The sequence below is a fragment of the Ovis aries genome, chromosome 5 (genome assembly GCF_016772045.2).
Source record: "Ovis aries strain OAR_USU_Benz2616 breed Rambouillet chromosome 5, ARS-UI_Ramb_v3.0, whole genome shotgun sequence".
Taxonomy (NCBI): domain Eukaryota; kingdom Metazoa; phylum Chordata; class Mammalia; order Artiodactyla; family Bovidae; genus Ovis; species Ovis aries.
This window is the reverse complement of record NC_056058.1, coordinates 38,014,974-38,138,274: the sequence shown is the minus strand read 5'-3', so window position 1 is coordinate 38,138,274 and position 123,301 is coordinate 38,014,974. Positions and strand designations below refer to the sequence as shown.

At 45.1% G+C, this 123,301-nt stretch overlaps 6 protein-coding genes, 2 long non-coding RNA genes, 9 other non-coding genes and 1 pseudogene across 23 annotated transcripts; 10 read left to right on the top strand and 8 right to left on the bottom strand.

Moving 5' to 3' along the window:
* The first annotated feature begins 7,341 nt into the window (after positions 1 to 7,341).
* Positions 7,342 to 18,504, top strand: TRIM52 (tripartite motif containing 52). Of its 4 annotated transcripts, none has more exons than XM_027970054.2 (2): positions 7,342 to 8,490; positions 14,933 to 18,504. In XM_027970054.2, exons 1-2 carry the CDS (start codon positions 7,699 to 7,701, stop codon positions 15,041 to 15,043), a joined length of 903 nt encoding a protein of 300 aa, XP_027825855.1. In that variant the 5' UTR covers positions 7,342 to 7,698; the 3' UTR covers positions 15,044 to 18,504. The 4 variants fall into 4 exon arrangements, with proteins under 4 accessions (XP_027825855.1, XP_027825856.1, XP_042106335.1 ...); XM_027970055.2 differs by lacking the exon at positions 14,933 to 18,504 and adding an exon at positions 11,574 to 12,844; XM_042250401.1 differs by lacking the exon at positions 14,933 to 18,504 and adding an exon at positions 11,207 to 12,844.
* A 2,709-nt stretch (positions 18,505 to 21,213) lies between these two features.
* Positions 21,214 to 25,768, top strand: RACK1 (receptor for activated C kinase 1). Its single transcript, NM_001281479.1, is given in 8 exon segments — positions 21,214 to 21,388; positions 22,555 to 22,726; positions 23,260 to 23,407; positions 23,667 to 23,762; positions 24,028 to 24,138; positions 24,519 to 24,659; positions 25,174 to 25,284; positions 25,685 to 25,768. Coding segments are annotated over 8 exon segments (954 nt in total). The 5' UTR covers positions 21,214 to 21,279; the 3' UTR covers positions 25,751 to 25,768.
* LOC114115077 (small nucleolar RNA SNORD95) lies at positions 21,629 to 21,696 on the top strand. The gene has a single exon (XR_003589575.1). It is a non-coding gene; the product is annotated as a small nucleolar RNA SNORD95 (small nucleolar RNA).
* Positions 23,020 to 23,098, top strand: LOC114115069 (small nucleolar RNA SNORD96 family). Its single transcript, XR_003589568.1, has one exon. It is a non-coding gene; the product is annotated as a small nucleolar RNA SNORD96 family (small nucleolar RNA).
* An 808-nt stretch (positions 25,769 to 26,576) lies between the features above and the next one.
* On the bottom strand, positions 26,577 to 37,087 carry TRIM41 (tripartite motif containing 41). Of its 3 annotated transcripts, XM_042250393.1 has the most exons (7): positions 35,536 to 37,087; positions 31,622 to 31,717; positions 29,462 to 29,725; positions 28,911 to 28,933; positions 28,587 to 28,714; positions 27,986 to 28,167; positions 26,577 to 27,352 (listed from the first exon to the last, which is right to left on the bottom strand). In XM_042250393.1, exons 1-7 carry the CDS (start codon positions 36,343 to 36,345, stop codon positions 27,335 to 27,337), a joined length of 1,521 nt encoding a protein of 506 aa, XP_042106327.1. In that variant the 5' UTR covers positions 36,346 to 37,087; the 3' UTR covers positions 26,577 to 27,334. The 3 variants fall into 3 exon arrangements, with proteins under 3 accessions (XP_042106327.1, XP_004008786.3, XP_042106328.1); XM_004008737.4 differs by having other exon boundaries at positions 26,577 to 28,167; positions 29,462 to 29,692; XM_042250394.2 differs by lacking the exons at positions 26,577 to 27,352; positions 27,986 to 28,167; positions 28,911 to 28,933 and having other exon boundaries at positions 28,606 to 28,714.
* Positions 37,088 to 38,614: 1,527 nt separating this feature from the next.
* On the top strand, positions 38,615 to 38,687 carry TRNAV-CAC (transfer RNA valine (anticodon CAC)). The gene has a single exon. It is a non-coding gene; the product is annotated as a tRNA-Val (tRNA).
* Positions 38,688 to 39,113: 426 nt separating this feature from the next.
* Positions 39,114 to 39,186, top strand: TRNAK-CUU (transfer RNA lysine (anticodon CUU)). Its single transcript has one exon. It is a non-coding gene; the product is annotated as a tRNA-Lys (tRNA).
* Positions 39,187 to 43,698: 4,512 nt separating this feature from the next.
* Positions 43,699 to 45,357, bottom strand: LOC132659822 (uncharacterized). The gene is made up of 2 exons (XR_009600684.1): positions 45,130 to 45,357; positions 43,699 to 44,186 (listed from the first exon to the last, which is right to left on the bottom strand). It is a non-coding gene; the product is annotated as an uncharacterized LOC132659822 (long non-coding RNA).
* Positions 44,182 to 45,735, top strand: LOC106990587 (uncharacterized). Its single transcript, XR_009600685.1, has 2 exons — positions 44,182 to 44,410; positions 44,993 to 45,735. It is a non-coding gene; the product is annotated as an uncharacterized LOC106990587 (long non-coding RNA).
* Positions 44,481 to 44,553, top strand: TRNAV-AAC (transfer RNA valine (anticodon AAC)). Its single transcript has one exon. It is a non-coding gene; the product is annotated as a tRNA-Val (tRNA).
* Positions 45,736 to 52,074: 6,339 nt separating the features above from the next.
* TRNAK-CUU (transfer RNA lysine (anticodon CUU)) lies at positions 52,075 to 52,147 on the bottom strand. Its single transcript has one exon. It is a non-coding gene; the product is annotated as a tRNA-Lys (tRNA).
* A 454-nt stretch (positions 52,148 to 52,601) lies between these two features.
* On the bottom strand, positions 52,602 to 52,673 carry TRNAA-UGC (transfer RNA alanine (anticodon UGC)). Its single transcript has one exon. It is a non-coding gene; the product is annotated as a tRNA-Ala (tRNA).
* Positions 52,674 to 56,311: 3,638 nt separating this feature from the next.
* TRIM7 (tripartite motif containing 7) lies at positions 56,312 to 71,748 on the top strand. Of its 2 annotated transcripts, XM_012178352.5 has the most exons (8): positions 56,312 to 57,157; positions 58,039 to 58,134; positions 65,588 to 65,818; positions 67,309 to 67,331; positions 67,612 to 67,727; positions 68,208 to 68,243; positions 69,150 to 69,238; positions 70,156 to 70,269. In XM_012178352.5, the coding sequence occupies exons 1-8, from the start codon at positions 56,651 to 56,653 to the stop codon at positions 70,162 to 70,164; spliced, it is 1,107 nt and encodes a 368-aa protein (XP_012033742.3). In that variant the 5' UTR covers positions 56,312 to 56,650; the 3' UTR covers positions 70,165 to 70,269. The 2 variants fall into 2 exon arrangements, with proteins under 2 accessions (XP_012033742.3, XP_004008785.3); XM_004008736.6 differs by lacking the exon at positions 69,150 to 69,238 and having other exon boundaries at positions 70,156 to 71,748.
* Positions 71,749 to 74,233: 2,485 nt separating this feature from the next.
* On the top strand, positions 74,234 to 74,306 carry TRNAT-UGU (transfer RNA threonine (anticodon UGU)). Its single transcript has one exon. It is a non-coding gene; the product is annotated as a tRNA-Thr (tRNA).
* Positions 74,307 to 78,746: 4,440 nt separating this feature from the next.
* On the bottom strand, positions 78,747 to 78,828 carry TRNAL-AAG (transfer RNA leucine (anticodon AAG)). The gene has a single exon. It is a non-coding gene; the product is annotated as a tRNA-Leu (tRNA).
* A 3,664-nt stretch (positions 78,829 to 82,492) lies between these two features.
* LOC101112222 (EP300-interacting inhibitor of differentiation 1-like) lies at positions 82,493 to 85,544 on the bottom strand (annotated as a pseudogene).
* A 13,669-nt stretch (positions 85,545 to 99,213) lies between these two features.
* LOC101106166 (large ribosomal subunit protein uL1) lies at positions 99,214 to 99,893 on the bottom strand. The gene is given in 3 exon segments (XM_004008735.6): positions 99,214 to 99,658; positions 99,661 to 99,871; positions 99,873 to 99,893. Coding segments are annotated over 3 exon segments (648 nt in total). The 3' UTR covers positions 99,214 to 99,242.
* A 5,158-nt stretch (positions 99,894 to 105,051) lies between these two features.
* On the bottom strand, positions 105,052 to 105,999 carry LOC101111964 (olfactory receptor 2V2-like). The gene has a single exon (XM_004009410.2). The coding sequence runs from the start codon at positions 105,997 to 105,999 to the stop codon at positions 105,052 to 105,054; it is 948 nt and encodes a 315-aa protein (XP_004009459.2).
* Between the last annotated feature and the right edge of the window lie 17,302 nt (positions 106,000 to 123,301).

Sequence of the window (123,301 nt, the reverse complement as noted above, 5' to 3'; positions counted from 1 at the left end):
AACACTGGGCAGAATAGGCTGGAAGTTCCTGTCCAGTTCTGGGCTTCCCTGTGTCTAGGACCCTGAATACTTCTGGGGCAGTGGAATTAAAGGGGCAGAGAGGCCATAAACTAGAACAGTGCCATAACAGACCCTATAGGACAGCAGCAGGGCCCCAAGCACCTGCCCCTAAAGGGTATGGTCTTTCCTTCTTCCATTAGCCTCACTGGCTAACTGGCTTAGAAACTGCCAGAGGGCAAGGGACATGCAGTCTACAGCCATCCACAAACCCTGGTTTTTGCACCTCACCGCCTTATCCTGCTGGTTCTACTTATTCTGTCCACCCAGCCTCTGATCTTCTCATCAGAACATAACATTTGCAAGAAAACCTGGGGCTCTGGGACCAGGGGGCTGATAGAAATGCCTGAGGCAAGGAGACAGCTGTTACACTGCCTACCCTGGCCTGAGGGGCCTTCCTCCCCTTTCCTCAGTCCCACTAACCCTTCCCTGGTGGAGTAGCCCCCACCCCAAACTTGACACCCCAGGCAGAACCTACCAGCCTTTTTGCTGCCAGTGGCACCACTGTCCTGATGTTCAAGAAGTATCTGTTCCATAAACAGATTATGAAATCTTTGGTAACTGGATCGATTTTATTTTGTTTTAATCATCTCCCTTATAGGCTAGTTCAGTGTTTTGCCAATAGGACCATAAAATACATTTTAAGAAAACAAAACAAAATAAAAAAAAAAAAATATATATATATATATATATATACAAAATAAAATAATACATTTTGGACCTAAAAGGATCCTAAAGCACCTCTTTGAACCCCTGATAATTTGACCCTCTCACTAACTGCCCCACCCCCATCACACGACTTCCCTCTGCTGAGGTTTTGAGGCCTCTCACGTTAGAGTCCTTCCTGTCCAGGCTGTGAGCTCTCTCTCAAGCGCATTTCTTTTACCTCCATCCACACCCCAACATATATTGGTTTATGTCTGGTGCAGCTGCAAAAATTGAAATAAAGGAACATGATTCAGTTACCACCCCACAACCAGTAGAGTGAACGCAGGGATCTAATGGCACCAAGGGATGAGCAGGCTTAGAAAACATGGCTCTCTCCCATAACCCAGGTTTTGCTCCACCCCCATTTTTGTTTTTTGGCTCTTTAAAAAATATTTATTTTATTTGCCTGCATCAGTCTTGGTTGTAGCATGTAGGACCTTTGTTGTGTCATGCACTGTGGTACACCAGCTCAGTAGTTGTGGAGTGTGGACTTAGTTGCTCTGGGGCATGTGACATCTTAGGTCCCCAACCAGGGATCAAACCCAAGTTCCCTGCATTGCAAGGTAGACACTTAACCACTGGACCACCAGGGAGGTCCCTCCACCCTCATTTTTGTTTCACTGCTTAGTAGCGGCTAGTCAATGGTCCCAACCAAAGTCTGGTGCTCTGAGCCTAGCTGAACCCACCTGGACATCTGCCTCTCTTGGCTTCCTTCCCCAGCCACCGCTGCCAGGAGAGAAACTTGTGAGGGGACAGAAGGCAAATGCAGAGGGTGTTTGTCTTAGCCTTGAGTGTTCCTCGCAGCTTCACCGATGGACACCATGGTTTCAGGAGTGGACAGAGGCAGGAAGGCAAGTAAGGAGGGTTCTGAGTGCCCTAGAAAGGGCATGGGAATCTGGCAGGGGTAAGATGGCAGCTTTGCAAGGGCTCCTCCCTCAAATCCTTGATCTGAAGGAACAGCCTTCCTATCCAGCAGGGCACTGACTTTGTGTCCTGAGGGCACGGCCACAGGCCTCTCTAGGGAACTACTTCCTTCTGTCAGCCATCCTGGGCTGTGGCTCAGAACTGTGAGGTCTCTACCCACAGACCCACCCCTGGCTCAGCCTGTGGGGGGAGTGCTAAGTCATACTTCTAAGCTTCAGGCCACCCTGATGGCCTCCCTACCCCCATTTGCACAAATCTCACATGCTAACCAATCACTCAGGAGTCCTGTCCCAAACCACAACTTCTTGAGGGGCTGTTCCATTCAGAACAGAATTCTCTGGTTGTTCAGTATGGCCTGGTGCTCTGATTATGTGTCAAATGAATGAAGGAATTCACTAATGAATAATAATGAATCATGGGTATTCAAAGAATACCATTAGAATCCAAACTCTCCAAACAGCAAGTCTTTCTCACCATATCATCTCCAGTACAGCTTGACTCACCCAGTTTCCCTCACTGTTCGGCCTTGCCTCCCTTCCTCCCAAGGCCATCCAGAACTCAGAGACCCGGACGTACCTGCCTTGGGTACCGTGATGAATTATGCAGGATATCCAAGCAGCCATGGCCTGGTCAGATGGGAACTAATGACAAAGGCCAACAGGAAGGCCCAGCCCTGGGCTGGTATTTTTTTTCCTCCTCTAACTTCTTGGAAATGTTCACAGATCAGTGTGGCATCAAAAGCATAATCAAGGACATAGGTTCTTTCACAACTGTGTCTTTCTAGACTCTCCCTGCCCCAAACTGCCACACAGTACAAATGGAACCATACAACCTCATCTCAAAGCAAACAGCCAGGGAGGAGGGGGTCAAAGGCCTGTCCCACCTTACTCCATGGTGCCAGAGTCAGGATAGGGAAGAGACCCAGGAAGCCCGAGCCCTCTGCACCACAGCCAAGGCAGAGAAGAAGCTGGGCCTGTATTAAGGAAAAGCAAGGCTGACTCACTGGTCATACTCACTCTGTCCAGCCAGGACCTCTGGAATCTGACAGGGAGGAGATGGTGCTAGGGCATGGTGGACAAGCCTGAGTCTTAAACCCAGAAGGTAGAGACAAACCAGAATTGTAACATTAGAAGGCATTCTGGGGACTTCCCTGCCAGTCTGGTGCTTAGGACTGTGCTTCCAATGCAGCAGCTTGCAACTTCCATCCCTGGTCAGGAAGCTGAGATCCCATATGCCACGTGGCGCAGCAAAAAACCCACCACCAACAGCAAAGTCCTGCTGTATAGCACAGGGAACTATAGTCAATAACCTCTAATATACCATAATGAAAAGAATATATATATGTGTAACTGAATCACTTTGCTGTATGCCTCAAACTAACACAATATTGTAAATCAACTATACTTTGATTGAAAAAAGGCATTCTAGAGGTCTTCCATTCTAACCCCATATCCCAGAGTTCAGTAAACTGTTCTTGTAAAGTGTCAGATAGTAAATATTTTAGACCTTTCTGGCCACAGTCTCTGTCTAAATATTCACCTTTGTTTTCTTGTCTTACAACCCCTTTAAAATTTAAGAATTGCTCTTTGTTCTTGAGCCTTACAAAAAGAAACCAAGGGCCAGATTAGCCAACCCCTGTGTGGTCAAGCCCATGCTACACTGCTTCTCAGATACCTCTGACAAAGCGGTTCCCAGTGTCTGTGTGACAAATGCTTGCCTCCTCACCATAAATTGGAATATAATCATCTGCCATTGTGCGGGATTCTTCAGCCTAAAAAGGCTGATGTGAGTTTCCATGGATAAATCTTCTGAAATCAGAATCCTGAGAAAAATGCCCTGGCAGCCACCTTCATTGCTGAGCCCTAGCTCCTGAGTGCCCTCCACAGCTCTGTTTTCCCAGTGCCCTGGGATAATGACACCTGAGGCCCTGTGTGTGCCAAGTGGTCTGCTCCAATTACCCAGAGCCCCCAGCTGAGTTCAAGAGAAGGCTAGCAGTCCTCTGTGAATAGGAGTGTGCCTGGTTGCTGAGGGTGTACAGGTTGCAAGAGGGCTTAAAACCAAGCCTCCTGTATACCCTGGAAAATATCAGCTAGGTTTCACTACATGAAGGAAATTAAACAAAGCCCCCTCTCTCAGGTGCCACTTAGATTTGAGGGGAGGTAATTTAGAAGAGAAGCAAGATAAAATAGGTACTGAATTAGGTCTTCATTCAGCTAGGTATTCTTGAGAATGGGTGTCCACTATATGTTTAAGTCATGTTGGTTCCTTCGGGATGCTCCTCTAGCCTCCTCTCACCATCTTCTTTCACTCATTCCTCCTTGCTCTTTCTCCAGCTCTCCTTCCCACCTGGGCTCTGCTCCCTGGGGCAAGCAGGAACTTGCTTTCATAAGCAGGCCCCTCTTCTCTTGGTCTGCTCCCCAGCTCTTTGCCCACCCACTTCCATGTGCAGTGGAGAACCTGCATTCAGGGATGGGGAAGTATTCCAGCCTTGAAACTCAATTCCAGTTCCTGTTGCACGTATTACCCACTGTGGCTTCTCAGTCATGACCTCCAGGATGGCTCTCAGATTGTATATGGGAGCTGTTTTCTAACAAATAACACCATGGATATGTGTCCCACCTTACACAGGGAAGACCTGGGTTTCCACTCCTGCCCTCTCCAGAATAAAGGCTCTCAGAACCACTAGGATAACAGAGAATTCCCTGTCAGTTCAGTGGTTAGGATTCTGCACCTCCACTTCAGTGGGGAGGATTTTGATCCTTGCTCTGGACCCTGCTTGTTGAGGACCAAAAAAAAGAGTAGGATGACATATGGTGTGTTATTTTTCCCCTCAGGGTTCCAATCACTTGAACATACTTGAAGTAAGAGAGAATAAGAGATAAGGGAGAGTTTCTTCTGAGACTTATCTACTACAGGAAAGTAATACAGTGGCAGGTGATAAAAACACAAAAATAACTCCAGTGGGCGCTGTTCTAACCATTTTACAATTAATCCAATTTTATAACAACCCATGATGTATGTGCTAGGCTTCCCTGGTGGCTCAAACAGTAAAGAGTTTGCTTGCAATGCAGGAGACCTGGGTTCAATCCCTGGGTTGGGAAAATCCACTGGAGAAGGGAATGGCAACCCACTCCAGGATTCTTGCCTGGAGAATTCCATGGACAGAGGAGTCTGGCGGTCTACAGCCCATGGGATCACAAACAGTCAGACATGACTGAGCAACTAACACACACATGATGCGTGTGCTACTATCATCTTTATGTTGCATGTGGGAAAACTACAGCACAGGGATGTTAGTAACTAACCCAAGGTCATACATAAAATGAGTAACAGAGTTGGGGTCTGAACACAGGCTGGTGCTGATAGCTCACGGTGAAAGGTGCAGCTTTGGGACCAGGGACCAGGCTTGATCACTCAAGAGCTTTTGTATAGCAGAGTTTTATTAAAGCATAAAAAGGGACAGAAGAAGCTTCTGACATAGACATCAGAAGGGGGATGAGAGTGCCCCCACTTGCTAGTATTATCAAGGCCTTATGTACTTTTACCAGACCCATTTTCACAACATACATCTTAAATTAACCAGATTAGAACTAACAACAGAAAGGTCTCGCCAGACCCACTCCTATAATATACATTTTAAGATGACAGGATTAGTCAAAAGGTTCTCAATAAGAAGAAACATGTCCTTGAGCAAGACAAATTGTTATATTGACTAAGACAAAGCAATGTAGAAAAAATCGTTTGTCCTTTTCTCCTTGAGACCCCCAGACCCCTTTCTCCTTCTCGAGGGCTCAGGACCCCTCTCTCCTCCTCCTCGGGGACCCTGGATTTCTTATCAGCCTGCCTAGGAATTGACTCTCAGTGCCATCCTCTAGGAAGAGTCTCCTTCAGGAGTTTATGCCTAAGCAGAGACCTGAAGCTTAATTAGGCATTCTACCTATGTGAAGCAGCGAAGTGCAAGCCTTCTAGGTGAGTGAACAACATGCCCAAAGACAGAGGCAACAGCCTGGCAAGAGTGTGTCAGACCTTCATTTCAGGTAAATGGTACTCATAGCTGGATGCCCTGAAATGAGCGCAAATGACCCTTCAGAAAATTTTTTGTCCATTTGGAAGCTGATAGGGTAAAATATAGGCTGGACAAAACAGAAATAGAGAAGAAGACCTAGATTTGAGGAGATAAAAATCAGCAGGACTTGCTCCCAGCAATTTGTTGGGTTTTATTTATTTACTCTGCAGTTATATAGGAAGTATTAGCTGTATATTCAGCACTATGATGGAGCTGTGTGTACAGTGTTGAATAGTGCATTTATCATTCTTGCTCTGTGTTCAAGCTCAGGCCCAGAGAGGAAGAGCACGGGATGCAGGGTTGGCTGAAGTTTCTGTTAGGGCAAATGGAGTTCCTCACACCAAAGTGACCAATTAGTGAGGTCGCTTTGCAATCACTCCAGTGGGTCTTGAACAGCATCTTACTGAAGCAGAACATATCAGAGGGATATGAATGCCTCAAGGAAAAGAACAATTTCCCCAAATTTTGTTTCTGTCATATATGTGGAAGCCTGTATTGGATCAATATGTGCAATGTACTTCTTACTGAGGTAAACAAACAAACCCTGTAAACCTTGGGTGACAGATGACCAAACGTCTGTAACTCTGTAATTCCTTGAAGGACCCTATCATGCCTTACTCATTTTCTATTGTTATTGTTCTTATAATGTGGACAGATGAAAGTGGGTGGATAAATGGATGGAAGGGTTATTCATGCATATGATGGATGAATGGAAAGACAGAGGGATGGATGAAAACTGAATGGTTATTTGGGTAAGTGGATGAGTGCAGGCATGGAAAGAAAGTGAAGTCGCTCACTCGCGTCCGACTCTTTGCGACCCCATGGATTTTAGCCTACCAGTCTTCTCCGTCCATGCGATTTTCCAGGCAAGAGTACTGGAGTGGGTTGCTATTTCCTTCTCCAGGGGATCTTCCCCACCCAGGGATCAAGACCGGGTCTCCCGCATTGTAGGCAGACACTTTTACCGTCTGAGCCACCAGGGAAGTCGCATGCATGGAGAGTACATGCTGAACGGAAGGATTATAGATGGAGATGAAAAGATCCACAGACGAAGTCGGTGTAGGGTATGCCGAGTCTAAGGTGTCTGAGGGCAGGTAGCAAGAAAGGGGTGAATTGATCTGAGAAGGAAAGTTGGAAGCACCCAGGTTTTTATGCGAGATTCTTCCACTTCACGGCTACTCAGGGGCACAGCAAACTCAATCCCGCCAGGTTCCCACAGACCACACCCTCGAGGGCGGGAGCCTCGGAGGAGTCCTCCCTACCACAAAAGCCTCTGGGTAGACGGGGGTCTGAAATACAGGACAGCACCAGAGCTTGGTCGCCGCACTTACGGCCCTTTTGGGTGCATGCGGGGACGGGCTTTCCTGAGCAGCTGCTGGACCCTCTGGGTCTGGCTGATTAGAGAACTCGTGGCTTAAATTGATTCTCTCGCCGCCTCCACCCATTCTGACCACGCAGTGTTTCCTATCTGTGGTAGCTAAATGGGCGGCCGGAGTTCTTGCCTCGCGAGTTTCCGGGGGTACCATAGAGACGTGGTCCTCCGCCTGCCCAGTCCGCCGTCTCCCGCGTGTTAGCGTGCCTACGTCATTTTCGGTTGCCTCCGACGGAGTGAGGAGCGCCGGCTTCTGAGGAGAAAAACGCCGCCGGGTCGCGGACGCCCGGAGGCAGGCGAGAACCGTGGAGTGGTCGGAGTTTGAACGCTGAGTTTCGAAGGGAAGTGGGGGGCCGCAGCCTGGTTCTTTCCCCACTGCCTTCGGAGGACAGCTGTGAGTTCAGGGAGCGCCTGAGAGAAGGAAGCAGGGATTCTCTGAGAGCCTGAGGTGGGAGAGCAGAGTTGGGGACAGCTTTGAATCACCAGCGTAGCTTGGAGGCAGGTCCGCAGGTGCTTCCCCTGCTCCTCGGCTGTGAACTGACGCATCCACACCAACCGGCAGCGCGTTAAGATGGCTGGCAGTGCCACTACTCCTAATCCCTTGCAGACACTTCAGGAGGAAGCCGTGTGTGCCATCTGCCTAGATTACTTCAAGGATCCCGTGTCCATCGGCTGTGGTCATAACTTTTGCCGAGGGTGTGTGACCCAGCTGTGGGGCAAGGAAGATGAGCAAGACAGGGAGGAAGAGGAAGATGAATGGGAGGAGGACGAGGACGACGACGAGGCAGTAGGGGCCATCGGTGGATGGGGCAACTCCATTCGGGAGGTTTTATACCAGGGGGATGCTGACGAGTTGTTCCAGGACCAAGAGGATGATGAACCCTGGGTCGGTGACGGTGGCATAAGGGACAGCATGGATTATGTGTGGGACCAGGAGGAAGATACGGACTACTACCTGGGAGGCTTAAGACAAGACCTGAGAATTAACGTCTACCTGCAAGAGGAGGAGATTTTGGAAGAATACGACGAGGACGACGAAGAGCTCTACCCTGACACTCACCTAGCCCCGCCTCCAGCCCCTCCACGGCAGTTCACTTGCCCCCAATGCCGAAAGAGCTTTAAGCGTCGCAGCTTTCGTCCCAACTTGCAACTGGCGAACATGGTCCAGATAATTCGCCAGATGTGTCCCACTCCTAATCGAGAGAGCCGGTTGAATGATCAGGGCATCTGCTCCAAACACCAGGAAGCTCTGAAACTCTACTGTGAGGTGGACAAAGAGGCCATCTGTGTGATATGTCGAGAATCCAGGAGCCACAAACAGCATAGTGTGGTGCCATTAGACGAAGCGGTACATGAGTACAAGGTGAGCAGCATGGGAGAATGTGGGGATTTGAAGGAAGTGGAGGAAAAACCAGGGCAGCTGGGTACTTTGTAGCTGAGCCCCTTTTTTTGTGAGGGATGAGGCACAGGGTGAAGAAAGATGGACATATGTGGAGAAAAGAAACATTGGCTGAGGCTGACTGGCTTCCCCAGAGGAAACTGAGTAAAGACTAGAGACAGTAATCAGGAGCTGATCACTATCCTTACTCCCTTTCAATTTGCCCAAGTGTAAGGGGGTACAAGTGACAGACTCCTCCCCATTCCCCGACTTAATTTCCCTCTTATGTAAGTACTGAGTCTATACCTGACCAAGACTCTAGGACCCTTAATACACAGGAATGGAAAGCCATAGTGCTTGTAGATAACTAGACATTTAGGACATCAGCACAAGCAGTGTCAAAACTGAGGACTAATTGGTAGACCAAAAAGCCAGGGTGTGGTTCCTGCTAATAAGAGCAGCTGGACATACCTGCCTAGTAAAGTCTGGAGTTACTTTCCTGCCTTCAGTGGGGCCCATTTCCCCTGTAGAGAAAGGCAAAGGACATAAACATCAGAATAAACCTGCCCCGATCATTTTCCTTACCTGTTACTTTATCATAGCGGAAGTTAAGGATTTAGGATCAGATGACCTTGCTCTAAAACTTACTGTCTAGTCTTAGGCAAGCCTCAAACTCTTAGCTTTACTTTTCTCCTAGGCTTGTTAAGATTGAAAGAGATCTTACATGAAAGTATTTTATAAACCATAAAGCACTAAACAGATGTTTCTTTGGCTTTCCTATAGTTTCCTCTAATTTTTATGGGTTCTGATATGGTTAAAACCTTGCTTTCTAGTTCTGATCTGAGTATTAGAGAACTATCTCAGTGACAGCATGAAGATTGTCAAAAAGCCTAAATGACTCCTAGCAGTACCCAAAGGAGAGAAAGGTTGTCTTCAGGTCCATAACAGTCTTAGTAGCAGCTGCTCATGTCTCAGTAGTGCTTTACAGTATATAAAGTGTATTTTCTCATATTCTACAGCAGTGGTTTTCAGACTGTGGGTTTTGACCAATTAGTGGGTCTAAATGGGTCATGCCCAGCATTATTTTTAAATGAAATGAGAAAACATCGAGTGCATGGGAGCATAGTAAGGGTAAGTATTGTTTTATGAAACTTTTAAATTATACATACACAGGTGTATACTTGGGCCACAAAACGTATCGCTTACTCTGGGTTGTAGTCAAAACACAAACAGAACCCTGCCCTACAGGTATTATATATTATCATCCCTCACCCCCCCACCCCACCCCACTCCCGCCCCATTTCACAGTAACTGTTGGTAAGTACACAGTTAAGACACAAATCTTCATTACAAACCATTGCTAATTCCATCATATTAATATGAGTTACGGATAAACCCCAGTATCTACTTTCCCCCCAGGGTAATAATTAAGTTTGCCCATAGAAGAAACTATGTCCTGTACTTCTGGGGTTTAGTACCTAACGCTAAGGAGAGGAGGTAACCTTTCATTCCTCTGCTAGGATTTCCTGAAAAGAATTTTTGAAACCAGAATTTTAATTGAAAGCTAGTTTAGACAAGAGAAAAAGAGGTGATCTCTTTATCTTGGGAAGCCAGCTAACACTTACTTGAAACCTCAGAAGTTGCTTATAAAGCACACTTGTAAGTATAAACAGCACAATCAAGTTAAATTGGAGATAATCCCTTTCAAAATATATACTATTTAAAAGAAAATAAAAGTGTTTTTTTCCAAACATATACCAGAACTTAGGTTGATGGTGTTAACAAACACAGGAATTAACACTGAAGAGGTAATATAATTGTGTAGGCCTTCTTTATATGGTTTATAGTTTTGTTTTTAATTGGTAAACATGCATCTTACAGTAGCATGATTTAGAACCTTATGATACAAAGTTCTCAGAGTAATAGTTAACATCATATGGAACTGTTTTTGTATAATGGTTTATTTAATTTGCTATACGTTAGCCACCACACAGTTCTGGTTACATTAAATTCTCTCTTGTCAGCTATTAATTCACCAAAATTTTAACCTCCTTTGGAGGTGATCAAGCTTTTTTAGTTTTAGGGGCTACAGTAGGAAGTTGTTACTCATAGACTCAAGGAACACGTTAGTGATTTTCAGAAATAGAAAAGAAAGCATTCTCTCCCCCTCCCTTTACACATTATATCAGCATTTCCGGGTATGAGGAAAGTTATAGTTTATGAAATCATACTTAATATTGTAATGTTAAAAAAGATTTAATTTTTCATAATATAAGAAATAAATTGGAAAGAACTCCTTGGCTGGTGGGAATACAAAGACAGACCAAGAAGTATTCAGAGTAAAGCCTATAATCAGTGAGGTATATAACAAACTGTATACCCAGAGATGTTTGTTGTAGATATGGTACCGTTCATACTGTTATTCCTTAAAAGTTTAATTTTATGTAAGAGGCTTTTTTAGCTCTGAAACACTTACTTATTTACATCTTCCATTTTGTTCACCCCATGAGTTAGAATTCGTCTTGACTCTTCAAACTAGAATCAGAGGATTATGAAAGTAAGATCGTTTAGATTGACCAAGGGTACCGTTAAATGGTGTCAGGTTTTAGCCAGCAGATGGGTGTATAAAAAGAAAATGAACAAAGATTTCACTTGTTGAGGCTCGGGCATAACTGGATGCCTGTATTGCCCTGCCACCCAGCTGCCGCCGGTAAAACCATTCATCGCTCTGCAAGAGGGACCAGAGGCTTCCATCATCAGTACTCCTGTTTTTCTGTTGTTTCCCTTGAGGTAGCTAAAGGTGGCAGCCAAAAAAAGTTTTGAGGCTTTTATCAAGTATGTATTCATGAATGATGCAGAAGATAGGGTCAGCTTCTTCAGTTATCTGAAAGTGTTGGGCAGTGACACATGACAAACACTGTTAAAAGTTATGCCACTAAAAACAGTGAAGTATTCTGCAAAGCACAATTCTCTGCAGTTTTAAGGTTGGACAGTATTGGAATATTAATAAGAATCTTCAAAGGCCACGAATGCCTGCCTAATACTAAATAACTCTTTTAATTGCAAAGGAGAAAAAAATGGAGAAACTAGTGAAACCTTGCATTCCAAGTGCTGCCATAACTTTGAGAGGAAATTGAGGAATTTCAGAATTTCTTCATCAACTTCTGCATCTGAATTCATTGACTGAGCCTATCAAACACCAGGTTTTAAAAAAAACACAAAAAACAAACATCAGCTCATCCTTCTTTGCTGTTAGTTGAGATTAATCTACTGATGAAGAAAACTGTACTGTGCTTTGTTCAGAGTAAGACTTTAAAAACTCTGGATGTGCTATTTTCACTAAGCCTAGCACTAAAGACAGTATTTATGAAGTTGTATGAAATGAAATTGGTTGGAAGAAAAAAATTAGAGAAGTATATGTTAGTGGTGCTACAGCAATGGCATGCTTTAGATCTGGGTCTTTCTCAAAAATTGAAGAAAACTGGCGAGATGTACCGTAGCAGTCACCACCAAGCATTGACTTCATCAGCCTGCCCATAATCTACTGGAAATCTTAAGCCTTGCTGTCAGCATAACTGTTTTGAAAAGTAGTCCATCTGATCCCAGTTTGCCTTGGTTTTCAAAAATCTGAATGCTGTTCAGAGTATTTTCTGTCACGCATTGAGTTTCCTTGATCAGAAAACTTGGTTCACCTGAATTTATGGACAGAACAACTAATTTGGGACACCAATGATAAAGAATCTGTACTTTAAAACTTAAGCAGAATTTAACACATTGAAGCTTAAAATACGTTGACCCTGAACTGTCAAGGAACAGACACCAACATCACTGCTTGTTATGAAATGAGCACTTTAAGCACTTGCCAAAAATCTCTACAAATAGCAAACTCATGCAAAAAATGTCAATTTTCTTGGCTAATCTTTCAAGAACCAGATTCGTGAATGTTATTTCCAGGGGAAAAAAAGGGAAAATCTAAAACTATTTTGGGTGATGTTTTGTTGACCTCTTAAAATCTACCTGTGGTAGCTTTGGGAAGAATGTCTCATGTTTCACACTTAATGTTCAGTTCTCACTGGAAGAACTTCAGGAGTTTGTAGAACTCAAAGTTGGATTGTTTTGACTAGAAATTTTCAGATTTTAATCCTTCATTATTCCATTTTTCTCCTTATATCTTAAAAGCTTTTTTTAAAAATTGATATAACTAACTGTGGGAGAAAACACCACAAGAGTGTTGTCAAAGCAGCTTGCGTTTTGTTGCATTTTGTACACCATCCAGGAAAGAAAAGGCTAAACAGTGGTTATTGTATCATTTGAATAAAATTTTGCCTTCCAAAATTTACCATTGCTTTGATTAATTTTAGTAATGAAACTTAATTTTGTAATTTTAAATAAAAAGGAAGGAGAATGTAAGGTGTTAAGATATATGGAAAAAAGAGGGTTACAAAACGTGGGTTACAAAAACATTGAGAAAAACTGATACATATCCAAATCCATCAGATGCTCGTCTGTTTATTGAATGTCTTCCCTACTAGGTTCAGCTGTTGACTGCTGTATCACAAGTCAGACTGTTTAAACTTGCTCCTCTCTACTGTGGCTGTACCCTAGACCTCTTCTTCACACAGACTTGCTACACACCTGAAATCCTGAACTCCAATTGTACCATGACCTCTCATTCTAGTACAGTTTAACACACTCCAGTTATACGTGCCCTTCATCTTTATGGAGGCCACTGTTCCACTGACTCCTAATTTTTTTCCTTCCCAATTTATCAGACACTTGCTAGCCTTACTATCCTTCTGACCCTGTACCTCATGATTAGTCTTGGCACGGAAAACTAATCCATGGTGTGTTCTAGACCAGGGTTTCCTCAACTTCAGCACTCTTATCATTTTGAGTGAGATAATTCTTTGCTTTGGAGGGTGGGGGATAGTCTATGCATTTGAGGATGCTTAGCAGCATATATAGGAGAAGGCAATGGCACCCCACTTCAGTACTCATGCCTGGAAAATCCTATGGACAGAGGAGCCTGGTAAGCTGCAGTCCCTGGGGTCGCAAAGAGTAGGACACGACTGAGCGACTTCACTTTCACTTTTCACTTATTGGAGAAGGAAATGACAACCCACTCGTGTTTTTGCCTGGAGAATCCCAGGGACGGGGGAGCCTGGTGGGCTGCCGTCTATGGGGTCGCACAAAGTCGGACACAATTGAAGCGACAGCAGCAGCAGCAGCATCTATGGATCCCACCTACTAGATGTATGTAGCACTCCTTCACCAGTGGTGACAACCACAAATGTCTCAGACATTGCCAGATGTCTTGGAGGGAGTGGTGCAAAAGTATCCCTGCTTAAGAACCACTGCTTTAGTCTCGGAAAATCTAGTCCTATCTGCAGACCTGCCATTACTAGCCTCACTTAGGCCCTATAGTCAGTATCTGGCAGGGGGTTTAAAAGTGTTTGGGGAATAGCCTCACCCAGCTGGAATTTTATTAAATGCAGTCATAGCATCAGTGGATTAACTAAGACCCCTACTTCTCCCAGTTCTTGGCATACAGGTAACAGGGTCAACAGGCCTTTTTTTAAACTGAGTTGCCTATATCACTGCCATCAAGGACTAAGATAAAGCAGTATATGAAATAAGATCTAGAAACGATGAATAATAAAAGGCATTCACTTAAGCTATTCCTTAGTTTCAGCAAAGCCATACGGCAATATTTAAGAATTCAGAACTAAGACCAGAGCCTCTGTTCCTGTCAGAGTGGGAGTAGCCCTGAACTGATCCATCAGCCCTTAAAGCACTTCTTTAAAACTTAAGGCTCCTCTGCCATTGGCCATCAACCTCTGGTCCCTGTGCCATGCCTCCTGAAGACTTTATCGGACCTAGAGATTCTATGCTGCTTCCCACCCCTTATCCCTGACCCCCTTTGGAAGCTATCCTATAACAGTGAAATTATCACAGATAGGTATTGACCAATAAATTTGGGTTACAAAGAGGAGACGGGGACAGTAGCCCTCTATACCAGCTCTAAGGTCTTTCTCCAATGATGGAAGTGTTCTCAATCTGTGCTGTGCAATATGGTAGAGGTACCACTGACTACATGGGACTTCTGAGCTCTTGCAACATGATTAGTACAACTCATTTATTTTAAATAGTAACATATGGCTGGTGGTGGTTTAGTCGCTAAGTCATGTCCAACTCTTGTGGCCCCATGGACTGTAGCCTGCCAGGCTCCTCTGTCCATGGGATTCTCCAGGTAAGAATACTGAAGTGGGTTGCCATTTCCTTCTCCAGGGGATCTTCCTGACCTAGGAACTGAACCCAGGTCTCCTGCACTGCAGACAGATTCTTTACTAATGAGCTACAAGGGAATCAAATCATGTTGGACTATATAGTTCTATACAAAAACAGGTTGAATTTTGATCCTTCCTAGGACTCTCAAGCGGAGAAGGCAATGGCACCCCACTCCAGTACTCTTGCCTGGAAAATCCCATGGACGGAGGAGCCTGGAAGACTGCAGTCGCTGAGGATCGGACACGACTGAGCGACTTCACTTTCACTTTTCACTTTCATGCATTGGAGGAGGAAATGGCAACCCACTCCAGTGTTCTTCCCTGGAGAATCTCAGGGACAGGGAGCCTGGTGGGCTGCCGTCTATGGGGTCGCACAGAGTCGGACAGGACTGAAGTGACTTAGCAGCAGCAGCAGCAGGACTCTCAAGAGCAGTAAAGTCCAAAGGGAAGATGAAAAGGGAAAAGACAATTTTCTTTTCTCAATCAGGAGAGAGGCTGTAAGGTTATGTTTTTAGGTATAAAAGGAGAAATGGTGGCTTGTTTGTTTAAATCTGACCAAAATAGCCTTGAGCCAGTTACACTTGTGATCCATATAGATCACATGTGGGAGATGTGACAGAGGAGAATTCTAATGGAAAGTAGCTAAAAACTTTACCCACTTTCCCAAAAGAGCTGGGGCTACAACCTCAAAATAGGATAAGTTTAAGTATAAATAAGCTTTTATTTGGTTTAACTTTTTAATGATAGTGTCTGCCCACAAATCAGAGCCCTTTTGGGGCAACAGCTCACCTGTGCATGTGGGAAGTATAGGTGGAGATGCCACAAGGCTCCTGTTATCAGGAGACCTGCTACTCTTCTCCCAACTCTTCTGCTTCCAAAGAAGGGGAAAAATGGATACCTTAGGGATTTAAATTAGAAATAGCCTTAAAGAACAAGGAGGCTTATTCTTCCTAGCTGCATTCAGGCTGAGACCTTCCTTGCCTTTTCCCCCATCCTAACAGATTCAGATCCAGAGTTGGTCAGGGCCTTCTGGTTGACAGTTCCACTTGGCATCAAGCAGGGAAAGATAAAGGAGGATCCAGGTGGTCTGCAAGAGGATCCCTGGAAGTCACACCCTTTTTTTGACTACCATTTCCTAGGTGTGTAAAATCCCTTCTCTCCCTCTATAGCAAAGGATGGAATTTCTCAGCAGGCTCTGGCTATTTAACCCAAGTGAGAACAGGGAAAGGTTACATGGGCTGAGGGCTGTCTGCTTCTCAGCCCTCATATCTTGTAGTAAGCTAGTTAGCCTCAAGTTTCCATTTCAGCACAATCTCCTGACCCTGGTTCATATGAAATTCTCTTCCTGGTAAAAAGCTGAGAACAAGCACCCTGGGTCACATTTTATTTCTCCCTACCACCAAGTGCTATTTTAAATCCTTTAACAAAGCAAATAAGTTTGCCTTTTGCTGGCATTTCTTATAGTTTTGCCTGGAATATAGCCACTTGCCCAGATCGTGCCACTTTCATAGCCTGTGGCTCTGCACATCTGGTAAAGCAGGGGTCCCAAACAGGGGCACATAGTAGGAGGTAAGTGATGAGAGGAACCAAAACCACCTCCCCACCCTGCCCCCACCCATGGAAAAACTGTCTTCCATGAAATGTTCCCTGGTGCCAAAAAGGTTGGGGACCACTGTGCTAAAGCACCCAGAGCCTAGGGAATGCCAGTCCATCTCAGGGAAGACCCACAGGATACGTTAGCAGCTTTCTGGGAGACTGTTAGACCTCAGATTTCTGCCTAAGACGGACAAGGGACCTTTCAAGAGATTAAAAAATGGCATGTGATTTCTTTTTAAGATCTATTCCCAGCATTGATTTAATGCCACATCCCTGCCTCTGACTAGGAAGAATGGAACAGGACCTATAATTATAGTCTCACATTTCCCTGTCTTCAGCCTTTTGAACTTAATTCTTTAGGCCTCAGTCATTACATAGCTTCTGTATACTGAACCTGATTCTAGACCCTGGAATGGAGGAAGCAGGGTAGAGATGGACTGGAAGAGATGTTCAACCCCTTACTCATAAGACCTTTGGTAAATCTATTCCTTCCTTTGTAAGAGTCTCATGATCCTCCAGGAGACCCTCTGGTTCAGCTTCTGAATTCTTTCTGTTTTCTAGTCATACTCCTCCAACCTAGCTTCCACTTTGACAACAAATGCCTTTCAGTAAGATCAAGGGTAGGCAGGAGAGGGATGAGATAATCTTTAAGAGACTGTCCTGGGCTTCAAGACAAAAGCACTAGGCTGAACTGCCCACCTTGGATTTCACTCTGCCTTCTCTCTTAAAATAATCATGCTCAAACTTGTGCATGCACACAGTGCACAAGTTTGCACATTTCCTCCCCAAGCTGATCCCTCTGCCCAGAATGTCCTGCCTTTAACTACTTGTTCCCAACTACTCAGCCTGTGAGGCTGACCACCAAAGTTACAATCTTCCACATGGGAAACCCTCTACCTGGTGCTGGGATTGCAAAATGTGAGCAGAAACAGCCTAATCCCTATCCTTAGGGCACTCACAGGAGAGGCTGGCAGAATTTAAGAGACCCAACACACACGGCACCACTAGTAGGACAGCATTAAATAAAGGAGCCTGACATACACCTGAGGGTCACAGAGGGCCTCCCAGATGTGGCAACTTGAGCTGAGACTTGAAGGAAGCTTAGATTTAACTAAGGTGGGGGGAGGCGGTGGTGATAAGACATGGTGGGCCTTCCAGACAGAACAATGCATATTCTGTATGGGAGAGAATTGATAGATGAGTTGGAGGAGCAAGGGAGGGCCAATGTAGTCATAACAATGGAGTATGGGGTATGCCAGAGCCAACCACACTAAGTCTACAGAAGGACAGTAAAACGAAAGGAAGCCCTTTGCCCAGGGCTGGCAGTCAGGAGGCCCTCTGGTCCCGGCCATACACCTTTCCCTTAGATCCTCACCTCCGCATTCAAGAGAAGACCTCTCCTCCCTCTTGAATGCTGGCAGGAGGGGATGGAGAGGCCTCTGCTCCTGGAAATCATGAGCCTCCAAGAAGTCTGAAGGACCCTTTCCAGCTGTGTGGGTCCTAGGGGCTTCCTTCAGGAAATGAATGGTGAGACAGACTTCCTTAGAAGAGCATCTCCAATTTCTTCTGTGGGATTCTTACCTTGTGTGGACTAGAGGTGGTGCCCATGGGGACAAGGGAAATATGGGGCTGCCCAGGGACTAAGACAATAAGTAGGTGAGACAGCAGTAAGCTCAGAGCCAGGACTGGTTCTACCTACAGGGTGTGGGCTGCCTGGAAAGTGGGAGGATACCTTGGAGGAGAGCTGAGTCTTCCCTAAAGGGCAGATGAGAGCCTCCAGCAGCCTTCCACCTCTCTGAGGTTGAAGAAGAAATGCCCTGAATGAGAAGGAAGAGGTCTGGCCGGGGTAGTAAGTAGACTTTGTTGAGAAAGGCACAGCTGATTCTCCAATTGTCCAGCAGCTGAGGGACAACACTCTTCTGGAAGGGGGCAGGATCTCTCTGCTAACCAAAACCTACAGCCTCCTCAACAAGAATGAGGAGTCCAGGCAGATCCCTAACCAGGGCCAAGTGAGGGCTTCCATCCCAGGGGTCCCCAACATCTGGGATCTAATGCCTGATGATCTGAGGCGGAGTTGATGTAATAATAATAGAAATAAAGTGCACAATAAATGCAATGTGTTTGAATTATCCTAAAACCACCCACCCCCATGTCCATGGAAAAACTGTCTTGCACAAAACTGGTCCCTGGTGTCAAAAAGGTTGGGAACCACTGCAGCAGGGAGCCACAGAGTGCCCTTGAGGGAAGCAGGCGTGAATGTGGCTGGGCTGCAAAGGTCACTCCACCCCCACCTCTACCCAGAGTCAATGCCAAAGAGGTCCCCAGCGTTCCCAGGGTCAAGACAAGGCCTCTTCAGCTAAAGACTGTCCTTCAGTGGCACTGTGGCCTGCAAGTCTCCCCTCCAAGAGAGGAGAGACCAGGTGGTGGCTGTAAAAGAGCTCTGAAGTGGAAAGCCTGAATCCTGCAGGGTCTCTGGTTGATGGGGAAGTCCACTACATCCCATTTCTCTCCTCTACTGGCATTGCCAGCTTAGTCCTGGTGAGCACCAGGGCAAAACCCAAATTCCCTCTTTGACCCCATAGGAGGGGCTACTGCCAGAATCATCTCAAGATTAGAGACAAGTGTGGGGAGAAGCCTGCAGGTTTGGAAAGTCACCTTCAACTGTCTCAGAGCAGAGGCAGGGCAGGGAGGACCTGGGAGGGGCTGGGCAGGGGTGGGCTGGGAACCTGGGAGAGTAAGGATTGTCTGGAAGGCTTCTGGAAAAGAATCTGGTGTTACAAAAAGGTCCCATCTTTGAGCCAGTATGAGGGACCTGACAGGCTCCTTTTAAACCTGGTTTCCTGGCACCCTGCCTCAAGAATGCAGATTCCACAGGGGTACCCTGGACAAAATTCAAGAAACAGCCGAATGAGGTTTTTCGAGGGGGAAAAATATAATAATGTGATTGAGTGAGGGTGTCTTTGGAGAGTAGAGGTAAGAGATAACCACAGAATCACTCACCTCTCCATTGTGCTGAGTACCCAGGGAGGTTTAGTCATGGTCTGAGTTGCGGGCAGCAAGCTGGATACTAAGATGGGTAAAGGCAAGGATCTCTCACCATCACAGGAGAAGCAAAATGCATGGGTAGGGACTTCCCTGGTGGTCCAGTGGCTAAAACTCTGTGTTCCGAATACAGGGGGGCCACAGTTGGATCCCTGGTCAGGGAACTGGATCCCACATGCCACAACTAAGACAGGGTGCAGCTAAATAAATGTTAAAAATAAAAAATTAAAAAAAACAAAACCAAAAACATGGGTAAGGGTAGAGTTCAGTGTTAGAAAAACTACAGGAGAGCCAGCTGGGGATGCCAAGAAGGCAGATGATGGAACCCTTAAAAGAGTCCTTAGGCTGTGCAGGAACACAGCAAGGCTGTTCCTGATGAGCCCAACTTGGCTGTGGAGGAAGGGAGAGGTGTGCAAGGCACCAGGAGAGTAGCTGCTTTCAAGGGATGGATTCTGGCCTTCTTCACACATCTGAGTAGCCATAGCCCGTAGAAGCTTTGCCACTGTCCCACACTGTTCCTTCCCAAAGGCAGGCCTTCTAGCAGCCTGCAAGGCCCTCTGTCAACTGCCACCCCCACCCCCATTGCATTGGTTTGGTCCCCAGGGCCTTCAACGCTCCAGCTCTGAACTTTGGCACTGATTCTTTCCTCGGATTGGAACATCCACCCATAAATCCCGAAAGATCTCTCCTATATCTTTCTTTGCTAAAAATCTCCCCCTTGAGCTCTTTTCCCCCATCTCATTGGATGTAAACTCAAAAAACAAAGAAACAGGTCCCTTTTAACCTGTTCACAGCTATGTTCCCAAGACCTAAAATTGCGTCTGGTAACCAAGAGGTGCTCACTAAGTTCTGTGCATTTGCTTTGCCAGGGGTCTCTCTGGGTGTTTTACCTATCTAATATACTCTCCACACCGTGTGAGGTAGGTACTATTATTCCCAATCTCATTTCATGAGAAAATAATACACGTGACAAACAGAAAAGAAATACTTGGGCACGTCTAGACACCCAGACCCAAGGACCTTTTTATGAGGTGGTTTTGCCCGAGCCAACCTTCCTCTTGAAGCCTTTCAGTTTCTGCGAGAGCTCTCCACGCTCCTGCTTAGGCGGGAGCGGGGTTTATTGTCCAGCAGCCCACAGACTAACTTATCCTTCATTCCCGGTTTTCCTCTCTGTAACCCATTCCTGCCTTAGTCCTGGGTGGACTGTCTTTCTTCACCCAACACCATTAGTGAATAAACCTCTTGAGGGAAGAGTCGCCGCCCGCGCATGGAATTTGTTAGGGTTTAACAGTTCACCTGAACGCAGCTTACTTTGAAATTTTAATATAGTATTATTCACATCGCCCACCGTTACTCACAATTGTGCCCATGAAATTAAGCTCCCTCTGCGATGCCCTCCGAGCCACCAAGCGGAAAGGGAGGGGTTCAGACTGTGCCACGTAAGGCCAGTGAAGCCACTAGGCTCCCCTTACTAAGCTCTGGGGCGTGTACTTCCTCTCTGACGCTTTTGAGACATCATTCCCCTACCATAAGGAGCCTTTTTAAATACTCAGTCATGTTGGTTTAATAAGGGAATTTGTACGGTGCTACCAAATTACGTTGTACGACGGTCTGGACCAGAAGTCTTCTTTTATCTCTCCCTTTGAACTACATGGCGCTGCCACCTTGAGCAGAAGTGAATTATGGGAGGGCGCCATTTCGTTCGAGAGGGCGGGTATTTCCGGATCCGGCGTGGGCGGTTCTCTCTTTTCCTCTGCAGGGCCGCGGTGGAAGCGGTTGTGCGGGTCGCCTCTCTGAGTTATCCAGTTCCATCCTTGTCGCTCCGGCGACACCCGCACTCTCCGTCGCCATGACTGAACAGATGACCCTTCGTGGCACCCTCAAGGGCCACAACGGCTGGGTGACCCAGATCGCTACCACTCCCCAGTTCCCGGACATGATATTGTCCGCCTCTCGAGGTACGGGCTGAGGTGCTGGATTAAGGGGCAGGGGTCGTTGCGCGCGTCACATGGTTGGGCCGGTGGGCTGTGAGTTGACCTGTGCCTAGGCCTCATCGCGGATGAACCGGTGATGCGTCCCCGACTTGGCGAGCCCCGAAACAGCTGGCTGCCGGGAGGGTTGCAAGGCTGGGGCCTTTCTAATCGCTACCTCTCAAACCCGTGTATGTATCTGTGGGCCCAGGAGCCTTCGGGTCGGGCGGCGCCGTGATGATCCCAACATGCCATCTGAGTGCCTATGCTGAAACCCAGAGGCTGTTTCTGAGCTGCTGCCCGGACCCTCTGCTCATTAAAAAGTGGACTCCAAGGCGGACCTCGTGTCTAGTCTCTCGGCTATTTCGGGGCAGCCCTTTCTTCCCCCTTTTTTTTTCCTTCTCATTCTCTCTGTACCTGACTGCATTTGGAGACTTCTTGGCGATTGCTTTTGCGTTCACGCTATTTAAAAATAGTTCATCTGAGGCTACAATCATGTATGGCACTTACTAGGAAAGTTTATTCAGTGGAACACATTGCAGTGAAAGCATCCAGTCCTTAGCGCCTAAAGTGGATTTTCTATTGCTAGTATTTCTTGCATCCTTTAGCAGTAGTTTCAGGAGGCCCACAGCTACTCTTCCATATCCAGCCTGCTGTGTGCATGCATTCTGGAAGTGAAGTCACTCAGTCGTCTCCGACTTTTTGCAGCCCCATGGACTGTAGCCTACCAGGCTCCTCAGTTCTTGGGATTTTCCCAAGCAAGGGTACTGTAGTGGGTTGCCATTTCCTTCTCCAGGAGATCTTCCCTACCCAGGGATTCAACCCAGGTCTCCTGCATTGCAGGCAAATGCTTTACCATCTGAGCTACTAGGGAAGCCCAATAAATAGATGTGGAATCGTTTTAGATTTTCGAAAGGGGCATCCATAACCTGGTAAAGTTTCACACACCTGAGTTAAATTCTCAGGGTGCAACTTAGCTCTGCTTGACTCTTGACTAAAGTTACTTGGACTTGGCTAATAACTACTCTCAGCCTTTAGGTAGTTTCCCTACCCCTAAATGCCCTTGGTTTATGATCCAGAAGGTCAGATGGTGAGCCGTGGGGTTTTTTCACTGGGTCTTTTTTTTTGTTTGTTTTGTTTTAACCTGCCCTTAGATAAGACCATCATTATGTGGAAGCTGACCAGAGATGAGACCAACTATGGTATCCCACAGCGTGCTCTTCGGGGTCACTCCCACTTTGTTAGTGATGTGGTCATTTCCTCAGATGGCCAGTTTGCCCTCTCAGGCTCCTGGGATGGAACCCTTCGCCTTTGGGATCTCACAACGCAAGTAGCTGCTCTGGGGCACTGGGGGAAAGCTGGGTAGAAAGCAGGTAGATACCATCAGGTTTCCCAGGGTAGTGATTGGGTACTTGAGTGGGAACTGTAAGGCACAGTACCTGGAGAAGATATTTGTGGTGGTTCGGCCTCCCTCCCCGTTGCTTTTAATTAGATACACAGAATTGCTGAAGAGTGGTCTGTTTTAGCAGTTTTATCAGATACTGCACTTGGGACTAGACAACATGTTTGAACATACTGTATATTGGGAGCTCAGTCTTGGGTGGTCAGGCATAATGGAGGATCCTGGTGATGACAGATGACATTGTCAGCCAATCCCCACATGGGAGTGAGGACATGTCCTGCAATTCTGAAGGGATTCTCTGGCATATTCTCGGCCAAGGGCCTGCCGTTTATCAAAGCCATGTCCAGGGTGGTGTGGGTAACGCAGCTCCATTGGGTGAGGAATTGGGCCAGGGAAACAGCCTGACTGGAAGAATGTTTGCAGTCTTTCTAGAGAGTAACCAAGTCCTCCTTCTCAGGGGCACCACCACTCGCCGATTTGTAGGCCATACCAAAGATGTGCTGAGTGTGGCCTTCTCTTCTGACAACCGGCAAATTGTCTCTGGCTCCCGAGACAAAACCATCAAACTATGGAATACTCTGGGTGTATGCAAATATACTGTCCAGGTAAAGTAAAGGCACATGCAGGGAGCATATGTTGAACATTTCCCCCATCCTTCTTAACTGGTGCTTTTATATGGTGATTTTAAGCCTCGTCTGGAACCTAAAGGGATTCTATCTTATCTTAAAGGTTTGGGTTCTGGAAGTGTGAATACAGGTTGTCAACATACTGAATATATATCCCACATAACTGAGCGGGGAGGGTGGGGTCTCGAGTTTCATAAGACGAGACAGTTTCTCCTTATTTCCTTTCCATCCTCTGCAGGATGAAAGCCATTCAGAGTGGGTGTCTTGTGTCCGCTTCTCGCCCAACAGCAGCAATCCCATTATTGTTTCCTGTGGCTGGGACAAGCTGGTCAAGGTGAGCTTGGAGCCAGGGCGTGAGGCCTTTACCAACCAGAATGTGTTCCCACTACCTCCCAGTTGGTCATAATCAACTTTGAATCAGCTTTGTCCCTTAACTGACCGTAAGTGGCCAAGATTAATAATTCTTGGACTTTTTTGTCACTGATAGAATGGAAATTGGCTCTCCTATCCAGGGATGCCTTTTAAGCATGGTGCCATGCCTTTTTTTGACCTTGATAGATCCAGAGCCCAGGTTCTTCACCTTTGACCCACAATTTTAGGTATGGAACTTGGCAAATTGTAAGCTGAAGACCAATCACATCGGCCACACAGGCTACCTGAACACTGTGACCGTCTCTCCAGATGGATCCCTCTGTGCTTCTGGAGGCAAGGTGATTCATAGACACAGGAATCCCCTAATCAATGGGGAACAATTGGATACTTAAAATAATGGGGTAGCAGTCGAGGGATAAATGTTTCTTCAGAAACATTTTGAGACTGAGTTAAGGCATTAAGAGATTGTCTTATGTGAGGCTGGTTTCTTAAAGCTGTTGATGAGATTAGCATCCTGTGATTTTGGAGTTTACAGTGATGACATTTTGAAGTCAGGTTCTTGTAGGGTTGGTGGTATCATCTCTTACATAAAGAGATAACTGGTGATACTCATGAAATTAGTTTTTATCAGTTAAAGGCAGCATCTTGAGGCAAGATGGGTGGGATTAACATGTGGAAGAAGTCATGTTTCTCTGATTGGTGTTCTCCTGTCACTCAGGATGGGCAGGCTATGTTGTGGGACCTCAATGAAGGCAAGCACCTTTACACACTAGATGGTGGGGACATCATCAACGCCCTGTGCTTCAGTCCCAACCGCTACTGGCTCTGTGCTGCCACGGGTCCTAGCATCAAGATCTGGGTGAGTGTGGGCTGCAATTGAGGCCAGATACCTGGCTGTGCCAGCCTTGGCAATGTTGTAATTTTTCAGTGTGTCTTCTGACTTGCTGCTGGGATTTGAACTTCCTAAACAACTCCAGAACCATCATGCTATCAATGGATACCCAAGAAGGATGAATTATAACTTCTTGGAAGGGGGGGGGGGGACGAAGACCAATTGTAGCAGTCTACTCAACCTCAGTGCAATTGACACTTGGGTCTGGGTAATCCATTGTTGGAGGGGAGGCAGTCTCGTGCATTATTTAATAGCATCCCAGGCTCTACTCCCCACAAGATGCCTGTAGCAAACTAGTGACAAATAATGCCTCTAGGCATTGCCAAGGGTCCCCAAAGAGGCAGAAAGTAATTCTCTTGCTAAGAATTACTAAATTACAATCAAAGGGGCACTTGAGAGGGGACCTGTCTTTGGTTTTTAAAAACTGATAATAGCATGAAAGGGCCGAGTGTCCTTAGCCCTGGTTTTATCCCTTCCCCAGGACTTGGAGGGCAAGATCATTGTAGATGAACTGAAGCAAGAAGTTATCAGTACCAGCAGTAAGGCAGAGCCTCCCCAGTGTACCTCTCTGGCCTGGTCTGCCGATGGCCAGGTAAGTGGATCTGTCCTCTGGTGATTCAGCTTTTAACCTTTCTTTCTGCTCATCAGCCAGTTACAAAACTAGTGACGTAACAAAACTAGTGACGTAAGTGATTGCCTTTGGCGGGACTTGGATAACTGTGCCAGTGAACACAGATCAGCCTTCATGTGCTAATGTCAGTAGGAAGATTGTGGAGGGACAGTGATTACTTGTCTTCAATTATAACCTTGGTTAACTTGATCAGTTTACAACCTGTGAATCCTTACGACCAGCTGTTGCTTCCTCTAGGAATAATCAATCACCTGTGAATAGCAGAAGAGTGGGCATCTTAAAACAAGGGTAATCTTTGTTGCACTAACAGGACTGTAGAATTGCATGGCTCTAACTTAATGTTGTCATTTCTCCCTTGCAGACACTGTTTGCTGGCTACACAGACAACCTGGTGCGAGTGTGGCAGGTAACCATCGGCACCCGCTAGAAACAAATATGGCAGAGCTTTAAAAATTAAAAAAAAAACAAAACTGGTTTTCTGACTTTTATAGTGTCTTTCTCTGAAAACTTTTTGAGACTCATCATGTTAGCTTAGTCTACATCAAACTGGGGCTTTGATTAAAAAGGTTTTGTTTTAGTCCTTTAAGGCAAGGACTCCTTTGTACTCACCTTACATAGATATTTAAAATTAGGTGTAATTTTACACCTAATTTTACATCTGGAGATGGTGGCTTTTCCTCAGGTGGCAGCTAAATGACAGATGCGTGGCACATTGAGGTCTCCTGTATATATACCCTCTAACTCATAATGGCAGTAAGACTTCTTTGACTTCCAACTAGATACATAAAAAGACTGGAGATGTAGTGTGCCTGAGTCTTGGGCATAGGGCCACAGTATGGAGATTGTTAGGAAAACCAAAGCCTCAAGCAGTGGTAGAAAAGAAGTGGCAGATGATCTTGAAGTAGACTTGAGGAGCCTGCCAATAATAAGCTAGGCGGAAGACCCAGATGGAGGGTGGTAGGATTTATACCTCACTCTGTTGAAACAGTCACATCTAACAAGATCTAATTAACCACTCCTCCATTCTGTCGCGTCTGCTTTGTGTGTGTATGCACACTCAAGTCATGTCCGACTCTGGTTTCCAACCCCTATGGACTACTGCCCCCCAGGCTCCTGTCGCTGGGTTGTCATTTCCTTCCCTGGGGGATCTTCCCCACCCAGGGATTGAACCCACATCTCTTGCTTCTTTTGCACTGATAGGCAGATTGTTTACCACTAGCAACACCTTACTCTCTAAAGGAATGGACTCCACAAAAGCAGCAAATAGTTTTTATTTCCACAACACAACCCATCTTCCTTTTCTCCCAGGAGCATAAAATTGACCTCAGCCATCAAAGCAGAGGACAAAAGCTGATAAGTGACAGAAGGCAAAGGGTTACTAGAAAAATAGATTCTGCCCAAGGCTCTCCTAGGGATTCAAATCCCTGTCCCAAGGCTCCCCTCCAGGGCTCACCAAATGGAGGGAACTAAGCACATGAAGAGAGGCTGGAAACTGACAAGGGGATTTTACAGAAAAGGAAAGGAGCCTGGCGGTGAAAAGACCTGAGGGATTGGGGTGGGGGAGGAGCCTTGCTCCTAGATTAGTGCTGAAAAAGGAAGGGGGAAGAAATAATTGGATGATGTATGTAGTTTCCATCATGTCGACCATTCCAGATCTCACTGAAGCTAAATTCTGGCCAGTCTATGGAGGTAGAAATTGGGGATGGAAGGAAAATTAGAATCCTTCCTACTTCCCCCAGAGAGTAGACTGTTGATTATCCAGCTCTACCCTTTTCCCAGCCTGCCTCCCCCAAAAAAGCTTCCAAATCCCTTAGCTAAAATTTGCATCAGAAAATGGAATGAGGGCTGTCATGAGTCTTGCCCAAATCCTCCAGCCTCAGAACTGACATGAAAGTTGAACAGGAATGGGGAAAGGGAAGTTTAGTAATGAGATTACAACCTCCCGTCATCCCCTACTCAAAAACTCAGATCCCTGGGCAGACAGGAAGGGAACACCAGGCAGCTGTTGTCATCAGGGACCCATGCAGACCTGTTGAACAGACCCAGTAGGTGAGAGAAAGCTGAGCTGGAGGCTAGGAGAGTTTATTAGACTCCTAGAAGTAGAAGCAGGGGCCTGGGGTCAAAGGAGCATGAAGCAACGCAAGAACGGGAGCATTTTAGCCCCCAAACTTAATGGGCCACCTTCCACCACCACCCGCCCCCCTAGTGCTAACCAGAGGGGCCCATGCGGGTGGCAGGCTGATCAAGGGCAGAGCTTGATGCGGGTGCCCTTGGAGAGCACCCGGAAGAAAGGGAAGACACGCTCGCCCAAGAAGGCAGCCGAAAAGGTGTGCACATGAGCCAGAGTCTCTGCATTGTAGAAGCCCAGGCGCCCAGCCTCATAGTCCAGGTACACGCCAAACCGCCGTGGTTTCTCACTTGGGCTCAGCAGTGTCTGCTCCGTTGAGCTTTGTGCCTGGTAGCGTTTGCCATTGGTGCCCACACACCACACTTCCCGCTGGAGCAGGGGCTGCTGGGGCAGGTGGAGGCGGCGGCGGCGGTGGTGATGGCGAGAGGAGCTGGCATCCCCACTGCCCACAGAGGACCCCCCAGAGCCCACCTTCTCCTTATGATGGGTTGATTCACGGGCAGCACCCACCGCCCAGCCCCGCCGCCCACCCACCTCTACCTCCCAGTAGTGCCGGCCAGAGCGGAAGCCCTGGGCCCCCAGCACGCAGCAGTCGGCCGAGAAGCGCTTGGAATGGTCAGCAACCTCCTGCCGCCTCTCTGCCAGGCGGACCCCCCGGCGGTCGGGAGACAGCATCAGAGCCGGGTGAGCCGTGTCAGGGTCCAGCGTCAGGTCCACTTGGGAGGAGGGAGGACAAATACGCCAGGGCTGGAACGACTGCTCCCTGTTGGTGGCTAACTCCAAAGTTTGGCCTTTCCTGCTGCCCTCCCCCTTCACCTCTTGACCTCCCCACCATCCAGCTGTCTTCAGCTCCCTGCCCCAACAGAGTCTGGGCTCAAGTTCCTAGGGGCTCCACTTTTTTTCCCCACTGTTTTCAGGACACCAGACAGGTTTTCCCTCTGGTCCTGCTTTTACTCCCTAACACCCACCTGGGCTAGAACAAAAATGCTGCTCTCAGCTTGAAGCCCCAACTGGCCTGCCTTTATCCTGCTCCAATTTCAGCACCCATTCCCCCAGGGCCCAACTTTCCCTCAGAACCCAATCTCAGGTCTGTGAAGGGGAAGGCAAAGGAAGGTCGAACAGGTGACCTCCCTACCTCGGGCAGCCTGACAGAACATCCGGCTCATTTTCCTCACGATGGCGTCTGTCAGGAAGTCATGGCTATGGGGTTGACACGGGTCAGGGGACCAGACCTCTGGGGGCTGCAGCTGTACCTCTTCACACCTGGAGAAGGGGACCGGGCAGGGGGTGGGACCATGATATTCCCCCAGAGGGAAGAGCAGAAGCTGAGGGGAAGGAGAGGGTCCAGGAGGCAGAAACTCAGGTCCTGGGGAAGGAAGGAGAGGAGCGGGATATCCAAGAGATGCAGGGATGGGGAACCAGATGCCATTGGGTCAAAGGATAAAGGGTGAGAACACACCTATTGAAAGTCTCCTTGATGTCCTGGGAATAACAAAAAGAGGGAGAGGGAGAAAGAAACAGAGAGTCAGCTGCACAGGGATGGTTCCCTTCTCCCCATCTGATTCCAGCCAGAGAAAGAACTGAACTTGGACAGTGAGTGAGAAAGCATATACAAGGCCTTTGATAAACACGCATCCATCTCAATCACCCATATGACTCATGCCTAATTTAACCCATCCTGCTGTGAGCCCACCAGAATTTACAGCCCCAGTAAAAGAATTTTCACAATATGACTTGGTCCTATCTTTCAAGATGTTAATGTCAAAAATTCTTTTCCAAACTCTTAAAATCCTTTTACAAACAATCTTCATTCTTTTCATTAGGTACATTTATCACACACCACATTCAGTATCAACTAATCTGTCTCCAGCCTCAAAAATTTGGGTTAAATCATTGTGGGTTCCTCCCAATGAGAAGAGAGGCAGCTCTGGACAGGTGTTTGGTAAGCACCACCTGATACAGCTGACACAGGGCTCTGGGGGGGTGGACAAGGAAGGGGCCATTGCTTACCTGGAGCAGCCGCAGGCCCCCTTGCTGGCTTCGCTCCTGGGCCTCAGCCAGCAGGCGGCTCAGCTGGGCAGCCTGCTCTGAGAGGCGGCTGGCTGCTGCTCCTGCACGCCCCAGCTGAGCTTCGTGCATCTCTCGGAGGCGCCGCTCTAGCCCTGCCTGTTCTTCCGCCAGAAATCGTGTCAGCCGACCAAATTCTGAGGCCACAGCTGCCAGCTCTGACTTCATCTGGCTCTGGGATGATGCAAAGGGGATGGTGGATACCACCTCAACACACAGAAACAAACCTCCAATTTGGTAACTGCTGCCCCTCAATCCAAGGCAAAGGAGCCCTACATTCTGAATGGAAAAGAGCCCCTGACCCCTTCCCCATCTCCTGGCTTTAGCAGGCTTTAGCATGCTCCTGGCACAATGGTCCCAAACCCACCAACCACTGCCTGCAACGCTTATCTACACCTTGGCTACTTGACTCTTCAGGTCTAAGCTTAAATATTCCTGAGAAAAGTCTTCTCTCTCTTCCAGATCTAAATCAGGGTCACTTACATAAATATCGTATCTTCTCGTGGCATATGCCTCAATTTGAAAAGTTATATTTACATTGGAGTATCTTTAAAAATCCTCTTTCCCCACTGCTCTGTAAGCTCTGTTGCCACAGGATCCTCAGACCCTGGAACAGTGCCGACTACCAAGTAGGTGCTTGGTGAGAAGTTTTTGAAATAAATAAAAAATTCAGGAATCAAGATACAAAATCAGGGTCCTGGCTATTCCACTAATGACCATGGGAAGGTCACCCAATCCTTCTAGGTCAGATGTCAGTAAATTTTCCATAAAGGGTCAGATTCGATTTTACACTTTATGGGCCATGAGGCAAAATCAAAAATATTATGTAGATAATGTTAATATATAAAGAGAGAAGACCTCTACCCATTCCCACCCCATTTGCCTCGGAAGGGCAACCCTGGATGATCAGCACAATTTTTACCCAGATATAAGCTGGAGACATTCTTAAGGGTATGTAAAAAGAATTAAAAGGCCAGAGTATGCAGGGAAGTCCTGGCTGGTCAAGTATGTGAAGAAAATAGTTTCACTCTCTATCCCAGTGAAACTCAGTTCCTGACACCGCTGCACCCCAGGAGCCCAACATCTCAATTTGGGCAGCAGGCTAGAAGCAAGAAAATCCCTGACTCCCAGACTCAAGATTCCCACTAGGTGCCCAGCAACAAAGTCCCTAATGTATAGGTGGCAATGAATGAGCATGGGTCCTGGAAAGTGGCAAGGCTCAGCCACCCTGCCAGGATGGCAGGCACTGGAGAGATGGGGGCGACGTCAGATAGGAGGGATGCCCTGGCTTGGTGTCCAAAGCTCATTGCCAGGTCATTCCAGTGCCTACCAGCTTTACAAAAAGAGGCAGGAGTAAAGGGCTGGAATTAGGGGGAAAATATACTCCATGGGGAGGCGTAAGCAATAAAGAAAAAAGGCTGAAAAACACCAGACTAGAAGATAATAGGTCTCTATAATGCTGACATTCCTCCACTCATGCCTTGCCCACCACCTGACATCTGTCTTGGAACCTGGAGCTTCTCTGACAGCTGGTATGTGAAGTTTGCCTTGCCCTCTTCTGTCCTCTGTGCTATCTGGAGTGATGGTATGGGGCAGCAGGTCTAGGGTTAAGTGTCTGGGATGGTAAACCTGCTCTGCAACCTTGAGCCAGGGACCAGCCCTCTCCAAGCTAAACCTATTTCATTCCATTTTGGAACCTAGGAATAAACATGCCTCTTGATTTGCTAAGGCTTCTCTGGTGGCTCAGATGGTAAAGAATCTGCCTGCAATGCAGGAGACCTGGTTTCAATCCCTGGGTCATGAAGATACCCTGGAGAAGGGAATGGCAACCTACTGCAGTAGTCTTGCCTGGAGAATTCCATGGACAGAGGAGTCTGTTGGGCTACAGTTCATGGGATTGCAGAGTTGGATACAAATGAACGACTAACTCTTTCTTTGAGCTGCTAAGACCCCTCTCCTCACAGACACCCAAGAAGGTGTCTACTTCTCTCCCAGGCCTTGGCTGTCCCTCTTCAGAGGATCCAGTCACCACTTGTGAGAGCCCATCTTTCCTGTTCTAACCACAGAAACAGTCAGTCAGCCCTGTCAAGGACATTCACTCACCTTCAACTCTGTCACCCGCCTCTCCTCCTTGGCCTTCATCTTCTGCACAGCCTCCAGGTGCTTCCTCAGCGGTTCCACATGCCCCTGCAGTTTGGCCTAAAGAGATGGAGAAAGGAAAGTTAGAGGTCTTGGACAGGAGAAGCACGTGCCCTCAAAGGCCATATCCCCCATTCTACCTGCAGTGGTTTGGGCTCAAAGCCTGATACCCATTACAGGTATTAAATGAGCATCAAATTCCCTTCCTCCCCTTTCTTCTCTTCAGATGATGACAAAGGCTTTCAACCCTCCTCCTGAACTCATGTACAAAGTCTACAAGTTAAGATTCTGGGACATCCTTGGCAGTCCAGCAGTTAAGACTCTGCACTTCCACTGCACAGGGCACAGGTTCAGTCCCCGGTCAGGGAAATAAGATCCGGCATGCCACTCGGCCTGGTCAAAATAATAAAGGTAGGATCCTGATGACTACACAGCACCACACTCAAGAGTTGGGAGTGAACATGGCTTGAGCCCCTCAATGCACAGTCTTTCCATATGAATGCTCTTACATATGGTCCCTTCCTTCTCATAAGCAATCTTCCTTATAATTTTCAACTCTAAATACTTTTCTGATGATTTTATGCCTATGCTAAAAATCTTTCAACAGTTCTCCATGACTTGCAATATATGAGGCTCTCATTGCACCTTCATTTCTAGCTCCCCTCCTATACCTCCTGCACACAGAATCTTTAGTTTTAGTCACATAAAACTTCTAGTCTTTTCCTGAGCATAATTCCATACTTTTATCCATGCTACTCCCTCTGTCTGGGACTGCCCTTCTACACTTAGCCCAAGGCATTCTTCCTTTAAAACCCAGCTACCTGTCCATGCCCCTGATGCTCCCCGTCCATGGCCCTGATGCTCTCCACCCTCAACTTCCTCTGTGATCCCAAGGAACATGAATACACCTTTATAATACTTCCCTGCACTGTAGTCACTTACATGTGTTCTGTCCCTAAGACACACAGGCTCATGGGAGCATGGACCCCATTTATTTTAATTTCTATGCTTCTCTCCCACTCAATTACTTGCTAAATGGAAGACAAATACACTTTCCTCCTAAAGTTTTAACTCGTGCAACAAAAATGCACTTGAGCTCTGTGTTCTAATCGTTTGTAACAGAATCTTGTGCTTTAAAGACCAGAATGGATAACCCTGGTTTTTGTGCCCTTTCCTTTTTTATGCCTTCTACTACTTCTGCCTTTCTACCTCCTTTTCCTTGGGGGGTAATACAGCCTAGAAGAGCTCACACCTAGACTCAGATCTGAACCTGAATGCAGGCAAGTGACCATGCTTCAAGTTACCTCACCTTAAAAAGGGAACTAGGAATAAGAGAATCTACCTTGTGGACATGATGCTTAGCACAATGTCTGACACAGAACAAAAGATCAGTACTAAATGTTATCTAGAATTCCCTACCCAGGCCTAAGCTCCCAATGACAATCTGATAATGACCCTTGATCTAAAGAGGTTACTGACCCAGTGCACAAAAGGTAGTCATTGCAAGGTTAAATAGTTGAAAAAAAAATCATAATAAAATTACAATCAATCCATAACATAAAAATAGCATAAACAACACAAAAATTTGCCTTTTGCCATTATTTTCTATTTTTTTCCAGTAGGGTCAATAATTTCAACTCTATTAATTCAACATTTATGCTTATATTTCTTATTTAATATTTTTCCTAAATTATGGACAAAAAATTCCTACACGAATCCAAATAGAGTACCATTTAAGAGAAATTTTCAAGAACCTTTAACTTTTTTTGAAGCTTTATTTATATATCATTTGTGCATTATTACCTATTCAATAAAGAAATATTTCTACAAAACAACACTGTGCCAAGCTAGTGCTAGTTAGTGTGTGTATCTGAAAAGAAACTACCTGCCTGTAAAATACCCTGTAATTTAGAAGAGGAGACTCAAAAAATTAGTTGGACATAATAAAATGTATGTATTTACATTTACTGATCAGTTAATGTCAGACTTTGTGTTTAGTGGCCTCTTCAAATTGCAGAGCTCTACTGGGCTGGCATTCAAAAGCTATGGCTAACACAAATTAAAATCCAGTTTCAGAAGTTCTTCAGAAGAGTTCTGCAAGGAGAGGGTGGAGAAGGGATGGAATGCCCCATGGATATGCCACCCTGGGATCCAGTTAACCAAGTGACTACACATTGATGGGTACAGGTAACTAGAAGCCAAGAGGATACAAAAGGGAAGGACAAAAGGAGCTCACAATGTCCCCTAATAATGTAGGGCCTAAAAGGCAGGTGGTAGTACCAGTGCAGTGATTTCCATAGTAGCCTGGGCTTTCTAAAGATAACCCTCCCTTGTCAGTGATTCAGAATCAATGATGGTAGGGCCCACCGTACTTCTGAAAACCTCCACTAATAACTGGAACAATCAGCCAGGTTTGACAATCACTCTGTGGGAGGAACAGTTACTTGTCATAAGGGGTGTATATTTGTCTTAACTGTACATACCACTCCCAGCTGAGAAGCTCTAGACATCTTACTCTGAAACTGGAGTAATGATAATAAAACCCAAATGAAGTTACTGTACAAATCAGGAGAAGATTATGAAAACACAGGTCATAAAACAGAAAAGCTCTGTGCAGACTACACAGAAGCAGCTACCCTCTCCTCCTGGTTCCACTTCTACAAACCATCTGGCCCTTCGGTAAATGTTATTTCTACCAGCTATCTCACACACAAATCTCCTTTACCTGTGTCCGAAAAGATGTTAACTAAATTAGAATCAAACTTCGAGAAGAAAAGTCACATGTCAGAAAAATCAAACAACAGACATCTAAATAGTGGTGATGTTGTAAAACAGTATAGGCCAGGAAAGGCGGGGCGGGGGGAGGCGGTGTAGTTACGAGGAACTGTGTGGCCCTGTGTGTATATTACTTACATCTCTCTGTTTCTGTTTCCCTTCCGTTTCCCAATCTGTAAAACGGGAATACAAACCACAGCAAACTCACAGGTTTTCAATTTTAAATGAGACAGTCCAAGAAAAAGTGCTTAGTACAGTGCAGGGGTACATAGTAAGTGTTCAGTAAACATTAACTTTTAATCCTGGAGAAATTATAAAGTTCAAAGACATTCAGAGACTAAGGGCCAGATCTTCTGACTTAAAAGCCTATCCCTCTTTTTAAATACCCAGGAAAGGTAAGAAGTGCTGGCCAGTACGAAAGAATGATTCCGCAAGGAGAAAACAAAGCCATATCTTGGAGTGGGTGGGGAACCCATTAGAACAAGAGCAGAGCATATGAGTCTGATTCTAGTAGTCAATACACACTTCTGTTCCTCAGAACACCTTATTATTTGAGGCCCAAGCTCTTTCCTGGAGAAGGAAATGGCAACCCACTCCAGTATTCTTGCCTGGAAAATTCCATGGACAGAGGAGCCTGGCAGGCTACAGTCCATGGGGTCGCAAAGAGTCGGCCAGGACTTTATGACTGAGCAAGTTCTTCCCATTTCTAGAGGTTTTAATCAGGGATAGAGTTTTAAGAGTCATTCACAGTTAAATAAGACGGGTGGTAAAGCCCTAAGGGCTTGTCACTTGCATTTCTATAACTTAGGGACAGTGAAGTGCAAAACAGCAGTGGCTTTTCCCCAAGAGACAAAGTCCAGTGATATGACATCACCAGATTTCGTTTGAGGAAGCCAGTCTTCCCTGGTCTTCTCCACAGTGTCTACTTTGTCTGTGTCCAGGATCCTTCTCACTCTAACCATCCTGGTGCCAGTAAGTGCTTAGGTAAGGAGAATCAGCTCAACAGTGCACGAGGATCTCTGGACGGGAAAGACACCATTTCCTTTCCCCAGTTTCTCTTACTTCTTCTCCACCCCAACTAAACTCCCATCTTCTACTCTCACCTTGTACTCCTGCACCACCTCCTCCAATGGCACCACGCTGTGCTGTTTGTGGTTCCTGGATTCTCGACATACCACACAGATGGCCTCTTCATCCACCTCGCAGAAGAGCTTCAGGGCTTCTTGGTGTTTGGGACAAATGCCCTGCTCGTTCCCACGGCTCCCCCGACCAGCGGTTGGGTGCATCTGCCGAATCACCTGGACCATGTTGGCCAGCTGCAGGTTGGGCCGGAAGCTCCGCCTAGGAAAGCTCTTGCGGCACTGAGGGCAGGTGAAGCACCTCCGAGGAGTTGGAGGCGGGGGCAGTGGGGTGACGGGATCTAGCTCCTCTTCCTCGTCCTCCTCCAGCACTTCCTCCTCGTCCTCCTCCTCCTCTCCCCTCAGGTCCTCCTCCATATCCCCCAAGTAGTAGTCCAGGTCTTCCTCCTCCTCCTCCTCCTCCCACACGTAGTCCATGTTGTCCCAGTTGGATCCGCCCATGCCACTGGTCCAGAACACACCCTCTTCTTCCTCCTCGACCTCCTCCTCCATGTCGCCCTCATAGTCTTCATCGCGCATAGGGGTGTCCCAACCCCCACCGGCCCCCACAGCCTCCACTTCTTCCTCCTCTGCATCCTCCTCCTCTTCCTCCCGGTCTAACTCTTCTCTGTCCTCTTCATCCTCCCCTCCCCACAACTGGGTTACACACACTCGGCAGAAGTTGTGCCCGCAGCCGATGGACACGGGGTCCGTGAAGTAATCGAGGCAGATAGCGCACACCGCCTCCTCCTGAAGGGTCTGCACAGGGTTGGGTGCCATGGCAACGGCAGCCATCTTAAGTGTCCAGTCAGCCAGTATAGACGGGTGGTGAGTGGTGGGGGCGGGGGGCGGGGGGGTCTTCCCTCTCAGACTCCCTGACGACCCAGCCCCACCCCCAGCCCTGCCCCTCCACACCTCGCCTCAAGCGCAGCCAAAGAAATGTCCTCCCGACAACACACCCCTGCACACAGAGTTCCCTACTCCCAGACCACAACCGAGTCCCTGAAAGGGGAGGGGACAGAGCTGAGCGATACCGCCAAGTCCCTCAGGTGGCCCTGAGTGCAAATCTGCCCCAACGCTCCCTTGGCCTCCTCATAAACCCCCGCCCCTCCTCACTTCCTGGCTCCGCCCCCTCACTTCCGGCCTCCCCTAACACTTCCGGTGCTGCTAACCACCCAAGATCGCGAGCTCCCTCCCAGGTCACGCTACGCCCCTTTCTGCCCCCGCTTCCCCGCCCCGGGTCTCCAGATGACAGGAAACGGTGAGGCGACGCTCTAGCAGGCACTCAGGAACAGGGAGGGAGGCCTAAAAGGACGGAGGCGTACGACTCTGTAATGCGAGGGAGTGGGGAACGCAGACGAAACTGAAAGCCCGGCCTCCCCCATCGCCCGCCACTGGGGATAAATTTCGGGGGACCTTGGAAGGGCTTGGCACCCGTCTACTCTCTATGCTATGACCGTATCGGCCCAGCGCCATCCTACCGACCGGACACGGAGAACTGCAGCAGGAACTCCCCACGGCCGATACCGGAAATGGGAAGGGCGGGTGTCGGTGAGAACCCTGAAGTACTTCCGGCCCATCTAGGCGAAGGACTTTGTTGTTTGAAGACTCCGAGAGTCGGTCCGAGACTGACTAGGGGGCGGGGTCTGTAGAAGTGCGGTGGAGGTGGGACCGGAGACCCCTCCCATCCTCCCAGCTGTAGTTGGCATTTCCACACACTTTGTAGAAACTACCGTCGGTCACTGTCGCTTCGTTTAGATGAACTTTCTTAACTGCCATCGGTAAAGGAACAGTAGCAAATCATGACATGCACATTCACACAGTGGAACACTTCAGATGTAAAAAAGGGAATCCTCCCCAAAATGTACAAATGAAATGAAAAAACCAAGGTGCTAAACAATCTATAGAGTATAATTGTAAACAAGGGAAAGGGATGGGATGTTTAGCTTTATAAGTGACTAAGTGAAGTCGCTCAGTCGTGTCCGACTCTGCGACCCCGTGAACTTGTAGCCTACCAGGCTCCTCCGTCCATGGGATTCTCCAGGCAAGAGTACTGCTCAACACCAGGGATCAAACCCGGGTCTCCAGCATTGGAGGCAGATGCTTTAACCTCTGAGCCACCAGAATCCTGTGCTAATTCATAAAGGGTAGTTCCTATCTCAGAGGGTTTAGTGAAATTACTGTTGTGCAAAACTATTATAATATTGCCTAGCACACAGTAAATGAGATATAAGGTTTAGCTATCCATCATTATCATCGTTGTTGTCTATCTCTGGATGAATATTAGTGTATCTAGGACACTTTTCTGTAAATGTCGTTCTGTCTCTTTTGAACTTGAACCAAGTCAATGTATTGCCTTAAAGAAAAAAGAAATAATTTTGTTTCCCACCCCCCAAGTGCTATTGAGTCCTTCAGCTCTTTCTGAGCTGTGCACCGCGCGTGCTCCACGCCCAGAATACTTCGAGGTCTGTCTTCGTGGAGTCCCAGTGTAAGAGCAGGGGCTCAAACTGGGTTTGCGGCATTGGGTTTTACTTGAGAGAATCCTAGCTAGGATGTAGAACGGTATCGGTAAAGATGCTGCTGTGGTACCTGGAGCATCTCAGCCAAATGGATTGTTTGTTTGTGCGATAGAAATAATACTTGATGTTTTTAAAAAACATGATCTTGCTTAATTAAAAAAATTTTTTTTGGACAGCAGGGAAAGTTACGGGACTCTCTAGTGAGTGTTGGGCGCTGCGCAATGCCAGAACTGGGCACGCAGAATTGACCCTGATCTCGAGGCGCTTCTCACCTCTTGTGGAAACTCCAAAATGACATGTGCTTTATAAAATGGTGGTCAGAACGCGCCCAAACTACGAATCTTCGTGCATAAACTATGTACTAGGCCGTGCCAGGAGCTGCAAACGCTACTGTGGCAGATAAATGGGACCACCAGACCTGAACGTGGTTCAGACGGCCCCTAAAGGGAGCCCCATGTCCCTTTGGAATCTTGTCTTATCTTGTCCTGACCAGTAGGGGCCATGTGTAGATTCAGGGAGTAATCAGCGAGAGAGTTGTTGTGGGCGTTTCCGTAGTGTAGTGGTTATCACGTTCGCCTCACACGCGAAAGGTCCCCGGTTCGAAACCGGGCGGAAACATGGCTTACTTTTCCATTTTATTTTCTTTTTTTTTTACTTTTCAATTTTAGTCACTATCTCTCTCGCGTCCTGGAGTGAAGACCGTCACATCAAAAGTGTGTGTGTGTGTGTGTGTGTGTGTGTGTGTGTGTGTGTGTGTGTGTATGTTTACCTGTATTTCTGTTTCTCGGAGACAGGCAGTGAAGCGGCACTGTAGCAGGCAATACTCTGCTCCAATGGAAATTCGGTTCTGGCACCTCAGCTAATCTCCTTGCTCTTCCCCTCAGAAGCCTGCATGGCGAGCTATCCCACGTCGAGAGGGTGTAGATTTCAGATCCCTTCGCCAGGCGCACAGTAGGAGCTCCATAGTACTTTTGTAGTTGTTTAGTGATCTGCATCCTTGCTGGATTTTGGTCTCCTGGGACAGGAGGTGCACTCTTATCTGTAGCCCGGCTAGCTCAGTCGGTAGAGCATGAGACTCTTAATCTCAGGGTCGTGGGTTCGAGCCCCACGTTGGGCGACGGTTAATTTTGGAAAATGAGACAATAAAAGATCTCAATGTAAGGGCAGCAGACCCAGACCCTTCTGGGATCCATCTTCCCGCTGATGATGGCCAGTAGCTGGGCTACAGAACAGATGGAGTGCACCAAGCTCAAAGGGGACAGTGAAGGCTGAGTACCGGCGACAAATTCCTTGTTTACGAGACAACCCTCCTCCAGAAACTGCGGTATGACCCCAGGGCCCCCTGATTAGCGACCACTTTACCAGGTGATTTTGAGGTTAGTATTCCGAGCTCTTAGAGTCTCGGCCCTATTTCGAAGTCTGAAGCCCTCACGTTCAATATATTCTCTTTAAGCTCGATACTGAGTCGATCTTTTGAGAAATGTTGCCCTACACATCCTAGTCTCCACATTCCCCCCACACATAAAGGAATGTTAAAATGCCCGCCCCCCCCCCCTTTTTAAATCTTAAAATCATGATACATTTTACTTATAGAGTTCTAAGACTGATGACCTATCAAACACATTATTCTGGGGAAAGGCATGTTGGAGGATATGCTTTCGACAGGTCTTTACAGTTCTTTAAAAAATTATCTTTTTGTTTTCTTTATTAATTTATTTTAACTGGGGGCTAATTATTGACTATACAAAAGCCTTTGACTGTGTGGATCACAATAAACTGTGGAAAATTCTGAAAGAGATGGGAATACCAGACCACCTGACCTGCCTCTTGAGAAATCTGTATGCAGGCCAGGAAGCAACAGTTAGAACTGGACATGGAACAACAGACTGGTTCCAAATAGGAAAAGGAGTACGTCATGGCTGTATATTGTCACCCTGCTTATTTAAATTATATGCAGAGTACATCATGAGAAACGCTGGACTGGAAGAAGCATGAGCTGGAATCAAGATTGCCGGGAGAAATATCAATAACCTCAGATATGCAGATGACACCACCCTTATGGCAGAAAGTGAACAGGAATTAAAAAGCCTCTTGATGAAAGTGAAAGAGGAGAGTGAAAAAGTTGGCTTAAAGCTCAACATTCAGAAAATGAAGATCATGGCATCAGGTCCCATCACTTCATGGGAAATAGATGGGAAACAGTGGAAAACAGTGTCAGACTTTATTTTGGGGGGCTCCAAAATCACTGCAGATGGTGATTGCAGCCATGAAATTAAAAGACGCTTACTCCTTGGAAGAAAAGTTATGACCAACCTAGATAGCATATTCAAAAGCAGAGACATTACTTTGCCAACAAAGGTCCATCTAGTCAAGGCTATGGTTTTTCCAGTAGTCATGTATGGATGTGAGAGTTGGACTGTGAAGAAGGATGAGCACTGAAGAATTGATGCTTTTGAACTCTGGTGTTGGAGAAGACTCTTGAGAGTCCCTTGGACGGCAAGGAGATCCAACCAGTCCATTCTGAAGGAGATCAGCCCTGGGATTTCTTTGGAAGGAATGATGCTAAAGCTGAAACTCCAGTACTTTGGCCACTTCATGCAAAGAGTTGACTCATTGGAGAAGACTCTGATGCTGGGAGGGATTGGGGGCAGGAGGAGAAGGGGACGACCGAGGATGAGATGGCTGGATGGCATCACTGACTCGATGGACATGAGTTTGAGTGTACTCCGGGAGTTGGTGATGGACAGGGAGGCCTGGCGTGCTGCGATTCATGGGGTCGCAAAGAGTCGGACACGACTGAGCGACTGAACTGAACTGAATTGCTTTACAATATTGTAGTTTTTTCCATACATTGACATGAATCAGTCACCGGTGTACATGTGTCCCTTGGTCCTGATCCCCCCTCCAACATCCCTCCCCGTCCCATCTGTCTGGGTGGTCCCAGTGCAATGTCTTTGAGTGCCCTGTTTCATGCATCAAATTTGGACTGGTCATCTGTTTCACATAAGGTAATATACATGAATCAATGGTAGTCTCTCAAATCATCCCACCCTCGGCTTCTGCCACAGAGTCCAAAAGTCTGTTCTTTATATCTGTGTCTCTTTTGCTGTCTTGCACATAGGGTCGTCGTTACCATCTTTCTAAATTCCATATATATGCGTTAATATACTGTATTGGTGTTTTTCTTTCTGACTTACCTCACTCTGTATAATAGGCTCCAGTTTCATCCACCTCATTAGAACTAACTCAAATCCATTCTTTTTAATAGTTGAGTAATATTCCATTGTGTATATGTACCACAACTTCCTTATTTGTCTGCCGATGAACATCTAGGTTGCGTCCATGTCCTCGCTATTGTAAACAGTGCTTTGATGAACATTGGGGTACACATGTCTCTTTCAGTTCTGGTTTCTTCATTGTGTATGCCCAGCAGTGGGATTGCTGGGTCATATGGCAGTTCTGTTTCCAGTTTTTTAAGGCATCTCCACACTGTTCTCCATAGTGGCTGTACTAGTTTATAGTCCCACCAACAATGTAAGAATGTTCCCTTTTCGTCACATCCTCTCCAGCTAAAGTGCCCTTTTTTAAAAAGACCCTAACGTGAACATCTTCAGCAGGTCTTGTCGCCAGCTTCTTCCTTAACTTCACATGAATTCATTCTTTTCCATTTATTGTTCCTCAGTCCTATAAATTCATCTCATTTTCTATTTTCCATCTGTAGAAGTCTCCCCACATACATACCAGACCACAACAGAAGTCGGCTGATTATATAAAGCTGGTTTATTAAACTTTCTAAGTGAAGGATAGTTATCACCTTCAGTCTCAGAAGTGTATGGAAAGGAAGAGTTAGGGAGAGTTTAGCATGACGCCCTCTGAAGACAGTGCAGACAGGAATTGGCTGGTAAAACAGGTAGAGTGCCTAGTACAGTCATAACTCACACATCCCTGGGGAGTTACTGTTACTACCATCTTTTCTTGGAATCGACGGGTCTAAACAAGCCAGCGTTGAAATAGTTTGGACTTTGGCATTTCGTGTGGCAAAAAGCTTGCAAATTCATCTGCAAAGTTGCTTCAGGGATTTTTTTTTTTTTACCACCTTTACTGGGACTGGAAAACATTCCTAAAAGATTCTGACTTTTTCATTAAGAGGAAGTCCAAATATACACGTTTCTCTTTGCTGTCTCCCAACAAGCTGAGGGCACACCCTCCCCAGCTTTTTGCTACAATTTCTTCTTTTCTCTCCTCTCCCACCATTCCACAGAAGCCCCTCAAGCCAGGTCTTAACTGTTTGTAATCCCTCTGCTGCTGCTAAGTCGCTTCAGTTGTGTCAGACTCTGTGCGACCCCAAAGATGGCAGCCCACTAGGCTCCCCTGTCGCTGGGATTCTCAAAGCAAGAACACTGGAGTGGTTTGCCGTTTCCTTCTCCAATGCATGAAAGTGAAAATTGAAAGTGAAATCATTCAGTTGTGTACGACTGTTAGTGACTCCACGGACTGTAGCCCATCAGGCTCCTCCATCCATGGGATCTTCCAGGCTAGAGTACTGGAGTCGGGTGCCATTGCCTTCTTCGATCCCTCTGCTAGTAAGTGACCTATGTAGCTCTCGGCGTTCAGACATCAGGCAAATGCAGGGTATTGCTCTTTAAAGGCCAAAGAGGCAGAAAGACTCTGATGTACGTTTTGGATTCTTTCAGGAACGAAGAGCTGGAGGTGTGAAGGAAGTGAGACTTCCTTGGGGAGAGGAGCTGGAAGAGCTCCAGAGGAGCTGGGGAGTCCAGACAGGAAGGGGCCTGCACCAGGGTCAAGGCAGCAGCCAGCCGGAGAAATGGCAAAGGAGCTGGATGTATGGTTTGTGCTCAGGGTAGGAAAGGGGTCTCCTGGATTTCTGTTTTATATGGGTTAATAACCAAGATCAGATACTGAAGATTGGGGCTGTTAGAGGAGGGAGGAAAGAGGTTTAGTCAGTTCAGTCTTGGACAGGTTGGGAGATGTCTAAAAGGACATGTCCAAAATGTCCAAGGCAGGAGGATCTAAAGCTTGGGGAGAGCAGTCACAGCTGGAGTCACAGATGCAGGGAAGGAGAGTGGGTCAAGTGTGAGCTGAGATCTGACCCTCAGGGAGATGGCCTCAAGTACATGGAGGAGTCCGATTAGGAGGAAACCCAGCAGCAAAACTTCCACTGAAGCCAAGGGAGTGGAGATGTGCAAAAAAGGAAGGACAAATGGGTAAAGTCAAATTATGGCTTAGGAAGGGAAAATCGTAACGCGTTCATGAATTCAGCCACTTGCAGTCTCCTGGCTAACCTTGAACTAGACTCTGACAAGAGAGTCTCCTGCCCTGTGCTTTGGGGGAGAGGGGCTTCCCTGTCACAGAATCCCTACTCACACATTAAGAATCCCCACTCAGTACGACTCAGCCTCTTTTCCAATTCCTGGTTACCTTGGTCTTTGGCCACCAGCACTGGTGGCAGAAAAACACTTTGCAGTATTTTAAACCATCCATACTGCTCTTAAGTTTGCATATGTGTAAACTACATATAATATACGTTAAATTTCATCCCAATTCTGGGCATCGAATGCTAGGACTGATGAATTTTATTTTTATAAAGTACTTACGAGATTTCACTACATTTTCAAAATTTAATAAAAATGTCAGCTTTATTTAAGTAACATCGACTTAAAACTTGATATGTTTCAATCTCCCCTTTATTCTTAATAATTTTATATTATTTCTAAGAAATAGTTATTCTGAAAGCATATGTAAAATTAATTTCATTGTTGCTTTTCGTATTTAACGTATATTTTGACAGAAATATTTTCATATCTCATGTACTTTGTATTTGAATCCTTTGGAGCGTAACTATCAACAGAGTACATATTATGTGAAAATTTAAACCCGGCAGCAGTCCCCCTCAGTTCACTTCAGTTCAGTAGCTCAGTCGTATCCGACTCTTTGCGACCCCAGGAACCGCAGCACTCTAGGCCTTTCTGTCCATCACCAACTCCCGGAGTTTACCCAAACTCATGTCCTTTGAGTCGGTGATGCCATCCAACCATCTCATCCTCCGTCGTCCCCTTCTCCTCCTGCCGGCAATCTTATCCAGCATCAGCAGTCTCCCTAGAAGACAGATAATGAAAAGGGTTATCCACGTTTTACCTTCCCTTGGGCGAGGCTCGCTGCTTTCATTCACGCCTTTGTTTTTTAATTGCTGAACCTGACTGATTTCAGAACCTACCAACCGGTCGTGCTCCACAAGTTTGACAAACACTGCTACCTGGGGCCACCAGGGGACCGATGTCCTAGTGCAGAATTGTTCCAAAGGCTCTGACCCAGCAGGTGAGGTAGGAGGAGGACCTGGGCAATGACAATGACTATACTCTATAAGCGATTTGGAAAGGATAAACTTCAGGTGTTTCCGTAGTGTAGTGGTTATCACGTTCGCCTAACACGCGAAAGGTCCCCGGTTCGAAACCGGGCGGAAACAAAGAAAAATGTTCTTATTTTCCCCAGCTACAACCACTTTCTTCTAGTTAATTTGTCAAGTTCTGTCATCTGTCCCTGGAATGTATGTGCGTAAAAGTATGCTTAGCTTTTACAGTATTATCCTACCGCTCTCTTTTCCAATCTATTACCAGTTCACTTCAAGCGAGTATATTACGGATCTCTAGGTCTGTAGCGCAAAAGAAGGTGGTCTGTCATGAGAGCCATCCTTCACAGAACTTAAAATCCTAGAAGATCAGAAGGCAGGAATGCCACTCAGAGACAAATGAAATAGTAAAGAGTACAAGTGCGTTGGCATCATATAGTGGAAGTCAGGCTGGGAAAGAGAGTTCCCAAGAAAGAGCAGTAATAACCTCACCATCTATCACAATCACGCTGACTGTCTGGTCCTGTTGTTGGTGTCTCCCTCTCCTGCAGGTGAGGCCACTGAGCCACAGACACGTCACACGAGGTGACTAAATGTGGGGTAGAGGAAGTAGCAGACGGAGCTAAAGGACGGAGAATGCGGAATGAAACAGGGCACCGTGAGAAATTCAAGTTAGCCTAGCCGAGAAAGTACCTGGTTCTGCCAGAGACCTGCTGGTGACTGGTTCCCGCTCAGCGCTGACGGATATTAGCGCGACAACCTTCACCTTACGGGACACCACCGTGAGCGAGTCTGAGTTTTTCTATCCTGACTGGTTTCACTCCCGGCCTGCACCTACGCATCCGTCTTCAGCGGCAGAATAGAACAGTAAAAAGAACATCAGCCTCTCCACAGGTGTCTCGGTCAGCCGCCTTCTTCATCCGTCCTCACTTGCTGCGCATCTGCTGCGTGCCTATGCGACTCCAAGGGTGCGTTACGAAACGGGCTCCAGAGGTCAAGGGCAAAACGTCAGCGAAGGCTTCAGAGAAGCAGACCAGCGGTACTTGGGAGTCCCCAGGCCAGAGTTCCCGGCCTGAAAGATGTCTGCAGACAGGCACACGGTGTGGACTTCTGAAGAAGGGTAGCCTGCTTCTATGCATGGAAAATGGGGTTTACACTTTCATACACCTGACGGTACAACAATTTACACGAGCGAGAGGCAACTACTTCTTTCCCTCGGACTTGTCAAGCTTGAAAGTCAAATAGATAAAATATCTAAGTGGTAAATCAAATTCTTTTAAAATAAAGTGTCGCAGGGTTTTTTTGTTTTCTTTTTGCGTTGGGGCGGGGCGGGGGGTGGGGTGGGTGTTGGTTGTGCGGAGGCGGGGGGCGGGGTGGAAGGTTGGGATGTCGTGCTGCGCAGCTTGAGAGATTTTAATTGCCAGGCCAGGAATCAAATCCCAGGCCCTGGCAGTGAAAGCACTTTCACATCATAAATGCAGACAAAGCATAATCAAAACTAGCTACGTGATGGCAAAGCTTGTTAGGTTACCTGCATTCACGTAACTTTCACAGACACAAAATCAATCTCATGCCCATATCTTTATCAGTGCTTTTTTAAAAAATACTTACTCATATGCCTTAGCTTGGTTTACAGATGTAAACCCGACCAAAACGGCTACGGTCCAGATGTACAACTTAGAGCCCTAGAAGAGTGAAGAATTTTGGACCCCATGTGGAAGAATTTTCCCAGTTTCCCCTGCTCACTCAATTTCTTTTTTTTTTTTTTTCCCCTCATATTTTACTGACTGATTTGAGATAAATCAGTACAGTCCCTGCATCCCAGGCTCTGGACTGTCAGAGTGTCTCTTGCTGTACCCCCTCCAAGCCCACCCAAGACTCGGGGAGGCCAGGATCATCACTCAGTCCTGTCATTCTTCACCAGGTGGACTTTGGTCCCTGCCTCAGCTAACGTTAGAGTATCCTCTGACTTCCTTGGGGAGACAATAAACAAATCCACTGCAACACAGTTAACACCAAAGAGGCAGCTGGGCTGGGTGATAAGCTCCACAGGAAGTTGTCTCATGTGGATCGTATTTCTTTTGGGTTACATTTAATGCTAACTTGTCAATAGGGCTTGAGAGCTTTATTAGTTTCATCTTGTTTCAATTAACGATAAAGTTATCCTCTTGTTGATGCTTAAATTGTTGCTGCTGGTCAGTAGAAGCCCCTTTAAAATTGGCCCCTTTATCCTTTCAGCACTGCCCTGACAATTTGAAAGCACACTTGTTTCCTGGTAGAAACTCACACTTCAGGCCTATCTTTAATTTTTCCTAGATAAAGAATAATTTTGGACCTCACTTGGAAGAATTCTTGAAAGAATCAAGTTCAGAAAAGTTTTTGTTTTTTGTTTTAGTAAAAAATAAAAGAATCAAATATGGGTGCCAGGACACAATGCATGGGACCAAAGGTTGGCTCCCCCACGTCTGAGGTTCCCTAGGAAAATCCTTTAAAGGATGTAAACGTACACTGAGAGCTCTATTTAATTGTAGCTTTGCTGGATCTTTACTCCCCCCCCCCTCCCCAAATAAGCCTCAATCAAACATACGCAACATTAATACTCTACAAAATTATTTACCTAAATCTCTCACTCAAAAGTTTGCTTTTATTTTTTAAACTTTTATTAAGAAATTTAAAATAGACAGAATGGTGTTAAGAAGTCCCAAGTACTCATCACTCAGCTTCAACACTTTTCTCTCTTTCACCATTTCTATTTTATCTCTACATTCACCAGTTCCCACCCCACTGGCTCCTTTATTTATATTCCTCATAGATCTCGTGATATATCCTTCTATAGTTACTCTATTGATCATCTCCCTTTCCCTCTGGTTATTCTGTTACTGTATAAAACTTCAGGGTTAGGAAATAATATTAATAGCTACAAATCTTGTGAATTGAATCCTTACATGGACAAAAAACTGTTCTAGATGCTGGGCATACATTGATTCTTTGCACTCTTGCAACAAACCTATGGTGTGCCACTGTTAAAGGGAAACTTCATTCATTCATTCATTCATTTACACTGCAGTGAAAAAGACAGGCCAGTGAAACAGACTTGCCCTCCTGATGTTTACCTTCTAATAGGCAATTAAAACAAACAAATAAGCGGACAGAAAAGTACTCTTAGAGAGTGATACAGACTGTGAGAAAATTAATGAGGGTTATCTGACAGAGTGGTAGGCAGAGGACAGTATTAGAGAGATAGTCCAGGAAAGATACATCACAAGAGGTGACAATGAGCTGAGTCAGAAAGATAAGAAACAGCCACCTTACAAATATCTTGGAGAAAAGGACTTTGGGAAAGGGGGCAGCAGGTTCAAAGGCCCTGAAGTAGGCATAAATTTGGTGTATTTAAGGATGGGGAAAAATCCAAGGCCTCCTTACCAAACCTTAGAGGTTAAAGAGCCACAGCTATACCCCCAAGGCTCTGCATTCTGATGACTGCATCCACACCATTTGCTGGTTTTGTTTGCAGATGGGTAGAAAAATGACTGGAGGACACAGGATTTTATGTGTTTGAGGACTCCCAGGCAAATGAAGAACACAGTAGGAATTTTTAACACAATGTGGAGTTTTTAGGATGAACACACAGGTTCATTCAGAAAATTTCAAATAAAAAATAAACATCAGCTCTAAGTCCTAGCTGTGTGACCTCACCAGTGCCCCCCTCACCTCATCGTGAATTGAGGGTTCAGATAAAGTCTGTAATTATCATTTAAAATGTTTTAGAGAATATCATCAGTGGCTTAGATGTGCAGGATGATGTCTTTAGGTGGCTTTAACTCACATAAGAACCAATGAAAGGGATTGTTCTGGTTGTTTCAAAATTTTCTAGCTTTATAACAAAAACAACATTTTAATTGAATTTAAAACCGTGAGAAAAACTAGACTTTAACATTTGTAACTATAATACAATGAATATTAATTACAAAAGAAGTATATATTCCTTTCCATTTTCAAAAGCCTTCCACTGCCCTTAGACACTGAATATCTCAAATGACAGCAGAAAGCGTTTCCCAAAATAGGCAGTGATTTTAATCCAATTGGTCCTGACACAGAGTAGAGGAGCAGGTCATTCTGGGTCATCTTTTTTGGCCACTATTCCTTTTCCAGGGAGTCCTCCATAATTAGCTTGCTCTAGTTGACATTTTGTCTTCCTCCTTACCCAAAATTCACATTCCCCATGATGTTACTGAGATATGCCTTTTTCTAGGGGGACTTGCACCCTTAAACCAATGTGATATAAATAGCATTGAAATAATGGGGTAAGCATTTGATGATGATTGAACCATCTCTACTGATGCTACAGAGACCATAGAAGAATGATTTTCTCAAGTTTAGGAAAGGGAAACCAGTAACTGTTAAAGATACAGGAGTATTTTTATTTTTGATACTGGAATATTTTTAGACTGGTCAGAATATCCATCTACTTGTTCATGCTCAGTTGTGTCCGACTCTGCAATCCCATGGACTGTAGCCCACCAGGGTCCTCTGTCTATGGGATTTCCCAGGCAAGAATACTGGAGTGAGTTGCCCTTTCCTCCTCTAGGGGATTTTCCTGACCCAGGGATCAAAACTGCATCTCCTGTGTCTCCTGCATTGCAGGCAGGTTCTTTAACCTGGAGATAATTTTCTGTTTCAAATGAAATTTTTAAATAAAAATATTCAAGTAGATGGTTGATCAGTATTTACATATAAATTATATATAATTATTATTTGAGATCACTTAACAATCTATATGCATGATCTAATAATTTATATATGGCCTACATGACACCAAAACCTTATAGAAAATCACATACAAATTTAATTTCCTATACCTGATTGGAGTCTTCCTGCCCAAGGGAGAAAATTTGCCAAATAAAAAATAACTAAACAGGCCTTCCAATGATGTTATGGCTTTGGAAGTGAAGAAAACACAATGGCTCCCACAAAAACAGGTCTGAAAAGAGAAAAAATAGTATTATCCTATACAGTTGGATTAGAAATCCTAAGTTAGAGTGACAATCTGATCTTCAAAATCTTTTGTCCAAGTATGTTCCTATGAGAGGCAAAAGGAAGGTCCCTTCCTCTGTAGGTAGTATCCTGTAGGCCCTACAATGGTTATTATCTTATAAGACAGACAATGAGGGACCCTGGCAATATCAAGGGGATAGGAACAGTCACATGTTAGGTTTGTTTTTCAAGCAGCTTGATGGCACCAAAGCAGTGGAGAAATAATCAGTCTCATTCATGGCTGGTGGGAAGTAATAATACCCTGTAGGAGCCATAACCTGGCCTTGTCTATTTCTGTAAAATTACAGCTTCATACATAATGAATCTTACTTGACCCAGGAATCTTACTTCTGGTAATTTGCCTTACAAATGTAAGTTCAAAAGTGCATGAGGACTACACTATATGCTTATTAATGCAGCATCACTTGAAATAGCAAGAGGTTGGAAACTATAAATATCCATCAGTAGGTGACCTGCTGAATGAACTAGGATTCCTCTAAGTGGGATATTAGACAGCTGCAAAAAGACTGAGTAAAATTTCTATGTCTTGAGATAGAAAGAAAATAAAAATGTAACGGAGCTATAATTATATCTTTGTGTAAAATAGAGGAAAATAAAAATATCTTTGCATTGAAAATTTTCTGGAAGAATATGTACATGGATACAAACTTGTTGCCTAAGAAAGGAGAATAGAAGTTGGATTCTTTTCATTGAATATTTTTATAGATGTTTCACTTTTTGAACAGTACAGTATATTACCTACTCAAAAGATGTTTTAAAAACTCATTTCATGATGCAGCCTCTGTGGAAAATGGTATGACGATTAAAAAAAATAAACATAGAAATACCTTATGATCAGCAAATACACTTCTAGATATATGTGCAGAAGAAGTAAAAGCAAGAGCTTGAACAGAACAGGTATAAGTAAACCCATGTTCACAGCAGCATTATTCACAATTGCTGAAAGATAAAAGGAATCTAAGTGGGCTGATGCTGAACCTGAAACTGCAGTACTTTGGCCACCTGATTCAAAAGACTGACTCATCTGAAAAGACCCTGACGCTGGGAAAAGTTGAAGGCAGGAGGAGACAGGGACGACAGAGGATGAGATGGTTGAATGGCATCACCGACTTGATGGAAATAAGTTTGAGCGAGCTTGGAGAGTTGGTGATGGACAGGGAAGCCTGGCATGCTGCAGTCCATGGGATCACAAAGAGTCGGACAGGACTGAGCAACTGAACTGAGCTAAAGTGTCTACTGAGAGATAAATGGATAAACAAAATATGGTATATACATACAATGGAATATTGAAAAGTGAAAATGTTAGTCGCTCAGTCATGTCTGACTCTTTGGGACCCCAGGGATCAAACCCAGGTCTCCCACAAAGCAGGCAGATTCTTTATCGTCTGAGCCACAAGGGAACCCCCTGTTGTTTAGCCTTGAGAGGAAGAAATTTAGAGCATGCTACAACATGGAAGAATCTTGAAGACATCATGCTAAGTGAAATAACCCAATCACAAAGGAAAAATAATTTTGATTCATCTTATACGAGGTTCCTAGAGTGGCACAGCAGTAAAGAATCCACCAGGCAATGCAGGAGAAGTGGGTTGGATCTCTGAGTCTAGAAGATCCCAGAGGAGGAAATGGCAACCCACTCCAGTATTCTTGCCTAGGAAATCCCAAGGACAGAGGATCCCTGGTGGGCTACAGCCCATGGGATCTCAAAGAGTCGGACACGATTTAGTGACTAAACAACAACAACAAAGAATAGCCAAATGCATAGAGACAGAGAGTAGAATGGTGGTTGCCAGGGACTGCGAGAAAGATAGATAGGGAGCTAATGTTCACTGGGTAGAATCGCAGTTGGGCAATACGGAAAAGTTCTGAGGATGGATGTTGATGAGGGTTGCCTAGCAATGTGAGTGTGTTTACAGGCACAGAACTATGCATTTTAAAATAGTGAAAATGAACAAGATCCTACTGTATAGCACAGGGAACTATATTCACTATTCACTTCTAACAAACCATAATGGAAAAGAATATGACAAAGTATATACACATAGACATATATACATATATATATATCTGCTGTATAGCAGAAACTAGCATATTGTGTATCAGCTATAATTTAAAAAAAAATAGTGAAAATGGTAAATTTTATTACATGCATTTTGAACAATTAAAAAAAATTTATTTACTTTTGGCTGCACTGAGTCTTCCTTGCTGGGTGGGTGCTTTCTCTAATTGCGGTGCACAAGCTTCTCATTGCAGTGGTATTCTTTTGTGGAGCTCAGGCTGTAGAGTACCTAGGCTTTAGTAGTTGCGGCTACGCCTCCAGAGCCCCGGCTGAACAGTTGTGACTCATAGGCTTAATTGCCCAAGACAATGTGGGTTCCTCCCAGACCGGGGATCCAACCGACGTCCCCTGCACTGCGGATTCTTTAAACAATTTCTAAAATGTTGCTCTGTTAGTAGGTAAAGGATACAGTAACCAAAGAACAAGACCGTAACACCAAGAAGCCAACATCAACTTATACACATGGATCAGAACAGAAGTATTTCTCACTATCAACCTTCCGGTAGTTAAGAGCAAAATACACCTGTCGCCCAACGTGGGGCTCGAACCCACGACCCTGAGATTAAGAGTCTCATGCTCTACTGACTGAGCTAGCCGGGCACGGGAACCTCTGTTTCAGTAACTTTTACTTGAAGGAAGCGTTCCGGTTGAATCTAGCTTGAGGTTTGAAGTTGAACTTAATTGGGACAAAATTATGCCACTAAAGACAAGATTATTGACAACCTGAGATATTTAAACTCTACCAATCATGCTTGACTGACCGTCCTTCCCACTTCCGTCCCTTTTCTGCCAGCACCCTAGCCCTTTTCCATCCCTGAGAAACACAGGCGCTGAGGAGGAATAATGTTTGCATCCTGACACCATCGAAGAGCTTACTCCGTGAATTTTCAGTCCGAAGTTTAAATGCACTGACGCGGGGTTGAGCCTAGAGTGGGTGAAGGCCGCCGCCGTGCCCACAACCTGCGCAAACTGCACGATTTAGGGTGGTTCCTTGGATTCTGCATTTCTAAACTCTGGGGTCGACAGAAAGCAAAACGGAAACCACTGCTTGGTCTGGAGATGCCGGGGATCGAACCCGGGGCCTCATACATGCAAAGCATGCGCTCTACCACTGAGCTACATCCCCAGCCTGCCGCAAAGCTTGCTCTAATTTCTGTTAGGTGGTTATTGGTAAAAAGCACAGTCGAAGAGCATCTGCTAACTGTGACAATCGAAAGGCTGCAAAGGCCAGCGGCCAGAGCTGGGAGCTATTCCAGGGTCCTCTACTGACTTCAAGTGAGTGGACTTCGACCGAGATGACCAAGGGGAGCACAGGACCAGGATAAACACTTGGAGGCAGCAGTGAAAAAAGAAGGGAAAGTCATCCAGCACGAGGCCCAAAAATGAACTGTGAGCCGAAAGAAGGAAAGTAAGATTAGGTGCAGGATGCTACGTTTGTTAAACAAAGAGAAGAGTTGTTCAGTCGCTCAGTTGTGTCCAACTCTGCCACCGCATGGACTGCAGCATGCCCGGCTTCCCTGTCCTTCACTATCTCCCAGAGCTTGCTCAAACTCACCTCCATTGAGGCAGTAATGCCATCCAACCATCTCATCCTCTGTTGTTCCCTTCTCCTCCTGCCTTCAATCTTTCCCAGCATCAGGGTCTTTTCCAATGAGTCAGTTCTTCGCATCAGGTGGTCAAAGTATTGGAGCTTCAGTATCAGCCCTTCCAATGAATATTTAGAGTTGATTTCCTTTAGGATTACTGGTTTGATTTCCTTGCTGTTCAAGGGACTCTCAAGAAGTCTTCTCCAGCACCACAGTTGGAAAACATCAATTCTTTGGCATTCAGCCTCTCTACTGTGCGGCTCTCACATCCATGCATGACTACTGGAAAAACCATAGCTTGACTCTGCAGACCTTTGTCCGTAAAGTGCTTTTTAATGAGCTGTCTAGGTTTGTCATAGCTTTTCTTCCATGGAGTAAGCGTTTTTTAATTTCATGGCTGCAGTCACCACCTGCAGTGCTTTTGGAGCCCAAGAAAATAAGTCTATCACTGCTTTCACTGTTTCCCCACCTATTTGCCATGAAGTGATGGGATTGGATGCCATAATCTTAGTTTTTTGAATGTTGAGTTTTAAGCCAGTTTTTCCACTCTGCTCTTTCACCCCCATCAAGAAGCTCTTTAATTCCTCTTCACTTTCTGCCATTAGGGTGGTGTCATCTGCATATCTGAGGTTATCGATAATCTTGATTCCAGCTTGGGATTCATCCAGCCTGGCATTGCACTTGATGTACTCTGCACAGAAGTTAAATAAGCAGGGTGACATATACAGCACTGATGTACTCCTTTCCCAATTTGGAACCAGTCCATTGTTTCAGGTCTAGTTCTAACTGTTGTATCTTGACATGCATACCAGTTTCTCAGGAGGCAGGTAAGGTGGTCTGGTATTCTCATTTCTTTAAGAATTTTCCACAGTTCGTTGTGATCCACACAGTCAAAAGCTTTAGCTTAGTCAATGAAGCAGAAGTCGATGTTTTTCTGGAATTTTCTTGCTTTTTCTATGGCTCAACAGATGTTAGCAATTTCATCTCTGGTTCCTCTGCCTTTTCTAGATCCAGCTTGTACATCTGGAAGTTCTTGTTTCAAGTATTGTTGAGAAGAGGGAGAGTAGTAAAGTGTGCAGTATTTGTATAAAGTAATTCAGAATTGCAAAGTTGACGCTCGGGGTTGGAAGGGGGCTGGGGCATAGGCAATGGGCAAAGTTTTTCACTGTTAAATGCTCTCTACATCTGAATTTTGAGCCATATTTAAATTAACTGAACCCAAGAAAAGTTTATCAAGCTCTGTTGTGTACCTAGAACTGCTGTAGAAAACTGGGAGTTCGGCCATAAGCAAAACTGACATAGTTCATTACATCTATCAGCTCTGGTTTTGGAGGAGGTTGAGTGCTAAAGAGAAAATAGAGCCAGCCTTGAGGGAGAGAATGGAGTAAAGTGTGATTCTGAGAAGGTGACATTTGAAGAAAAGTGTTGAAAGAAGATGGAATGTGAGCCATGAAAGTGTCTGTGAAAAGAGAGGTCCAAGTAAAGGTGAGAGCCAGTTTAAAGGCCCTGAGGTAGGAGCTTTGTGACATGTTATTGCAGGAATAATAAGGGGGTCCATGCAGCAGGGGAGAGTGACAGGAGGCGAGGGGATGCATCTCCTATCACTTTGTATGCAGGGGGTGGAGAGAAAGAATGGATAGTGCCTTTAGACAGTGTGAAGACTTCAACTTTTACTCTGAGAGAGGTGGGAGCCACGGGAGAATTTGAGGAAAGGAGGGCCCCTATCTGACTTGACATTTTAACAGGATTGTTCTCACAGCTGGATGGAGAAGATAGGATAGGAGAGGGATAGAAGGGGAAAGAACTGTTGTGATCATCAAATTATAGGTGATGATGCCATGGAAGAATTGAGATGCTGAGGACTAGGGGTGGGTCCTGTGCATTTCCCCTCTCTTGGGGAGCCTCAGAAGACTCACCGATTTGGGCCTGAGCACCTGGATGGATGGAGTTGCTGTTAAATGGAGTGTAGTGGGGAAGGCTGTGGGAAGAGCAGGTGGAGGGGCAGACAGAAGTGCACTGTGGATGTGACGAGTGTGTAACTCTCCCTTAGAACGCTTCATGTGGAGATGCTGCCCAGTGAGCTGGCTGTGGGAGCCAGGCATCCTAGGAAGAGTTGGGCTGGGGATTTGTGCGTGGAGCAGGGAGAAAGTCTTTCAAGCAAGAAAGTGGAAGAGATCACAAGGAAGTGAGCGTAGACAGAAAGTCCAAGGACCAAGCAAGGGCAGGGAGAGGAAGAGGAAACAACCGTGGTGACCAAGAAGCTGGTAGGAGGTCGTGGAAGCGGGAGAAAAGCCAGGGAGTACAGTACCCAGGAAGGAAGGCACGGTGCCAGGAGGAGGAAGCATCCGAGGAGAGACGAGGTAAAGCCTAAGAAGCCGCCTGCTTTCACCTTTGGGTTATGATCTCTGCGGTCACCGGTCACCTTGACAAGAGCAGTTTCTGAGGAGGCTGAGGAAGAAAATCTGCTTAGAGTGCCCTCCAGAGGGAGTGATGAGAGACGTGTGTGTGTTAGTCGCTCAGTTGTGTCCGACTCATTGTGACCCCAGGGACTGTCCATGGAATTCTCCAGGGAAGAATATTGGAGTGGGTAGCCATTCTCTTCTCCAGGGAATCTACCCGATCCAGGGATCAAACCCGAGTTTTCGAATTGCGAGCAAACTCTTTACGGTCTGAGCCACCAGGGAAGCCCCTAAAGGGAGACCGGGTGTGAGCAAATATTATTGGCAGCTCCAGAAGGGTTGCAGAGAGCTGTACAAATAAAGCTAAAGAGACAGTCGAGGATTGGGTTTTGTTTTGCTTTTGTTTTTTTTTTTTTTAGGGGAGGAGGATAACACTGAATAAAGCGGGGGGATTGCTTTTAAGTGTATTACTTGCATTAAAAAACAAAAAGAATAAATGGGCAGGGGAGGACACAAATGCAAGAAAGGTAGCTACAAAAGTGGATAAAAGGCCACTCATGGGGGTGGCGGTAGGAGCAAGAGCCAGGTTCCAGACTAAATTTAACTTAGTACAGGGCCGGACAAACCTGTGCTCCGGGAACCCGACACTGTGGTCGGGCGCCAGACCCTCGGGCTGTGCTGGGTCGGCCTCGGGCAGCAACTGGGAGTGGCGCCCAGGTGGGCGTGTGCTTCCACCTGTCCCGGCCCGTTTCTCAAGGCTGACGGAGTCAGGCTTGGACAGCGTAGGCTAGCATTAGAGCTGAGATAAGGGAGAGACGGAGAGAGGGCCGCGAGACCTCCGAGGCTGCTGGCCAAAGCAGGGTATTGAGGGGGCTCAGCGGGAATGCAAGGCACTGGCCCGCGCTTAGATCCCCCGGACCTGTGCTACTCCGCCAGTTGACAAGACGCACCCTCCTCTAGCGTTTCTCAGCCTGGAGCACTCAGCTCTAGTCTCTGCCAGCCGGCGTCAGCCCCGCCTTTCCTCTTTCAGCGGCCGCTCGGACTCCCGCCCCGGCCGCGCACTGTCGGCTCCGGCAACTTCCCCAGCGCCGCCCGACTTCGGTGAGCTGGGGGCGCGCATGGCGGCAGTAGGGCCGCGGACTGGCCCAGGCGCCGGGGCCGAGGCGCTGGCGCTGGCAGCAGAGCTGCAAGGAGAGGCGACCTGCTCCATCTGCCTGGAGCTCTTCCGCGAGCCAGTGTCCGTCGAGTGCGGCCACAGCTTCTGCCGCGCCTGCATCGCACGCTGCTGGGAGCGCCCGGCAACGAGGGCCACCGCCGTGTCCCACACGCTGTCCTTCTCGCTGCCCTGCCCGCAGTGTCGCGAGCCCGCGCGCCCCAGCCAGCTGCGGCCCAACCGGCAGCTGGCCGCGGTGGCCACACTGCTGCGGCGTTTCAGCCTGCCGGCCGGAGCGCCAGGAGAGCGCGGGCCTCCGGAGGCTGTGGCGGCCGGGTGCGCGCAGCACGGCGAACCGCTCAAGCTCTACTGCCAGGACGATGGACGGGCCATTTGCGTGGTGTGCGACCGCGCCCGCGAGCACCGCGCTCACGCCGTGTTGCCGCTGGACGAGGCGGTTCAGGAGGCTAAGGTGAGTGTCGTCCCCACCCATGAAGGTTCTCGGGACCTCCAGTCCCTGTTCTAGTATTCCCGCGCACGCAGGAAGGCCCAGGTGAGCCCCTGCTTTTTTTTGTCCTATCTCATGCTGCCTGGCATTAGCTTCGGGACTCAACGCAGCTCTCCCTCTGTCGCCAGCCTCCCACGCCCTTATCATTTCCTTTGGGGCCCATACTGGACCCACTGCATGATACCCCACAGATATGGCGATTTTCTGTCGGTCCCCGGCTTCTCGTAGTGCCTCCTTCACACTGCCACATCTGCTACCCCTACTATCAACCCTTACCACGGGCATAGCTCTGTTCAGTGTTCTCTCATCTCTTGTGGTCAAGTGAGACGACCTTCCCAGGAGGTTGGGCTAAGGGGGTGAGTGGATCCAGAGTTCAGTAGAGTGCCAAGAGCCGGCTGTGATTCTCCTTGCCTGCTGCCTCCCTTTCCTGCCAACTTGCTGGGGTGTGCACTAGGAGGCCTGCGGCACAGTCCCCGGTCTTTCTTTGCTCTGACTCTGCTCCAGCCCTCCTACCCAGAGGGCTTTCTGATGCTGGTGAGGAGAGCAGAAAAGAGGACTAGGCAGACTGAGCAGCTGGAGTGCTTGGATTTCAGCCTAGATTGTGCACAGATGATCTTGAAGACCGGAGACCCTGAGGTCTTTGGAATCAGCTTGCAGTTGCCCTGTACCCTTAAGTGCAGCCTGTGTAGGCTGCATCCATCCCAACTTCCAGAGGTGGCTTCAATCCTGCCTCCTCCGCCTCAGTGAACAGGGCCTTCACTTTCTTCTGGGTGGTTTCAGGAAGGCCCACGTGGGGGTTTCAAGAATCTTCTCCCCGCAATGTCTTCCTTCTCACCCTCCTGCAGGAGCTTCTGGAGTCCAGGCTGAAGGTCTTGAAGAAGGATTTGGAGGACTATGAGGCCTTTCGTTCCACAGAAGAGAAGGAGAGCAAGGAGCTTCTGGTGAGAATGGCAACCCCCACGTTGGCTCCCCCTCCCCCAACCCCATGCCCCAGGCCGACAACAGAGGGCCACCTACCACTCTGGATTTGAAGTGTGTGCCTGTGGAACAGAGGTGGATTTTAGAAATATCAGTTCAGTTCAGTCGCTCAGTCATGTCCAACTCTTTACGACCCAATGGACTGCAGCACACCAGGCCTCCCTGTGCATCACCGACTTCTGGAGTTTACCCTAACTCGTCTCTGGTGAGTCGGTGATGCCATCCAACCATCTCATCCTCTGCCATCCCTTTCTCCTCCTGCCCTCAATCTTTCCCAGCATCAGGGACTTTTCAAACGAGTCAGCGCTTCACATCAGGTGGCCAAAGTACTGGAGGTTCAGCTTCAACATCAGTCCATCCAATGAACACTCAGGACTGATATCCTGTAGAATGGACTGATTGGATCTCCTTGCAGTCCAAGGGACTCTCAAGAGTCTTCTCCAACACCACAGTTCAAAAGCATCGATTCACTGGTGCTCAGCTTCCTTTATAGTCCAACTCTCACATCCATACATGACTATTGGAAAAACCATAGCCTTGACTAGATGAACCTTTGTTGGCAAAGAAATCAGTTCAGTTCAGTCTCTCAGTCGTGTCTGACACTATGAGACCCAATGAACCGCAGCACACCAGGCCTCCCTGTCCATCACCAACTCCTGGAGTTCACCCAAACTCATGTCCATTGAGTCAGTGATGCCATCCAACCAGCTCATCCTCTGTCATCCCCTTCTCCTGCCCTCAATCTTTCCCAGCATCAGGGGCTTTTCAAATGAGTCAGCTCTTTGCATCAGGTGGCCAAAGTATCGGAAGTTCAGCTTCAACATCAGTCCATCCAATGAACACTCAGGACTGATCTCCTTTAGGATGGACAGGTTGGATCTCCTTGCAATCCAAGGGACTCTCAAGAGTCTTCTACAGCACCACAGTTCAAAAGCATCAATTCTTCAGTGCTCAGCTTTCTTTATAGCCCAACTCTCACATCCATACATGACTACTGGAAAAACCATAGCCTTGACTAGATGGACCTTTGTTGGCAAAGTAATGTCTCTGCTTTTGAATATACTGTCTAGGTTGGTCATAACTTTCCTTCCGGAAAGTAAGCGTCTTTTAATTTCATGGCTGCAATCACCATCTGCAGTGATTTTGGAGCCCCCCAAAATAAAGTCAGCCACTGTTTCCACTGTTTCCCCATCTATTTACCATGAAGTGATGGGACTGGATGCCACGATCTTCGTTTTCAGAATGTTGAGCTTTAAGCCAACTTTTCTACTTTCCTCTTTCACTTTCATCAAGGGGCTCTTTAGTTCTTCTTCACTTTCTGCCATAAGGGTGGTGTCATCTGCATATCTGAGGTTATTGATATTTCTCCCAGCAATCTTGATTCCAGCTTGTGCTTCTTCCAGCCCAGTGTTTCTTATGATGTACTTTGCAAATAAGTTAAATAAGCAGGGTGACAATATACAGCCTCGACCTACTCCTTTTCCTGTTTGAAACCAGTCTGTTGTTCCATGTCCAGTTCTAACTGTTGCTTCCTGACCTGCATACAGATTTATCAAGAGGCAGGTCAGGTGGTCTGGTATCCCCATCCCTTTAAGAATTTTCCACAGTTTGTTGTGATCCACACAATCAAAGGCTTTGGCATAGTTAATAAAGGAGAAACAGTTGTTTTTCTGGAACACTTTTGCTTTTTCGATAATCCAACAGATGTTGAAAATTCAATCCCTGGTTTCTTTGCCTTTTCTAAAACCAGCTTGAACATCGGGAAGTTCACAGTTCACGTATTGTTCAAGCCTGGCTTGGAGAATTTTGAGCATTACTTTACTAGTGTGTGAGATGAGTGCAATTGTGCAGTAGTTTGAGCATTCTTTGGCATTGCCTTTCTTTGGAATTGGAATGAAAATAGCCTTTTTCCAGTCCTGTGGCCACTGCTGAGTTTTCCAAATTTGCTGGCATATTGAGTGCAGCATTTTCACAGCATCATCTTTTAGGATATGAAATATCTCAACTGGAATTCCATCACCTCCACTAGCTTTGTTCATAGTGATGCTTTCTAAGGCCTGCTTGACTTCACCTTCCAGGACGTCTGGCTCTAGGTGAGTGATCACACCATCATGATTATCTGGGTCATAAAGATCTTTTTTGTACAATTCTTCTGTGTATTCTTGCCACCTGTTCTCAATATTGTCTGCTTCTCTTAGGTCCATACCATTTCTGTCTTTTGTTGTGCCCATCTTTGCATGAAATATTCCCTTGATATCTCTAATGTTCTTGAAGAGATCTCTAGTCTTTCCCATTCTATTGTTTTCCTCTATTTCTTTGCACTGATCACTGAGGAAGGCTTTCTTATCTCTCCTTGCTATTCTCTGGAACTCTGCATTCAGATGGGTATATCTTTCCTTTTCTCCTTTGCTGTTTGCTTCTCCTTTTTTCACAGATATTTGTAAGGCCTCATGAGACAGCCATTTTGCTTTTTTGCATTTCTCTTCTTGGAAATATAATGGTATGCATATCATATAGTGTGACCATATAATTTATTATGTAACCAGAGCTTTTGAGAGTAAAAGGGGCAGCTAAAATATTTTCAAACATCTGGCTTAAACTGGAACTGTCCCAGTGAATCAGGAAGTATAGTCCCCCTAATATGACATAACACCTCAGTTAGGGTCTGTGGAGCATCTTGTAATTGAATACATTAACATTCCTGTAGAGAAACATATGAACGGAAAATAAGTAGCCTTCCGTCAGTCTTAGGGTAAGTTTTACCACCAAAGGAGTTATGAAAGAAACTTTTTTTCATTTTTAAATTTTAGATTTTGAAATTGAGGCTAGGAGAGAGGGAGTTGGGGGTGGAGGAGGGGATGGCAGAGCTGTTCCCCACCCAGTAGAGGGCAGAAGGTTTGGGCACTTGGGTTTTCAGCAGCTGACTGTGCCAGCACCCTGGTGCCCAGAGCTTGGGGTGGTATTTTGTCTTCCTTGAAGTGAAACAGGAAAATGAAATGGGGTTCATTTTGTTTAAGGTGGGAAAATGTGGGTCACTGTTATTTTCTATCTCGAAAATTCAGTTCCTGCTTGTTAGCGCAGGACTGTCTAGTTGTGAAGTTGGAAAATGGAGGGAGAGGAATCTGAGGACCCCTCTATCCTTAAAGGGAGGAGAGGTGGGGTGAAGGGAGGCATGTGTACAGATGCCCCAGTGTTCTTTCCTGGTCCTGAACTGCATCGGGTACACTTGCATCCCGTGCACTCCTCAGGCCTTCTCTTCCGAACATTCACTTCCCTCCATAAGCAAGAACTCACCCCTCCACACCTCCACCCTCTCTGCTGGAAAAAGGAATAAATGTGTGGCTCTTTGGCCATTGCTGTACATGTATGACCAGAGGGCCTTCTCCAGCTTGGGCAGCTTCATGGTCTCTGATCCTACATCCCACGGCCTTGCTTAGCACTTTCTACTTTGTCCTACACCCACCCAGCCAACCCCTCTCTGGCCCATGCATTCTTTATAACTGCAAAATACCTGCTTAATGAAACAATTATTGCTGTCTTGAGAACAAAGAGAAAGAACATTTTTATTTGAAAATGCTCTTACTATTTAGAGAAGTGGTTCTCAACTGGTGGCAGTTTGGGGCCCCAGGGAACATTTGGCAACGCCTGGAGATATTTTTGGTTGTCAACACTGGGACAGAGGTGCCACTGGTGTTTACTGGTAGAGGCCAGGGTACTGGTTAAACATCCTGCAAAGCATAGGACAAAGCCCTCCACAACAAATAGTTATCTAGCCTCAAATGTCAATAGCGCCCAGGCTGGAAACCCTGATTTAGAGTATTTTGGCAAATATTGTTATACTTGTGTTATTTCCACTTGTGTTATTGTGTAAGAAGCTTGCACTTTGAGGTCAGACTCCCTGGATTAGAATCCTGACTTCCCGCTTCCTGGTAATTCACCTCTCTATCTTCGTCTCCCCATTTGGAAATTGGGATGAGAGTATATCCATGCCATTGGGTGATTGTCACCACTGAGGGAGCTGATACCTGTAAAGTGCCCCGTGTTGCTGCTGCCTGTTTGCCCAACATCCTGAAGACTAGGCAGCAGTAACCTGAACCCCGGGTCACCTGACTTCAGAACTCACTTACAGTCTGCTCTTCTAGCTACTCTTTCCTCCCATAACATTTTCAGGGAAAAGAAACTTTGACATTTGAGCTTGTCCTGGAGGAATGGGATTCTTCTCACTGGCCACGAGAGGCCCCACTTGAGATATCACACAGAGTCCCTCCCATGTATTTGTGTAAAGAATCAAGAGGATTGGGGCGAGAGTCTGGGTCTAAAAACAGAGGGGGAGAAAATCCCGTGAATAGTAATAATGGAAAGAATAGAATATAAAGCTTGCACACAGCATATTCTCACTTAGGTCTTGTGGATATACTGTTACCTCTGATCACTGGCATTGATTTCACTTTCTTCTTTCTTTGCTGTTGTGTTCATTCGCTAAGTCCCGTCCAACTCTTTTCGACCCCATGGACTGCAGCACAGCAGGCTTCCTTCACCATCTACTAGAGTCTGCCCAAACTCATGTCCATTGAGTCAGTGATGCTATATAACCATCTTATCCTCTGCCACCCCCTTCTCCTTTTGCCTTCAGTTTTCCAATGAATTGGCTCTTCACATCAGGTGGCCGAAGTATTGGAATTTCAGTTTGAGTATCAGTCCTTCCAGTGAATATTCAGGATTAATTTATTTTAGGATTGACAAGTTTTATCTCCTTGCAGTCCAAGGAACTCAAGAATCTTCTCTATCACCACAATTCAAAAGCATCAATTCTTCAGGTCTTAGCCGTCTTTATGTTTCAACTCTCACATCCATTCGTGACTACTGGAAAAACCATAGCTTTGACTAAACGGCAATCACTTTGTCAGCAAAGTGATGTCTCTGCTTTTTACTACACTGTCTAGGTTTGTCATAGCTTTCCTTCCAAGGAGCAAGTGTCTTTTGATTTTATGGCTGGAGTTACCATCTGCAGTGAACTTGGAGCCCAAGAAAATAGAATCTGATTTCCACTTTTTACCCCTCTATTTGCCATGAAGTGATGGGACCGGATGTCATGATCTTCTTTTTTTGAATGTTGAGTTTCAAGCCAGCTTTTTCACTCTCCTCTCTCACCCTCATCAAGAGGCTCTTTAGATCCTCTTCATTTTCTGTCATTAGAGTGGTATCAACTGCATATCTGAATTTGATATTTTTCTCAGCAGTCTTGATTTTAGCTTGTGATTCATCCAGCCCAGTGTTTCAGCTGATGTACTCTGCATAGAAGTTAAGTAAGCAGGGTGACAATATACAGCCTTGATGTACTCCTTTCCCAATTTGGAACCAGTCCATTGTTCCACGTACGGTTCTAACTGTTGATTCTTGACCTGCATATGGATTTCTCATGTGGCAGGAAAGGTGGTCTGGTATTCCCATCTCTTTAAAAGTTTTCCAGAGTTTGTTGTGATCCACACAATATTCAGCCTGGCAGCAACAGAAGCAATGTGGAGGCCGGATGCAGCATCATCCTTGAAGGAAACCAGTTACTTGGTAGCAGATGGATTGCCTTGGACCTCTTCCACCCTGGAAGGGACAGTATTTTATCTTGGCTGAAACTGACACATATTCTGAGTAAGAACTGTCTTTGCTGCCTGTGGAGCCTTAGTCAGCACTACTAAGGGCTTATAAACTGATTCATCAACATGATTTATGATCCTAAATTGGGTGTCTGATTAGAGTGGGAATTTAAATATCAGAAGTGCTTTGAGGGACTTCCCTGGCAGGTCCAGTGCTTAGAATTCCATGCTACAACTGCAAGGGCATGGGTTCAATCCTTACTTAGGGGACTAAGATCCCACATGCCATGTGGCCAAAAACACACACACACACACACAAAAACAAAACAAAAAGCTGTGAAAGCGGAGTTATTTAAAATTTACTTCCAATTTTGCAATTTTGATACTCTGTTAGTAGATGTTTTAACACTGAATATGCTTCTTTAAATGTGAGACCTGACACCATTTCTCCATACCTTGCTTCAGCCTTGCAGCCTAACAATGACTTAGGGTACTATGTTGGCTTGTCCATCTGACAGCCAGTGACACTGCTGGTTCACTTTAAGTTTCTGTGACATTGTTGGTTCACTTTAAGTTTCTATGTCTTAAAACGAATTTTCACCGGCACCCCCAGCTCCACAAAGGTTTTGCTTCAAAGTCACACCTTAAATTTGCCTTGTAAATCATCTATTAAATCATTGCCAAAAATGTCGAACTGAATAGAAGTGAGAAGAGTTCGACAGCGTTATGTTTGAGATCTCACTGTGTGCTATAAAAGGTGCTTTCCAACTCTGCAATTTTAATGTTTTCCAACTTTCCAACTCTAGTAACTTGAAACCATAATGTGTTTGGATTTCCACAGAATAAAGATCATAAATTTGGTCACACGCACAGAAAAGTGGGTTGGCTACTGCAAAATTGCTTTCCTTGTAGTGGCTGGCATGGTTTTATCAGACAGGTTACTAAACAAACATTGAGGAGGCCATTCCTTATAGGATGGTTTACGATAATATTTCTCAGTTCAGTTCAGTTCAGTCGCTCAGTCGTGTCCGACTCTTTGCGACCCCATTAATCGCAGCACGCCAAGCCTCCTTGTCCATCACCAGCTCCTGGAGTTCACTCAGACTCGCGTCCATCGAGTCCGTGATGCCATCCAGCCATCTCATCCTCAGTCGTCCCCTTCTCCTCCTGCCCCCAATCCCTCCCAGCATCAGAGTATTTTCCAATGAGTCAACTCTTCGCATGAGGTGGCCAAAGTACTGGAGTTTCAGCTTTAGCATCATTCCTTCCAAAGAAATCCCAGGGTTGATCTCATTCAGAATGGACTGGTTAATATTTCTAGGAGAGCTGAAACTGTAATTAGGTCTCGGTTTGGTGACATGAGGCTTAGCATAAGTGACTCCATTTAGAGCCTGTTGTCTTGTTTTTAACACAAAGTAAATGTGTTTGGGGACCTCAGCTTAATCTTTACAGTAACTACAGAAGGCACTGATTTATCCCTTCCATTTTTCAAATGAGGAAACTGCAGCCCTGGGTGGTTCTGGAGTGACTTTGAAGTTGTCCTAAGTTGATGGGAGAGCCCAGGTCTAAAGTGACACACGGGCACAACTATGACAGGGGAAGGGAAAGCACATGTTGAGGCTACTGCATGCTCGGAACTGTGATACTTAAACTAGAGTGTGTGCACTGTGGGTATGTATACGTGAGTCTCTGATCCCTGAACACTGAGGGAGATGGACCTTGTCCTGTGAGATGGCACAGAGGCTCCCATCCAAATGGGATGGGATCGATGACCCATCAATGACCACATCCCTTGCCTTCTTCAACTTCACTTCTCCTGAGCCAGAAGCAGATGGCAGCTGAGCAAGAGAAGGTAGGGGCTGAGTTCCAGGCTCTGCGGGCCTTCCTGGTGGAGCAGGAGGGTCGGCTCCTAGGCCGCCTAGAGGAGCTGTCCCGGGAGGTGACACAGAAGCAGAATGAGAACTTGGCCCAGCTTGGGGATGAGATTGCCCAGCTCTCCAAGCTCAGCAGTCAGATCCAGGAGACAACTTGCAAGCCTGATCTTGACTTTCTCCAGGTGAGTCTGGGTTGGCCAGGGGTATGAGATATTAATTTTAAGGCAGGAAGTTTGAATTTATCCCTCCCACTTTTCAAATGAGAAAACAGCAGCGAGAACAGAATTAGTTTAGTAGAAACACACAATCTGGAGCCAAAGGGTATTGAAGAGAAAAGCCCTGATTTTCCTGGTGTTAGCAGTCTAAAAGGATGTGATTTAAATTTTTCTTGACCATGATCCACAATAGTATATCTTACAATGCATTCTATTATATATATATATGTGTGAAAAAAGTCTCAGAAAATAACACCTGTACTACAGGTGATGCACTTTAATGTTTTCTATTCTATCATATGTCCTTCTGAAATAAATAGTCACAATCCACTAACTAACTTCACAAGTCACAAATGGACAAATGGATCAAGAGAGGTCATTTAAGGGAGTTCCCTGGTGGTTAGGACTCATGCTTTCACACAGATCAGGGAAATAAGATCCCACAAGCCATGCAGCGCCACCCCCACAAAAAAGAATGGTTATTTAAAAGGCACTGGTCTAAGAATTTTTTTCACCTTGTTTTGTGGACATGACTGAGCAGCAAACACTTTATGTCCCTGGATATGTTCCAATGTTTCCTGGTTTATAGTCTATGTGAACTTGAATAGAATTTGTATCTTGCTGTTGTGTAAAAGTTGTATAAATCTTAATTATGTTGGATTGGTTCACAGTGCTTTTCAGATCTATTATATCCTTCTACTTATCTGTCTTCATTTTATTAATTTTTGAGAGTCTGATATTGAAACTTCAACTAAAAATCTTATCTACTTAAAAAATAATTGTGATATATAGTGGAACTGTATGTAACTTTGTTCTGTATTTTCCAAGTCTCTGGTAAATGTGTTATCATACTTACATAATTTAAAAAATAAAAAAGAAGAAAAATAATAATCTATGGGGGAAAAAAAGCACTGATCTGAGTGACCAGTTGTTGCATAGGGGCTGTCAGTTGTCTTGAAAGTGTTAGTCACTCAGTGATGTCCAACTCTTTGCAATCCCATGGACTATAGCCAGCCAGGCTCTTCAGTACAGGCAAGAATACTAGAGTGGGTTGCCATTTCCTTCCCCAGGGGATCTTCCCTACCCAGGGATCGAACCCAGGTCTCCGGCATTTTAGGCAGATACTTTACCAGCCTCTAGAGAAGCCCCATCCGTTTTCGTAGGCGATGTTAAAAGCAGAAGCAACGTTGAGTCCTGGCACTTGTCTCCAGTGATGACTCTGTAATGATGGGAGCAGTTGCAGAGGTGTGGGCAGGGTTGAGGGGTCTACCTTGTTGATGAGACATGCAGTGGTCTGCCATATGAGGAAGCTGTTGCCGCATGGGGCCCATGCAAGTAGTGTGTGTGTGGGGTAATGCATCTCTGTATTGCTTATTCCTCTGGAAGCAGGGCAAGGAACCAGTTTTATTTTCTCAAAGATGAATGCTGATTTGGTTTTCTCTCATCTTTCCTTCCAGGAATTCAAAAACACACTAAGCAGGTGAGTGGACCTAATAATACCTGAGGCCTCTCTAAGGTGGCTCTTCTCTTCTACTGTGCTTCCTCTTGTCATTCCCCATCCTGACTTCTCACCTCCTGTTCCCCTCACCAACTTACCTGAGTACCTTCTGAGGCAAACATCTGCCTGCCTGGCCTGGTATTCGGCACAGGGTCAGGCTCTTCTTTTCACCTTTCTTTACCCAGAGGACCTCACTATGCTCTCAAGCCCAGTGGGAGGGGGACAGTGGTGGTGGGCCTTCTTCAGGGTCCTTGTCCTGCAGGTGCAGCAATGTGCCTGCCCCCAAGCCAACCACAGTCTCTTCTGAGATGAAGAATAAAGTCTGGAATGCTTCCCTCAAGACCTTTGTCTTAAAGGGGCTGCTCAAGAAGTTCAAAGGTAGGGGCCTGTGTGGGGGGCTGGGCCTTGCAGGCTTGGTGTTGGTGGTTTAGGGTTCTAAGGATGTGCCTTTCCAGAAGCTGTGTGATAAAACAGGAACTAGTGTGTCTCTCAAAGCCAGATTGGTTCGGGCAGTCAGTGGTGGCCAATTTATTTAGAACCCCCATCCCTACCCCAGGACACAAAGCTTCAACTGAAGACAGATGGAGTCGAGGGTGATTAGGGGCAGAAAGAAGGATGAGGAAGGAGAACTCAGCTCAGCATGGCTCCAGACAAAAGAGGGGGAAGTGGGAGAGGTAGTTAGACTACTGTCCCCTTTCTACCCTTGTGCTTGGCCCGGTACCTGCCTGTCATCTCTAGGTTATCTGGGGAGTGAGTGAGTCAGTGGGGCTTACAAGTCGAGAGATGGTGTCACTGTCATTGCCAGATAGAAATTTTCCATGTCATTCATGCACAACCTGCTCTGTTTCTTCTCTTCAGAGGATCTTCGGGGAGAGCTGGAGAAAGAGGAAAAAGGTACGATGGTTGTTGTGACAGTGAGTACCTGTCATTTGGCAGTGTGGAGATACAGTAACTGTCTCTCTGGGCTATGTGCCTGGTTGCTTCCTTCTGCCCATCTACCTAAGCAACTCTGCCATCAGCTGTCCTTTCTCCCTTATCCTCATAATTATGATTCCTTCAGGTCACAGTGGGGCCCATAGGCCTATAAAGCTATGGGTCATTCCAGAGTAGGAGTGCCCTGCACCTTGGGGTATTTAGATCTGGAAGTGCTTGTCAGTCACCTGGACAAAACTCTCTTCCCTGTTTCTACTCCCAGACAGATGGAGACCTCTTCTGGGGACAGGGGTTGTGTGCTGGGTCAGGGGTCAGACTGAAATCAGGAAGGGAAGCAGTTATTATTCTTGCAGAGTTCTGGGGTGAGTGGGATCTAACCCCAGTGGACTGGGAAAGTGGGGAGGGGAAGGCACATATTCCTGATACTGATGACTAAGCTAAGTCATATCTCACCTAGTAAGCCGAGTCAGACTATGTCCTCCTCTGCTCAAGACTCTGTGACAGCCCTGCCTCTCCCTCTCACTCAGTAAGGGTTGGGGTCCTTGCTCTGGTCTTCAAGGTCTCATGAAATCTAGCCTCACTGCATACTCTTCCCCTGGTTCACTCTGTGCAGTCACACATGAACTTGCTGCTCCTGGAATGCAGCAGGAGCACGCAGCTACCTCAGGGCCTTTGCACTGCACTGGCTGTGCCAGGGCCTGGAACACCCTTCCCCCAGACAGCCACCTATCTGGCTTTCTCATCTCCTTGATGTCTGTGCTCATATGCACATTTTCAGTACGGCCTTTCTTGGCCCGTCTAGTTGAAATTACAGCCTGCTCTCCTGATCCCTTTATCGTTTATTGTCTCTCCTCCTTCTCCCCATAGAAAGGAAGCTGCAGGAAGGCAGGGATATTCCTCTGTGGGATTCACAAGGCCTAGAACAGACCTGGAACATAGTAGTACTTACAGCAAGTGTGCGTATTTTAACTTTTCACTATGGAAGGTTTCAAACATACACTAAAGTAGAGAGAAGAGCATAACAAGTATTATGTACTCATCATACACCTTCTGCTGCTGCTGCTGCTGCTGCTAAGTCGCTTCAGTTGTGTCCAGCTCTGTGCAGCTCCATAGACAGCAGCCCACCAGGCTCCCCTGTCCCTGGGATTCTCCAGGCAAGAACACTGGAGTGGGTTGCCATTGCCTTCTCCATGCATGAAAGTGAAAAGTGAAAGTGGAGTTGCTCAGTCATGTCCGACCTCAGCGACCCCATGGACTGCAGCCTTCCAGGCTCCTCCATCCATGGGATTTTCCAGGCAAGAGTACTGGAGTGGGGTGTCATTGCCTTCTCCGTCATATACCTTCAGCGATTATCAACTCATGACTAGTATTTTTCATAAACATCCCTACCTACTTCTTGCCACTGGATTATTTTGAAGCAAATCATAGATAACTGTGATTTCATATATATCATTTCATATATATCTCAGTGTGCTGTCTCTATAGAGACATTTAAAAAAGCATAAAGAGGAAACCATGGTTATAAATAAAAAATTAATGATTCTTTCCAGTATCTAGTGTCCAAAATTCCCAAATGTCTTTTTGCTATAAAATACAGTTTAATAATACATATATGTTTTAAGTAAAATTTTACATAGTATCACAAAGGTAATACAATATCAAAGAAAACTTTATGGAAAAACTTTTCCATAAATTATGATACAAGTGTTTTAAATTGGATTTATCGATTTGAATTGAGATCCAATCAAGCCCATAAACTGTAGTTGTGTGATTTCAACATATACTTATTTGAGGGGACAGTGGGGCGAGGGGAGCTGCATGAGAAGTCTTCTCTCTGTCTCCCCACCTCCCCTAAACCACCCATCCCCCGCAGTGGAGCTGACCTTGGACCCCGACTCGGCCAACCCCCGCCTCATCCTCTCTTTGGATCTTAAGAGTGTGCGCCTTGGACAACAAGCCCAGGACCTACCCAGCCACCCGCGCCGCTTCGACACCAACACACGAGTTCTGGCTTCCTGCGGTTTCTCTTCTGGGAGGCACCACTGGGAAGTGGAAGTGGGCTCCAAGGACGGCTGGGCCTTCGGCGTGGCCCGTGAGAGCGTGCGCCGCAAGGGTCTCACGCCCTTCACTCCGGAGGAGGGCGTCTGGGCGCTGCAGCTCAACAACGGGCAGTACTGGGCGGTGACCAGCCCTGAACGGACGCCCCTCAGCTGTGGGCACCTGTCCCGCGTGCGGGTCGCCCTGGACCTGGAGGTGGGGGCTGTGTCCTTCTACGCTGCAGAGGACATGCGCCACATCTATACCTTCCGCGTCAACTTCCAAGAGCGCGTGTTCCCTCTTTTCTCTGTCTGCTCCACCGGCACCTACTTAAGAATCTGGCCTTGAGAGTCATTGCCCGGCCTCCCAGAGGGAGTAAACCAGTCAAGGGTGAACTCCTCCCAATCCTGGCTGCCCATGGGAAGGGTTGTTGCCCTCGGATGGAATCTCCTGGACACTTTGGGTCTGTCTTTCTGACTGTTGCCCCAGGCTACCTTAGAGGGGTTTCTGCAGACCACAACATCAAAGACATGAGATTGGACTACTGAGGAAAACGGCTCTAAGGTTAATTGAGCAGGGGAATATATGGCCTCGGACTCTCCCTTCTGCCTCTTGCCTGTTGTCCTGGTGACGATTTGGCATGGACTGTAAGGAGGTGGAGGTGGATGAGAGGAGCCCAGCTCCATCAGATGTGCTTCCTATCACTACCCCAATTCAGCAGGACCTCTAGTTCCATGGAATAAAACCAAGCTCTGGCTGTGCAAGGGGGCAGCTTCATCCCAGACCACTCAGCTTCATGATCCGTTCTGCTTTGCCTTCTTGTCAGCTGCCAGCTTTGCCTTCAGAATCTGGATCTGGCTAGCTTGCCAAAGTCCTCTACTCAGGGAGGAGCATGGTATTCCCAGCCTAAAGGAGAGTCTAGGCCAGAACTGGAAAGAGACCCTTGATATGTACAATAGGAATAGCCCAGGATAACAGCCTATTGGCATTGCTGTCACTCAACACAGCTTAGCCTGATGAGATTATATGTATATCCTTGGCCACAATGACAGTCCCACATTCTCACATTTGCCTAAATCCTTTCCAAGTGCCAAAGTACAATCTCCCTTGGGTAAGGAGACCAAAGATTATGGAATTTTGAAACTCAAGGCAGCACTTATAATTTTACAGAAGCAATTAACTCCAGCATGGAAATGTGCAGGGCACAGACATACCCCTGACAGACAGTTCCTGGAGCTTCGCAAATGTATGCCAATGGCAGAAGACCCTGGTTTCAAGGTCTGCTCAGTCTGTACCCTGGCCTGTGTTATTCCCTTGGCTAATTGTTCCCCAGCTTCTGTATGGCTGCATTTCTGGGAGGGTGGAGGTGGGCTGTTCACTGCTTAGTATGCTCCTGGAAAAGGAGATGGAAATACAGACTGTGAGCTCATTTGTATGGTGCCTTGGCCAATTCTTAACTCCCCCAGTTTGAATGCAAGAGCAGTTGTGAGCAAAGTTTCTGCCAGACTAGGTTGGCATGTGTGTCTATGTGTGTGAGGAACATGTGTATGTGTGTATCTGTCTTAGATCTCAGGAATGGGGTGCAGATATAAATTTTATAGAGGGCATTTATAAGTATGCATATAGGGATTAGGTACGGACAGACCTAGGTCAGTATGGTCACACACTATTATTGTTTTGTTGTTGTAAAATATTAATATTAGCCACCCCATATTTAGGTGAAGGTCAAAGGTTTCCTTCCCCCATTACCTAGCTACCTAGCTAGATGAAAGCCAGTCTCAGACCTAATTCTGTCCTGCACATATTGTTGGCATGCAGGGACAGTGACAATTAAATAGTCTGACTTACAAGTATATTGGAGTTTCCATGCTCTGTCCCTGAGATGCTTCAAGCACACTTTGCATACAAGGGACTGCAGGAGAGATGTTTTGGTCAGGCCAGCATGACACTGTTCTAGAGGTAGACCCGGTGGACATAACACCAGACAATCAGAATCCAGTGTCCTATAGGCTGGGGACAGTGTCATTTAAGAGTCCAGCCTACAGCATCACCCCAAAGGGTAAATCCTATGTTGTATAGCTCTAGAACACTGTACCCAGTCCATGTATTTGAATACACTGATTTCTACAAGGGAAATCACCAAGCCCTCATGTATGGCTGTATGGCTTGTATGGCTTTTTGATTGAGTGTCACAATTACCCTTTCTATCCTCTAATAACTGTGCTGAAGTATGGCAACACATTATGGATCACAGAAGGTAGGGTGACTGGTGGAGGTGCCCGTAAGATCAGGTCTGGGCACTGACCTGTAGGATCTGGCTGTCTGTGTGTCTATTTTCAGCTTTTATGTTTGTGAATATGACTATATGTCTATCAGAGTTTGTAGAATAACTAGATAGATATATACATATCTGAAGACGTAACAACAGTACATAACAATCACACGTGGTTGGTAAGAGAGATGTTCTCTCTTGGTCTCCAGGGTGGTGCAATGACTTAGGATGTCACAATGTTGGTGTGAGTATGCCTGTGTATACATTTTACTCTTCCATCCTGTGACCGTTGTAAGCTCTCTGAGATGTCTGGACCTCTGAAAGCAATGACTGGCCTAATTTGGTTTCCTTCTGACACCACCTGTTCATTGGTCCTGGATCCTTGAGAGCTACTTTGATATGAGAACCCACATCCTTGACACCAGACCCTCACACTAGTCCTCAGCATCCAGACAGGAGGGCACCTAGGGAACTTCCTTGGGCCTGGCTACCCAGTGATCAAAGTCATCTGGCCTTGAAGGCACCAAAGAACAGATTGGGCCATCAGACCAAGTTCCACCAACTAGCAGACACACTTTCTGACCATTTCCGGGCTAGGGTTCCTGTCCCTTACCCGGGCTTTCAACCTCTGCCCTTTGCTCCGTGGGTCGTTTGGGGGGCCCTGATGGACCCAGATCTCCCAAAGTCCAAGACAGCCTTCTGCTGCTGCTGCTGCTAAGTCGCTTCAGTCGTGTCCGACTCTGTGCGACCCCATAGACAGCAGCCCACCAGGCTCCCCCGTCCCTGGGATTCTCTAGGCATGAACATTGGAATGGGTTGCCATTTCCTTCTCCAATGCATGAAAGTGAAAAGCGAAAGTGAAGTGGCTCAGTCGTGTCTGACTCTTCGCGATCCCATGGACTGCAGCCTACCAGGCTCCTCCATCCATGGGATTTTCCAGGCAAGAGTTGCTTTTCCCTAATTTGCTTTAAGTTGCGATAGACAGGAGAACCCACATCCTTGACACCAGACCCTCACACTGGTCCTCAGCATCCAGACGGGAAGGCACCTAGGAAACTTCCTTGGGCCTGGATACCCAGTGATCTGGGTCTCCTGTCCTGATGCAGTCGTTAACACTGACCACCTGATTTTCCCACCATTCTCTACCAATCTCTCCCTCCTGATCATCTCTTCTACCAGCCTAGCTGGATTCCTCTCAGGACAGGCATATTGACACCGTTCCTTTAGCCTTCCCCTCAGGGCTTCGGCCTTGAACCCTATTCTGCTACACAATTACTTGTTGACCTCTCTACTCAAGTCTCGCCCCTGATCCCCAGGCCAGGCGGAAGGCCCCCGGACGACCAACAATTCCGCCCACTAGTGGCCCCACCCCCTTTCGCAGCGCGCCCCGCCCTCACCCGATCCTTCCCAGCTTCCGCCCACCCACATGGTCCCTCTCTACGCTGGACTTTCTCCCGCGATTTGCGGCTCGGTCGGTGACACTGACACTTCCTAATGCTGCAGAGTCAGCCGCGGCAGCAGGACGGGGCGGTCACTGGCTGAGGGGCGTGGGCCCCGTCTCTTCGCGTCGCTCTTCTGTCTGCGGCTGCGCGGTGACCGCAGCGGTATCAACTGCTCGTGCGCAGAGTGCAGAGTCGCAGTTGGCTCCATAGCTCAGGGGTTAGAGCACTGGTCTTGTAAACCAGGGGTCGCGAGTTCAAATCTCGCTGGGGCCTACGTGTGTTTTTATTTCTCTCCACCCCTCTTTTTCTGGAGAGGGGAAGACGCGCTTGCCAAGACTTTCCGCCATACTGAAAGGCTAGACTTAAATTAAGCAGATCTGAGTGTTTTTGCCCCTCAAGTGGCCGCCACTTATCGCTCCCTCCACCCCTCCCCCAGCCTTATCTCTTTAAGAACCAGACCCACTGCTCCCTTGGACTTGCGATCACAGATTCCGCTGGCTCCGCGTGCCTTCTCCCCAGCGACCCCTCTCTCGCTTCTTTCTGGGCGTCGTCTTGGCAAATTCATAGCGAGTCTTTTTGTTCCCCTCCCGTCACTCCACTCGGGCCAGGGGCTTTGCCGTGTTCTCTAATTCGTTCTTCTTCCTTGCGCAGGGAGCACCTGTGAACGCTCCACACCCACCTCCGTACTCTGGGAATTTATTATTTTTGTTGACAGTGGGGCTGTGTTTAAGACCCCGGCAAGTCTGCCTTTGGTCCCCGAAATCTGGCTTCTTCAATGAGGTGGGCTTCCAGTAGGGTAGTCACTTGAGGGTTGAAGAATCCCAGGAGTTAGGGCCGCACAAATGTCCCATCGTGCCAGTGTGGGGCAGGTCCATTCGGCTCTTGAGGCAAAGCGTGATTCTTTGGATGAGAGCTGCCTTGTGTGACGGAGAGAAGCGGGTCCCTTCTCTGCCACGGACCCCACCTATCTCATTTACCCCTCCTAGGCGTCTACCCAGGTTCCCACGAGCAGTATTCTCTCCTCTGGTGATACGGCCCGGGCTCTATTTTCCAAAGCTGATCCAAGCTAGACCTCACGTAGACTGACTCACTCAGGGCTTTTCTGAGGGTCCTCATCCGCCGGATGGCGCGGCGGGATTAATCACGTCTCTGCCTCTGCCAAGACCCTCACCCCCTGCCATGGGTCATGCCTACGAAGGCCACGGCGGGCGGGCATCCAAGACCGTCAGCGGGCCTCGTTCTGCCCATTGGGCAGGGCCCCCATTGTTCACTTAGGATTTAGGCTTATTTTGTGCACTTGATTTCCATTCACGGCATTAATAAATCAATCAGACAGGTCATCATGAATTACTGCTTTTGGTTTGTTAGAAGGAAAACCAAAGCTGTTTTTTTTTTTAAAAGACTGGAAGTGGATGTGACAAAGTTGTAGTCTTTAGGTCCAGGTATCACGAATGTGGATTCTTTCTTTCCTTCTTTTTGTTGCATTTTTCTTTATATAATTCTATAGAGAAGACAAGCGAATGCTTACAACACCGAGACAGTAGTGGCCAAGGACGCACAGCGGCGGTAAGCAGAGGTGAGCCCATCTACCGCTGAACGCGCAATGGAGACACAGCTTGTGGGGATGCGGTGCGTGAGCTGAGAGGAGGAGCACTTGAGTGGAGAGGTCAGTGCAGAGCGTTGAGCTAGATCTAAGAGAATGGCAATAGGAAAAAAGAGCACTCTCTCCGCCACCCTCCCACCCCCATCCCGGAGTGGGTTTACCAGCATTCATCTCCCACGCTGTTTTGTAGCAGCCACCTGTGTAGGGGGATTTCTCTGCTAGTGGCGCAAAAATACACTTTGGGGTCAACTCTAAGTGGATTTTCGTGAATTTTTCTAGCAAGGAATCAGAATAACCGTTTTTTCACAACTAGGTTACCCAGTGGAATTGGAACAGGAAAGCACCCGCACCGTCTGGGCCTGCGGTTCACCCGGCCTAAGACTGTTCTGGGACGATTCCGGCCGAATGCAGCGAGGGCGGATAGGCGGGACACGCGGCCTCGGCGCCGCGCCTATGTGTGCGCGAGGGCACGGAGGCGAACTTCGCCGGGTGCGCACCAACTGCCGCTGCCGGTCACCCTTGAAGGAGCGGGGTTCCTGGTCATCTCATGTATGCTTTTCATTTCTCACTTTTCTACATTTTCGGAATACTTTGCAAATAAGTAGTTGTTTTAGAAAACATTTTCATAAAATGATAGAGAAAAGCCCCCGCCCCCTTACCAGGCTCTCGATAGGAAGCGATTATCCAGATTTCCTTTCGTCTGCGGCAGCTACTGATCTAGTCTACCCCTCCTCGTCCCCGACTCTCTTCAGGGACCCTCAGGCTCTGCCGGCTTCTGTGCCCTGCCTCCAGTTCTCCAGACTTGCGCCTTATTTGGGCTCCACTGGGAAAAGAGTCCCCACAGTGGAAGGGTGCCCCTGCCTGCGGCCCGATAAACCTTAGCAATGAGGCGCTCGTTGGCATTCCAGATCTCAGAGGGGCCGAGAGATACCGAGAATTGATGCTGAGTGAACTATCTACAGCTGAGACGGCGGACGTGGATATCATCGAACTGGGATAGGTCGGGCGTGAGAGAGAATCCGAGATGCACAGAACGTTTTCAACGTGCCAGAAAGAAAAATTGGTTTTCTCAGTGGATAAACGGGTCCACATAGAGTCATACCAGGGACTGACCCAATCATTCCCGAGCCGGGGGCAGGCTGTTTTGTCTACAGGTTACAGTTTTCGCCTCTCACGCGAGAGGTCCCAGGTTCAGACCCCGGGCCAGGCCGTTTCTTCTTTTCCTTTGTCCCTTTCTTTCTAAAAATATCTCATGTGGACAGTTTTTGGTCCTGGACAGGGAATGGGCATTACCAAGCGTTCGGGGATCGGAAGAAAGTACGGGTAGAAGAGTGGGTGAGGCGCTTCAGAGCCCACGGTTCCCGGTGAGAGACTGGGAGCAGAGCCTCCCGCGGGTGTTTCCACTGACCGGGTCGTGGGACCATTCTTTCCCACCACAGAACTGTATATTCACTGGTCCCACCAGTTTTCCTAAAAATCAATAGTGTCACAAAGATGACCAAGCTCAGGCGTTTCTGTATTGTAGTAGTTATTACCTTCATCTAACAGATGAAAGGTCTCCAGTTTGAAATTGAGGGGAAACAAAGTTGGTAGCATCCTGAGGTGTTGGGTTTTTTTTTTTCCCCCCCTCACTATTGGAAATTTATTACTTTGAGGTAAATTTAGTCCCAGTCCAGGATGTCCCAGTCCAAGACATCCCATCATCACCTTTACCTGGTTACAGAGGTGTACACTTTTCCAGGGAAGAGAAATTTAACATTTACACCTCTGGATTCTCATTCTCAAGAGGCATTAACCCATGAAAGTGGTATTAACACACCCCACTTTCAGTTTGGGACTTTGCACTCACTGAGTTGGGTGATTTTGCTTGTTTTCAGTCGCTCAGTCGTGTCCAACTCTTTGTGTTGCCATGGACTGCAGCATACCAGGCTTCCCTGTCCTTCACCATCTCCTGGAACTTGCTCAAATTCAGGTCCATTGGGTCAGTGATGCCATCCAACCATCTCATCCTTTGTTGTCCCCTTCTCTTCCTGCCTTCAGTCTTTCCCAGCATCAAAGTCTTTTCCAATGGGTCAACTCTTCACATCCGATGGCTGAAGTATTGGAGCTTCAACTTGAGCATCTATTTTTCAAATGAATATTCATGGTTGATTTCCTTTAGGATTGATGGTTTGTTCTCCTTGCAGCCCAACGGACTCTCAAGAGTCTTCTCCAACACCACAGTTCAAAAGCATCATTTCTGCATTCAGCCTTCTCTATGATCCAACTCTCACATTCATACATGACTACTGGAAAAATCATAGCTTTGACTAGACGGACCTTTGTCAGCAAAGTAATATCTCTGCTTTTTAATATGCTGTCTAGGTTTGTCATAGCTTTTCTTCCAAGGAGCAAGCATCTTTTAATTTTGTGGCTACAGTCACCTTCTGCAGTGATTTTGGAGCCTAAGAAAATAAAGTCTGTCACTGTTTCCACTTTTCCCCTTTCTATTTGCCATGAAGTGATGGGACTGGATGCCATGATCTTCCTTTTTTGAATGTTGAGCTTTAAGCCAGGTTTTACACTCTCCTCTTTCGCTTTCATTAAGAGGCTCTTTAGTTCTTCAATTTGTGCCCTTAAGGGGGTGTCATCTGAGTATCTGAGGGTATTGATATTTTTCTCAGCAATCTTGATTCCAGCTTGTACTTCATCCAGTCCAGCATTTTGCATGATGTACTCTGCATATAAGTTAAATAAGCAGGATGACAATATACACCCTTGTCTACCCCTTCCCCAATTTTGAACCAGTCTGTTGTTCCAACTGTTGTTTCTTGACCTGCATACAGGTTTCCCAGGAGGTAGGTAAGGAAGTCTGGTATTACCATCTCTTCAAGAATTTTTCAGTTTGTTGTGATCCACACAGTCAACGGCTTTAACATAGTCAATGAAGCAGAAGTAGGTGTTTTTCTGGAAGTCTCTTGCTTTTTCTATGATCCAAGGGGTATTTCGCTGAAAGCTGGCAAACACAGTCTCATGCTCAGAATAAAGGTAAGGTCGCGATTGAGCGACCAATATGCATAATCTTTTTTTGTGAAGGATTGAGGGAACGGCGCGAAAAGTTCTCAACAAGCTGGCAGCGGTGGGATTCGAACCCACGCCCCCGAAGAGACTGGAGCCTTAATCCAGCGCCTTAGACCGCTCGGCCACGCTACCGCACTGGAAAGCAGGTTTTTTTGGTGTTGTTTTTCAATTTAGATAACGTCCCCAGGCTCCCGAGGGAGATCGTGTGTTCCGGTGCCTCTACAAGTCAGAGCAGAACCAACCACACCCCAACTAGCAGAATTAGATTGGCGAAAGTCTCGGGAGCGGAATCTGCATCCTGCGCTCCTCTGACAAAGGATGAGTCGTGAAGCCCAGACCACCGCACACAATGGTTTTGGGAAGAACATTCAAGTCACTCCGACATTTCACTTTTGGGAAGTGGGCGTGGACGCAGGGGAAGACTTCTACAGTATCACTTGTTTTATTTTTATATTTTAACTGTGATCTTCTATTGTTTTTATAAATTAAAAAAAAAAAAAAACCAAACAAACCAGAATGGAACCCTGCACTACTTCTCCCGGTTCTTTTTTGTTTACCTCATAACATTTTTTTGGTAATAACACGGACACATTCAGAAGTGGCTCATTAACGATCGCGTGGCCACCATCTCAGAAGCCTCCATCCTTGCAGTTTTGTTGCCTGATGTTTCCACCCTTGAAACAAATGTTCCAGGTGGAGGTACAGGGCCTTGACAAAACAAGCTTGATTGCACACTATATGGAGACCTCCCCGCCTCCCCGCCCCTCACCAATCATAAAAACCCATTTCTTAAAAAATGGTAAATCCTAGAAAAATGTATAGAAAAAAATCCCCTCGCAAGCCCCAAACTCAGAGATAACCATCAATATTTGGTGAACTAATCTCCAGTTTGATTTTCTGTTGTTTTTTACCTGCACCAGTGGAGAAGGAGGTGACAGAGGATGAGATGGTTGGATGGCATCACCGACTCAACTGACGTGCACTTAAGCAAACTCCAGGAGATAGTGTAGGACAGGGAAGCCTGGCATGCTGCAGTCCATGGGGTCTCAAAGAGTCCAACAGGATTTAGAGACTGAACAACATCAGTGAGGCTATGTCTTTACTTGTGATCATGCTACAGATATAGATTTGAATTAAGCTTTTTTTTTTTTTAAATTATCTATCTCCATGCCAGTGCATAACTTATGACAAGCTTAATTAGAGGAGGAGACAGAGGGAAACTTCAGATACTGAGGTAGATTTCTGGGCAGGTTTAAAAATCTTTAAGTGTGGACAGACGTGAGTGCTCACGAAGTCTTTTAGATGTAGGGCTTTCCTTTCACTTGACAATTTTCACTTAACAGTTCTTACATTATGAAGTTGAAATAGTCTTTTACCTGTAAGTAAATGAAAAATAGAGAGCGAGAGAAATAAACAATTTCTCTAGAGTATAAAGATGTTAGAAATAGTTTGTTTTCCTTTCACAAACATCTTAATGTATAAAATTTGAAACTTCGTTAAGGAAGTCTTAATTCTGACTTTAAAAAATTGTCAAGACAACCAATTTTATTGATTTATAGATCACAGTAGCTTTCTAAACATTTAAGATACAAGTACAAGCAAAATCTCAGATACTCTTGGAAATGCATTTTTGGATACGGCACACATGATATATATGTCTTCGGGAGCTTGATTATCCTTTTGCAATATTGAAGAATACTCAGTTTATTACAAATTTAGCCTTTGATAACCACAACTTGAATAGAGCACAAAGTGGAATCTTCAAAGGTTTCTCAATATACCTCCGTCTGGGGAATTCCCTGGTGGCCTAGCAGAATTGCACTCATCTCATACGCTAGCAAAATAATGCTCAAAATTCTCCAAGCCAGTCTTCAACAGTATGTGAACCGTGAACTTCCAGATGTTCAAGCTGGATTTAGAAAAGGCACAGGAACCAGAGATCAAATTGCCAGCATCTGTTGGATCTTTGAAAAAGCAAGAGAATTCCAGAAAAACATCTATTTTATTGACTATGCTAAAGCCTTTGACTACTGTGGACCACAACAGACTGTTGAAAATTCTTAAAGAGATGGGAATACCAGACCACCTGACCTGCCTTCTGAGAAATCTGTATGCAGATCAAGAAGCAATAGTTAGAACTGGACATGGAACAACAGACTGGTTCCAAATCGGGAAAGGAGTATTAAGGCTATATATTGTCCCCTGCTTATTTAACTTAAGGCTTCCCTGGTGGCTCATAGGTTAAAGCGTCTGCCTGCAATGCGGGAGACATGGGTTTGATTCCTGGGTTGGGAAGATCCCCTGGGGAAGGAAATGGCAGCCCACTCCAGTATTCTTGCCTGGAGAATCCCATGGACAGAAGAGCCTGGTGGGCTACAGTCCACGGGATTGCAAAGAGTCGGACACGATTGAGCGACTTCACTTTCACTTTATTTAACTTCTATGCAGAGCACATCATGAGAAATGCTGGGCTGGATGAAGCGCAAGCTGGAATCAAGATTGCTGGGAGAAATATCAATAGCCTCAGATGTGTAGATGACACCACCCTTATGGCAGAAAGTGAAGAAGAACTAAAGAGCCTCTTGATGAAAGTGAAAGAGAAGAGTGAAAAAGCTGGCTTAAAACTCAACATTCAGAAAACTAAGATGATGGCATCTGGTCCCATCACTTCATGGAAAATAGATGGGGAAACAATGGAAACAGTGATATGCTTTATTTTGGGGGTTCCAAAATCACTGCAGGTGGTGACTGCAGCCATGAAATTAAAAGATGCTTGATCCTTGGAAGAAAAGTTATGACCAGCCTAGACAGCGTATTAAAAAGCAGAGACATTACTTTGCCAACAAAGGTCCATCTAGTCAAAGCTACGGAGAAGGTAATGGCACCCCACTCCAGTACTTTTGCCTGGAATATCCCATGGATGGAGGAGTCTGGTAGGCTGCAGTCCATGGGGTCACGAAGAGTCGGACACGACTGAGCGACTTCCCTTTCACTCTTCACTTTCATGCATTGGAGAAGGAAATGGCAACCCACTCCAGTGTTCTTGCCTGGAGAATCCCAGGGACAGGGAAGCCTGGTGGGCTGCCATCTATGGCGTCGCACAGGGTCGGACATGACTGAAGTGACTTAGCAGCAGCAGCAGCAGCAGCAGCAGCAGTCAAAGCTATGGTTTTTCCAGTGGTCATGCATGGATGTGAGAGTTGGATTATAAAGAAAGATGAGCACCGATGAATTGATGCTTTTAACTGTGGTGTTGGAGAAGACTCTTGAGAGTCCCTTGGACTGCAAGGAGATCCAACCAGTTTATCCTAAAGGAAATTAGTCCTGAATATTCACTGGAAGCTGAAGCTGAAGCTGGAACTCCAATACTTTGGCCACCTGATGGAAAGTGCTGACTCATTTGAAAAGCCCTTGATGCTGGGAAAGACAGAGGGCAAGAGGAGAAGGGGACGACAGAGGATGAGATGGTTGGATGGCACCATGAGTTTGAGTAGGCTCTGGGAGTTGGTGATGGACAGGGAGGCCTGGCATGCTGCAGTCCATGGGGTCGCAAAGAGTCGGACACGACTGAGCGACTGAACTGAACTGAACTGAACTGAACTAGCAGAAAGGACTCTTTGGAATTGCTACCAAAAGCACAGGTTCAATTCTTGGCGCTGTGAGACCAAGGGGAAACTTATTGAAGCATTGGCAGGTAACTATTTAGAATGAACCCTAGAGACAATGGAATGCTGGATCTTTTCCAACTAGTTTCCTCTTATAGCATCGTTTAACTACTATCATATAGATAACCTAATCATTGTTTTTCAGTCAAATGATTGACAATCATGAATGGAAAAAAGCTCTTCGATAAAAGCCAGCTGATCAAAGAGGTCTTCTCCTAATGCATCTGAAACCCGCCATCCAGAACTGCTTCTCTTGCTCTGGATATTCTCAGAATCATCTTATTGGCTTCTTCTGGGGCTGCTGAAATTCTGTAGTCTGCACCACTTGATTGCTCCTCTTCCAGATAGTCCTAGTTATCAAATTCCCAGCCTTCCTTGTGTCCACCTACCCCATCCCCCCTTCTCGAAGCCAGGGCTGGCAATCTGGCCTGTCTGCTCCCCAGACTTGGGCCAGTTAGCAAAACCCTGGTCCCTCTCTTGCTCTGCCATTGGCTGTGTCTCCTCCTGCTCGATTGGGCCTCCTGGTCAGCTCCGGCGAGTCTCCTTTGTGGGTGGTTCAGGGATGCTCCTGGCTCCAGCTGCCTACGTCCATCAGTGGAAGGTCAGTCTTGCCATGTATCAGGTCTGCCTGCATGTCAATACTCTCTTTATAGAGCTGGGACTGATCGTACATTTCCAATATTATGCAAGTGGCTCAACTTCCCAAAAGGTGATTATACTAAGAAGGGAGCTACGCTTTGAGACAAGTTTTTTTTTAACTCAGATTTTTGTCATTTAAAAAAATGACAGATTTTTGTGTCATTAAATATTCCAAAATCTCATTTGTCTTTTTTTCCTGATTATGAATATTTAACTTTAATTTAGAATCTAGAATCTAGATGGCACAGTCTTACATTTCCCAGAGTGCAAAACTTCACTTGAAAGCTCAATTTCTAGAAGACAAAAGTAGCCAGATTTCTGCCCCTGGCCCCTGACTTTGAATGGGAGGTTGGAAGAGAGGATGGTAACCAATACTAGAGTGGAGTACACTGAGATAACTGCTGCATTGTGTGGCCTTATTCTTGGTGCTTATGTGAAACCTTAATGTAAAGATTATGGTGTGATTTTTAGAACTGTATAGCTGTCTGTTTTTCAGCCAACATGTGTGTATTTCAGGCCTCATGGGCTTGCAGAGATGGCCTCGGCTAATTATTTTGTGTTTTAATACTAATAACACGAACTTCCACTCAATCATTTTAATAACAGGGCCTTCCTCTGCTCTACAGTGAGGACCTCAGTGTGGATTAGAAAATGTGTCTGTAAAACTACATGGAATCATTAATTGACCACAGCCCCTGTAGCAGTGCTTTTGCTGTCTACATATTGCTTCCCTGATGGCTCAGATGGTAAAGCATCTGCCAGCAATACAGGAGACGTGGGTTTGATCCCTGGGTCGGAAAGATCCCCTAGGGAAGGGAATGGCAACCCACTCCAGTATTCTTGCCTGGAGAATTCTATGGACAGAGGAGCCTGGTAGGCTACAGAGCTGGACAGGACTGAGCAACGAACAGACTGACAGTCTGAAAAATGGCCCTTGACTTGACTTCATTGGCGCTCTGATCTCAGACTTCCAGCTTCCAGAACTGTGAGAAGTCATTTTTTTCTGTTTATAAGCCACCCAGCCTGTGGTATTGTATCACAGCAGCCTGAACAGACTAAGACAGGCTTACAGCTACAAACAACATGAATGATTTCTTTGACATTAATATTGAGCACAATAAATTGGATGTAAAACAGTTTGTAAGGGCTTCTCAGGTGGCTCAGAGGTAAGGAATCCACTTGACAAGCAGGAGACCCAGGTTTGAACCCTGGCTTGGGAAGATCCTCTGCAGAAGAAAATGGCAACCCACTCTAGTATTTTTTTTTTTTAATTTTTATTTATTTGGCTGTGCCAGGCCTTCGTTGTAGCACGTGGGATCTAGTCCCCTGTCCAGGGATCAAACTCAGGCTCCCTGCATTGGGAGCTCGGTCTTCTACCCACTGGACCACCAGGGAAGTCCCCACCCCAGTATTCTCGCCTGGGAAATCCCACGGACAGAGGAGCCTGGTGGGTTACAGTCCACGGGGTTGCAAAGAGTCAGACTTAGCAACTAAACAAAACCAACAAAACATGACTTTGTGACTAAACAGCAACAAAAAAACGGTTTGAATTCAGTTGATTTCATACATATGACACTCAAACATGAGTACAACTAATCAGTGGTGACAAGTTAGAAATTTTGTTACTGTAGGGAAGGAAGTACTGACACTGACAAGTGGCATGAGGAAAGTATTTTGGGTGCTGGAAATGTTCTGTATTAATCTGGGTGACACACACAGACACAGACACTTATGTATTCACTTAGTTGTGCACTTACGAGTTTTGCACATGTAAGAGTACACAATAAAGATATCTTTGCACAAAATTATGAAGTATATGAGTTAATTAATGAGAAAAACCACTGCAGTAGTTTTTTATTACTGCATAACAAATTTCCACAAGTTTAGTGCTTAAAACAACACAAATTTATTACCATATAGTTTTTGTGAGTCAGGAGCCTGGCGACAGGTTAGCAAGGTCCTCTCCTCATGGCTTACCAGGTAAAATCAAGATGTTGGCTGTTGCTGCTACATGGCAGCAGGCTCAGGTTCTATCCCATCCTCACTAGCTGTTGACAGAGTTCAGTTCCTTGCTGTTGTAGGACAGAAATCCCCATTTCCTTGTTAGCTGTTGGCTGGGGGCTCCTCTAAGAGCCCCTCTGCTGGTTCACTGGCCCTCTCACAGTAGGGTAGTTTACTCCTCCTTTGAGGTCATGGTAAGGCCTCTCTCTAAGAACTGACCTTCTTCTAAAGGTTCCCACCGATTAAGTCAGGCCCACCCAGATGATTCCCTTTTTGATTAGCTCAAAGCCAACTGACCAATGACCTTAATTACCTCTGCAAAATCTCTGCTTCTATAAAAAGTAACATGATCCTGGGAGTGACATCCGGTCATAGCCACTCATGGGAAAAGGATTATACTAGGCATGGGCACCATTGTGGGAACCTGTATCTATAGATACATCACATTTTCTTTGCCTTCAGGAAGTGCTGCCAGCATCCTCCCTGAATGCTGTTCAACTCACAAGCCCACAGGGTAGCTCCATCCAACACTATTGCCGCCATCATCTCTCTCCAGGATTGTTGATACACCCTTCATCAGTAACCCCGACAACACCTCCTTCCAGAACATCAGAAAGTTGTCCATTTCTTCTCTGCTTACTCCATTAACCAAGCTCAAAGGGATGTGTGGACAAAGCCCAGAATTTGCAGTAAGAAATAAAACACAATTGACACTGGTGATGGGTGTTAGGCAACAAGGGGGAAGACCAGAAAGTAATAGGTGAGGAGGTACCCGGCATGACAAACTCACCTGGATAGAATCCTTTCAAACCGTGTGGGTAATTTCTTGTCTCATTGAAGAAATCACTTAGATGAATCTTTTAGATAAAAATAATAATTTTAGCTAAATAAAGATCATCTAGATAAGAGCATTCTTAGTTCTTCTAATAATGATATTCACAATGTGACAGAAGGAACCTCTTCTGTCAAAGCTTGAGGACACAATTCTGCCGGTTCTGGTTCTATTCCCAACAGGCAGAGGGAACCCCTTGCTGTTGGCGCCCTCTACTGCCAATAATCTGTGGTTGCAATCTTGGAAGAGAATTCTTTGGAGGTGAGGGGGCGGTTTTGTGAACCTGGATGGGTAAAAAAGAACAGAATTCATATTTTTCCTAGTTACTAAGTGAAATAGAGTCTTTATTTCAATCCTTAATGCGGGCAACAGACCCTAGTAGGATTAACAGGACCTGTGACTTCACTGCCAATAGAAATTGCAGATGTTTTCACATCGCATCATAGTTGCAAATACTTTTTATCATTTATGCCCCTTAGTATTTAAAAAAAATTATGGTAATTATTAGATATGCTTCTGGATCTTGTTATTAAGTGTGTTTATAAAGCAGTATATTTATTTCTATATTGAAAATTGATTTAAAAATATTTGGTAACTGGTGGCTCAGACGGTAAAGCGTCTACCTGCAATGCGGAAGACCCTGGTTCTATCCCTGAGTCGGGAAGATCCCCTGGAGAAGGAAATGGAAACCCACTCCAGTACTCTTGCCTAGAAAATTCCATGGATGGAGGAGCCTGGTGGGCTACAGTCCATGGGGTTGCAAAGAGTTGGACACAACTGAGCGACTTCACTTTCTTTCTTTCTTTTCAGTAGAATTGGGTTCTTTTAGATGCTATGTATTTTGTACATATAAAACATGATTCTGAGAGAAGGTCCATAGTGTTCACCAGACTTACCAAGGGGTTCATGATCCCAGAAAGGCTGAAGCTCTTGGAAATAGTGCAAGAGAGGTGGAATGAAACCCCCTTTAATAAAAGAGCAGTGACTTTCCAAGAACCAGGAGGGCCCAGAACCTAGGGTGGTCAGGGAGAGTTTCACACTTGTAAAGTAACAAAGAGGTGCTGGTGGTCTCCACTAGCACACTGCTGGGGAGAAGTTGGTGGAAACTGGCATGCCATCTGGGACTGGTCAGACTAGAGTTGAGTCTACTTCTGCAAGAAATGTCCCTTGTCAAGAGTATGGGCTGGTCAGGATTTGCTTGTTGAAGGAATGAAGGATTACGGCAAGCCACACTTTTACTTTTTATTCATTGATATACTCAATTCATTCATACATTTCTGTGACCTGCTCCTGTTCTAGGCCCTCCTCTAGATCTTAAGCATAAAGAGATGTGTGCCTTAGAGAACTCAGGGACTTGTGGGTAAGATAGGGTTTCATACTGAGAGACAAGTGCTGCTGCTGCTGCTGCTGCTAAGTCACTTCAGTCGTGTCCGACTCTGTGCGACCGCATAGACGGCAGCCCACCAGGCTCCGCCATCCTTGGGATTCTCCAGGCAAGAACACTGGAGTGGGTTGCCATTTCCTCCTCCAATGCATGAAAGTGAAAAGTGAAAGTGAAGTCGCCCAGTCGTGTCTGACTCGTAGCGATCCCTGGACTGCAGCCTACCAGGCTCCTCTGTCCATGGGATTTTCTAGGTAAGAGTACTGGAGTGGCGTGCCATTGCCTTCTCCGGAGAACGTGCCCTAAATGGAGGGCGGAGAGGCAGAAAGCTGCAAAGGGAGGAGTACAAGTTTTCAGGCACATGGGAGAGCCAGAGTGCAGCAGGGGCTGCATTCATGATTCTGGTGCAGCCAGGTGCATTCTTATACCAGACCTCACCTGTGGCCCCCAGGTGGAGTGGGGTGGGACCGGGTGGGCGGAGGGAGGGGAGTGAGTATTGCTGGAGGTGCATGCTCGGAGAATAATGGGTCATAGTTTCAAGGACAGGGTCTACTACATAATTTGAAGGGCACAGAGCAAAAAAAAAAAAAAAAAAAAAAGGGAATAAAAAGAAAAAACGTAGGGACTCTTGTTCAAACAAGCAAGAAAGTTTAAGATACTAAAGCTAAAAGCATAAATGCAAGGCTTTCCCGCTCTTCTGCGGTCTTTCTCATGACTTGTCGTGGTGGATTTTGTGTTTTTGTTTGTTTGTTTTTTGTTTTGCTAATCAATGTCATTCTAAGTAAAGAAAAATTAAAAACCTAAATTATTAGCATGGGCTTTTTATTCACCTTTTTATTATGCAATGCTGGTTTTAAATGCAGATAAAAGAATATTTCACTGAAATATAGAATTGCCAAAATCCCACACGATCCTCATTTGGTAGCTCATAAACACACAGGGACTTCATTCTTGTTGTAACAGTGGAAATACTACACAAAACTAGCTCAACTATTTTTATTTCACTTCTTGAAATGACATTCTACCTTCTGCTTACTGACAAGAAAGGATTGAAGGAGTAATGGGTCTCCCTATCTTTCTCTTTCCTTGTCTCTCCTTACTCAGTCCTAAGCTAACAGCTTACCTTGAATTCAACTTTGAGTTTTACTGAATTCCCATGCCTTATGGAGAAGGAAATGGCACCCCACTCCAGTATTCTTGCATGGAGAATCCTGTGGACAGAGGAGTCTGGTGGGCTGCTGTCCATGGGGTCACACAGAGTTGGACATGACTGAAGCGACCTAGCATTAGCATGCCTTGTGGGCCCAAGAGATATTGCTGATTGTGTACAAATGGGGTGGCAAGGAACACGGGACATATAATGCACAACAGTGCATAGATCTCTGTTCGTAGGCATGCTTCATTGTCCTGCTGCTGCTGCTGCTGCTGCTGCTAAGTCTGACTCTGTGCGACCCCATAGACAGCAGCTCGCCTTCAAAGACAAAATCATAAAGAATTTCAACACAGCAGGGCCTTAAACCAAGCTGCCCTCTTATCAGCTGTGGCCTTGAACTGGCACTGGGGAAGAGGAAGAGTGCTAGCCTGCATGATATGGCCTTTGTGTCTGGCTTCTTTCACTTTTTTCTTTTTATGGCTGAATAATATCACACTGTATAGCTATGAGTGTGTGCTAAGTCACTTTAGTCATGCAATCCTACGGACTGTAGCCCACCAGGCTCCTCTGTCCATGGGATTCTCCAGGCAAGAATACTGGAGTGGGTTGCCATGCCTTCTTCCAGGCCCAGGGATCAACTCATATTTCTTTAAGTTTCCTGCACTGGCAGGCAGGTTCTTTATCTAGCGTCACCTGGGAAGCTCTTTATAGCTGTACTACATTTTATTTGTCCATTTGATGGACATTTGGGTTGTTTCCACTTGTTGGCTATTAGAAATAATACTAGTATGAATATTATATGTGTAAGTTTTTGCATGAACATATGCTTTTCATTCTTTCTGTTATGTGCCTAGAAGTGAATTGCTGGGTTGTATAGTAACTTTTTGATACCAGAGTTAAACTTAACACATGAGAATCCCAGTGCTACCATTTATATGAAATCTCCAGAAAAGGAACATCCATAGGGACAGAAAGCAGACCAGTGGTTGTCTGTGCCTAAAGGAGAGAGTGAAGTTTGACTGCAAATGGGCATGCAGGAATTTTTTATCATAACGGAACACTTAAAATTGGATTGTGGTGATAGTTGCAGAAATCTGTAAAAAAGATTGAATAAAGAATCACAAAACTGTATACTTACAGTGAATGAACTTTGTTGCACATTAATCATACCTCAAGAAAGCTGTTACGAAATGCTAAAACAAAAAACCAAAGCCACAACAGTGTGCAGGCATTTTTCAGGGAATGGCATGGGTGACAATTGTACTGTGCAAGATTATTTAAATGACCCAGAGACATAGTGTTCATGTTTCACTTTAATGTCGCTTAGCAGGTGTGTGTCTTGCACCTTGAAAGTTGAAATTTATTGATGGTATTGCTTGCAGTGAAGCTAGAGTAATTATATAAGTAACAAAGCTATGAGTAAATTTAAAGAAATGTCAATTAAATGAAGTGAGCAGCCATTGTAAGACTGGAGAAGTTGAATGAGAGTGATGGAAGTCATCCAATGTAAAATTGCCAAAACAGAGAACTTACCAAGAGATAGTTTAAAAAATGAAAACTGAATGTCACAGAAATAAAATAATCCAGTTTACGGTGAAAACAAACACATCCACCCCATGGTGTGTCTGCATGAGGTGCCAGTTTAGCTGATGTTTTGTGCGTGATGTGAAAGCTATTTACTGGTGCTTGAACAAATAGGAGATTTTCACCTTTTATATGCTATAACTGTCTTTTTTGTTTTGGTTGCATTGGGCCTTTGTTGCTTCACTGAGCTTTCTCTGGTTGCAGTGAGCAGGGGCTACTCTCTAGGTACGGTTGCCTTTCTTGTTGTGACTCATGGTCTCCAGAGTAGGGGTTCAGTAGCTGTGCACATGGATTTAGCTGCCCAGTGGCATGTGGAATCTCACCAGAGAAAGGATCAAACCTGTGTCCCCTGCATTGTAGGTGAATTCTAAACCTCTGGAACACCAGAGAAGTCCCTACAACTGTCTTTTAAAATTAAACTTCAAAGGATTCCATTTATAACCACTCAGGACTGCAGAGAAGTTGTAGTGTTAAGAGTGTGTGTGACTTCTGGACTGCTCCCACCTGGGGTGGTGTCAGGCCTCCCCTCTGCATCCTCACTATCAGGATGGATCCTGGGCAAGTTAGCCATCATCTGGAGGCCCCAGATTTCTCATCTGCAGAACAGATGATAGTAGTGTCTTTCTTATAGGGTGATGAGGAGGGTTAAATGAATTAACAAGTGCAAAGCACAGCTGAGAAATGCTTAGTGGATCAGCAGGTGTGCCAGGGTAGGCTTTGTTTTAGGTTCAGGGGATACAACAGGAAGGCAAGGAGACAGAGGAATACCCTGCTCTCCAGCACAACAATCAGAGGGGTGGGGGGAGGGATGGTTGCACAACAGGAAGACACAATGTACAGACCAGCAAGAATGGAGGATGGCTGGGAGGAGGACATCTGAGGTAGGACCAGAGGAAGCCCTGGGAGGGATTAGAACAATGGAAGACAAAAGGGGGAAGTACTGAGGGGCCTTGGCTTCCCTGGTGGCTCAGACAAGGTAAAGAATCTGCCTGCAGTGCAGTAGACCTGGGTTTGATCCCTGAGTCAGGAAGATCCCCTAGAGAAGGGAATGGATACCCACTCCAGTATTCCTGCCTGGAGAATCCCATGGACAGAGGAGCCTGGCAGGCTACAATCCATGGGATCACAAACAGTGGAGGGGACTAACACACGGGCCTGACGTGGGTGGGTGGATGTGTGGGTGGGGGGCTGCGGGGCTGAGGTTTCTGTGTATTATCATCAAGGATACTAAATTAAAAATAAAAGTGTTGGTAGTTGCCCCATTTTCCTGCAGCCTAAGCTTCTGCTTTTCTATTAACTGTTACAACTTATGTAAAGCAGATGGCCCCTGAGCCTTTCACTCTGAAAGCTCTTTTAGGAGCTCTTTCAGGTGGGACATGGACCAAGGAGGGTTGAGGTCATCCTGGGGTCCCTTTGAAACCTGCTCCTTAGGCTTCAGGTATACCTGCTTGGAGTGCAGAGTCTTCTCTCTCCTTTTCCCTGCTCCTTGTGCCTCACTCCAGGCTCATTAACAGGAAAGTTTCAGCAAGAGAGCTGCTGGGAGAGGCAGGCATCCCTTGGGACATAAAGGTCCCTGGTCTTGCTGAGAAACTTACCAAGGATGCAAGTTTGATAGAAGGAGTCCCTCCCTGCCTTGGAGTCTTGGCTGCTCCCAGTGGGAAAGCACTCACCCATCTGATGGAAGCCGCATGTCTTTGGCAACAGCTCCAGGGAGATCTGCCAGGGCTCCAGGGTGCAGGACAGTTGCTGCTCTTCCCATCATAGAAGCAGGAACTTCCCCTCTCTGTTGCCAGGGGAATGTCCCCCTGGCATTCCTTTCTCGACTGACATGCCATGGCTTACACTTCTCTCCTTGAAGGGCTGTTTAATGGGAGCATCATCTGAATCATCCCCTCCTAGGGCTGATTTGAGGATCAGAGGGAGCTAGGTGTGTTCACTGGTTTTCAAAACTTAACTGACTATAAATATGATGTCCCAAATTAGATAGGATAGGATAAGATGAAGCACATGACAAATGAGGGATTGGGAAGGGGATGACATCTTCCACCCAGGGACTGAAAACAGCTTTCTGGAGAAGGTTTCAGACTAGCTCCCCATGTACCCAATTCATCTGACATGGAGGTGTTGACTTGAAAAATATTCTCAACCTGAATTTGAGAATCATGTTTTATTTGGTGGGAAGTTTTAGGACTTCAAGCCCTGGAGAAAGCATCTCAAGTAACCCTGAAAGAATTTCTCTGAGGAGTCCGCTGGGGAGCTAAGTTATACAGAAGTTTTGCAACAAAGGGCAGGTAGGTGGAACATCAAAAGATGATTGTTAAAGAAAATCAGATATCCCAAGTTAAGGAATGTAGTGCTTTTCTATTCATGGGAAGATGCAAGACTCTGGGCTCACTGAAATCATTCCTTTGATATGCTCCTCAGCTGTCTGGGGCCAATATCTTGTGTTTTCATATGGGAGTTTCCTCAGGGTTCCCCTGGAGAAGGCAATGGCACCCCACTCCAGTACTCTAGCCTGGAAAATCCCATGGATGGAGGAGCCTGGTCGGCTGCAGTCCATGGGGTCGCTAAGAGTCGAACACGACTGAACGACTTCACTTTCACTTTTCAGCTTCATGCATTGGAGAAGGAAATGGCAACCCACTCCAGTGTTCTTGCCTGGAGAATCCCAGGGATCCCACCAGAATCCCTGGTTGGAGGCCATCTATGGGGTTGCACAGAGTTGGACACGACTGAAGCGACTTAGCAGCAGCAGCAGCAGCAGCAGCAGCAGCAGCAGCAGCAGCAGCAGCAGCAGCAGCAGGGTTCACTGTAGGGAGTAGCTGCAGTCTGATGACCACTAGATGGCAGGCATTCTTTGTTTCCTTCCTGAATTCCTTCAGGGCTCACCCTTGGGATGACAGCAATTCCTGGTGACTGTGACTTCCTTTGTTTACTGATAAGGCAGGAAATATTCTGATGCTCAGAGATCAGCCTTTGGCTCAGGTTCCCTTGACATTTCTCCTGGCCTTCGGTCACCCTGGAAAGGAACCTGAGCGATCTGAGGTCCTTTTGACCCCCAGTTGAACTGAGCACAGAGGCAAAGTCCAGACTTAGTGGGGGGAGCTTTGCTTTGGAAGTTTCACAGGTAGGATCATTCTGAGTCTGGCGTCCATGGGACAACTATGATGGCTGGTCTCTGCCTATTTGGAACTCCATGTGGATTCAGTTCCAGGGCTGCATGGCTTGGGAGACCTGAGCATGGAGTGTGGGGACATGCTCTGTGATGCCAGCCAGCCATCCCCATCTCTGAGCTTGTTTTCACATCTGTAAAATGAGAGGGCAGAATAAGTTGATCTTGAAAGGTCCCTTCTGGCTCTGAAATTCCCTGCTCTTGTGGCATTTAAATTGGCCTTATTTTCAATAATGTCTCTGCCGAGCATCCTGTCCATTATCAGGGTGAGTGAAAGGCCAAAATCAAGAGGTCATTTTCTGGACTGCCTGAGTACTGTTGGAAAAGTTGGCCTCTGTGACATGTAATGAGGCACCACCCTTAAACTGCCCCCAAGCACCTCCCCACCATTGTTCTTCATTTTACCCTGGGCCTGGGACACAGAAGTTCAGAAAAGAAGCAGTCTGTCACCAGAGCTGTTCCAACTACAGGTTCCTTTGCTCTGGGTTGGGACAAATTTGGCCGTTGTCTCAAAAGGACCCACATGGGGGTCTCTGAAGACAGGGAGGGCCTGGGAAAATTGCCCTCAGGTTTCCTCACCCTACTCCCATTAGGACAGAGTTGGGGTGAATGTACCAGAAATGTTCTTCTCATCAGTTAGTTCTCAAAGGCAAGAATTCAGGGAGCAAAATGTAGATGAATGGTGTGAAGTGCTGCAATGAACAGGAGGGAGCCTTAGAGGTTATATTTCAAAAGCCTATAGCATTTTTTTTGGCGGGGTGGGGGTGTTCCTTATCTGGGTTTTCTTTTCTTGTTTTTTCTTTGAAATTAAAAAAAAATTGAAGTATAGCTGATTTACAATGTTGTGTTTGATATTTTATATATATATATAAATATATATATATATGTATATATATATATGTATATCCTTTATCAAATTCTTTTTCATTACAGGTGTCAACTGGGAAACACACACCACCTAAAAGTTGAGAGATATGTTTCATTCAGTGGACATTTTTAGGACATCAAGCCTGGGAGGCAGCATCTCAAGTAACACTGAGAAAACATCTTTGCAGAGGCAAGAGGGGAGCTTGGAAATATGAGTTTTGCAACAAAGAGCAGATGGTTGAATAAAAGGTTACTGTTAATAAAAATAAACTAGATATCTCAGGTTAAATATAACATTTTTCTGGAGAAGACTCTTGAGAGTCCCTTGGACTGCAAGGAGATCAAACCATCAATCCTAAAGGAAGTCAACCCTGAATATTCATTGGAAAGAAGATGCTCAAGTCCAATACTTCAGCCACCTGATGTCAACAGTTGACTCATTGGAAAAGACCTTGATGCTGGGAAAGATTGAGGACAGGAGGAGAAGGGGACAGCAGAGGATGAGATGGTTGGATGGCATCACTGACTCAATGGACATGAGTTTGAGCAAACTCTAGGAGTTGATGATGGACAGGGAAGCCTGGCATGCTGCAGTCCATGGGGTTGCAAAGAGTCGGACACGACTATGCGATTGAACTGAACTGAACTGAACTGAGCTCAGCTATCTGGGGCCAGTATCTTCTGTTTTCACATCCTGAGTTTCCTAAAGCTGCACCTGTGCAGGGTGGCTGCAGACTGGGAACCACTAGATGGCAGGCATTCTTTGTTTCTTTCCTGAGTTCCCTCAGGGCTCTCCCTCAAGGTGACTGAGATCGGTGATGACTGTGACATCCTTCGTTTACTGATATGGCAGGCAGCATTCTTTGTCCACAGAGGTTATTACAAGATATTGAATATAATCCTGTCTGGGTCTTACCTGAAGCCTCTTTGCTTCTTGATCACTGACTTCTCAGTTCAGTTCAGTCACTCAGTCATGTCTGACTGTGGCCCCATGGACTGCAGCAATCCAGGCTTCCCTGTCCATCACCAACTCCCAGAGCTTGCCCAAACTCATGTCCATCGAGTCAGTGATGCCATCCAACCATCTCACCCTCTGTCATCCCCTTCTCCTCTTGCCCTCTGTCTTTCCCAGCATCAGGGTCTTTTCCATTGATTCAGCACTTCCATCAAGTGGCCAAAGTATTGGAGTTTTAGCTTCAGCATCAGTCCTTCCAATGAATAATCAGGGCTGATTTCCTTTAGGATTGACTGGTTGGATCTCCTTGAAGTCCACAGGACTTTCAAGAATCTTCTCCAGCACCACAATTTGAAAAGCATCAGTTCTTTGGTACTCAGCCTTCTTTATGGTCCAACTCTACATCCATACATGACTACTTGACTGGATGGATATATGTTGGCAAAGTGATGTCTCTCTCTCTTTTTTTTTTTTTAAATATACTGTCTAGGTTTCTAATAACTTTTCTTCCAAGGAGCAAGTTTGGCTATCAGTAGGGAACAGTAAAATTAATTGTGCTTCATCCACACAATGGAACACACTGAAGTTCTTGAAAAGAATGAAAGAAATTGTTGCTTTGGGAGGTGAAATAGACAGCAGAAGGAGGAGAAAAGGAGACATTTTTCACTGGATGTCTTTTTCTCTGTTTTGTATTTATTACCTTTTAAAAATGAATATAATAATTTATATTAAAAATGCACTTGGGGAAATGGGGCAAAGAATGGAGGGCTTCATAGAAAAAGCAGACTCTTCTTTCTTTATGATGCCTAAGTGATTGTCAAAGACAAAATGCACTAGAAAGCTAAAGAGATTATTTTATTCAGACTATTATAATACAGAGAATGTTTAGTAATGAGGAAAGTCTCAAAGAAGAGGAAGAAAACTGGGGTTTTGTAAAACAAGAAAGTCATTGAGGAAGAGCGGAGGCAGCTCTTAGACTATGCGAGAATGAAGTTGTCTTTCGTGGTTAGTCCCTTAGCCATTTGTGGAAACAAAAAGGTGGAGGGATTGCTTAATCATTCCTAGTTTTAGGCAACTCATGAACCATCTCATCCAGTTTCATGGCTTTAAATATCATCTGAGCTCTGAGTTAAAAGTCATCCAAAGTTTGGAAATATGGCTGGAGGATAAATGCATATCCTTTCAATGTTGTTTCACAAGCTCATCTAAGGTTTATTTAATATTCTAGGCATATCCTTTCAATATCTGTGTTTCACAGGATTATCAAAGGATTATTTAAAATTCTAGAATTTGACATTCTAATATGTATGTTTGACTTTGCTACTTACTATTTTATTAGAGCTTAGACATTGTGAGGTTCTACCCTGAGCTTGTAAACTTCTGTCAGATGGAAAAAATAATCCCAAAGATTTAACATATTATTCTGTAGTACACTGACTTTTAAAAGATTTTTTTACTTTCAGCTCAGTTCAGTTGATTTGCTTAGTCGTGTCTGACTCTTTGCAACCCCATGGACTGCAGCATGCCAGGCCTCCCTGTACATCACCAACTCCTGGAGTTTACCCAAACTCATCTCCATTGAGTCAGTGATGCCATCCAACCATCTCAACCTCTGTCATCCCCTTCTCCTCCCGCCTTCAATCTTTCCCAGCATCAGTGTCTTTTCTAATCAGGTGGCCTTTCCCAATAACCTCTTCACATCAGGTGGCCAAAGTATTGGAGTTTCAGCTTCAACGTCAGTCCTTCCAATGAACCCTCATGACTGATCTCCTTTAGGATGGACTAGTTGGATCTCCTTGCAGTCCAAGGGACTCTCAAGAGTTGTCTCCAACACCACAGTTCAAAAGCATCAATTCTTTGGCACTCAGCTTTTTTATAGTCCAAGTCTCACATCCATACATGACTACTGGAAAATCCATAGCTTTCACTAGATGGATCTTTGTTGGCAAAGTCATGTCTCTGTTTTTTAATATGCTGTCTAGGTTGGTCATAACTGTTCTTCCAAGGAGCAAGCATCTTTCAATTTCATGGCTGCATTCACCAGCTGCAGAGATTTTGGAACCCCCCAAAATAGTCTCTCACTGTTTCCACTGTTTCCCCATCTATTTTCAATGAAGTGATGGGACCAGATGCCATGATCTTAGTTTTCTGAATGTTGAGCTGTAAGCCAACTTTTTCACTCTCCTCTTTCACTTTCATCAAGAGGCTCTTTAGTTCTTCTTCACCTTCTGCTGTAAAGGTGGTGTCATCTGCATATCTGAGGTTATTGATATTTCTCCCAGCAATCTTGATTCCAGCTTGTGCTTCCTCCAGCCCAGCATTTCTCATGATGTACTCTGCAAATAAGTTAAATAAGCAGGGTGACAATATACAGCCTTGACATACTCCTTTTCCTATTTGGAAGCAGTCTGTTGTTCCATGTCCAGTTCTAACTGTTGCTTCCTGACCTGCATACAGATTTCTCAAGAGGCAGGTCAGGTGGTCTGGTATTCTCACCTCTTGAAGAATTTTCAACAGTTCATTGTAATCCACACAGTCAAAGGTTTCAGTTCAGTTCAGTCGCTCAGTCGTGTCCAACTCTTTGCTACCCCATGAATTGCAGCATGCCAGGCCTCCCTGTCCATCACCAACTCATGGAGTTCACTCAAATTCACCTCCATTGCGTCGGTGATGTCATCCAGCCATCTCATCCTCTGTCGTCCCCTTTTCCTCTTGTCCCCAATCCCTCCCAGCATCAGAGTCTTTTCCAATGAGTCAACTCTTCACATGAGGTGGCCAAAGTACTGACGTTTCAGCTTTAGGCTTGGGCATAGTCAATAAAGCAGAAATAGATGTTTTTCTGGAACTCTCTTGCTTTTTCAATGATTCAACTGATGTTGGCAGTTTGATCTCTGGTTCCTCTGCCTTTTCTAAATCCAGCTTGAACGTCTGGAAGTTCCCAGTTCACGTACTGTTGAAGCCTGTCTTGGAGAATTTTGAGCATTACTTTACTAACGTGTGAGATGAGTGCAATTGTGTGGTAGTTTGAGCATTGTTTGGCATTGCCTTTCTTGGGATTAGAATGAAAACTGATCTTTTCCAGTCCTGTGGCCACTGCAGAGTTTTCCAAATTTGCTGGCATATTGAGTGCAGCACTTTCTTTTCTTTTTTAAAAAAATTATTTATTTTAATTGAAGGCTAATTACTTTACATTATTGTAGTGGGTTTTGCCATGCATTGACATGAATCAGCCATGGGTTTAGATGTGTTCCCCATTCTGAACCCCCCTCTCACCTCCTTCCCCACCCCATCCCTCTGGGTCATCCTAAGAGTGCAGCACTTTCACAGCATCATCTTTTAAGATTTGAAATAGCTCAACTGGAATTCCATCACATCCACTAGCTTTGTTTGTAGTGATGCTTCCTAAGGCCTGCTTGACTTCGAATTCCAGGATGTCTGGCTCTAGGTGAGTGATCACACCATCGTGATTATCTGGGTCATGAAGTTTTTTACCTCACCTAGCATTTTATCCTGTTAACTCTTTATTAGATAGCCCATACTCTCAACTCTTCAATTACTCTTTGAACCATCTTTACCATCCTATTGCTTGCTTCATCAATTAATATAAATGAAATAAAATACTTGACATGTTTCTTTTATGTTTATATGAAAGTCAGGTTTTTACCTTTCAAAAAATTATGCTTGGACAGCTTTGGAGGTCCCATATACTTGCTTGAGTGGACTCAGCTGAGGCAGCATGTAAACTTTGCTGAAGAAGTGTATCTCAGAGCTACTTAAACCCAAGCATGGCTCTCAGAATAATGATTCCCTGGGGGCTAGGAATTTTTTCTTTGCTGGCTCTCTGGTTTTATTTTCTTGTTGTTCTTGATGTTCTGTATTTGTGTCTTTGCTTTTGTTTTTAGTTCTTGGGAAAGATTAGTTCTGTGCTGCACATACTGATAATTGATTCTCCATTGATGGCAGCAATAATTGAGAATCTGTTTTCATGCATTTGCTGATATATGCTAGATGGATGATAGGGGAAAATAATTCTTATTGTATGTGTTTGCATTTGCTATTTAACTTAAGGCCAGGCCCTGTGAAGTTCCATGTTAACTTGTAGATTTATGTCCAGCAGAAAACACAGCTTCAAAGGTTATGGTTTTATTGTCTTATAGGACTTTCACCATTTGTGTATCTTAGAAATCTTATTCTAATATTCTTTGATTTTTTTAAAGAAAATTTTCTGATAGTCCATGCAAACTCAGTTGCTTTTTTTTTTTTTTTGATGGTTTAGTATGGTTTATTAAGCTGTGCCTTAGTACAGACGCTGGGGCTTGCCCATGGTGCTCTTAATGTACAAGGCCCTGACGTTCTGCCAATTTTTCTTGAGCAATGATACCAGGAAGTTGACAGCTAAGTGGATGTTGTACACAAGCTCATCATCTGTCATCTTCACGTGGCCAACAGCCACTGCCAGACACAGCACCTTCTTCATCTGGAACTTGATCGTGGACTTCACTTCGTCAACTTTGGCCACCATGTTCTCATTGTGGGTCAGCAAGGAAGGGAACTTGCCAGCCTTGTTCAGGCCTGGGCCCAGGATTCGGGGGATCTGCTTGATCAGAGACTCTGAAGCCAAAAAGGCATCATATTTCTTGGCCAGCTTCTTGACCAGTTTCTTATTCTTGTTGAGTTTTTTCAGTGCCTCGATGTCCATGTGGGGGATATCATAGCCTTGGCCTCATCACAATGCTGCTGGTCCCCCAAGACACACACGGAGAACTTGGGGTGGGGAGTGGACTTAAGCCTGACGGTGCCCGAGAAACGTTTGTCCTTCTGAGGGTCATAGTTCAGGCTGATCTGAAGCTCCACCGTCTCCAAAAACTTTCTGCGCTTGCGCTGGTTCCCGTGCAGGACTTCCCGCACCGCCTCGTAGAGGGTGTCTGCGGGAGACTTTGCTGCTCATAGTTCCCTACGCCGCGATAACCGGAAAAGAGCTCAGTTGCTTTTAAAACTGTTTTTACTGTCTGATAGCTTCCCTGGTGGCTCAGATGGTAAAGCGTCTGCCTGCAATGTGGGAGACCGGGGTTCGATCCCTGGGTAGGGAAGATCCCCTGGAGAAGGAAATGGCAACCCGCTCTAGTACTCTTGCCTGGAAAATTCCATGGACGGGAAGCCTAGCAGTCCATGGGGTTGCAAAGAGTCAGATATGATTGAGCAACTTCACTTTCACTTTTCCCATTCACTAATGAGTTAAATAGAATTTAACGGAAGGGGATGACAGAGGTTGAGATGGTTGGATGGCATCACTGACTCAATGAAGGTGATTCTGGGTAAACTCTAGGAGTTGGTGATGGACAGGGAGGCCTGACATGCTGCAGTCCATGGGGTCGCAAAGAGTCCGACACGACTAAGCGACTCAACTGAACTGAATTGAAAGTAAAATTTTTTTAAAAAGTCAGTGTGCTACTTTATAATATAAGAGCTGCAGAAAGGGTTTTCAATTTTCTAGAAGAAAAGTAACATGATTGCAAGATGTCTATATTTATTGTTCTGAGAGCTCTCCACCACACTGAAGATGTTTCATCAAGAACAACGGTTTGAATTATACAGTCTTGAAATAAAATACATATACAAAAAAAAAAAAAGAACAACTGTTATCAGAGCTGCTGTAAGACATGCGTCTTACTGCAGATAGTGTCACGGTCAACTCCTCAAACAGGAGACTGAAATGATACTTCTGTTTTAGAAGGTTTTAGTGTAAAGAACTTTTCAATGTGCATAACACAGCCTTGATTCTTGAATTTAAGAAACACCATGAAACTAATCTATCAGTTTTTCTCTGATACTGCCTGCCAGAATGTGCTGCGAAGAATCTTTTTTCCATTCTTACCACTTCTGAGTGAGAGAAGAGGAAAGGGTGGAAAGGGTCCAGTGGACTAATAGGCAATTCAGTTGATGCTCTGTGTTCCACTTCCTTTCTGCTTTCAGTCATAGGCATTTGTCTTGGCAGCTGCAGCAGTTTGATGAGGAAAGGAAGTGGCAGCCCATCAATCACCTCTTCTTGAAGCCATACTTTTTGCATTTAAGGAAGGAATCTGCCTTAGAGCTCCCCAAACTGACAATCTTTGGGCAACCATCTCTATCTTTCTCTTGGGTGATGAACGCCAGTATCAAACTCAAGGCCTCTACCAATCACACAGCATCCCTCGTGAGAGCCACAGCGACACACATTGCATATGCACATCAGGGTGCAGGATGCATAGAGGACTCACAGAGACTCACAGATCGCACGCTTGCCATCGCATTTTCCACACAGTAGTCCAGTGGTTTGAGGTGGGAAGAGTGGTACCTTCAAATCAAGACCCTAAGGAAGTGATGGGAACCCTGAACTCCTCAGGTCTCAATACCATCCCTACCCAGACTGGGGCACAGGAGGCTCTCACTGACACCAGCCTCCTCACAACAAGAGCAAGAATTGTGTTTTTGACTGTACAAAACCCCAAAACTTTGACAAGCTCATCCAGAAAAGGGATGCATGATTCAATCCTTCCCTTAACAGTTTTTTTAAATCATCAAGTTTATCTTTTATATATTTATTTATTATTTATTTTCTCTTGGAAGATAATTGCTTTACAACGTCGTGTTAGTTTTTGCTGTACAACAATGTGAATCAGCTATAGTATACATATATCCTTTTCCTCTTGAAGCTCCCTCCCACCCACGCATCTTACCCCTTTAGGTCATCACAGAGCACCGAGCTGAGTTCCCTGTGCTATACAGCAGCTTCCCACTAGCTAGCTATTTTATACGTGGTAGTATATAGATGTCCACTGGAGAAGGAAATGGCAACCCATTCCAGTGTTCTTGCCTGGAGAATCCCAGGGATGGGGGAGCCTGGTGGGCTGCCATCTATGGGGTCTCACAGAGTCGAACATGACTGAAGCCACTTAGCAGCAGCATGCATATGTCAATGCTACTCTTTCAATTCATCTCACCCTCTCCTTCCCCAACTGTGTCCACAAATCTGTTTGCTATGTCTGTGTCTCTATTCCTGTCCTGCGATAGGGTCATCAGTACTGTTTTTCTAAATTCCGTATATATGCATTAATATACAATATTTGTTTTTCTCTTTCTGACTTATTTCACCCTATATGAGACACTCTACGTTTATCCATCTCCCTACAACTGCCTCAGTTTTACTCCTTTTTCTCGCTAACATTCTATTGTGCGTATGTATCACAACTTCTTTATGCATCCATCTGTTGATGAACATCTAGGTTGCTTCCATGTCCTAGCTATTGTAAATAATGCTGCAGTGAACATTGATGGGGGGTAAATGTGTCTTTTTGAATTATGGTTTTTTCAGGGCATATGCCCAGTAGTGGAATTGCTGGGTTATATGGTAATTTCATTTTTATTTTTTAAGGAACCTCCATACAGTTTTCCATAGTGGTTGTATCAATTTACACTTTACGTAACAGTTTTTAAGATAATGAATAAAGAACATTTTAAAATATCCGATGACAGAGATGGTAAATGAACATATTGAAAAAGGGAGAATGTTTTATAGAAACTTTCTAGTCAATAACACCAAGAAGTACCGGAGGGTCAGGAGGTATTTTTCCAATCTGGAGCCCGGTGTCCTCAGTGAACTGACTCCACAATCCAGGGAGGGCTGCTCTGATCAATCAGTTGGGTTTGCAGGGAAACCAGTATATCTTCATCACCTTGAAGAAAATGGGCCTGAAATGGAGGGAGGGGCCTAGGAAATGTAGAATATAGAAATTTCCAAGAGAAAGAAAGTCTTGCACAGTCAGAATTCCCCTAGAATATCTCCTCTTATCATTTGAAAATAAGAGTTGATGGAGGTGTTTGGGGTGCCCATCCACAGGGTTGTAGAAACATTTTGAAGAAATGTACTAATTGGTTAAAATGGGAAGAAAATAGATCTGAAAAAAGGAACCCAGAAAAACCTGAGAGAGGTTCATCCTAAAACCCTGGCAGAATATTTAGGGGTTAAGAAAAAGCTTTCCAGAAACAAAAATAATAGCACAAGGAGGACTTTCATCCTCATCCATAAGGGGAGCACTGTGGGAGTGGGCTGGACTAGGAGGGGGTGCCCATTACTGGGAGCCAGTGAAGAAGTGGAAGAAATGCCTCACTGGGCCAGGTCCACCTCCGGGCTCAGAGACTTTATTCTCTGCCACTCCTCACTGCCATCCATCATTCTCCCCTCTGATGTGACTAAGGAAAGTTACTTCTGTTTTCACAAATTTCCAGAGACCCCACACATGCTACATCATTCCCCTCAGTTTGCAAATTAAACTCCAATAGAAGGAAGCCTCTTGCAAAGTTCTCTTTTCATCTCAGCTGCTCCAACAAACAAACTCTCCCTGGGTGATGTGGAGAGGAAAACTGGGGCATGAGGGCAAGGGACTTAACTAATCTGAGCTCCAGTTTTCTTGCCTGCAAAAGGTGAATGATGTTCACCATGAAATGTTTATGGTGGCATTAAACTGAGTCATCAAGTCAGCTCTCCCTGGTAGGTTCTAAGAATCATAATTACTATTAGTGTCATTACTCTCCATTCTCTGCAAGCCTGAAAACAGAAAACAGAGCAAATGCCTTCCTGTGGCTTGGTCCAACTTCTAGAACCCAGTTCTATCCTCTCTCTTCTGTCTGGATGCAAACTAAGAGTATTTTTTTCCCCAAGAAAAGATGGTTTTATTGCAAATGTGTACAAGAACTGGTCCAGAGCTTAGCTATTATGAATACAAATAATCCCAATGGTTCAAATAAAAGTGTGTGAAAATAAATTTGAAATAACAGATCAAATTCTCCCATTTATGTTTCAATCTTAATCCCCCAAAGAGAAATAATATAGCTAATTTTCCTATTTTATTGATAGAAACTGAAGTGATAAAATATGGCTGATTCAATGGAAATTTGCTATATGACTCAGGGAACTCAAACTGGGGCTCTAACAACCTAGAGGGGCAGGAAAAGGGGTAGCGGGGTGGGAGGGAGCTTCAAGAGGGAGGGGGCATATATACACCTATGGCTAGTTCATGTTGATGTGTGGCAGAAATCACACCAATATTATAAAGCATTCATCCTTCAATTAAAAACAAATTTAAAAAATATGACTGATTTCATTGGAAGCTTGCATATATATATAACATTTATGCATATTTTTATGTGAATATACCAATAAGCAAGTACTTACTTCTTTCATCATGAATCTAAAAGACTGCATTTTTATTCTTTCAGAAAGTCATTATAATGATTCTAGTACTAGGGTGAAGCATTCACATTCTCTAGAGAATTTTACTACTTTTTTTGTCATCTAGAAGTATTTCACCTAAGACAGTAGTGTGAGGGTATATCTGTGTTAGACATACAAATAAAAGATAAGTGATACCTTTATAAACATATAAGGAACAAAGCATTGTATTTGTCATATAGTAGGCTCTGACTCTGGAGAAGGCAATGGCAACCCACTCCAATACTCTTGCTTTGAAAATCCCATGGATAGAGGAGCCTGGTAGGCTGCAGTCCAGGGGGTCGCGAAGAGTCAGACACGACTGAGTGACTTCACTTTCACTTTTCACTTTCATGCATTGGAGAAGGCAATGGCAACCCACTCCAGTGTTCTTGCCTGGAGAATCCCAGGGATGGGGGAGCCTGGTGGGCTGTCATCTATGGGGTTGCACAGAGTCAGACACCGCTGAAACAACTTAGCAGCAGCAGTAGCAGCAGGCTCTGACTCTATGGCGGAGATTACCAGTGAGGAAGTTAGGGTCAGGGCATTCTCTGATAGTATGAACAATTTCAATTTAAGAGACCAAAATCCCAGTGTCTTATTTCCACACTGCTCTTGAGTTTACAAAATCCTGCATTCCATTTTAAACAAAATGATTAGTCAAAAAACAATGGAAGGGGAAAGGCTTGTTTTTTTTTTCTTTTTTTTCTTTTCCAATCAGAGTCAGATAATAGTTCCTTGGGATTTAAAAAGACCTCTTCAAGGCTTCAGGTTTCATGATTCTCTTATTAATAAAATAACTGAGCCTCACATAGAGTTTATTTATCCAACATCAGAGTGACAATATCTGGCTTGAAGTTCAGGTTTGGTTGCCAATTCTGCAATGGTCCAGCCCTTTCTTCAGGGCTGCCATCACCTCCTGGTTTCTCAAGCTATAAATGAGGGGGTTGAGCATAGGAGTAAGGACTGTGTAGAAGATAGATACTACCTTGTCGTGGCTTGGGGCCTGGTAGCTCCTAGGTCTCAGGTAGATGAACATGGCTGCCCCATTGAAGAGGAATACAGCTGTCAGGTGGGAGGAACATGTGGCCAGAGCCTTTTTACCAGCTTGAGTAGAGTACATGTGGAGCACAGTTTTCAGGATGTGAGTGTAGGAGGCCACGATAATGGAGAAGGGAAGAAACAGCATGATGATGCAGCAAACAAAAGCAAAGTTCTCAAAAATAGATGTGTCTGCACAGGCCAGCTTCATTAAGGATAACATCTCACAAAAGAAGTGGTCCACCTCCCTCAAGCCACAGAAAGGAAATGTCATTACTATCACCATCTGGATCAAACCATCTATTATCCCAAAGGCCCAGGAGCTCCCAACAATCCGGAGACAGACCCTCTGACTCATGAGGATAAGATAGTGAAGTGGATGGCTAATGGCCACATAGCGGTCATAAGCCATAAGTCCCAGCAAGAGCCCTTCAGATCCCACGAGAGAGACAAAAAGACCCATTTGTATGCCACAACCCACAAAGGAGATGGATTTCCTGCCAGACAGGAAGTTGACCGCCATCTTAGGCACATTGGTGCACACCAACATCAGGTCCATGAGGGAGAGCTGACTGAGGAAGAAGTACATGGGTGTATGAAGTCGAGAATCCATGAAGATGAGGCAGATGAGGAGGACATTCCCACAGAGGGCTACTATGAAGACCATCATGACTGCTGAGAAAAGAACAAGGTCAGTGGGACTGTGGGAAAAGATGCCTAAGAGGACAAAGTCATCTGAAGATGATTGATTCAACCATATCTCCATGGCTCAGCTGATGTTCCTGGTCACCTGAGAACATGGACAAAAAATATTGGATTGACTGAAATTTATTTATTGACTTCTATATTCCACATCTTCAGGCAGCTGTTTTGTTTGTAACTCATGAATGTTTAACAACATAAGCTTTGGGATATTGAAGCAGGCAACCCTTCATATCCCCAACACAGCAACAGGAAGCTTTCTAGTTTACAGAATTGGACTGCAGAGCTGTATTGGGATGTATCTGTGCCAATAAGAATGGAAAGAATTATTTTATTCTTCATAAGATCTTTGGTCAATTTCGTTCAACAGAGAAGGTATTGGCTTAACTATATTACACTGAGCCTTTTATCAGAGAGCGTGTTGACTTGGTAAATTATGTCTAACAGGACTTTAATCATTTAATTGTTAAGAGACAATTTATATGTGTTATAAAAAGGAAGGGAATGAAGCATGAGTTAATCTTTAGTCTACATCTTTCTCTTTTTTCTTAGAGTTTTGTTATGATAGCCACTCTGCAGTACTTTAAATATATATAGAAAGGAAGGGCTCTCTAGTGCCCCACATGAGAAGGAAGAATCGCAGTTGGATGCCATCATTGTCAATTATATTGGGAGTGATAGAAAAGCCACAAAGGAGAAGCAGTAACTTGGTCCCCAAATCTCTTAAGAAGAATGAGAGCTTGATTGGCTCCAGGATTGGGGCTTTAGTATAATGGTGCTAAAATCAGGGGCAGGTAATCCTACTTTAGTATAATGGTACTGAAATCAAGGAGAAGGAAATGGCAACCCACTCCAGTGTTCTTTCAGGGAAAATTCCATGGAGAGGAGCCTGGCTGGCTACAGTCCATGGGGTCGCAAAGAGTAGTGACTGAGTGACTAAGTACAGCACAGCACATGTCAACAAAAAGAGATTTTAATAGATATTTTCCTAGGTATTTCCTGGATATTTGGTCCAGATTTTTTTGTCTAAATATCTTATTGTATAAAAGAACAGACATGATCTGGTTTTACATGGACAAAAAAACAAATTGAGAAAAGAAGTAATGCATATTATTAATAAAATGATAAAGCTTCCTTGGTGATATTCATAATATATGAACCCAAGGCAAATAAAAGAATAAATAATTGTAAACAACGGAGTGGGGTGTTCAGGACAAGATGGCAGAGTAGGGAGATCCCTAAGCTCATCTCCCCTCATGACCAACTGAAGAAATAATTTTTAAGAGAGAAACTGTTGATGAGAAAGACCAGAATCTAGCAGGAAAGATACTCTACAAATAAAGATATAAAGAAGGAACCCTAAGGAGACAAGTAGGAGAGGATAACTCATGATATAGTCAAGACCATAACCCCTGGGGTGAATGACCCATAAATTGGAGGATAATTAAAACTGTGAAGACTTTCCTCAAGGAGTAATAGGTTTAAACCCCATATTAGGCTCCTCAGCCTGCAGGTCCTGCCCCAGGAAGGTGAGCCTCCAGAACATTTGGCTTTGAAGGCCGTCATTATTTACTTTCATATGTCACAGAGGATTGTGGGAAATAGAGACTTCACTCTTAAAGGATACACCAGAAATCTCACACACTCTGGGACTCAGGGTAGATGCAGTAATTTGATCAGAATCTGGGTCATATCAACCTGCTGGTGTAGGAGAGTCACTGGAGAGGCAGGAGGCAACTGGATCTCACCTTGGGGACATAAGCACTGGTGGAAGACACTTTTAGGAGGTCATGCTGACTAGTACCATTTTGGAATCCTCCCTCTAGCTTATTAGCATCAGGACCCAGCCCTACTCACAGCCTGTCTACACGAGTGCTAGAACACTGCAGGCCAAACACTTAGCCAGGCAGGGACACAGACCCACCCACCAATTGACAGGCTCCCTTAAGACCTCTTGACTCCATGGCTACCAGGAGACATGGCCATGTCCACCAGGCAGCCCAGCTCATGGCCTTATATATGAGTGTGCTGGCACTAGCCCAGGAACCCCTAGGGTCTTGCAGCCAGAGACTCTGTGACTCAGTTCAGTTCACTAGTGGGCTCGCCTTAACCACATGACCAGTCTCATCCATCAGCAGTTAAGCACCAGACTCAGGACCCTTTGGGTCCCAGTCCCACCCACCAGCAGGCTAACACACCAACTGTGGAAACTTAGAGCTTTGCAGACAGAGAATCTGGGATCAAGATATGGCTACCAAGTGGACAGACACCAGCCTCAGGATCATTGCAATCACACATCTGGCTGTAACCCAGTCCACTCACCAGCTTGCTAACACAGCCCTGGGATCCCCTGGGCCTTGCAGTCAGCTACCCTGGGATCTGGTACCACTTGCCAGAGGATTGGAACACCTGGGCTCTCTAGCCAGAGATCCTCAGACCTGGCTCCACCTACAAGTGAGCCAGTACTGGGCCCAGAATCCCCTGAGCCATAGCCCCACGTACCAGAAGTTTGACACCATCCTCAGGATACTCCTAACCTTGGCAACACTTACAAACAGACCAATGTCAGCTCTGAGATACTTTGGACTTGACAGCCAGCTGCCCTGGTATCTAGCCCAGACACCTGGGTCTGCACCAGTTCTGGGATACTTTAGAACTCACAGCCAGGAAGAAATAGAAAATCCTAACAGACCCATCACAAGCACAGAAATAAAAACTGTAATAAGAAATCTTCCAACAAACAAAAGCCCAGGACCAGATGGCTTCACAGTTGAATTCTACCAAAAATTTAGAGAAGAGCCAACACCTATCCTAATCAAACTCTTCCAGAAAATTGCAGAGAAAGGTAAACTTCCAAATTCATTCTATGAGGCCACCATCACCCTAATACCAAAACCAAAGATGCCACAAAAAAAGAAAGCTACAGGCCAATATCACTGATGAACATAGAGGCAAAAATCCTCAACAAAATTCTAGCAAACAGAATCCAACAACATATTTAAAAGATCATACATCATGACCAAGTGGGCTTTATCCCAGGGATGCAAGGATTCTTCAATATTTGCAAATCAATCAATGTGATACCTCACATTAGCAAATTGAAAGATAAAAACCATATGATTATCTCAATAGATGCAGGGAAAGCCTTTGAGAAAATTCAACATCCATTTATGATAAAAAACCCTCCAGAAAACAGGAATAGAAGGAACATACCTCAACATAATAAAAGCCATATATGATAAACCCACAGCAAACATTATCCTCAGTGGTAAAAAATTTGAAAGCATTTCCCTTAAAGTCAGGAACAAGACAAGGGTGCCTACTTTCACCACTACTGTTCAACATAGTTTTGGAAGTTTTGGCCACAGCAATCAGAGAAGAAAAATAAATAAAAGGAATCCAGATTGGAAAAGAAGTATAACTCTCACTGTTTGCAGATGACATGATCCTCTACATAGAAAACCCTAAAGACACTATCAGAAAATTACTAGAGCTAATCAATGAATATAGTAAAGTTGCAGGATATAAAATTAATACACAGAAATCCCTTGCATTCTTATACATGAACAATGAGAAAACAGAAAGAGAAATTAAGGAAACAATTCCATTCACCAATGCAATGAAAACAATAAAATACTTAGGAATATATCTACCTAAAGAAACAAAACACCTATATATAGAAAACTATAAAACACTGATGAAAGAAATAAAAAATGACACAATTAGATGGAGAAATATACCATGTTCATGGATCAAAAGAATCAATATAGTGAAAATGAGTATACTACCCAAAGCAATCTATATATTCAATGCAATCCCTATCAAGCTACCAATGGTATTCTTCACAGAACTAGAACAAATAATTTCACAATTTGTATGGAAACAAAAAAAAACTCAAAAAATGAAAGCAATATTGAGAAAGAAGAATGGAACTGGAGAAATCAAGCCTGACTTTAGACTGTACTACAAAGCTACAGTCATCAAGACAGTATGATACTGCCACAAAAACAGAAATATAGATCATTGGAACAAAATAGAAAGCCCAGAGATAAATCCACACACTTATGGACACCTTATCTTTGACAAAGGAGGCAAAAATATACAATAGAGAAAAGACAATATCTTAAAAAGTGATGCTGGGAAAACTGGTCAACCATCTGCAAAAGAATGAAACTAGAACACTTTCTAACACCATATACAAAAATAAACTCAAAATGGGTTAAAGATCTAAATGTAAGACCAGAAACTATAAAACTCCTAGAAGAAAACATAGGCAAAACATTCTCTGACATAAATCACAGCAGGATCCTTTATAACCCACCTGCCAGAGTAATGGAAATAGAAGCAAAAATAAACAAATGGGACCTAATTAAACTTAAAAGCTTTTGCATAACGATGGAAACTATAAGCAAGGTGAAAAGACAGTCTTCAGAATGGGAGAAAATAATAGTAAACTAAGCAACTGACAAAGAATTAATCTCAAAAATAAACAAGCAGCTCATGCAGCTCAATACCAGAAAAATAAATGACCCAATCAAAAAATGGGCCAAAGAACTAAACAGACATTTCTCCAAAGAAGACATACAGGTGGCTAACAAACACATTAAAAGATGCTCAACGTCATTCTTTATCAGAGAAATGTAAATCAAAACCACAATGAGGTACTATATCACGCTGGTCAGAATGGCAGCTATCAAAAAGTCTACAAACAGTAAATGCTGGAGAAGGTGCAGAGAAAAGGGAACCCTCTTATACTGTTGGTAGGAATACAAACTAGTACAGCTACTGTGGAGAGATTCCTTAAAAACTGGAAATAGAACTGCCATATAACACAGCAATCCCATTGCTGGGCATACACACTGAGGAAACCAGAAATGAAAGAAATACATGTACCCCAATGTTCATCACACTACTGTTTACAATAGCTAAGACATGGAAGCAGCCTAGATGTCCATCAGCAGATAAATGGATGAGAAAGCTGTGGTACATATACACAATGGATTATTATTCAGCTATTAAAAAGAATGCATTTGAATCAGTTCTAATGTGGTGGATGAAACTGGAGCCTATTATACAGAGTGAAGTAAGTCAGAAAGAAAAACACCAATACAGTATATTAATGCACATATATAGAATTTGGAAATATGGTAATGAAGACCCTATATGCAAGACAACAAAAGAGACACAGATATGAAGAACAAACTTTTGGACTCTATGGGAGAAGGCGAGGGTAGGATGATTTGTGAGAATAGCATTGAACCATGTATATCACCATATGTGAAATAGATCACCAGTCCAAGTTTGATGCATGAAACAGGGCATTCAAAGCCAGTGCACTGGGACAACCCTGAGGGATGGGATGGGGAAGGAGGTGGGAGGGGGGTTCAGGATGGGGGACTCATGTACACCCATGGCTGATTCATGTTAATGTATGGCAAAAACCACTACAATATTGTAAAGTAATTAACATCCAATTAAAATAAATAAATTAATTAAAAATTATAATAACTAATCATAAACACAGAAAGAAAAAAAAGAACCCACAGCCAACCATGTCAGAAACTGACCCTACACCAAAACAAGCCAACATTAAATCCAGGATCCCTGCCCCACAACCACCTCAGAATCTAGTTCTCCCACAAATGAGCCAGTACTAACCCCAGAAGAAGAGAAAAAAGTGTAGAGGACATATTTGAAGATATAATAGCTGAAAACTTCCCTAATCTTAGAAAGGAAACAGACATCCAAGTCCAGCAAGCACAAAGGATCCCTAATACAATCAATCCAAAGAGGACCACTCCATGACACATTGTAATTAAAATGGCAAAAATTAAGGATAAAGAGAGAATATTAAAAGCAGCAAGGAAAAAGCAACATGTTACATATAAAGGAACTCCCATTAGGCTATCTGCTGACTTTCAGCAGAAACTTTACAGGCCAGAAGGGAGCAACATGCTATATTTAAAGTGGTGAAAGGTTAAAGCCTTCACCAAGAATACACTACTTGGACAGGCTCTCATTCAGATTTTATGAATATATCAAAAGTATTACAGATAAATGAAAGGTAAAAGCCCCTGTTGCAGCCTGATGGAGCAGAGACCAGAACCTACCCCATGACTCAAGGGTGCAGCAAACTGCACCCTCCTGACTGTCCTAGTAAGCATAAAAGGACATACTTGGGTTAGGACGTGCTCTCTCCACTTCACTGCCTGCCCCTACGTCTGTTCCCATAGAAACAAAGCAAGATTTTTCTGATTAACAGCAGAGCCTTAACTTTACTCCCACTTTATGGTGTGCTGATCAAACTCCCCAGTATAGCTATTTCCTAATGATTTCACGTGATTTCTATCAATAAAAGTGTGAGGTGAAAGGAGCCGTCTGGTCTTCCTGCCATGGAGAGCAGGAGGGCCCTCTGACTCCCTCTTGCCAAATTATATGTCTCTGTCTTTTCATTATGTGCTCACCTGGGTTTCAGGTCTTTCTCACCTGCTGTGCTGGACGCTGCAAGCCCCTTCATAGATCACAGCCTAGTCATCACAAATGGGCTTGCATAACTCAGTGAAGTTATGAGCCATGCCATGCAGGGCCACCCAAGACAGATGGGTCATAGTGAAGAGTTCTGACAAAACATGGTCCACTGCAGAAGGAAATGGCAACTGAGTCCAGTATTTGTGTCTGGAGAACCCCATGGACAGTATGAAAAGGCAAAAATATACGACATCAGAAGATAAGCTCCCCAGGTCAGAAAGTGTCCAGTATGCTACTAGGGAAGAACTGAGGGCAGTTACTAATAAGGTCCAGAAAGAATGAAGTGGCTAGGCTAAAGTGGGAGTGATATTCAGCTGTGGCTGTGTATGGTGGTAAAAGTAAAGCCTGATTCTATAAAGAACAATATTGCATAGGAATCTGGAATATTAGGTCCATGAATTAAGGTAAATTGACAGTGGTCAAGCAGGCGATGGCAAGAGTGACATTGACATCATAGGAATCAGTGAACTAAAATGTACAAGCATGGGTGGATTTAATTCAGATAACTGTTGCATCAACTACTGTGGGCAAAAATCCCTTAGAAGAAATGCAGTAGCTCTCATATTCAACAAGAGTCCAAAATGCAGTACTTAGGTGCAGTCTCAAAAGTGACAGAATAACCTCAGTTCATTTCCAAGGCAAACCATTCAACATTACAGTAATCCAAGTCTATGCATCAACCACTAATGCCAAAGAAGCTGAAGTTGACCAATTCTATGAAGATTGACAACACCTAGAACTAAAACACACAAAAAGGTGTCCTTTTCATCATAGGGATGCAAAGTAGGAAGTTAAAAGGTACCCTGAATAACAGGTAAGTTTGGCCTTGGAGCACAAAATGAAGCAGGACAAAGGCTATCAAAGGTTTTCCAAGAGAACCCACTGGTCATAGCAAACACCCATTTCAAACAACCCAAGAGATGACTCTACACATGGACATCACCAGATGGTCAATACTGAAATCAGATTGATTATATTCTTTGCAGCTGAAGATTGAGAATCTCTATACAGTCAACAAAAATAAGACTTGCAGCTGACTGTAGCTCAGATCATGAGAACCTTATTACCAAATTCAGGTTTAAATTAAAGAAAGTAGAGAAAACCACTAGGCCATTCAGGTATGACCTAAATCAATCCCCGTATGATTATACAGTGGAGGTAATGAATAGATTCAAGGGATTAGATCTGGTAGAGAGAGTGCCAGAAGAACTATGGATGGAAGTATGTAACATTGTACAGGAGACAGTGACCAAAACCATGCCCAAGTAAAAACAAATGCAAGAAGGCAAAGTGGTTGTCTGAGGAAGCTTTACAAATAACTAAGGAAAGAAGAGAAGCAAAAAGCAAGGGAGAAAGGGAAAGATATATTCAACTGAATGTAGAGTTCCAGAGAACAGCAAGGAGAGATAAGGCCTTCTTAAATAAACAATGCAAAGAAACAGAGGAAAGTAATAAAATGGGAAAGACTAGAGATCTCTTCAAGAAAATTGGAGCTATCAAGGGAATATTTCATGCAAGGATGGGCATAATAAAGTACAGAAATGGTAAGGGCCTAACAGAAGCAGAAGAAACTAAGAAGAGGTGGCAAGAATACACAGAACTATACAAAAAAGGTCTTAATGACCCAGATAGCCATAATGGTGTGGTCATTCACCTAGAATCAGACACCCTGGCATGTGAAGTCAAGTGGGCCTTAGGAAGCATTACTATGAACAAAGCTAGAGGAGATGATGAAATTCCAGCTGATAAAATCCTAAAAGATGCTGCTGCTAAAGTGCTGCACTCAGTGCCAGAAAATATGGAAAACTCAGCAGTGACCACAGTATTGGAAGAGGTCAGTTTTCATTCCAGTCCCAAAGAAGGGCAATGTCAAAGAATGTTCAAACCAATGTGCAATTGTACTCATTTCACGTGCTAGCAAGGTTATGCTCAAAATCCTTCAAGCTATGCTGCAGTGCTATGTGAACTGAGAAATTTCAGATGTACAAGCTGGGTTTAGAAAAGGCAGAGGAACCAGAGGTCAAAGTGCCAAAATTCATTGAATCATGGAGAAAGCAAGGAAGTTCTTGAAAAACATCTACTTCTGCTTCACTGACTACACTAACACCTTTGATGGTGTGGATCGCAACAAACTGTGGAAAATTCTTAAAGAGGTGGGAATACCAGACCATCTTAACCTGTCTCCTGAGAGACCTATATGTGGGTTAAGAAGCAACAGTTAGAACCACACATGGAACAACTTACTGGCTCAAAATTGGGAGAGAAGTATGACAAGTCTCTATATTGTCACTATATTATTTAAATTATATGCAGAATACATCATGTGGAATGTCAGACTAGATGCATCACAGCTGGAATCAGGATTGCCAGGAGAAATAGCAACAACCTCATATATGCAGATGATACAACTCTAATGGTAGAAACTGAAGAGGAACTAAAGAGTTTCTTGAGGGTGAAAGAGGAGAGTGAAAAAGCTAGCTTGAAGCTCAACATTCAAAAAATTAAGATCGTGGCATCTGGTTCCATCACTTCATGGCAAATAGAAAGGGAAAAAGTGAAAACAGTGACAGATTTTATTTTCTTTGGCCCCCAAATCACTGCAGATGGTGACTGCAGCCATGAAATTAAAAGACACTTGCTCCTTGCAAGGAAAACTATGACAAACCTTTTTTGTTGTTGTTCAGTCGCTCAGCCATATCTGACTCTTTGTTACCCCATGGACTGCAGCACGCCAAGCTTCCCTGTTCTTCACCGTCTCCTGGAGTTTGCTCAAACTCTTGTCCATTGAGTCAATGATACCATCAAACCATCTCATCCTCTGACGTCCCCTTCTCCTCCTGCCTTCGGTCTTTCCCATCATCAGGGTCTTTTCCAAAGAGTCAGCTCTTCACTTGAGGTGGCCAAAGTATTGGAACTTCAGCTTCAGCATCAGTCCTTCCAGTGAATATTCAGGATTAATTTCCTTTAGGATTGACTGGTTGGATATCCTTGCAGTCCAAGGGACTCTCAAGAGTCTTCTCCAGCATGACAATTCAAAAGCATCACTTCTTCAGTGTTCTGACTTCTTCATGATCCAACTCACCTCCATACATGACTACCAGACAAATCATAGCTTTAACTATGCAGACATTTGTCAGCGAAGTGATGTGTCTGCTTTTTATTACACTGTCTAAGTTTGAATTGTGATGCTGGAGAAGACTCTTGAGAGTCCTTTGGACAGCAAAGAGATGAAACTAGTCAAACCTAAAGGAAAACAGTTCCAAATATTCACTGGAAGGACTGAAGCTGAAGCTCCAATACTTTGGCCATCTGTTGCAAAGTGCTGAATCATTGGAAAAGACCCTGATGCTGAGTAGGATTGAAGGCAAAAGGAGAAGGGGATGATAGAGGATGAGAGGATTAGATGGCATCACTGACTCAATGGACACAAATCTGAGCAAACTCCAGGAGATCATGGAGGACAGGGAAGCCTGGCATGCTGCAGTCATAGAGAGTCACAAAGAGTCAGACATGACTTAGCGAGTGAACAATAATAGCAACAAGAGTTGTCTTGAGGTGGGTCCACTCCAAGATTCCCCATGTAACTGTGTGAAGTCTTGCTGTCTCTTTACAGGGCTACTTCACAAAGTGACAGTTGGTTTCTTCCAGGGCGAGTGGTGCAAGAGAGTAACTACAAGCACCCTGCTACTGCTACTGCTGCTGCTAATTCGCTTCAGTCGTGCCCAACTCTGTGCAACCCCATAGGCGGCAGCCCACCAGGCCCTGCCATCCCTGGGATTCTCCAGGAAAGAACACTGGAGTGGGTTGCCATTTCCTTCTCCAATGCATGAAAGTGAAGAGTGAAAGTGAAGTCACTTAGTCGTGTCTGAATTTTTGTGACCCCATGGACTGCAGCCTACCAAGCTCCTCTGTCCATGGGATTTTCCAGGCAAGAGTACTGGAGTGGGGTAGAATATAACCTAATATTAGAAGTGACATTCCAAGAGCACTGCTGAATTCTATTCATTATAGGTGAATCACTAAATCTAGCTCCAAGTTACTGGGAGAGCAATACACAAGACATGAATATTATGAATCAAGGACCAATGAGACCATTTTAGAGGCTATGTACCTTAGCCTTTCACAGTCCATCTCAAATCTTGGCCACTGATATAAATAATTTAGACTCATTAATTTTAACAAATGATCTCTTCTTTAAGAAGAATGGTGGTTTGCAACTTTTCTAGAAAATAAAGAATCAAAGACGTTGAGTTTGTCCATCTATCTCTCACCTGCTAAGAAGAAAAAGGCTCTCTGTCTGGTTCTAGTGCCAGGCTATTCACAACAGTAAAAATAAATTAATCTGTTGCATCCCACAGCACTCATATTCATTTTTCATTTGCCCTCATAGTGATCCTGCAATGAAGGTACAGTGATTTTATTAAAATAGACCCTCTTTTACAGTTGAGAAAATTGAGGAATTGGCTGGATTGCCCAAGTTTGCATGGCTAGTAAATGCAAAACCAAACATGAGATGGAAAGTTCTGGAAAATTTAAATCATATCATGCTGTTTTTGAGCAAAAATGTCTTCACAAGGAGAAGCTGTCTAATCTTGGAAAAATTATTATTTAGGAGCTTCTATTTTCATCTTTCTCTTATTCTTTGTTTACCCAGCATCCTTCAGATCCATAATACGGTCTCTAAGGAAAGGAGATCCTTTTGCTCAAGAGCAGTATTTGTTTCCTGTCAGATGTAGTTCGCATCACAGATGAATGCATGATCACTCATGGTTATTAAATTCCCATATTGTGAGTTGGTTAGTATAAACAGAATTCCCCCAACCTAAGTGAAATTACACTTACATTTTTGACCTTGTGAAACTTGGGGAAACACACTGGGGTGATGATCAGAAGGGTGAGGTGGAAGAGTCAAGAATCCATCTGCCTGCCTGTCTCTCCAACGGACACCAAAATTTCTACTGAATCCCCAACCCTCATCCCCATTCCCAACCCTAGATTTCCAGTTCCCTGCAGAATGTATACAATTCCTGATACTCAAACAATAAACAACCCAACAGTAACTCCCATCTGCATAGCCTAAAAAAGTAATATCTCCTTCTCTTATCTTATTTCTTTAAAATAATACCACTGTCCCAATTATTGAAGCTCAAAATGATCCATGTTGGATGCCCCATGCACCCTAATCTAATCCCTTTCCTGTTTCTGTCAATGTGCCCTTCATGGAGACTCTTGCTTTTTACATCCCTGGCCTCTGCTTTCATCCCTTACATTTCCACTGTCTTCTGAGTATCACAGTTTTTCCAGCATTCATACAATATCTCCAACCTGAGTGCCTTTTTGTCACCACAAGCAGCAGGCAATTCACAATGTACCTCTCTGTGATCACTTCACTCCTCAAGACTGTGAGCAGAGATCCCCTTCTATCCCATTGAAGACCTATGTGGTTTGCTTTCCCTTTCCAGCTTTTTGTGCTAAACCACCTCTTGAGCCTTACACTCCACCTGAACTTACACCTGCAGCTTGCCTAACACTACTTTTCTTTGCCCCCTTTCATTTTACACATGCTGTTCCATTCATCTGTCATATCTTCCTTCAAATTCTTCCTCTGAAAAAACGTTGTTTTTCAGGGTTCAGCTCAGATTTGCTTCTGCTATGAAGATGCCCTGATGGCCCTCATACACCAGGTGACCCCTTCCTCTGTGGCCTCCCACATCACATTCATTGACCCAAGAATGCACTCCTTAGGTTGCATAAGGTGTCTTTGTTTCTCCACTCAACAGTCAGAGGGTTAAACCATCACCTGAGACTTAAGCCACTCAAGATGATGTCACTCTTGTGCTTATGATATGCCAATGGCTTGGCTGTGCTACATTTTATTCATATGGATTTGTTTGTTTACCTCTTCTCCAACTAAAACCTATGTTCTTTATGCCACTTTTTCCAATGGGGTGATCTCTGATTTCTAGCATAGTGACTGGTATATATTATGTTCTCAGTAAGTACTGCTGAATAATTAATTATAATATGCAGATCCCTCAAGAAACTAGTGTAGCATCTCTCATGCTTATCTTTTTCTGCTCTTTAACTTCATTCTTTTCTCTCTGTGTTAAATTTCTTTAAAATAGAAAAATCTTTTCCCTGGGATTTTAGTTACTGTCTTTACTTTTCTTCCTAGGAATGACACTGTAAAGCAGAAATCTTGTGTCTGTGATATTCTTTCAGGGATGGGTTGACTCTATGTCTCATACCAGTCCTACTCTTCAGCCTCTTCCTCCACTCATCTTTTGTCTTCCTGCTTTAGACCACTCTTCCACTTAGGAACCCTTTGCTGAGCACCCCAATCCAGACAGAAAGAGGAAATTAAAAAAAAAACAACACAATGAGAAACAAGGAAACAAAAAGAGAAGATCAAAGAAAGAAAACTAGAAAAAAAGGATGAGGAAAGACATACTATTACATAGTGAATGCCTGCTGCTGCTGCTGCTGCTGCTGCTGCTGCTGCTGCTGCTAAGTCGCTTCAGTCGTGTCCGACTCTGTGTGACCCCATAGACGGCAGCCCAACAGGATCCCCCATCCCTGGGATTCTCCAGGCAACACTGGAGGGGGTTGCCATTTCCTTCTCCAATGCTTGAAATTGAAAAGTGAAAGTGAAGTCGCTCAGTCGTGTCCGACTCTTTGCGACCCCATGGACTGTAGCCTACCAGGCTCCTCCATCCATGGGATTTTCCAGGCAAGAGTACTGGAGTGGGGTGCCATCGCCTTCTCTGAGTGAATGCCTACCCTCCTTTAAAAAGTAAAAAAGTCACCTCTGCTTGAGGAAATAAGAAGATGAAGAAATTCTGATAAGAAAGTAAAAATGGGGCAAAAAAGGTAGCAATCACAACAGAAACTGCAAGAAAGAAAGGGGTGGGTGACAGGAGAAAGACCCTCACTAACCTTCAAGTGGATTCCCTGGAAGAAAAAGTATTCAGCAGGTCCCATGTGGAGATTTCAGCATCAAATTCATTTTCTTGTCCTCCTCTTGTATGTTTGCAGTTATGAAGTCAGAGAGGACAGGGAGGAGCCCCCAAGTTCTGACCTCCTTCCTCAGCCTCCACCAACCTCTTGGCCAGGCTGTGAGTGTCCTTGTCACCCTCAGGCTCCAAGCAACTTTGTAGCTTAGACAGTGAGGCTCAGACAGACAACATCTCTGCTCACCAAAAAGGAAAGGGAAAAACGGACTTAGTTGAGGAGACGGTGGTGGGCAGATGGAAACAGAGTCAGGATCTGTGCATCTGAGCTCACCCTCTGATGTCTGTCCACCTGCCATAGGTTGCCTCCCAGGCTGCGTTGCAGAACTGTCTCCCACTGCCCATGAGGTACTTAACACAGAACCTGAGTGAGGAAGTTAAAAACTGTCCACTCCCAGGAGAGCCCTCAAACTCCAACCCAAGAATAGGAGCTCCCAAGCTTGCAATTAAAGAAACTCAAACAGGGAGCTTGGGGACAGGACCAGAAGAAGGGGAAGTGGGACAGTGTGAGGAACCTTGATCATGAGAGGGGCACAGGCACAGGAATGAGGGGCAAATTCCTTGGTGTTCTACTCCCACCACAAACATATATCAGTGGTTACTCAGTGACCTCCAGGGTCCACATGGAATCTCTACCTGTGACTGTCTCCCTGCCATCCACACTTGTTCTTTACCTGTCCCATAAAATCAGCCCACACTGACTGAGGGCCATTGATATGCAATAGCTTGGTGAGCTGTGCTTGAATCAAAAGTGAAGACTTAACACAGTCCTGGCCCTTAAGTTTCATAACCAAGTGAGAAGGAAAGAAGAGTGCCTACCTTTACTAGAGTCAGATGATAGTGCGGAAGCTGGGTGTCTTCCCATCCTCTGTCAGATATTTCTGTGAATTTACTGCCCTTCCCAGTTTTCTGTGATCTAATTATCATTCTGTCATCCCAGTATAATCATGGACAGCACTTCCTTTCTCTCTCAGGGGTGTCCCAGGTTGGATGATAATTTAAATAGTCACTTTGATTTTAGCTTTATATCCCACTGAAGTAGATGAATTTTCAAAATGACCAGTTCATTGGGAATCAAATGACCAGGCCATTAATTTCTGTCTTTCTTTTAACTCTTTGGTATATGACTGTTTTTTAGTCTTTCATTTTATTTTTAAAATTAATTTTTATTGGAGTATAGTTGTTTTACAATGTTGTGTCAGTTTCTTCTGTACAGTAAAGTGATCAGCTGTATGTATACACACACTTCTTCTTTTGCTTCTCTGGTGGCTCAGCTGGTAAAGAATCTCCCTGCAATGTGGGAGACCTGGGTTTGATCCCTGGGTTGGGTAGATGCCCTGGAGAAGAGAGAGGCTACCCATTCCAGTATTCTGGCCTGAAGAATTCCATGGACTATTCAGTCCGTGGGGTTGCAAAGAGTCAGACATGACTGAGCGACTTTCACTTTCACTCATTTAGGCTACCATAGAGCATTGAGTAGAGTTCCTTGTGATATACAGTAGGTTGTCACTAGTTATCTATTTTATACATTGGAGAAGGAAATGGCAACCTACCCCAGTGTTCTTGTCTGGAGAATCCCAGGGACGGTGGAGCCTGGTGGGCTGCATAGTCCAGTCTATGGGGTCGCATAGAGTTGGACACAACTAAGCTACGTAGTAGTATGTATATGTCAATCCCAATCTTTTAAATTATACCATCACCCCTTTTCCCTATTTGTATCTGTACATTTGTTCTCTATGTCTGTCTCTATTTCTGCTTTGCAAATAAGTTCATCTGTATCATTTTAGTGGGTTCCACATATAAGTGATATTATACAAAAGTTGTTTTCATCTTTCTGACTTACTTCACTGTGTATGACAGACTCTAGGTCCATCCACATCTCTGCAAATGGCACAATTTTGTTCATTTTTGTGGCTGAGTAATATTCGATTTGGGGCTTCCTTGGTAGCTCAGTGGTAAAGAATCGGCCACCAATGCAAAAGACAAGGGTTTGATCCCTGGATCAAGAAGATCTGCTGGAGAAGGAAATGGCAACTCACCCCAATATTCTTGCCTGGAAAATACCATAAACAGAAGAATCTGGTCACATGGCTACAGTTCATGGGGTCACAAAAGAGTTGAACATGACTCAGTTACTAATTAACAAACAGCAAAACAAAGATTCCATTTTATATATGTACCACATCTTATTTATCCATTCCTCTGTTGATGGCCAACACCGAAATCAGATTGATTATATTCTATGCAGCCAAAGATGGAGAAGCTCTATACAGTCAACAAAAACAAGACTGGGAGCTGACTGTGGCTCAGATCATGAACTCCTTATTACCAAATTCAGACTTAAATTGAAGAAAGTAGGGAAAACCACTAGACCATTCAGGTATGACCTAAATCAAATCCCTTATGATTATACAGTGGAAGTGAGAAATTGATTTAAGGGCCTAGATCTGATAGACAGAGTGCCTGATGAACTATGGAATGAGGTTCATGACATTGCACAGGAGACAGGGATCAAGACCATCCCCATGGAAAAGAAATGCAAAAAAGCAAAATGGCTGTCTGGGGAGGCCTTACAAATAGCTGTGAAAAGAAGAGAGGCTAAAAGCAAAGGAGAAAAGGAAAGATGTAAGCTTCTGAATGCAGAGTTCCAAAGAATAGCAAGAAGAGACAAGAAAGCCTTCTTCAGCCATCAATGCAAAGAAATAGAGGAAAAGAATAGAATGGGAAAGACTAGAGATCTCTTCAAGAAAATTAGAGATACCAAGGGAGCATTTCATGCAAAGATGGGCTCGATAAAGGACAGAAATGGTATGGACCTCACAGAAGCAAAAGATATTAAGAAGAGGTGGCAAGAGTACACAGAAGAACTGTACAAAAAAGATCTTTGCGACCCAGATAATCATGATGGTGTGATCACTAATCTAGAGCCAGACATCTTGGAAAGTGAAGTCAAGTGGGCCTTAGAAAGCATCACTACAAACAAAGCTAGTGGAGGTGATGGAATTCCAGTTGAGCTGTTTCAAATCCTGAAAGATGATGCTGTGAAAGTGCTGCACTCAATATGCCAGCAAATTTGGAAAACTCAGCAGTGGCCACAGGACTGGAAAATGTCAGTTTTCATTCCAATCCCAAAGAAAGGCAATGCCAAAGAATGCTCAAACTACCACACAATTGCACTCATCTCACATGCTAGTAAAGTAATGCTCAAAATTCTCCAAGCCAGGCTTCAGCAATACGTGAACCGTGAACTTCCTGATGTTCAAGCTGGTTTAGAAAAGGCAGAGGAACCAGAGATCAAATTGCCAACATCCACTGGATCATGGAAAAAGCAAGAGAGTTCCAGAAAAACATCTATTTCTGCTTTATTGACTATGCCAAAGCCTCTGACTGTGTGGATCACAATGAACTGTGGAAAATTCTGAAAGAGATGGGAATACCAGACCATCTGACCTGCCTCTTAAGAAATCTGTATGCAGGTCAGGGAGCAACAGTTAGAACTGGACATGGAACAACAGACTGGTTCCAAATAGGAAAAGGAGTGTATCAAGGCTGTATATTGTCACCATGCTTATTTAACTTCTATGCAGAGCACATCATGAGAAACGCTGGACTGGAAGAAACACAAGCTGGAATCAAGACTGCCGGGAGAAATATCGATGACATCATCCTTATGGCAGAAAGTGAAGAGGAGCTAAAAAGCCTCTTGATGAAAGTGAAAGAGGAGAGTGAAAAAGTTGGCTTAAAGCTCAACATTCAGAAAATGATCATGGCATCCAATCCCATCATTTCATGGGAAATAGATGGGGAAACAGTGGAAACAGTGTCAGA

What these genes read in the sequence shown, in the direction of transcription:
- TRIM41 (XM_004008737.4), bottom strand. Translation starts at nt 36,345, where the DNA reads ATGGCTGCCGTTGCCATGGCACCCAACCCTGTGCAGACCCTTCAGGAG. An exon ending in AGGTGGTGCAGGAGTACAAG is followed by an intron (nt 31,718 to 35,535) that starts GTGAGAGTAGAA and finishes CCATCTCTTTAG; the next exon opens with GCCAAACTGCAGGGGCATGT. An exon ending in GGGGCCTGCGGCTGCTCCAG is followed by an intron (nt 28,934 to 29,461) that starts GTAAGCAATGGC and finishes TGTTATTCCCAG; the next exon opens with GACATCAAGGAGACTTTCAA.
- LOC101111964 (XM_004009410.2), bottom strand. Translation starts at nt 105,999, where the DNA reads ATGGAGATATGGTTGAATCAATCATCTTCAGATGACTTTGTCCTCTTA.
- TRIM52 (XM_027970054.2), top strand. Translation starts at nt 7,699, where the DNA reads ATGGCTGGCAGTGCCACTACTCCTAATCCCTTGCAGACACTTCAGGAG. An exon ending in AAGCGGTACATGAGTACAAG is followed by an intron (nt 8,491 to 14,932) that starts GTGAGCAGCATG and finishes GATCCTTCCTAG; the next exon opens with GACTCTCAAGCGGAGAAGGC.
- TRIM7 (XM_004008736.6), top strand. Translation starts at nt 56,651, where the DNA reads ATGGCGGCAGTAGGGCCGCGGACTGGCCCAGGCGCCGGGGCCGAGGCG. An exon ending in AGGAGAGCAAGGAGCTTCTG is followed by an intron (nt 58,135 to 65,587) that starts GTGAGAATGGCA and finishes CTCCTGAGCCAG; the next exon opens with AAGCAGATGGCAGCTGAGCA. An exon ending in GCTGGAGAAAGAGGAAAAAG is followed by an intron (nt 68,244 to 70,155) that starts GTACGATGGTTG and finishes CATCCCCCGCAG; the next exon opens with TGGAGCTGACCTTGGACCCC.